Source organism: Microtus oregoni, unplaced genomic scaffold, assembly GCF_018167655.1.
Source record: "Microtus oregoni isolate MIOR12 unplaced genomic scaffold, Mior012 000003F_ref0000135, whole genome shotgun sequence".
NCBI classification, from domain to species: domain Eukaryota; kingdom Metazoa; phylum Chordata; class Mammalia; order Rodentia; family Cricetidae; genus Microtus; species Microtus oregoni.
Window position 1 is genome coordinate 41,250,883 of NW_024543062.1, and position 136,573 is coordinate 41,387,455.

The following is a 136,573-nucleotide window of genomic DNA, read 5'->3' on the forward strand; positions in this document are numbered from 1 at the left end:
CTGCACAGGACACACGTATGCAGTCTCAGTGTCTGTGGCCTGCACTGGACACATGTATTCAGTCACAGTGACTTTGGCCTACACAGGACACACGTATGCAGTCACAGTAACTGTGGCCTGCACAGTAGACACGTATGTAGTCACAGAGACTGTGGCCTGCACAAGACACACGTATGCAGTCACAGTGACTGTGGCCTGCATAGGACACATGCATTCAGTCACAGTGACTGTGGCCAGCACAGGACCCGCGTTTGCAGTCACAGTGACTGTGGGCTGCACAGGACACATGTATGCAGTCACAGTGACTGTGGCTTGCACAGTAAACGCGTATGCAGTCATAATGACTGTGGCCAGCACAGGACACATGTATGCAGTCACAGTGACTGTGGGTTGCACGGGTCTCATATATGCAGTCCCAGTGACTGTGGCTTGCACAGGACACATGTATGCAGTCACAGTGACTGTGGGCTACAAGGCATAAATGTAAGCAGTCACAGTGACTGTGGGCTACACAGGACACATGTATGCAGTCACAGTGACTGTGGGCTGCAAGGGATACATGTATGCAGTCACAGTGACTGTGGGCGGCACAGGACACATGTATGCAGTCAGAGTGACTGCGGCCTGCACAGGACATGCGTATGCAGTCACAGTAACTGTGGGCTGCAAGGGATACATGTATGCAGTCACAGTGACTGTGGGCGGCACAGGACACATGTATGCAGTCAGAGTGACTGCGGCCTGCACAGGACATGCGGATGCAGTCACAGTGACTGTGGGCTGCAAGGGATACATGTATGAATTCAACAGTGCCAGTGTGCGGCACAGGACAACTGTATGCAGTCACAGTGACTGCGGCCTGCACAGGACACATGCATGCAGTCACAATGTCTGTGGGATGCACAGGACACATGTATGCAGTCACAATGGTTTTGGCCTGCACGAGACTCATGTATGCAGTCAGAGTGACTGTGGCCTGCAGAGAACACATGTATGCAGTCACAGTTGCTGTGGCCTGCACCAGACACATGTATGCAGTCACAGTGGTTTTGTCCTGCATGAGACACATGTATGCAGTCAGAGTGACTCTGGGCTGCACAGAACACACGTATGCAGCCACAGTTTCTTTGGGCTGCACAGGACACATGCAAGCAGTCACAGTGGCTGTGGGCTGCACGGGTTTCAAGTATGCAGTCACAGTGACTGTGGGCAGCACAGGACACATGTATGCAGTCACAGTGACTGTGGCCTGCACAGCACACACGTATGCAGTCACAGAGACTGTGGCCTGCACAGGACACATATATGCAGTCACAGTGACGTTGGCCTGCACAGGACACATGTATGCAGTCACAGTGACTGTGGGCTACACGGGAACCATGTATGCAGTCACAGTGACTGTGGGCTGCACAGGACACATGTATGCAGTCAGGGTCACTGTGGGCTGCACAGCACACATGTATGCAGTCACAGTGACTGTGGGCTGCACAGGGTTCATGTATGCTCTCACAGTGTTGGTGGCCTCCACAGGACAAATGCATGCAGTCACAGTGTCGTTGGCATGCACAGTGTTCATGTGTACAGTCACAGTGACTGTGGCCTGCACAGGACACATGTATTCAGTCACAGTGACTGTGGCCTGCACAGGACACATGTATGCTGTCACACTGACTGTGAGTTTCACAGGAGACATGTATGCTGTCACAAAGACTGTGGCCTGCACAGGACACATGTATGCAGTCACAGTGACTGTGGCCTGCACAGCACACATGTATGCAGTCACAGAGGCTGCGGGCTGCACAGGACACACGTATGCAGTCACAGTGGCTGTGGCCTGCACAGGACACACGTATGCAGTCACAGTAGCTGTGGGCTGCACAGGACACATGCAAGCAGTCACTGTGGCTATGGGCTGCACAGGTGTCAATTATGCAGTCACAGTGATTGTGGCTTGCACAGGACACACGTATGCAGTCACAGTGGCTGTGGCCTGCACGATAAACACGTGTGCACTCACAGTGACTGTGGCCTGCACAGGACACACGTATGCAGTCACAGTGACTGTGGGATGCAAGGGACACATGTATGCAGTCACAGTGGCTGTGGCCTACACAGGACACACGTATGCAGTCACAGTGACTGTGGCTTCCACGAGACTCATGTATTCAGTCACAGTGACTGTGGCCTACACAGGACTCATGTATGCAGGCACAGTGACTGTGCCCTGCACAGGACACGCGAACGCAGTCACAGAGACTGTAGCTGCACAGGATACATGTATGCAGTCACAGTGACTATGGCTTGCACAGGACACATGTATGCAGTCACAGTGACTGTGGGCATCACGGGACACATGTATGCAGTCACCATGACTGTGGGCTGCACTGGATTCTTGTATGCACGCACAGTGTTTGTGGCCTGCACGGGACACTTGCATGGAGTCACAGTGACAGTGCCCTGCACAGGACACACCTATGCAGTCACAATAACTGTGGCCTGCACAAGACACAAGTATGCAGTCACAGTGACTTTGGCCTGCACAAGACACACGTATGCAGTCAGGGTGACTGTGGGCTGCACAGGACACATGTATGCAGTCAGTTTGACTGTGGGCTGCACAGCACTCCTCTATGCAGTCACAGTGACAGTGGGCTGCACAGGTTTCATGTATGCACTCACAGTGGTTGTGAAATGAAGAGGACACATGCATGCAGTCACAGAGGCTGTGGCCTGAACAGGTTTCATGTACACATTCACAGTGACTGTGACATGCACAGGACACATGTATGCAGTCACAGTGACTGTGGCCTGCACAGGACACATGTATGCAGTCACTGTGACTATGGCCTGCACAGCACACGTGTATGCAGTCCCAGTGGCTGTGGCCTGCACAGGACACATGTATGCAGTCACATCGACTGTGTCTTGAATAGGAAACATGTATGCATTCACAGTGACTGTGGGCTGCACAGGACACATGTATGCAGTCACAGTGACTGTGGGCTACACAGGTTTCTTGTATACCCTCACAGTGGTTGTGGCCTGCACGTGACACATGCATGCCGTCACAGTGACTGTGGCCAGCACAGGACACACGTATGGATTCACAGTGGCTTTGGGCTGCACAGTTTCAAGTATGCAGTCACAGTGATTGTGGCCTGCACAGGACACAGGTATGCAGTCACAGTGGCTGTGGCCTCTACAGGACACATATATGCAGTAATAGTATTTGTTTCCTGCACGAGACTCACGTATGCAGTCACAGTGACTGTGGCATGCACAGGTTTCATGTATGCAGTCACAGTGACTGTGGCCTGCAAAGGACACACGTAAGCAGTCACAGTGTCTGTGGCCGGCCCCGGACACGCGTATGCAGTCACAGTGACTGTGGCCTGCACAGGACACATGCATGCAGTCACAGTTACTGTGGACTGCACAGGACATGCATATACAGTCACAGTGACAGTGGCCTGCACAGGACACATGTATCCAGTCACAGTGATTGTGGCATGAACAGGTTTCATGTATGCAGTCACAGTGACTGTGGTCTGCACAGGACAAACGTATGCAGTCACAGAGACTATGGCTTGCACAGGACACATGTATGCAGTCACAGTGACTGTGGGCTGCACGGGACACATATATGCAGTCACAGAGACTGTGGCTTGCACAGGACACATGTATACAGTCACAGTGACTGTGGGCTGAACAGGACACATGTATGAAATCACAGTGACTGTAGGCTGCACAGGTTTCATGTATGCACTCACAGTGGTTGTGGCCTGCATGGGTCACAAGCATGTAGTCACAGTGACTGTGGCCTGCACAGGTTTCATGTATGCAGTTACAGTGACTGTGGCCTGCCCAGGACACATGTATGCTGTCACAGTGACTATGACATGCACAGGACACATGCATGCAGTTACAGTTACTGTGGCCTGCACAGGACACGCTTATGCAGTCACAGTGTCTGTGGCCTGCACAGGATACATATATGCAGTCACAGTGGCTCTGGCCTGACTGTGGCCTGCACAGGTTTCATGTATGCAGTCACAGAGACTGTGGGCTGCACAGGAAACATGTATGCAGTCACAGTGAATGTGGCCTGCACAGGACACATGTGTGCAGTCACAGTGACTGTGCCCTGCACAGGACACATGTATGCAGTCAAAGTGACTGTGGCCTGCACAGGACACATGTATGCAGTCACAGTGCCTGTGGCTTGCACAGACTTCAATTATGCACTCACAGTGGTTGTGGCCTTCACGGGACACATACATGCAGTCAAAGTGACTGTGGCCTGCACATGACACATGCATGCAGTCACAGTGACTGTGGCCTGCCCAGGACAAATGTATGCAGTCCCAGTGGCTATGGCCTGCACAGGACACATAATGGAGTCACAGTGACTGTGGCCTGCAGAGGACACATGTATGCAGTCACAGTGGTTTGGCCTGCATGAGACACTTGTATGTAGTCACAGTGAATGTGAACTGCACAGGACACACGGATGCAAATAGAGTGGCTGTGGGCTGCACAGGACACATGTATGCTGTCAGAGTGGTTGTGGGCTGCACATGACACATGTATGCAGTCACAGTGGCTGTGGCCTACACAGGACAGACATATGCAGTCACAGTGACTGTGGCCTACACAGGAAACGCTTATGCAATCTCAGTGGCAGTGGCATGCACAGGACACATGTATGCAGTCACAGTGATTGTGGCGGCCACCAGACACATGTATGCAAACACAGTGACTGTGGCCTGCACAGGACACATGTATGCAGTCAGAGTGACTGTGGCCTGCACAGATTTCATGTATGCAGTCACAGTGACTCTGGCCTGCACAGAACACACGTATGCAGTGACAGTTTCTGTGGCCTGCAAAGGACACATGTATGCAGTCACAGTGAAAGTGGCTTGCACAGGTTTCATGTATGCAGTCACTGTTACTGTGGACTGGACAGGACTCATTCTTGCAGCCACAGTGACTGTGGCCTGCACAGGACACACGTATGCAGTAACAGTGACTGTGGCATGCACAGGACATGCGTATACAGTCACAGAAACTGGGGCCTGTACCGGACACATGTATGCAGTCAGCGTGACTGTGGGCTGCACAGGACACATGTAGGCATTCACATTGAATGTTGCCTGCGCAGGACACATGTATGCAGTCCCAGTGAATGTGGGCTGCACAGGATTCATGTAAGCACTCATAGTGGTTGTGGCGTGCATGGGATACATGCATGCAGTCACAGTGACTGTGGCCTGCAGAGGTTTCATGTATGCAGTCACAGTGAGTGTGGCCTGCACAAGACACGCGTATGCAGTCACAGTGACTGTGGCCTGCACAGGACACATGTATGCAGTCACAGTGACTGTGGCCTGCACAGGTTTCATTTATGCAGTCACAGTGACTGTGGCCTGCATAGGACATGCATATACAGTCACAGTGATAGTGACCTGCACAGGACACATGTATGCAGGCACAGTGATTGTGGCATGCACAGGTTTCATGTATGCAGTCACAGTGACTGTGGTCTGCACAGGACAAACGTATGCAGTCACAGAGACTATGGCTTGCACAGGACACATGTATGCAGTCACAGTGACTGCGGGCTGCACGGGACACATATATGCAGTCACAGAGACTGTGGCTTGCACAGGAAACATGTATGCAGTCACAGTGACTGTGGGCTGAACAGGACACATGTATGAAATCACAGTGACTGTAGGCTGCACGGGTTTCATGTATGCACTCACAGTGGTTGTGGCCTGCATGCGTCACAAGCATGCAGTCACAGAGACTGTGGCCTGCACAGGTTTCATGTATGCAGTTACAGTGACTTTGGCCTTCAAAGCTCACACGTATGCAGTCACAGTGACTGTGGCCTGCACAGGACACATGCATTCAGTCACAGTGTTTGTGGCCTGCACAGGACACGCATATGCAGTCACAGTGACTGCGGGCTGCAGAGGACACATGTTTGCAGTCACGATAACAATGGGCTTCACAGGACACGCGTATGCAGTCACAGTGTCTGTGGCCTGCACAGGACACACGTATGCAGTCACAGTGTCTGTGAGCTGCACAGGACACATGTATGCTCTCACAATGACTGTGGCCTTACTGTGGCCAGTACAGGACACGTGTATGCAGGCACATTGACTGTACTGCACAGGACACATATATGCAGTCACAGTGACTGTGGCCTGCACAGGACACATGTATGCAGTAACAGTGGATGTGGCCTGCACAGGACACATAATGGAGTCACAGTGACTGTGGGCTGCACAGGACACATGTATGCAGTCACAGTGACTGTGGCCTGCACAGGACACATATATGCAGTCACAGTGACTGTGGCCTGCACCGGACACGCGTATGCAGTCACAGTGACTGTGGCCTGCAGAGGACACACGTATGCAGTCACAGTTGCGGTGTGCTGCACAGGACTCATGTATGCAGTCACAGTGTCTGTGGGCTGCACAGTACAGAAGTGTGCAGTCACATTGGCTGTGGCCTGCACAGGACACACGTATTCAGTCACAGTGACTGTGGCCTGCACAAGACACACGTATGCAGTCACAGTGACTGTCGCCTGCACAAGACACACGTATGCAGTCACAGAGGCTGCGGGCTGCACAGGACACACGTATGGAGTCACAGTGGCTGTGGCCTGCACAGGACACACGTATGCAGTCACAGTAGCTGTGGGCTGCACAGGACACATGCAAGCAGTCACAGTGGCTATGGGCTGCACAGGTGTCAAGTATGCAGTCACAGTGATTGTGGCTTGCACAGGACACACGTATGCAGTCACAGTGGCTGTGGCCTGCACGATAAACACGTGTGCACTCACAGTGACTGTGGCCTGCACAGGACACACGTATGCAGTCACAGTGACTGTGGGATGCAAGGGACACATGTATGCAGTCACAGTGGCTGTGGCCTACACAGGACACACGAATGCAGTCACAGTGACTGTGGCTTCCACGAGACTCATGTATGCAGTCACAGTGACTGTGGCCTACACAGGACTCATGTATGCAGTCACAGTGACTGTGCCCTGCACAGGACACGCGTATGCAGTCACAGAGACTGTAGCTGCACAGGATACATGTATGCAGTCACAGTGACTATGGCTTGCACAGGACACATGTATGCAGTCACAGTGACTGTGGGCATCACGGGACACATGTATGCAGTCACAGTGACCTTGGGCTGCACTGGATTCTTGTATGCACGCACAGTGTTTGTGGCCTGCACGGGACACTTGCATGGATTCACAGTGGCTTTGGGCTGCACAGTTTCAAGTATGCAGTCACAGTGATTGTGGCCTGCACAGGACACATATATGCAGTCACAGTGGCTGTGGCCTCTACAGGACACATATATGCAGTAATAGTGGTTGTTTCCTGCATGAGACTCACGTATGCAGTCACAGTGACGGTGGGATGCACAGATTTCATGTATACACTCACAGTGGTTGTGGCATGAAGAGGACACATGCATGCAGTCACAGAGGCTGTGGCCTGAACAGGTTTCATGTACACAGTCACAGTGACTGTGACATGCACAGGACACATGTATGCAGTCCCAGTGACTGTGGCCTGCACAGGACAATGTATGCAGTCACTGTGACTATGGCCTGCACAGCACACGTGTATGCAGTCCCAGTGGCTGTGGCCTGCACAGGACACATGTATGCAGTCACATCGACTGTGTCTTGAATAGGAAACATGTATGCATTCACAGTGACTGTGGGCTGCACAGGACACATGTATGCAGTCACAGTGACGGTGGGCTGCACAGGTTTCTTGTTTGCTCAAACAGTGGTTGTGGCCTGCACGTGACACATGCATGCCGTCACAGTGACTGTGGCCAGCACAGGACACACGTATGGATTCACAGTGGCTTTGGGCTGCACAGTTTCAAGTATGCAGTCACAGTGATTGTGGCATGCACAGGACACATATATGCAGTCACAGTGGCTGTGGCCTCTACAGGACACATATATGCAGTAATAGTGGTTGTTTCCTGCATGAGACTCACGTATGCAGTCACAGTGACTGTGGCATGCACAGGTTTCATGTATGCACTCACAGTGGTTGTGGCATGAAGAGGACACATGCATGCAGTCACAGAGGCTGTGGCCTGAACAGGTTTCATGTACACAGTCACAGTGACTGTGACATGCACAGGACACATGTATGCAGTCACAGTGACTGTGGCCTGCACAGGACACATGAATGCAGTCACAGTGACTGTTTCCTGCACAGATTTCATGTATGCAGTCAGAGTGACTGTGGCCTGCACAGGATACACGTATGCAGTCAGAGTGACTGTGGACCGCACAGGACACATGTATGCAGTCACCGTGACTGTGACTTGCACAGGTTTCATGTATGGAGTCACAGTATCTGTGGCCTGCACAGGACACATGTTTGCAGTCACAGTGACTGTGGCCTGCACAGGACACGCGTATGTAGTCACAGTGTCTGTGGCATGCACAGGACATGCGTATACAGTCACAGTGACTGTGGCATGCACAGGACACATGTAGGTAGTCACAGTGACTGTGTTCTGCACAGGAGTCATTCATAGAGTCACAGTGGCTGTGACTTGCACAGGACACATGCATGCAGTCACAGTGAATGTGGCCTGCACAGGACACATGTATGCAGTCACAGTGACTGTGGCCTTCACAGGACACATGCATGCAGTCACAGTGACTGTGACTTGCACACTACACATGCATGAAGTCACAGTGAATGTGGCCTACACAGGACACGCTTATTCATTCACAGTGGCTGTGGCCTGCACAGGACACATGTATGCAGTCACAGTGATTGTGGCCTCCACGAGACACATGTATGCAGTCACAGTGACTGTGGCCTTCACAGGACACACGTATGCAGTCACATTTGCTGTCGGCTGCACAGGACATATGCAAGCAGTCACAGTGGCTGTGTGCTGTACAGGTTTCAAGTATGCAGTCACAGTGATTGTGGCCTGCACAGGACACATGTTTGCAGTCACAGTAACTGTGGCCTGCACAGGTTTCATGTATGCAGTCACAGTGACTGTGGTCACTACAGGACACAAGTATGCAGTCACAGTGACTGTGGGCTGCACAGGACACATGTATGCAGTCACCATGACTGTGGGCTGCACAGGTTTCATGTATGTACTCAAAGTGGTTGTGGCCTGCATGGGACACATGCATGCAGTCATCGTGACTGTGGCCGGCACAGGACACACATATGCAGTCACCTTGATTGTAGCTTGAACAGGACACTTGTATGCAGTCACAGTGACTGTGGCCTGCACAGGACACATGTATGCAGTCACTGTGACTGTGGCCTGCATAGGACACATGAATGCAGTCACAGTGGTTGTGGCCGACACAGGACAAATGTATGCAGTAACAGTGACTGTGGACTGCACAGGACATGCTCATGCAATCTCAGTGACTGCGGCCTGAATAGGACACATGTATGCAGTCACAGTGACTGTGGCCTGCACAGGTTTCATGGATGTACTCACAATCACTGTGGCCTGCAAAACACACGTAGGAAGTCACAGTGACTGTGGCCTGCACAGGACACATGTATGCAGTCACAGTGACTGTGGCTTGCACAGGTTTCATGTATGCACTCACAGTGGTTGTGGCCTGCACGGGACACATACATGCAGTTAAATTGACCTGGGCCTTCACAGGACACATGTATGCAGTCATAGTGGCTGTGGCCTGCACAAGACACACAATGGAGTCACAGAGACTGTGGCCTGCACAGGAGACCTGTATGCAGACACAGTAGTTTGGCCTGCACGAGATAATTGTATGCAGTCACAGTGACTGTGACCTGCACAGGACCCATGTATGCAAGCAGAGTGGCTGTGGCCTGCACAGGACACATGTTTGCAGTCACAGTGACTGTGGCCTGCACAGGACACATGTATGCAGTCACAGTGACTGTGGCCTGCACAGGACACATGAATGCAGTCACTGTGACTATGGCCTGCACAGCACACGTGTATGCAGTCCCAGTGGCTGTGGCCTGCACAGGACACATGTATGCAGTCACATCGACTGTGTCTTGAATAGGAAACATGTATGCATTCACAGTGACTGTGGGCTGCACAGGACACATGTATGCAGTCACAGTGACTGTGGGCTGCACAGGTTTCTTGTATGCCCTCACAGTGGTTGTGGCCTGCACGTGACACATGCATGCCGTCACAGTGACTCTGGCCAGCACAGGACACACGCATGGATTCACAGTGGCTTTGGGCTGCACAGTTTCAAGTATGCAGTCACAGTGATTGTGGCCTGCACAGGACACATGTATGCAGTCACAGTGGCTGTGGCCTCTACAGGACACATATATGCAGTAATAGTGGTTGTTTCCTGCACGAGACTGACATATGCAGTCTCAGTGACTGTGGCATGCACAGGTTTCATGTATGCAGTCACAGTGACTGTGGCCTGCAAAGGACACACGTAAGCAGTCACAGTGTCTGTGGCCGGCCCCGGACACGCGTTTGCAGTCACAGTGACTGTGGCCTGCACAGGACACATGCATGCAGTCACAGTTACTGTGGCCTGCACAGGACATGCATACACAGTCACAGTGACAGTGGCCTGCACAGGACACATGTATGCAGTCACAGTGACTGTTTCCTGCACAGATTTCATGTATGCAGTCAGAGTGACTGTGGCCTGCACAGGATACACGTATGCAGTCAGAGTGACTGTGGACCGCACAGGACACATGTATGCAGTCACCGTGACTGTGACTTGCACAGGTTTCATGTATGGAGTCACAGTATCTGTGGCCTGCACAGGACACATGTTTGCAGTCACAGTGACTGTGGCCTGCACAGGACACCCGTATGTAGTCACAGTGTCTGTGGCATGCACAGGACATGCGTATACAGTCACAGTGACTGTGGCATGCACAGGACACATGTAGGTAGTCACAGTGACTGTGTTCTGCACAGGAGTCATTCATAGAGTCACAGTGGCTGTGACTTGCACAGGACACATGCATGCAGTCACAGTGAATGTGGCCTGCACAGGACACATGTATGCAGTCACAGTGACTGTGGCCTGCACAGGACACATGCATGCAGTCACAGTGACTGTGACTTGCACACTACACATGCATGAAGTCACAGTGAATGTGGCCTGCACAGGACACGCTTATTCATTCACAGTGGCTGTGGCCTGCACAGGACACATGTATGCAGTCACAGTGATTGTGGCCTCCACGAGACACATGTATGCAGTCACAGTGACTGTGGCCTTCACAGGACACACGTATGCAGTCACATTTGCTGTCGGCTGCACAGGACATATGCAAGGAGTCACAGTGGCTGTGTGCTGTACAGGTTTCAAGTATGCAGTCACAGTGATTGTGGCCTGCACAGGACACATGTTTGCAGTCACAGTAACTGTGGCCTGCACAGGTTTCATGTATGCAGTCACAGTGACTGTGGTCACTACAGGACACAAGTATGCAGTCACAGTGACTGTGGGCTGCACAGGACACATGTATGCAGTCACCATGACTGTGGGCTGCACAGGTTTCATGTATGTACTCAAAGTGGTTGTGGCCTGCACGGGACACATGCATGCAGTCATCGTGACTGTGGCCGGCACAGGACACACATATGCAGTCACCTTGATTGTAGCTTGAACAGGACACTTGTATGCAGTCACAGTGACTGTGGCCTGCACAGGACACATGTATGCAGTCACTGTGACTGTGGCCTGCATAGGACACATGAATGCAGTCACAGTGGTTGTGGCCTACACAGGACAAATGTATGCAGTAACAGTGACTGTGGACTGCACAGGACATGCTCATGCAATCTCAGTGACTGCGGCCTGAATAGGACACATGTATGCAGTCACAGTGACTGTGGCCTGCACAGGTTTCATGGATGTACTCACAATCACTGTGGCCTGCAAAAACACACGTAGTAAGTCACAGTGACTGTGGCCTGCACAGGACACATGTATGCAGTCACAGTGACTGTGGCTTGCACAGGTTTCATGTATGCACTCACAGTGGTTGTGGCCTGCACGAGACACATACATGCAGTTAAATTGACCTGGGCCTTCACAGGACACATGTATGCAGTCATAGTGGCTGTGGCCTGCACAAGACACACAATGGAGTCACAGAGACTGTGGCCTGCACAGGAGACCTGTATGCAGACACAGTAGTTTGGCCTGCACGAGATACTTGTATGCAGTCACAGTGACTGTGACCTGCACAGGACACATGTATGCAAGCAGAGTGGCTGTGGCCTGCACAGGACACATGTTTGCAGTCACAGTGACTGTGGCCTGCACAGGACACATGTATGCAGTCACAGTGACTGTGGCCTGCAAGGACACACGAATGCAGTCACAGTGATGTGGCCTGCAGAGGACACAGGATGCAGTCACAGTGACTGTGGCTTGCAAAGGGTTCATGTATGCATTCACAGTGACTGAGGCCTGCACAGCACTCATGTTTGCATCACAGTGACTGTGGACTTCACAGGACACGCATATGCAGTCACAGTGACTGTGGCCTGCACAGGACATGCGTATACAGTCACAGTGACTGTGGTCGGCACAGGACACATGGATGCAGTCACAGTGACTGTGGTCTGCCCAGGTTTCATTTATGCAGTCACAGTGGCTGCGGGCTGCATGGACACATTTATGCAGTAACAGTGACTGTGGGCTGCACAGGACACATATATGCAGTCACAGTGTCTGTGGGTTGCACAGATTTCATGTATGCAGTCACCGTGGCAATGTACTCCACACGACACATGTGTGCAGTCAAAGTGACTGTGGCCTCCACAGGACACATGTATGCAGTCACAGTAACTGTGGCCTGCACAGGACACACCTATGCAGTCACAGTGACTGTGGCCTGCACAGGACACATGTATGCAGTCACAGTGACTGTGGCCTGTACAGGACACAAGTATGCAGTCACAGTGACTGTGGTCCGTACAGGACACAAGTATGCAGTCACAGTGACTGTGGGCTGCCCAGGACCCATGTATGCAGTCACCATGACTGTGGGCTGCACAGGTTTCATGTATGTACTCACAGTGGTTGTGGCCTGCACGGGACACATGCATGCAGTCACAGTGACTGTGGCCTGCACAGGACACATGTATGCAGTCACAGTGATTTTGGCTGCCACCAGACACATGTATGCAGTCACAATCACTGTGGCCTGCAAAAACACACGTAGGCAGTCACAGTGACTGTGGCCTGCTTAGGACTCATGCATGCAGTCACAGTGACTGTTGCCTGCACAGGACACATGTATGCAGTCACAGTGATTTTGGCAGCCACCAGACACATGTATGCAGTCACAGTGACTGTGGCCTGCACCGGACACATGTATGCAGTCAGAGTGACTGTGGCCTGCACAGGACACATGTATGCAGTCACAGTGACTGTGGCTTGCACAGGACACATGTATGCGTCACAGTGGCTGTGGGCGGCACATGAAACACGTATTCACTCCCAGTGACTGTGGCCTGCACAGGACACACGAATGCAGTCACAGTCACTGTAGCCTGCACAGGACACACGTCTGCAGTCACAGTGACTGTGGCCTTCACAGGACACAATTATGCCGTCACAGTATCTGTGGCCTGCACATGTCACATGTAAGCAGTCACAATGACTGTGGGCTGCACAGGACACATGTATGCAGTCACAGTGACTGTGGCTTGCACAGGTTTCATGTATGGAGTCACAGTAACTGTGGCCTGCACAGGACACATGTTTGCAGTCACAGTGACTGTGGCCTGCACAAAACACGCGTATGTAGTCACAGTGTCTGTGGCATGCACAGGACATGCGAATAGAGTCACAGTGACTGTGGCCTCACAGGACACATGTATGTAGTCACAGTGACTGTGTTCTGCACAGGAGTCATTTATGGAGTCACAGTGGCTGGGACTTGCACAGGACACATGCATGCAGTAACAGTGAATGTGGCCTGCACAGGACACATGTATGCAGTCACAGTGACTGTGGCCTGCAAAGGACACATGCATGCAGTCACAGTGGCTGTGACTTGCACAGGACACATTCATGCAGTCACAGTGAATGTGGCCTGCACAGGACACGCTTATTCATTCACAGTGGCTGTGGCCTGCACAGGACACATGTATGCAGTCACAGTGATTGTGGCCTCCACGAAACACATGTATGCAGTCACAGTGACTGTGGCCTTCACAGGACACACGTATGCAGTCACAGTAACTGTGGCCTGCACAGGACATACGTATGCTGTCACAGTGACTGTGGCCTGCACAGGACACACGTATGCAGTCACAGTGACTGTGGCCTGCACAGGACACACGTATGCAGTCACAGTGACTGTGGTCTGTACAGGACACAATTATGCAGTCACAGTGACTGTGGGCTGCACAGGACACATGTATGCAGTCACCATGACTGTGGGCTGCACAGGTTTCATGTATGTACTCACAGTGGTTGTGGCAAGCACGGGAAACATGCATGCAGTCATCGTGACTGTGGCCTGCACAGGTTTCATGTATGCAGTCACAATTACTGTGGCCTGTACTGGACACTTGTATGCAGTCACAGTGACTGTGGCCTGCACAGGACACATGTATGCAGTCACTGTGACTGTGGCCTGCATAGGACACATGTATGCAGTCACAGTGGTTGTGGCCTACACAGGACAAATGTATGCAGTCACAGTGACTGTGGCCTGCACAGGACATGCATATAGAGTCAGAGTGACTGTGACCTGCACAGGATACATGTATGCAGTCACAGTGACTGTGGCCTGCACAGGACACGCGTATGCAGTCACAGTGACTGTGGCCTGCAAAGGACATGCATATACAGTCACAGTGACTGTGGCCTGCACAGGACACATGTATGCGGTCACAGTGACTGTGGTCTGCAAAGGTTTCATTTATGCAGTCACAGTGTCTGCTGGCTGCACAGGACACATGTATGCAGTCACAGTGTCTGGGGCCTGCACATGTTTCATGTATGCAGTCACATTGGCTGTGGCCTGAACGGGACACATGTATGCAGTCACAGTGACTGTGTACTGCACAGGACTCATGTATGTAGTCACAGTGACTATGGGCTGCACAGGACAAATATATGCAGTCAAAGTGGCTGTGGGTTGCACAGGACAAATGTATGCAGTCACAGTGACTGTGCCCTGCACAGGACACACGTATGCAGTCACAGTGGCTGTGGGCTGCACAGGACACATGTATGCAGTCACAGCGGCTGTGGGCTGCACACGACACACGTATACAGTCACAGTGGCGACACACGTATGCAGTCATAGTGGCTGTGGCCTGCACAGGACACATGTATGCAGTCACAGTGATTGTAGCTTGAACAGGACACATGTATGCTGTCACAGTGACTGTAGAGTGCACAATACATATGTAAGCAGTCACAGTGACTGTGGGCTGCACAGGACACATGTATGGAGTCACAGTGAATGTGGGCTGCACAGGTTTCATGTATGCACTCACAGTGGTTGTGGCCTGCACGGGACACATGCATGCAGTCACAGTGACTGTGGCCTGCACAGGTTTCATGTATGCAGTCACAGTGACTGTGGCCTGCACAGGACACATGTATGCAGTCACAGTGACTGTGGCTTGCACAGGTTTCATGTAAGCAGTCACAGTGACTGTGGCCTGCACAGCACACATGTTTGCAGTCACAGTGACTGTGGCCTGCCCAGGACACGCGTATGCTCTCACAGTTACTATGGCCTGCACAGGACATGCGTATACAGTCACAGTGACTGTGGCTCTCACAGGACACATGTATGCAGTCACAATGACTGTGGTCTTCACAGGTATCATTTATGCAGTCACAGTGGCTGCGGGCTGCACAGGACACATGTACGCAGTCACAGTGACTGTGTACTGCACAGGACACATGTATGCAGTCACAGTGACTGTGGCCTCCACAGGACACATGTATGCAGTCACAGTAACTGTGGTGAACAGGTTTCATTTATACAGTCACAGTGACTGCGGGCTGCACAGGACACATGTATGCAGTCATAGTGACTGTGGGCTGCACAGGACACATGTATGCACTCACAGTGACTGTGGGCTGCACAGGTTTCATGTATGCAGTCACAGTGGCTGCGGCCTGTACGGGTCACATGTATGCAGTTACAGCGATCGTGGCTTGTACAGGACACATGTATGCAGTCACAGTGACTGTGGCCGCACAGGACACATGTATCCAGTCACAGTGACTGTGGCCTGCACAACACGCGTATGCAGTCACAGTGGCTATGGCCTACACAGGACACACGTATGCAGTCACAGTCTCTGTGGCCTGCACAGGACACACGTAAGCAGTCAGATTGGCTGTGGGCTGCACAGGACACATGTATGCAGGCACAGTGATTGTGTCCTCCACAGGTTTCATGTATGCAGTCACAGTGACTGTGGCCTGCACAGGTTTCATGTATGCAGTCACAGTGACTGTGGCCTGCACAGGTTTCATGAATGCAGTCACAGTGACTGTGGCTTGCACAGGACACATGTATGCAGTCACAGTGACTGTGGCTTGCACAGGTTTCATGTATGCACTCACAGTGGTTGTGGCTTGTACGGGGCACATGCATGCAGTCACAGTGACTGTAGCCTGTACAGGTGTCATGTATGCAGTCACAGTGACTGTGGCCTGCACAGGACCCACCTATGCAGTCACAGTGGTTGTGTCCTGCAGAGGACACATGTATGGAGTCACAGTGACTGTGGCCTGCACGAGACACTTGTATGCAGTCACAGTGGCTGTGGGCTGCACAGGACACATATATGCAGTCACAGTGGCTGTGGGTTGCACAGGACAAATGTATGCAGTCACAGAGTCTGTGGCCTGCACAGGACACACCTATGCACTCACAGTGGCTGTGGGTTGCACACGACAAATGTATACAGTCACTGTGGTGACACACGTATGCATTCATAGTGGCTGTGGCCTGCACAGGACACACGTATGCAGTGACAGTGATTGTAGCTTGAACAGGACAGATGTATGCTGTCACAGTGACTGTAGAGTGCACAATACATATGTACGCAGTCATCGTGACTGTGGGCTGCACAGGACACATGTATGGAGTCACAGTGAATGTGGGCTGCACAGGTTTCATGTATGCACTCACAGTGGTTGTGGCCTGCACGGGACACATGCATGCAGTCACAGTGACTGTGGCCTGCACAGGTTTCATGAATGCAGTCACAGTGACTGTGGCCTTCACAGGACACATGTATGCAGTCACAGTGACTGTGGCTTGCACAGGTTTCATGTAAGCAGTCACAGTGACTGTCGCCTGCACAGCACACATGTTTGCTGTCACAGTGACTGTGGCCTGCCCAGGACACGCGTATGCTCTCACAGTGACTATGGCCTACACAGGACATGCGTATACAGTCACAGTGACTGTGGCCTGCACAGGACACGTGTATGCAGTCACAGTGAACTGTGGTCTGGACAGGTTTCATTTATGCAGTAACAGCGGCTGCGGGCTGCACAGAGCACATGTATGCAGTCATAGTGACTGTGAGCTGCACAGGACACATGTATGCCGTCACAGTGACTGTGGGCTACACAGGTTTCATGTATGCAGTCACAGTGGCTGTGGCCTGCACAGGTCAGATGTATGCAGTCACAGTCATTTTGGCAGCCACAAGACACATGTATGCATTCACAGTGACTGTGGCCTGCAAAGGACACATGTATGCAGTCAGAGTGACTGTGGCCTGCACAGGACACATGTATGCAGTCACAGTGACTATGGCTTGCACAGGACACATGTATGCGTCACAGTGACTGTGGGCGGCACAGGAAACACGTATTCAGTCCCAGTGACTGTGGCCTGCACAGGACACACGAATGCAGTCACAGTGACTGTAGCCTGCACAGGACACACGTCTGCAGTCACAGTGACTGTGGCCTTCACAGGACACAATTATGCCGTCACAGTATCTGTGGCCTGCACATGTCACATGTAAGCAGTCACAATGACTGTGGGCTGCACAGGCCACATGTATGCAGTCACAGTGACTGTGGCCTGCACAGGTTTCATGTATGCAGTCTCAGTGACTGTGGCCTGCACAGCACACATGTATGCAGTCACTGTGACTGTGGCCTGCACAGGACACATGTATGCAGTGTCCGTGATTTTGGCAGCCACCAGACACATGTATGCATTCACAGTGACTGTGGCCTGCACAGGACACATGTATGCAGTCAGAGTGACTGTGGCCTGCACAGGACACATGTATGCAGTCACAGTGACTATGGCTTGCACAGGACACACGTATGCGTCACAGTGGCTGGGTGCGGCACAGGAAACACGTATTCAGTCCCAGTGACTGTGGCCTGCACAGGACACACGAATGCAGTCACAGTGACTGTAGCCTGCACAGGACACACGTCTGCAGTCACAGTGACTGTGGCCTTCACAAGACACAATTATGCCGTCACAGTATCTGTGGCCTGCACATGTCACATGTAAGCAGTCACAATGACTGTGGGCTGCACAGGACACATGTATGCAGTCACAGTGACTGTGGCTTGCACAGGTTTCATGTATGGAGTCACAGTAACTGTGGCCTGCACAGAACACATGTTTGCAGTCACAGTGACTGTGGCCTGCACAAAACACGCGTATGTAGTCACAGTGTCTGTGGCATGCACAGGACATGCGTATACAGTCACAGTGACTGTGGCCTCACAGGACACATGTATGTAGTCACAGTGACTGTGTTCTGCACAGGAGTCATTTATGGAGTCACAGTGGCTGTGACTTGCACAGGACACATGCATGCAGTCACAGTGAATGTGGCCTGCACAGGACACATGTATGCAGTCACAGTGACTGTGGCCTGCACAGGACACATGCATGCAGTCACAGTGGCTGTGACTTGCACAGGACACATTCATGCAGTCACAGTGAATGTGGCCTGCACAGGACACGCTTATTCATTCACAGTGGCTGTGGCCTGCACAGGACACATGTATGCAGTCACAGTGATTGTGGCCTCCACGAGACACATGTATGCAGTCACAGTGACTGTGGCCTGCACAGGACACACGTATGCAGTCACAGTGACTGTGGTCTGTACAGGACACAATTATGCAGTCACAGTGACTGTGGGCTGCACAGGACACATGTATGCAGTCACCATGACTGTGGGCTGCACAGGTTTCATGTATGTACTCACAGTGGTTGTGGCCTGCACGGGAAACATGCATGCAGTCATCGTGACTGTGGCCTGCACAGGTTTCATGTATGCAGTCACAATTACTGTGGCCCGTACTGGACACTTGTATGCAGTCACAGTGACTCTGGCCTGCACAGGACACATGTATGCAGTCACTGTGACTGTGGCCTGCATAGGACACATGTATGCAGTCACAGTGGTTGTGGCCTACACAGGACAAATGTAGGCAGTCACAATCACTGTGGACTGCACAGGACATGCGTATGCAGTCTCAGTGAATGCGGCCTGAACAGGACACATGTATGCAGTCACAGTGACTGTGGCCTGCACAGGATTCATGGATGTAGTCACAATCACTGTGGCCTGCAAAAACACACGTAGGCAGTCACAGTGACTGTGGCCTGCACAGGACACATGTATGCAGTCACAGTGACTGTGGCTTGCACAGGTTTCATGTATGAAGTCACAGTGACTGTGGCTTGCACAGGTTTCATGTATGCACTCACAGTGGTTGTGGCCTGCACGGGACACATACATGCAGTCAAAGGGACCTTGGCCTTCATAGGACACATGTATGCCGTCACAGTGGCTGTGGCCTGCACACGACACATAATGGAGTCACAGAGACTGTGGCCTGCACAGGACACATGTATGCAGTCACAGTAGTTTGGCCTGCACGAGATACTTGTATGCAGTCACAGTGACTGTGACCTGCACAGGACACATGTATGCAAGCAGAGTGGCTGTTGCCTGCACAGGACACACGTATGCAGTCACAGTGGCTGTGGCTTTCACAGGACACATGCATGCAGTAACAGTGGTTGTGGCCTGCACAGGACACACGCATGCAATCACAGTGACTGTGACCAGCAAAGGACACACGTATGGAGTCACGTGGACTGTGTCCTGCACAGGACACATGCATGCAGTCACAGTGACCGTGGCCTGCACAGGACCCATGTATGCAGTCACAGTGATTTTGGCAGCCACCAGACACATGTATGAAGTCACAGTGACTTTGGCCTGCATAGGACACATGTATGCAGTCACAGTGACTGTGGCCTGCAAGGACACACGAATGCAGTCACAGTGACTGTGGCCTGCAGAGGACACAGGATGCAGTCACAGTGACTGTGGCTTGCACAGGGTTCATGTATGCATTCACAGTGACTGAGGCCTGCAAAGCACACATGTTTGCAGTCACAGTGACTGTGACCTTCACAGGACACGCGTATGCTGTCACAGTGACTGTGGCCTACACAGGACATGCGTATACAGTCACAGTGACTGTGGGCGCCACAGGACACATGTATGCAGTCACAGTGACTGTGGTCTGCACAGGTTTCATTTATGAAGTCACAGTGGCTGCGGGCTGCATGGACACATTTATGCAGTCACAGTGACTGTGGGCTGCACAGGACACATATATGCAGTCACAGTTTCTGTGGGTTGCACAGATTTCATGTATGCACTCACCGTGGCTGTGGGCTCCACACGACACATGTGTGCAGTCACAGTGACTGTGGCCTCCACAGGACACATGTATGCAGTACAGTAACTGTGGCCTGCACAGGACATATTTATGCTGTCACAGTGACTGTGGCCTGCACAGGACACACGTATGCAGTCACAGTGACTGTGGCCTGCACAGGACACATGTATGCTGTCACAGTGACTGTGGCCCACACAGGACACACGTATGCAGTCACAGTGACTGTGGTCTGTACAGGACACAAGTATGCAGTCACAGTGACTGTGGGCTGCACAGGACACATGTTTGCAGTCACAGTGATTTTGGCAGCCACCAGACACATGTATGCAGTCACAGTGACTGTGTCCTGCACAGGACACATGTATGCAGTCAGAGTGACTGTAGCCTGCACAGGACACAATTATGCCGTCACAGTATCTGTGGCCTGCACATGTCACATGTAAGCAGTCACAATGACTGTGGGATGCACAGGACACATGTATGCAGTCACCGTGACTGTGGCCTGCATAGGACACATGTCTGCAGTCACAGTGACTGTTTCCTGCACAGATTTCATGTATGCAGTCACAGTGACTGTGGCCTGCACAGGATACACGTATGCAGTCAGAGTGACTGTGGACTGCACAGGACACATGTATGCAGTCACAGTGACTGTGGCTTGCACAGGTTTCATGTACGGAGTCACAGTAACTGTGGCCTGCACAGGACACATGTTTGCAGTCACAGTGACTGTGGTCTGCACAGGAGTCATTTATGGGGTCACAGTGGTTGCGGGCTGCACAGGAAACATGTATGCAGTCACAGTGACTGTGAGTTTCACAGGACACATGTATGCACTCACAGTGAATGTGTCCTGCGCAGGACACATGTATGCACTCACAGTGAATGTGGGCTGCACAGGTTTCATGTATGCACTCATAGTGTTTGTGGCATGCACGGGACACATGCATGCAGTCACTCTGACTGTGGCCTGCACAGGTTTATTGTATGCAGTCACAGTGACTGTGGCCTGCACAGGATACACGTATGCAGTCACAGTTACTGTGGCCTGCACAGGACGCTCGTATGCAGTCACAGTGACTGTTGCGTGCACAGGACACATGCATGCAGTCACTGTGAATATGGCCTGCACAGGACATGCGTATGCAGTCACAGTGACTTTGGCCTGCACAGGTTTCATTTACGCAGTCACAGTGGCTGCGGACTGCACAAGACACATGTATGCAGTCACAGTAACTGTGGCCTGCAGAGGACACATGTATGCAGTCACAGTGGCTGTGGCCTGCACCCGACACATAATGGGGTCACAGTGACGGTGGCCTGCACAGGACACATGTATGCAGTCACAGTGGTTTGGCCTGCACGAAATACTTGTATGCAGTCACAGTGACTGTGACCAGCACAGACACATGTATGCAGTCACAGTAACTGTGGCCTGCACAGGACACATGTATGCATTCACAGTGTCTGTGGCCTGCTCAGGACACACGTATGCAGTCACAGTGACTGTGGCCTGCACAGGACACAAGTATGCAGTCACAGTGTCTGTGGCCTGCCCTGGACACATGTTTACAGTCACAGTGACTGTGGGCTGCACAGGACACATGTATGCAGTCACAGTGACTGTGGCCTGCACCGGACACATGTATGCAGTCACAGTGACTGTGGCCTGCACAGGTTTCATGTATGCAGTCTCAGTGACTGTGGCCTGCACAGCACACATGTATGCAGTCACAGTGACTGTGGCCAGCACAGGACACATGTATGCAGTCACAGTGATTTTGGCAGCTACCAGACACATGTATGCATTCACAGTGACTGTGGCCTGCACAGGACACATGTATGCAGTCAGAGTGACTGTGGCCTGCACAGGACACATGTATGCAGTCACAGTGACTATGGCTTGCACAGGACACATGTATGCGTCACAGTGGCTGTGGGCGGCACAGGAAACACGTATTCAGTCCCAGTGACTGTGGCCTGCACAGGACACACGAATGCAGTCACAGTGACTGTAGCCTGCACAGGACACACGTCTGCAGTCACAGTGACTGTGGCCTTCACAGGACACAATTATGCCGTCACAGTATCTGTGGCCTGCACATGTCACATGTAAGCAGTCACAATGACTGTGGGCTGCACAGGACACATGTATGCAGTCACAGTGACTGTGGCTTGCACAGGTTTCATGTATGGAGTCACAGTAACTGTGGCCTGCACAGGACACATGTTTGCAGTCACAGTGACTGTGGCCTGCACAAAACACGCGTATGTAGTCACAGTGTCTGTGGCATGCACAGGACATGCGTATACAGTCACAGTGACTGTGGCCTCACAGGACACATGTATGTAGTCACAGTGACTGTGTTCTGCACAGGAGTCATTTATGGAGTCACAGTGGCTGTGACTTGCACAGGACACATGCATGCAGTCACAGTGAATGTGGCCTGCACAGGACACATGTATGCAGTCACAGTGACTGTGGCCTGCACAGGACACATGCATGCAGTCACAGTGGCTGTGACTTGCACAGGACACATTCATGCAGTCACAGTGAATGTGGCTTGCACAGGACACGCTTATTCATTCACAGTGGCTGTGGCCTGCACAGGACACATGTATGCAGTCACAGTGACTGTGGCCTGCACAGGTTTCATTTATGCAGTCACAGTGACTGTGGCCTGCACAGGACATGCGTATACAGTCACAGTGACTGTGGCCTCACAGGACACATGTTTGTAGTCACAGTGACTGTGTTCTGCACAGGAGTCATTTATGGAGTCACAGTGGCTGTGACTTGCACAGGACACATGCATGCAGTCACAGTGAATGTGGCCTGCACAGGACACATGTATGCAGTCACAGTGACTGTGGCCTGCACAGGACACATGCATGCAGTCACAGTGGCTGTGACTTGCACAGGACACATTCATGCAGTCACAGTGAATGTGGCCTGCACAGGACACGCTTATTCATTCACAGTGATTGTGGCCTCCACGAGACACATGTATGCAGTCACAGTGACTGTGGCCTGCACAGGACACACGTATTCAGTCACAGTGACTGTAGTCTGTACAGGACACAATTATGCAGTCACAGTGACTGTGGGCTGCACAGGACACATGTATGCAGTCACCATGACTGTGGGCTGCACAGGTTTCATGTATGTACTCACAGTGGTTGTGGCCTGCACGGGAAACATGCATGCAGTCATCGTGACTGTGGCTTGCACAGGTTTCATGTATGCAGTCACAATTACTGTGGCCTGTACTGGACACTTGTATGCAGTCACAGTGACTGTGGCCTACACAGGACACATGTATGCAGTCACTGTGACTGTGGCCTGCATAGGACACATGTGTGCAGTCACAGTGGTTGTGGCCTACACAGGACAAATGTATGCAGTCACAATCACTGTGGACTGCACAGGACATGCGTATGCAGTCTCAGTGAATGCGGCCTGAACAGGACAATTGTATGCAGTCACAATCACTGTGGACTGCACAGGACATGCGTATGCAGTCTCAGTGAATGCGGCCTGAACAGGACACATGTATGCAGTCACAATCACTGTGGCCTGCAAAAAGACACGTAGGCAGTCACAGTAACTGTGGCCTGCACAGGACACATGTATGCAGTCACAGTGACTGTGGCTTGCACAGGTTTCTTGTATGCAGTCACAGTGACTGTGGCTTGCACAGGTTTCATGTATGCACTCACAGTGGTTGTGGCCTGCACGGGACACATACATGCAGTCAAAGGGACCTTGGCGTTCACAGGACACATGTATGCCGTCACAGTGGCTGTGGCCTGCACACGACACATAATGGAGTCACAGAGACTGTGGCCTGCACAGGACACATGCATGCAGTCACAGTGGTTTGGCCTGCACGAGATACTTGTATGCAGTCACAGTGACTGTGACCTGCACAGGACACATGTATGCAAGCAGAGTGGCTGTTGCCTGCACAGGACACACGTATGCAGTCACAGTGGCTGTGGCTTTCACAGGACACATGCATGCAGTAACAGTGGTTGTGGCCTGCACAGGACACACGCATGCAATCACAGTGACTGTGACCAGCAAAGGACACACGTATGGAGTCACGTTGACTGTGTCCTGCACAGGACACATGCATGCAGTCACAGTGACCGTGGCCTGCACAGGACCCATGTATGCAGTCACAGTGATTTTGGCAGCCACCAGACACATGTATGAAGTCACAGTGACTTTGGCCTGCATAGGACACATGTATGCAGTCACAGTGACTGTGGCCTGCAAGGACACACGAATGCAGTCACAGTGACTGTGGCCTGCAGAGGACACAGGATGCAGTCACAGTGACTGTGGCTTGCACAGGGTTCATGTATGCATTCACAGTGACTGAGGCCTGCAAAGCACACATGTTTGCAGTCACAGTGACTGTGACCTTCACAGGACATGCATATACAGTCACAGTGACTGTGGGCGCCACAGGACACATGTATGCAGTCACAGTGACTGTGGTCTGCACAGGTTTCATTTATGAAGTCACAGTGGCTGCGGGCTGCATGGACACATTTATGCAGTCACAGTGACTGTGGGCTGCACAGGACACATATATGCAGTCACAGTGTCTGTGGGTTGTACAGATTTCATGTATGCACTCACCGTGGCTGTGGGCTCCACACGACACATGTGTGCTGTCACAGTGACTGTGGCCTCCACAGGACACATGTATGCAGTCACAGTAACTGTGGCCTGCACAGGACATATTTATGCTGTCACAGTGACTGTGGCCTGCACAGGACACACGTATGCAGTGACAGTAACTGTTGCCTGCACAGGACACATGTATGCAGTCACAGTGACTGTGGCCCGCAGAGGACACACGTATGCAGTCACAGTGACTGTGGTCTGTACAGGACACAAGTATGCAGTCACAGTGACTGTGGGCTGCACAGGACACATGTTTGCAGTCACAGTGATTTTGGCAGCCACCAGACACATGTATGCAGTCACAGTGACTGTGGCCTGCACAGGACACATGTATGCAGTCAGAGTGACTGTGTCCTGCACAGGACACATGTATTCAGTCACAGTGACTGTGGCTTGCACATGACACATGTATGCGTCACAGTGGCTGTGGGCGGCACAGGAAACACGTATGCAGTCTCAGTTACTGTGGCCTGCACAGGACACACGAATGCAGTCACAGTGACTGTAGCCTGCACAGGACACAATTATGCCGTCACAGTATCTGTGGCCTGCACATGTCACATGTAAGCAGTCACAATGACTGTGGGATGCACAGGACACATGTATGCAGTCACAGTGTCTGTGGCCTGCACAGGACACATGTATGCAGTCACAGTGACTGTTTCCTGCACAGATTTCATGTATGCAGTCACAGTGACTGTGGCCTGCACAGGATACACGTATGCAGTCAGAGTGACTGTGGACTGCACAGGACACATGTATGCAGTCACAGTGACTGTGGCTTGCACAGGTTTCATGTACGGAGTCACAGTAACTGTGGCCTGCACAGGACACATGTTTGCAGTCACAGTGACTGTGGTCTGCACAGGAGTCATTTATGGGGTCACAGTGGTTGCGGGCTGCACAGGACACATGTATGCAGTCACAGTGACTGTGAGTTTCACAGGACACATGTATGCACTCACAGTGAATGTGTCCTGCGCAGGACACATGTATGCACTCACAGTGAATGTGGGCTGCACAGGTTTCATTTATGCACTCATAGTGTTTGTGGCATGCACGGGACACATGCATGCAGTCACTCTGACGGTGGCCTGCACAGGTTTATTGTATGCAGTCACAATGACTGTGGCCTGCACAGGATACACGTATGCAGTCAGAGGGACTGTGTCCTGCACAGGACAGACGTATGCAGTCACAGTTACTGTGGCCTGCACAGGACGCTCGTATGCAGTCACAGTGACTGTTGCGTGCACAGGACACATGCATGCAGTCACTGTGAATATGGCCTGCACAGGACATGCGTATGCAGTCACAGTGACTTTGGCCTTCTCAGGTTTCATTTATGCAGTCACAGTGGCAGCGGACTGCACAAGACAAATGTATGCAGTCACAGTAACTGTGGCCTGCACAGGACACATGTATGTAGTCACAGTGACTGTGGGCTGCACAGGACACATGTATGCAGTCACAGTGGTTTGTCTTGCACGAAATACTTGTATGCAGTCACAGTGACTGTGACCAGCACAGACACATGTATGCAGTCACAGTAACTGTGGCCTGCACAGGACACATCTATGTAGTCACAGTGACTGTGGCCTGCACAGGACACACGTATGCAGTTACAGTGACTATGGCCTGCAGAGGATACACGTTTGCATTCACAGTGTCTGTGGCCTGCTCAGGACACACGTATGCAGTCACAGTGACTGTGGCCTGCACAGGACACAAGTATGCAGTCACAGTGTCTGTGGCCTGCCCTGGACACATGTTTACAGTCACAGTGACTGTGGGCTGCACAGGACACATGTATGCAGTCACAGTGACTGTGGCCTGCACAGGACACATGTATGCAGTCACAGTGACTGTGGCCTGCACAGGTTTCATGTATGCAGTCTCAGTGACTGTGGGCTGCACAGGACACACGTATGTAGTCACAGTGACTGTGGCCTGTACAGGGCACATGTATGCAGTCACTGTGACTGTGGAATGCAAAGGTTTCATGTATGCAGTCACAGTGTCTGTGGCCTGCACAGGTCACTTGTATGCAGTCACAGTGACAGTGGGAGGCACAGGACACATGTATGCCGTCACAGTCACTGTGGGCTACACAGATTTCATGTATGTAGTCACAGTGACTGTGGCCTGCACAGGACACACGTATGCAGTCACAGTGACTGTGGCCTGCAAAGGAAACATGTATGCAGTCACAGTGACTGTCGCTTGCACAGGTTTCATGTATGCAGTCACAGTGACTGTGGCTTGCACAGGACACATGTTTGCAGTCACAGTGACTGTGGGCTGCACAGGACATGAGTATGCAGTCAGAGTGACTGTGGCATGCACAGGACATGCGTATACAGTCACAGTGACTGTGGCCTGCACAGGACACATGTATGCAGTCACAGTGACTGTGTACTTCACAGGACACATGTATGCAGTCACAGTGGCTGCGTTCTGCACAGGACACATATATGCAGTCACAGTGACTGTGACCTGCACAGGACACATGTATGCAGTCACAGTGACTGTGGCCTGCACAGGACATGCATATAGAGTCAGAGTGACTGTGACCTGCACACGACATGCATATAGAGTCAGAGTGACTGTGACCTGCACAGGATACATGTATGCAGTCACAGTGGTTTGGCCTGTACGAGATACTTGTATGCAGTCACAGTGACTGTGACCAGCACAGACACATGTATGCAAGCAGAGTGGCTGTGGGCTGCACAGACACATATGTAGTCACATTGACTGTGGCCTGCGCAGGACACATGAATGCAGTCAAAGTGACTCTGGCCTGCAGAGGACACATGTATTAAGTCACAGTTACTGTGGCCTGCACAGGTTTCACGTATGCAGTCACAGTGACTGTGGCCTGCACAGGAAACACGTATGCAGTCACAGTGACTGTGGCCTGCAGAAGACAGTGTATGCAGTCACAATGACTGTGGCTTGCAAAGGTTTCATGTATGCAGTCACAGTGACTGTGGCCTGCGCAGCACACATGTTTGCAGTCACAGTGACTGTGGCCTGCACAGGACACGTGTATGCTGTCACAGTGACTGTGGCCTGCACAGGACATGCGTATACACTCACAGTGACTGTGGGCTGCACAGGACACATGTATGCAGTCACAGTGACTTGGCCTGGAAGGACACATGTATGCAGTCACAGTGACTGTGTATTGCACAGGTTTCATGTATGCAGTCACAGTGACTGTGGCCTGCACAGGACACATGTATGCAGTCACAATGACTGTGACCTGCACAGGACACATGTATGCAGTCACAGTGACTGTGTCCTGCACAGGACATGCATATAGAGTCAGAGTGACTGTGACCTGCACAGGATACATGTATGCAGTCACAGTGACTGTGGCCTGCACAGGACACGCGTATGCAGTCACAGTGACTGTGGCCTGCACAGGACATGCATATACAGTCACAGTGACTGTGGCCTGCACAGGACACATGTATGCGGTCACAATGACTGTGGTCTGCAAAGGCTTCATTTATGCAGTCACAGTGTCTGCTGGCTGCACAGGACACATGTATGGAGTCACAGTGTCTGTGGGCTGCACAGGACACATGTATGCAGTCACAGTGTCTGGGACCTGCACAGGTTTCATGTATGCAGTCATATTGGCTGTGGCCTGCACGGGACACATGTATGCAGTCACAGTGACTGTGGACTGCACAGGACTCATGTATGTAGTCACAGTGACTGTGGGCTGCACAGGACACATATATGCAGTCACAGTGGCTGTGGGTTGCACAGGACAAATGTATGCAGTCACAGTGACTGTGCCCTGCACAGGACACACGTATGCAGTCACAGTGGCTGTGGGCTGCACAGGACATATGTATGCAGTCACAGCGGCTGTGGGCTGCACACGACACACGTATACAGTCATACTGGCGACACACGTATGCAGTCATAGTGGCTGTGGCCTGCACAGGACACATGTATGCAGTCACAGTGACTGTGGCCTGCACAGGACACACGTATGCAGTCACAGTGATTATGGCCTGCACAGGATACCCGTTTGCAGTCACAGTGACTGTGGCCGGCACAGGACACACGTATGCAGTTACAGTGACTATGGCCTGCACAGGATACACGTTTGCATTCACAGTGTCTGTGGCCTGCTCAGGACACACGTATGCAGTCACAGTGACTGTGGCCTGCACAGGTTTCATGTATGCAGTCTCAGTGACTGTGGGCTGCACAGGACACACATATGCAGTCACAGTGACAGTGGCCTGCACGGGACAAATGTATGCAGTCACAGAGACTGTGGCCTGCACAGGACACATGTATGCAGTCCCAATGGCTGTGGCCTGCACAGGACACACGTATGCAGTCACAGAGTCTGTGGCATGCCCAGGACACACGTATGCAGTCACAGTCTCTGTGGCCTGCACAGGACACACGTATGCAGTCAGATTGGCTGTGGGCTTCACAGGACACATGTATGCAGTCACAGTGATTGTGGCCTCCACAGGACATATGTATGCAGTCATAATGACTGTGGCATGCACAGGATACATGTATGCAGTCACAGTGACTGTGGCTTGCACAGGTTTCATGTAAGCAGTCACAGTGACTGTGGCCTGCACAGCACACATGTTTGCAATCACAGTGACTGTGCCCTGCCCAGGACACGCGTATGCTCTCACAGTGATTATAGCCTGCACAGGACAGCGTCTACAGTCACAGTGACTGTGGCCTGCACAGGACATATGTATGCAGTCACAGTGACTGTGGTCTGGACAGGTTTCATTTATGCAGTCACAGTGGCTGCGGGCTGCACAGAACACATGGATGCAGTTATAGTGACTGTGGCCTTCACAGGACACATGTATGCAGTCACAGTGACTGTGGCCTGCACATGTTCCATGTATGCAGTCACAGTGATTGTGGCCTGCACAGGACACATGTATGGAGGTCACAGTGACTGTGGCCTGCACAGGACACACGTATGCAATCACAGTGACTGTGGGCTGCACAGGACACATGTATGCAGTCACAGTGACTGTGGCTTGCACAGGTTTCATGTATGCACTCACAGTGATTGTGGCCTGTACGGGGCACATGAATGCAGTCACAGTGACTGTGGCCTGTACAGGTGTCATGTATGCAGTCACAGTGACTGTGGCCTGCACAGGACACATGTATGGAGTCACAGTGGTTGTGGCCTGCACGAGACACTTGTATGCAGTCACAGTGGTGTGGCCTGCACGAGACACTTGTATGCAGTCACAGTTTCTGTGGCCTGCACAGGACACACGTAAGCGGTCACTGTGACTGTGGGGTGCACAGGACACACGTATGCAGTCACAGTGCCTGTGGGCCGCACAGAACACACGTATGCAGTCACAGTGGCAACACACGTATGCAGTCATAGTGGCTGTGGCCTGCAGAGGACACATGTATGCAGTCACAGTGACTGTGGCCTACACAGGTGTCATGTATGCAGTCACAGTGACTGTGGCCTGCACTGGACACATGTATGCTGTCACAGAGACTGTGGGCTGCACAGGACACATGTATGCAGTCACAGTTTCTGTGGCCTGCAGAGGACACTGTATGCAGTCACAGTGACTGTCGCTTGCACAGGTTTCATGTAAGCAGTCACAGTGACTGTGGCCTGCACAGTACATGCATATACAGTCAAAGTGACTGTGGCCTGCACAGGACACATGTATGCAGTCACAGTGACTGTGGTCTGGACAGGTTTCATTTACGCAGTCACAGTGGCTGCGGGCTGCACAGAACACATGTATGCAGTCATAGTGACTGTGGGCTGCACAGGACACATGTATGCAGTCACAGTGACTGTAGGCTACACAGGTTTCATGTATGCAGTCACAGTTGCTGTGGCCTCCACGGGTCACATGTATGCAGTCACAGTGATTCTGGCTTGTACAGGACACAAGTATGCAGTCACAGTGTCTGTGGCCTGCCCTGGATACATGTTTGCAGTCACAGTGACTGTGGGCTGCAAGGACACATGCATGCAGTCACAGTGACTGTGGCCTGCACAGGACACATGTATGCAGTCACAGTGACTGTGGCCTGCACAGGTTTCATGTATGCAGTCTCAGTGACTGTGGGCTGCACAGGACACACTATGCAATCACAGTGACTGTGGCCTGTACAGGACACATGTATGCAGTCACAGTGTCTGTGGGCTGCACAGGACACTTGTATGCAGTCACAGTGACTGTGGGCTGCACAGGACACATGTATGCAGTCACAGTGACTGTGGCCTGCAAAGGACACACGTATGTAATCACAGTGTCTGTGGCCTGCACAGGACACACGTATGCAGTCACAGTGACTGTGGCCTGCACAGGACACAAGTATGCAGTCACAGTGTCTGTGGCCTGCCCTGGATACATGTTTGCAGTCACAGTGACTGTGGGCTGCACAGGACACATGTATGCAGTCCCAGTGACTGTGGCCTGCACAGGACATATGTATGCAGTCACAGTGACTGTGACCTGCACAGGTTTCATGTATGCAGTCTCATTGACTGTGGGCTGCACAGGACACACTATGCAGTCACAGTGACTGTGGCCTGTACAGGACACATGTATGCAGTCACAGTGACTGTGGCTTGCAAATTATCATGTATGCAGTCACAGTGACTGTGGCCTGCACAGGACACATGTTTGCAGTCACAGTGACTGTGGCCTGCACAGGACACGCGTATGCAGTCACAGTTACTGTGGAATCCACAGGATATGCGTATACAGTCACAGTGACTGTGGCCTGCACAGGACACATATATGCAGTCACAGTGACTGTGGCTTGCACGGGACACATGTATGCAGTCACAGTGACTGTGGCCTGCACAGGACACATGTTTGCAGTCACAGTGGCTGTGACCTGCACAGGACACACGTATGCAGTCACAGTGACTGTGGCCTGCACAGGACACACGTATGCAGTCACAGTGACTGTGGGCTAAACAGGACACACGTATCCAGTCACAGTAACTCTGGCCTGCACAGGACACATGTTTGCAGTCACAGTGGTTGTGGCCTGCACAGGACACACGTATGTAGTCACAGTGACTGTGGCCGGCTCAGGACACGCGTATGCAGTCACAGTGACTGTGGGCTGCACAGGACACACATATGCAGTCACAGTGACTGTGGCCTGCACAGGACACACGTATGCAGTCACAGTGACTGTGGCCTGCACAGGACACACGTATGCAATCACAGTGTCTGTGGCCTGCACAGGACACACGTATGCAGTCACAGTGACTGTGGCCTGCACAGGACACAAGTATGCAGTCACAGTGTCTGTGGCCTGCCCTGGATACATGTTTGCAGTCACAGTGACTGTGGGCTGCACAGGACACATGTATGCAGTCCCAGTGACTGTGGCCTGCACAGGACACATGTATGCAGTCACAGTGACTGTGGCCTGCACAGGTTTCATGTATGCAGTCTCAGTGACTGTGGGCTGCACAGGACACACTATGCAGTCACAGTGACTGTGGCCTGTACAGGACACATGTATGCAGTCTCAGTGACTGTGGCTTGCAAAGGTTTCATGTATGTAGTCACAGTGACTGTGGCCTGCACAGGACACATGTTTGCTGTCACAGTGTCTGTGGCCTGCACAGGACACGCGTATGCAGTCACAGTGACTGTGGCCTGCACAGGACACATGTATGCAGTCACAGTGTCTGTGGCCTGCACGGGACACATGTATGCAGTCACAGTGACCCTGGCCTGCACAGGACACATGTTTGCAGTCACAGTGGCTGTGACCTGCACAGGACACACGTATGCAGTCACAGTGACTGTGGCCTGCACAGGACACATGTATGCAGTCACAGTGACTGTGGGCTAAACAGGACACACGTATGCAGTCACAGCGACTCTGGCCCGTCTAGGACACATGTTTGCAGTCACAGTTGTTGTGGCCTGCACAGGACACACGTATGTAGTCACAGTGACTGTGGCTGGCACAGGACACGCGTATGCATTCACAGTGACTGTGGCCTGCACAGGACACATGTATGCAGTCACAGTGACTGTGGCTTGCACTGGACACATGTATGCAGTCCCAGTGGCTGTGGCCTGCACAGGACACACGTATGTAGTCACAGTGACTGTGGCCTGCACAGGACACACGTATGCAGTCACAGTGTCTGTGGCCTGCACAGGACACATGTATGCAGTCACAGTGACTGTGGCCTGCACAGGTTTTATGTATGCAGTCACAGTGACTGTGGCCTGCACACGACACGTGTATGCAGTCACAGTGACTGTGGCCTGCACAGGACACATGTATGCAGTCACAGTGTCTGTGTCCTGCACAGGACACTTGTATGGAGTCACAGTGACTGTGGTCTGCACAGGACACACGTATGCAGTCACAGTGACTGTGGGCTAAACAGGACACACGTATGCATTCACAGTGACTCTGGCCTGCACAGGACACATGTTTGCAGTCACAGTCGCTGTGGCCTGCACAGGACACACGTATGCAGTCACCGTGATTGTGGCCTGCACAGGTTTCATGTATGCAGTCACAGTGACTGTGGCCTGCACAGATTTCTTGTGTGCAGTCACAGTGACTGTGGCCTGCACAGGACACATGTATGCAGTCACAGTGACCGTGGCCTGCACGGGACAAATGTAAGCAGTCACAGAGACTGTGGCCTGCACAGGACACATGTATGCAGTCCCTGTGGCTGTGGCCTGCACAGGACACACGTATGCAGTCACAGTGACTGTGGCCTGCACGGGACAAATGTATGCAGTCACAGAGTCTGTGGCCTGCACAGGACACATGTATGCATTCTCAGTGGCTTTTGCCTGCACAGGACACACGTATGCAGTCACAGTGACTGTGGCCTGCACAGGACACACGTATGCAGTCACAGTGACTGTTGCCTGCACAGGACACACGTATGCAGTCACAGTGACTCTGAGCTGCACAGGACACATGTATGCAGTCATAGTGACTGTGGCCTGCACAGGACACACGTAAGCAGTCACAGTGACTGTGGCCTGCACAGGACACACGTATGCAGTCACGGTGGCTGTGGGCTGTACAGGACACACGTATGCAGTCACAGTGGCGACACACGTATGCAGTCATAGTTGCTGTGGCCTACACAGGATACACGTATGCAGTCAAATTGTCTGTGGGCTGCACCGGACGCATGTATGCAGTCACAGTGATTGTGGCCTGCAAAGGTTTCAATCATGCAGTCACAGTGACTGTGGCCTGCACAGTTTTAAGCCACACTGGGGTCCCAGCAGTGAGAGGGGGAAATTGACATGGGGTTCCCACCCCTAACCAGGAAGACATTTGAGATCCATACCCACTGTCAAAGGAAAATCAATTTTCGCCAATGTCGTCTCACTGGATAAGTCAACCACAATCTATGGCATGCCCATGCATGGGGAAATTCCCCAACACAAAACAAACTCAGTGCTATTTTTTTATGGGTATTTTGTCTTATTTTGCTTTGTTTGGACTTTTTTTTTTGTCTTATTGGTCTTGTGCTTGTGTGTTTTGATTTTTTAAAATATTTTTAAAATTAATTAATTTGTGTTTTGCCATGGGTGATGGGTCCCCTGGAACTGGAGTTACAGGCAGTTGTGAGCTGCCATGTGCTAAGAACTGAACCCCGGACCTCTGAAAGAGCACAGCTCTTAACTGCTGAGCCATCCCTCCAGTTCTAAAGGAATATTTGGTCCAGGAAGGATTTTTATTCTTTTTTTTTAAGATTTACCTGTTTATTTTATGTATATGAGTGTTCTATTTGCACATATGCCTTTATCCCATTCTAGATGGTTGTGAGACCCCATGTGGTTGCTGGCAACTGAACTCAGGACCTCTGGAAGAGCAGTCAGTGCTCTTAACCACTGAGTCATCTCTCCAGACCTAGTTTTGATTTTTTTTTTTTTTTGAAGAACATAAAGTTGGCTGAGTAGGATTTGAGAGGAATTGGGAGAGGGGAAAACATGATTGAAATTTTTTTCCAATAAAAATTAGACAGGTTTTACAAACCTGTGTCCTTTTGTGTTCAGTAAATAACAGGACTTTAAAGGTCACCAAGGAGTGCTGGGGAGATCAATCCCAAGCACATGCAAAGTCAGTAGGAAAACAAGTTACCATTGCTGAAAGATCTGAACACACTCAGTTTAGGAATAAAGACGGCAGGGTGAGAAAATATGAAAATATGCTAAGTCCCAGCCTACAGGTTGGAGCATGCTCAGATACTACATGCCAATTAGAATGGCTAATATAAAAACAAACACCCAAAGGGCTGACGATGTAAGTGCTAAGGATGTGGAGCAACCCAGCCTATCACCACTGCTGATGGGAATGCCAAATCCTGTAGACACTTTAGAAAACAGAATGAGGTTTCTTATAAAGTATAATATAATTAGCACATGACTTCACCATCTCACTCCTAATGCTTACCCAAGAGAAATGAAATCCCATTCCATGTCCACAATAGTCTCCAACAGAAAAAAACTTTACATGTCAGTGAGTAAAACTCTATAACAGTCTAACTGTATAAAAGCTTGTTTTATCAGTGAAGAGGAGTGGACTAGGATGTGCCCAACAACTCGGATGGACCCACGGACGGCAGTGGCACTTCTCTGGAAGCAGTCCAACTCGAAGGGCTTCCAACTCTCCCAATCATAGAAGAATGCAGGAACAGAAAACAGAGGGCTGTGGCATGGGGTGGCGATGGGAGGAGGATCTCCTCACTCAAGGGGTGCAGGGTGCTACAACCGTCCTCTGTCTTGTTTGTGATAGTGCTCAGCACACTGCTACATTGTGTCAGAACTCAGAAAACTGTAACCGAAAAGGCTGAGCTTCCTCTTTATTTAAGAAACTCTATAGGGAGTTGATGCTAAAAATGTTTATTTGTCTACAGATGTAGTAAATAAAAGGCTAAAATATAAATTCTCACAACTTCTTAGCTATTGAAATAGATCACCAAAATCAGTAAAAAGATAAAATAAAATAAATAAAGCTGTGTCGCTCCTCTGCCCTAAAAGGTGGCCTTAAGAGCCTCAGCATGAGAATGTGGGTTCTCTTGGGAATTTAGTGCTCACAGAGCCTTCACATTCTGCCTCCTTGCTCTTGAGCTTTAGTACAGTGACAGCTTTGTGTGTGGGGTTTTGTGTGTGTGAGTGTGTGTACGTGTGTGTGTGTGTGTGTGTGTGTGTGTGTGTGTGTTTAACAGGAGGCCTTGGGTGCCATTCTTCAGGGGCTATCTACCTTTTTGAGGCCAGATCTTTCATTTGAAGTCTGAACTTACCAGGCAGACTATGCTAGCTGACCAATGGTCGAGGGTTTGGCCAGTCTTTGCCTCCCCAGCTGTATGACTACAAGAGCCCACCCCTGGCTTTATTCTACCTGGGTTCTGGGGATGGAACTCATGCATGCAAGGTAAACATTTTATCCAAATTCCCGAGCCACACTGAAAGTTTTTACTGGACTCCAATCCCCTCTGTCCCAGTTTCAGAAATGGCTAGGTGTCTGTGGTGGGTGGCAGAGCTCGTCCCAGATATGTGGTCTGACTCAGGAAGAAAGAATGAAGTATGACATGACTTCTGAGTCTAGGAGCAGACAGGCATCCGAGGGACAGCGAGAGAAAGTGCTGTGAGAATTTGGGTTAGATGGGGGTGCACTTCACCTGGGGTTCTCCCCACAATTGCTGTACTGCTGTCTTCTCCCAACACAGACAGAAAGCCAGGCACCTGCATAGATGAGCCTTCAGTGAGGTCGACTGGAAATGCCGGTGTGTGTTCCCTCACATAGACAAAGGGTTGTGTCACCAGCTCTTTGGCCAGAATGAAGCTACAAGTTACAGGATAGGTGATTTTACCTTCTTGCTATAGATAATCTTGTTGAAGCTTCTTAAATTTTTATTTTTTTTACCTTGAGAAGTATTTCTGACTGTTAAATTTACTAAGGGGAATTGAAGGGTACTATTGGCCAAGAACAACCCCAAATAGCTGTAGGAAGGAGAAAGAGAGACATAGCCAAGCTCAGCGAAGCCATAGGCAGGCATGGTGGAGGATGTCAGTAGACACTGAGGTCATGCATGTGACCCTGTCACCTTAGGGATCTGGAAAAGCAGTTACGTGGTGTGGCTTCTATATGTCTGTTATCAAGGATTCCAGAATTTGCTGAGCTCAGCTTCCCTGACACCAGCGAGACTCTTGCTGGGCCTGCCCCTGGACACTCCATCCACCCAGTGTCAAGTTCCCCCTCTTTTCTGGTAAGACACTAGTAGTGGGAGGTAGCCTGCTCATCATCACTGCCCTAGGGCTCAGGAAGTCCACAGACAGCCTTCCCGCAGCCCCCTTTGACCGTCTGTCCTCCTTAGGTCCTGGCTCTCCAGCTCTTTGGATCTTTCTCTGGTCACTCAGTGCCCAAGCATTCAAAGCTTCCTATATAAAGCAGTTCTTCATCCCCAACTGCAAAGCAAGTTAAACACCTCGTGTGCAGTGTTCCCCATAGCCTCAGTCAGTGGACAGTGGAGTGGAGGACGCATGCCATCAGACCATCAAAGAAAAAACATTTCAACATCACAATTCTTCCACTGAAAACAGACCTCTGCCCAAGTTTACCCCTTTGCCAAGCATGTCACGAAGAGCTGGTTTAAAACTGGGGAGACAGTTGGTACATACGAGATAACCTGAGTTCTCTCTTTAAGACCCCTGCAAAAAGCCAGACGTAGGAAGTACTTGGGCTTGTAAGCTTAGTGCCGTAGAATGGCTCTGTGGGGCTTGCTGACTCACTGGCCAGCCAGGCTGAAACAGCTAGTTCCACGTCGGTGAGAAACCCTGTCTCAAGTCATAGGACAGCATCCTAAGGAACAACACCAGACCACAATGGCCTTGAACTCAGAGATCTGCCTGCTTCTGCCTCCCTAGTGTTGGGACTGAAGGAGTGTCCCAACGCACCTGGCTGAATCATAATTTCTGTAATGAGCTTTGTTTTAGCAAGACATGAAAAATTATCTTTTATGGACAAATAAAGGTTTAATAGTCTCTCTACCATGCCATTGAAACATTTTTTCATTATATTGTTTATACCTGTCACAAACATTTGACTACACACATACGTATATCTGTCTTCATCATGTTTTTCCTGTCATTCAATTGGCTTTGAACCAATATAGCAACATTAGCAGGGATCACTGTGGGGAACTGTATCCACCCGTCCCCCCCCCCCCATGCCACAAAATAGATTCTTAATGCCCTTAGTACTTTGATTTTAGGAGTTCAAGGTACTTTAACTTCACTGAAGCATCCTGTTGATATCTCTGGGTAGGAAAATGATGTTAAGTTATCATTATTGGCTTTGTATGGGGAAGAATGGAAGTCCAGAGAAACCCTGAGTCACAGTGCATGTGGGTGCTTAGCTCTGCACCCCACTTTGTGGAGTTTATTTACTACATTCCACACTAAAAGGTATGATTGTTTTGTTGAATTGAGTCGCATCTCTCTTCCGAAGGAGATCACTGCACATCCCAGTCCTGCACTTATTTCCCGCAGCTCTGTATGTCCGAGAAAGAGCCCATGAGTTACAGAGCCATTCTCTGCTTCGGCATTCAAAACACAACCAACTGCTGTGACCCCAGGGCAACTGCAGTCAGAGGGAAGACACCGGCCATGGATGGGCCTTCTGTTCAGCTGGGTATCCGTGGCTGTACGGTGGCCCTTATTAACAGGCCCATAACCTCTCAGATTACAAAGCTGCATGCAATTTGCTTAAGTGCTTGCTTTAGCCCTTCTGGAGTATCTGAGAACCGGCTCTCGTGGTAAACCCACCCCAGTGGCCAATTTCAGTCTTAACTGCTTCGTTGCAAAAGGGCCACGCCAAAAGAAAATCACTGTAGGATGATTAATTTTCTTACAGTCACGTCATGGAAATTTGAATTTATTTTGTGTGTGTATATACACATGTGTGCAGTTGCCTGTGGAGGCTTGGAGCTGGAGTTACAGTAGCTGTGGGCTGCCCAGGAGGGTTGGGTACTGAATTCAGGCTCTCAGTCTTCTTAACGGCAAACCAACTCTCTAGATCTCCTGGTCTGTAATTTAAATGCACAAGCGACACACACACACACACACACACACACACACACACACAGAGAGGACTGTTTTTTACTTCCATAAAACTTAATTACTCATGCACAAATACTGTGGAAGAAAAGACCTGCTGTCTGAATATATTTCTGACATTCTTCTGTAGAAAGAGACTACGCACATCAGCATGGCAACTTTATTCTTTCTTTCTTTTCTTCTTCTTTTTTTTTGGGGGGGGGTGCTTTCTTTCTCCCAGAGACAGGGTTTTTCAGTAGCTTTGGTGTCTATCCTGGAACTAGCTCTTGTAGACCAGGCTGGCCTCGAAGTCACAGAGATCCACCTGCCTCTGCTTCCCGAGTGCTGGGACCCACTGCCCAGCAACATTCTTTCTTGAATTTCCCTGGCACCTTCTTTTTTTTTCTTTGGTCCCATGTTCTATTCACCTTTTCCACCTTTTCTAGACAGCACTTTAATCATTTAAAATTAAGAATGCCAAACCACAAAGGCTAGGATTTTTTTTTTTTTTGAGATTTAGTGGCCAAGTACCTGTCACTGTGGCAAAAGAAAACAAAACAAAAACCAAACAAAACAAAACAGGTACAAAACAAGGCCACCTACCCTGAACTTAGTTCTCAAGGATCTAGTTATACAATCTGACAACCTTGCTTGTTGTTGTTGAGGAGCAGGGTCTCCCTTCTTTTGAGAAAAAACGGAGACACAGAATATTTCCAGAAAATAAAAGTCCCTCTACTCATTTCTTGCACTTCAGTCCCCAGCTTTACACATCTGGCCTATTCCCAAAGTGCTTCGAGGACGCGGGCAGGAGTCCTCGCCAGACCACTGGAGGACGGAGTGCAAAATAGTGTAAAGGAGACAGCACCTTCAGAATTGTCAAAAATAAAATACAAAACAAAACAAAAACCCTTAAATAGTCGAGACAGAAAGAAGAGACAGCATCAAGAAGCACACTACAAAAGCAAGTGAAATATAAATACTAGGGTGGGGTACAGACCTCAATAAGGCAGGACACCAACGTTGCCAAAAAAAAAAAAAAAAAAAAGGCCAATCTGAATGACACCAAATGGGAGAGGCACGGGAAGTGAGGGGCTTCGCCACCACACCAGCAGCCTGCCCCTGCGAGGAGGTGCACGGTGAACAGCCAGGACACATCTGTTTAGTGAAAGCCCTGGTGCTCTGCGCCCAGGGCAGGCAGGCAGGCAGGGGTCATTCTGCACATTGTCCGGAGCCCAGGGTACGGCCTGAGCCCTGCGCCGCGCCCTGCTCCTGCACTGGCCGCGATGTCCCGTCCTTGATCTCGCACGTGCCCTGTTCCTGGAGCCCGGCCCCGGTGGCACACGCGTCGGGGAAGCGTGGAGCCGTGCCCGCGAAGGAGTCTCTGCGCGCCAGCGTCTCCTCCTGCACCGGGCGGCCCACGGGATCCGGCTCTGTCTCAGGTTCCGTAGGGCATGGGCCCTCCTGCGAGGTCTGGCTGACGTACACCACGATGATGTCGCCCTTGAAGTTCATCACCTGCCCGCTAGAGATGAACGTGGAATTGCTGTTTCCTGTCACGTTCCCTGCAAGGGACAGAGTATAGAGAAGGTGCATCAGGGACTACAGGGTGTCATTTGGAGCCACAGCAGGTGTTCCCTTGGAAAGTTTGGGCCACCTTAGAGGGCCCCCTGTGAAGCAGACGGGGGAGGGGAAGAAATGAGTGAAAAGAAGGGAAAGGGCATAAGCCTGTGGGCCATTCTTGTGTTTCATCGTCTCATACCTCGCAGGGATCACACACAACTCCAGGACACTGGCAGGAGAACCCACCTGGATTCTGGAATCTAGACAACATTCAATTGGAGAGAAGAGGGGCAGGGATAGAATAGTGGTAAGGGAAAAGAGAGAAGAGGGTGGAGAAGGTGAAGGCATGCCCTGCTCCCAGGCAGACACACGGCATGAAGCTCCAACCCAGGATGGACTAGGCTAGAATCTTCCCGGTAAGACCGGTTCTCACGGATTATTAGAGATGGGTTGATCGGGATGTGAGAATTAGCCTGTAAGTGCTAGAGCTAAAGGGCCAATAGGTAAAGTACAGGCGGCCACCCAGCCAACAGACCTCAGTTCACTGAAGCAACTGAGAATGGCCTAACCATACCCTTCCCAAAAGGCCTAAAGGTCTCAGCCACGCAGAATGACCTTGGAACTAAATGGGCTCAAAGTTGAGATATTAATAAATTCAGTTTTACTCCTCTAAAAGAAAAGAAAGGGACAGAGAGGAGGAGGAGAGAGAGGGGGGAAGAAGAGAGAGAAAGGGGAAAGAAAGAAATCCAGTCCTATCCTTCCTCGGTGGATAACTGAAAGTAAGCAGTCTTAGGAATAAAACTCCTGGCAAGCAGGAAGTCTAACAGACATCAGGAAATGTGTCTCCTTTTATTATTCTTTCATTTAAAGATTACATTTCTAGAAATCTCCCAGGTGAAAAATAACTGGCTAAACCCCCAACACTCAGCATCACAGACAAGCCTTTGGTCTGTCAGGGATAGGGACAGGCCAGTGGCCCCTTATCAGGTCTCCAGTCCTCCCTAGCTTTTGTTGTGAGTCAAATTATGTAAATACAATGAGGTTTGCACTACCCTCCTGAAGGAAGTTTGATGGAGGAAGGTCATTGGCTAATAAAGGAACTGCCCTGGCCCATTTTATTGGTTAGAGGATAGGTGGGAGGAGTAAACAGAACAGAACGCTGGGAGGAAGAGGAAGTGAGCTCAGAGACTCGACATCTCTCCTCTCCGGAGCAGACGCCTGAGAGAGACGCCATGCCCTGCTCCCAGGCAGACACACGGCATGAAGCTCCAACCCAGGATGGACTAGGCTAGAATCTTCCCGGTAAGACCGGTTCTCACAGATTATTAGAGATGGGTTGATCGGGATGTGAGAATTAGCCTGTAAGTGCTAGAGCTAAAGGGCCAAACAGTGCTTAAAAGAATACAGTGTCTGTGTAATTATTTTGGGGCATAAGCTAGCCGAGCAGGTGGCCGGGGTGCTGGGAACGCAGCCCCGCCACCCATATTACTACAGAAGTTTCCTCAAACTTGGAAAGGCTTTTTCTGACAGTGGCTAAGGTGCTATGGGCATTCAGGAAATTCCTCTGGGGCAGCCTTCCTCCTGCTGGTGGGTACCTCCTGAGAAGCCAGTGTGGAGGCACAGCAAAAAGCCCATGGGAATATTAAGATTTTAAATGTGAGCAACAAAACCAAAGCCACAAAGGCGAGTGATTCCCGCTATTCCCCCACAGGGTGCATCGCACACCGTCAGGGAGCCTCCCTGCTCACTTAGAAGGTTGCCTGCAGCTGCTTCTCACCTGCACTGTGCATTAAACAGACCTGAGCTATGACTTTTCTCTCCCATCTCTTGTGAGTTCTCATGCTTTCACCAGATAAACTCAGGGGAAAGTCAAAACAAGAAACCAAGGTAACACAGACATGTCACAAATGTAATAGTCTAACTAAACACATGCCACATGTATTTAATAAAATAGATAACTGTGAGTTGCTTAGAAGTATGGTTTTCCTCGGTACAGCCATTCTACTGTTTTATTATGACATCATTTAATATGTTCTTCAATATATCAAACCATAGAGGGCCTCTCGAGCTAGTGCAGGATTGATTTATAATTCTGGATTTAATCTCATCTCTTCTTTCTCCTCATCATACTTAAATTTATCTGGTGGGATCATGGTACATGGGATTTATTCATCATTAGCATTTTTATCTTCCAGCAAATTGTCACAGCCAGCCCACTGCTGCTTACTTCTCTTCTGTCAGAATCTCAGGTAATCGGAACCAGTAAAACCCTGAGCTTTGTATGCTACACACAAAGATGTGTAACGTCTTGCATCTTGCGCCATTTCCCCTTACAGATTTATTCTGGTAGTAGTATATTAAAAAGCCTAATATACAATTCTTGTTTTTCATTCTTGTTTTCAGTGTGAAACTCGATCCTTTTTGCTTACAGGACATAAACAATCCACTGTCCGTTACTTCACAGAATAATGACTGCCATCCATGGAAGTCATGGGTCAGGCAGAAGGAATAAACACCTTTTAAACTGCTGACAGCAAGTAAAACAATGTACCTCGAATGGGTTATCAATGTTATTTGACAGTGTTTTAGCTTTTGTTTGTTTTAATGAAAGGTTTGAGTTATGGGCCAGCACAAAGGCTCAGGGGAAAAGCACTCTTCCAACAAGAATGATGACCCGAGCTCAGACCTCAAATACCACAAAGCAAGGAGGGCATCAAAGTGTCCTGAAAACTGTCCTCTGACTTCCACAATTGCACTGTGGTGTGTGTGCACCACCCCACACATATATAGTGAGTAAATAAAAATATAAAGGAATGATATGGCAAAAACAACCTTTGATCAAGTTCTCCAGGCTAACATTCATGGTAAACCATCAACTGGTACAGATTAAACTTAAGAAAAAATCTGAGGGCTGGAGAAATAGCTCTGCAGCTAAGAGCATCGGCTGATCTTCCAGAGGACCCAGGTTCAATCCTCGGCACCCACATGGCAGCTCACACCTGTCTGTAACTTTAGCTCCAAGGTTTCTGGAGCCATCACACAGACATACATGCATGTAAATCATCAGTGAACATAATAAAGCATAAAAACAGGCTTAAAAACTTCCTACTGACTTTCTAGTATGTAAAAGGCGGGAGAATGGCCATCAAGAATGTGTCACCTACTCACCTGCCAGGGCCACGTGCGCAGAAGCAGGCTTTGCTGTCACAGCACCTAGACATTTCTATTAATTTTTACACGATATAGGTTGCATTTGGTTCTTCAGTAGGCTCCTCAAATCATGTCAGTGGCCCCAGGAGCTATGCAGTAAGGCCATAAACGCTCTGATCTATCGTCACTGCTTTAGGAGCGACGCTAATAATCTAATAAGATGGCCGTATTTCAATATTGCAGAAATGTTTGCCAATCTAATTTTCTCTATCAATGAACTAGTTACTCAATATGAGGTGATTGTAGATATCTGTTGATTATCCCTCTCTTATTCTCTCTGTCTTTCTACACAGCTGAAGATTCCCTTGAACTTTCGATCCTCTTGCCTCCTCTCCTGTGTGCTGAGGTTACAGGCTTGCTGTGGCCACAGGCACACACCACCTGGTTTACATGGTGCTGTGCACTGAACCTGGGGCTTTGTGCATGCCAGGCAAGCAGTCTGCCACCTGATCCTAGGATATGCTTCCCTGGTGTGTAAGCCTCTTGCCACTGGCTGGAAAACTCAAAGGCTCTCTGATGACGGAGAATTGAGTCTGCACCTCTAAGGATGGATCCACACAGCGTGTCTGTCAGTCAGGTCTTCAATGCTTTCATCTAACCTTTGGTTTTATTGCTTTAAAGCAGTGTGAGAATGAAAGGTTATTTCTGAAGATCTGCGTGTAGACCCCTAGAGTTTGCTCCCCCATTCTTGCATAGCCCTCTCACCTACTTCAAATTCAATTGATGGAGGAAGGTCATTGGCTAATAAAGAAACTGCCTTGGCCCATTTTATTGGTTAGAACATAGGTGGGTGGAGTAAACAAAACAGAATGCTGGGAGGAAGAGGAAGTGAGCTCAGACTCGACAGCTCTGCTCTCTGGGGAGCAGAGGCCATGTTCCCCTCTCCTGGGCAGATGCCATGAAGCAAGCTGCCGGGTCAGACATGCTGAATCTTTCCCGGTAAGACTGATGCTACACAGATTATTAGAGATGGGTTGATCAGGATATGAGAATTAGCCTGTAAGGGCTAGAGCTAATGGGCCAAGCAGTGTTTAAAAGAATACAGTGTCCGTGTAATTATTTCGGGGCATAAGCCAGCAGGCGGCTGGAGTGCTGGAGACGCAGCCCCGCTGCTCCTAATACAACAGAATTCAATGGCAAAGTATTTTTAGCAAATCATTTTTTGAATAGTACCAAAGTTTTCAATAGTTTATATAGCAATAATCCTCCTGTCTATCAAATTTACCATTTTTTGAAAGCAAATATAATGGTTAGGTCCTAAAGAACAGTGAGGTCAGCTCACACTCACAGCCCTGGGAACACGCATGGGTCATTGCTAGGATGACTGACGTGTCCTGCTGCACCCCGTTTTTACATGTGTGCTGGGGATCTGGACTCGGGTTCTCACGCCTGTGCAAGAAGAGCTTTACCAGCCAAGCCATCTCCCTTGCCCTAAAGCCCGTGTGTTTTCAAAGGCCTACTGCTTTTATGAAAGACTCATGGAACCTCCAGGAATACAAGCAAACTAAGGCCTGTCCTTTGCCTTGGCTTGATTGTCTCCTCCTGGACTCCCTGCTCACATTCCCTTCAAGCTGATTTATAATGAAAGATGTTGGAAACATGTGGGAGAAAGAATCAATGTCACTTCCAGAGACAGCTGGCAGGGGACAGATAGGGCAGGCCAGGCGGCGATGCTCACTGCACGTCCTACTTATGCCTGTGGAGACTCCGGCATACCTGGTTCAGCCTGGCCACTGGCCCTCACTGAGCTAGAGTAGCCCTTCACCTCAGGCCCGTGCTCTCTAATTCTATGAAGCAGCAAGCCCCTTCCAAGGAAGAGCGGTCAAACAATATCCATGCCAGTGGCGGCAACTTCAGAGGCAATGGTATGGTGCTCTGAGGCATAAGCTGCACCATCAGATACTTGAATTATGGCTGCACTGCTTAATAGCTTCGTGATTCTGGATGAGGAACTCACCCCATAAGATTTCCATAAGTAATTAAGATAATGCACACAAAGTTCTTATGGCACAGTTAAGCAAATCTCCCTGCGATGCACTATACGTATTCACGGATAATATGCAGGTCCATACACAGAGCCCAAAGTCAAAGTCAAGTGTCTTCACACTCCACTTGATTTCATGAGACAGTATCTCTCACTGAACCTGGGGCTCACTGACTGGACTGGCTGGGCAGGGAGTTCTGAGGGTCCCTGTCTCCATGCCCCAGCCTGGAGATTATGGGCGTACACTACCACATATGGATCTTTAAGTGGATGCTGGGATCCAAACTCAGATCCTTACGTTTGCTCAGTAAGAACTTGGCACTGAGCCATCTCCTTAGTTCCTGTAATGAATGCATGTCACTGATGAGACTGTAAACTTTAGGCAATGGCGGCCATGTCCCTGCTCTCTGAGTGTGGAGGAGCTGGTATGTGAAGGCTACTCATAATCAGGACTGCAAAGCCAGAATGCCATGGGCATTTTTGTTACATTTAAAATGGGTTAGTTGACTTAACACTGATATTTAATGTGACTTTACTAGATAAACTATCAGATAACATGACAGTATTAAAAGCAGCGTCTAAGACAATGGGAATAATGAACAAATGATCTTCTTCATTACAATCAGAAAGATGTTTGCACTGTACTAAATCCACACTTTATATAGAAGACTTTTCCTACATTTACTTATACAAAATGCCTTTCTCAGGCAGAAAGCACAGGCTTGGTTCTGATAAGACACTTCCTGGCAGAATTTGCATTCTCAAGCAAGGAAATGCAGTCTTCTCGTCACAAAAGCGTATCACGTTGTGTAAGATGCATATCATATGAATATTAAATCACAAGAAGCAGCCAGATAAGACGACCAAATTGTCATGGAGATTTCTCCATGATGAGAACTAAAAATATGCACAAATACACTCAAACATTTTATATTTCACCCATATGCTTCTCATGCCGCTTTCCTTTTTATAGCAATGCGAGTTCTGTTTCAAGCATTCGGGAGACATCGAGCATGTGATACCAGGGAAGGAAGTAATATACAACAGTTCCTTTCTGAATCATGCTGAGAATTAGTTAGAGGCTGCATGGAGCAAGCCCTTGCCAAACGAAGTCTATCGGCTCAGAATAGAGGATAGTACTAAGACAAAGAAAAATGCGAAGAAATTTTTCTTTTTCCACTGTCATGTGTGTGCAGTATGTATGTGCACGTGTGTAGGCACATATGTGTGGGTACGGGTGAGTGTGTATGTGTACATGTTCATGTGGAGGCCAAGGGTGATTGAGAATATCTCTCTTCTACCTTGTTCACAGAAGCAGAGACTTTCAACCAAGCCCGGAACTTGCTTATAGACTAATCTTGCTTGTTATGGGGACCCTCTGTTTTAGCTTCTGAACCTGGAATTACAAGCAGACTTCCACATGAACCTGGCATTTATGTGGGTTCTGGGAATCTGAACTTGGACCCTCACACTCCTGCTGAAGTGTTTTAATGGCTGAGCCATCTAACTAGACCACATTTTTCATATATTTTGAAATAATGTGTTGACTTTTAACATTAATGAATGCCAAATATTACTGACAAGTAAACTATAAAACTTCCTCCTCCAGTGCCCTGGGCTCCCAGGACGCTGCTAGGGAGGGTCTGGACTGCTAGGTTAAAGCAGCTTGACTTTTCTGTTTCTGTCTCTTGTCCCTGCACAGGTAAATGTGTCCAAGATGGTCAGGGCCGGTTCTTCAATCCCCTTCTCCCCTAGATCCCAACACCATAGACATGGGTGGCTGAGATGAAAGGACAATTTCCTGTTCAAGTGTTTGTTCTGTTTAAATGAATAAGCATATAAATAGATGTTCATGGACATACGGAGACCAAGCCACTTTTGGAGATACCCAAAAGTGGAGGGACAAGAAGCTTATGAAAATTCCTAGTGACTGTTATGGTTGCTGACAGTGGTTAACATTCATTGTCACCTTGACTGGATTTAGAATTACCTCGGAGACTGGTCACATCTTTGGATGTGTCCTTGGTGGAGCCATCTCCAGAGTGGGTTCACTGAGAGAGGAAGACCCGAATGTGAGTAGGTGGCATGAGCTCACAGTCGGGGGTGAGGCAGATGGAATAGAAAGGAGAGAGGAGAGAACCACGGAGTTCTGGCACACCTTTCCTCCACTTTCGGTCATGTGACATGAACCTATCCGCTCCGTCACACCTTCGCCATCATGCTGGACTGAGCGTGGGCCATAAACTTTCCCTCCTGACAGAGTTGCTTCTGTCAGGTATTTGCAGAGTAACATGAAAAATAACTAATGCATTGGCTGCTGGCTTGCTGATAAAGGCTGTGATAGCATCTAGGCGTGTCTAGAAAATCCAGCGTCATGACAAACACGTCACAGGCTGCAGGACTTTACATCTGAAATGGCAGGTTCTTCTTACTTTATCATCAATCCATTCTTATTTTCAAAGCTCCAGACAGTCCATACAGGTTTGGTAGGAAAGAGCACGGAGCTGGGTTCCTCAAGGGGTGCTGCCATCCTGTAAATGAGCAACCCTTTCCAGCTCAGAAATGGCTGAAAGAAATGGGTGATTTTGGAAGCTGAAGCCGAGTAATGGGTCAGCAGAAGACGCGGTAAACACAAGCGGCTGTTATTCTTTCCACCACAATACCAGTTCTCCACGAGGACAGTGAAAACTCTCCTAATTCCCTGTAGGAGGATGTCATGTCTGGATAGGATGGCCCCCATAGACTTATAAATCTGAATGCTTGATCCCCAGTTAGTGGATCTGTTTAGCAAGGATCAGGAAGTGTGGTTTTGTTAGAGGGTTGTGTAACTGGGAGTGAGTTTTGAGGTCTCAAAAGCCCAAGCCAGGCCCAACCTCCTTCTTGTTCTCTTTTCGCATCCTGCTTGCCAATCAGGATGCAAGCTCTCGGTTTTTGCTCTGGTGCCATGCCTGACACAAGCTTCCAACCTCGCTAATCATGGATGAACTCGCTGAAACTGTGAGCTAGCCCCCAGCTAAAGGCTTCCTTGTGTGAATTGCCCTGATCACGGGGTCTCTTCACAGCACTAGAACAGTGAGTAAGACAGAGGCTGGCCAAGGGGCTGAGGTACTACCATGAGGGGCCTGACCATGCTATTGAGAGGACAAGAAGACTTGGAACTTTGGACTAGACATGAGACTGAATGCTATAACTTGGGCTTATGGGCGGTCAGAGTAGGAACTTGGAAAACAACAGTGCTGAGAGCTAAAATGGAGGCCCAGCTCAAGAGGTTTCAGAGATAACTATGTTAGTGGCTAGGGTACAGATAATTCCTGTAATATTGTGACAAGGAATGTGGTTGCTTTCTGCCCTCGTCTAAAAATCTGCTGGAGGCAAAGTGAAAGAGCTCTGGACTAACATAATTAACAGTGGAGATTTCAAGACAGTCTAGTATTGGCTGTGTCATGTGGCTATTAATGATTATTCATATGTAGATCTATAATGAAAAAAAAAACAGTTTCCAGCTCCACAAAGCAGCGAGACTTGGCAGTTTCAGCCAAGTGGTTCTGGATTGAAGAGTGCAGAGGTAAAGGTGTTGTGGAATATTCCGCCATGGTTACATAGACCATGTGGCAGGGCAGTCCCTGCATAAGGACCAAAGGCTGTGAAGGCAAACTATGGATTCACTGGAAGCCCCAAGAGGCTGGAGAGCCATGGGTTATATGCCAAGGAGGGCTGCATACAGGGTGTTGAGCCAGCCCAAGGAAAGGAGGCATTGCTGTTAACAAAGCTGGAAGCGTGGGAGAATCAAAGAGCTATCAAGCTCTTTGACATCAGACATGGAACTCCAGGATTTGAGGTTTGACCCGCCAGGTTTCAGTCTTGCTTTGTCCAGTATGCCCTCGCTATGACTTCTTGTTCTCTTTTTTGGAATGATAATGCCACTGTATGTTGGAAGTCTGTGACTTGCTTTTTCTTTAACAAAGGGTTATAATTAAGAGATCATCTTGACTCTCAGAAGAGATGGACTTCTTTTTTATTCTGAGACAGGTTTCTTTCTGTAGTCCTGGCCGTTCTGGAACTCACTCTGCAGACTAAGTTAGCTTCAAATTTACAGAGATCCACCTGACTCTGCCTCTCAAATGCAAATGCTGGGATTAAAGGCATGTGCCACCACCACCCAGAGAGACTTCGGACCTTAAAACAGTTTGAAACTGTGATAGACTACAGGAACTTTGAAGTTGGACTTAAATGCACTTTGCATTATGATATGGATACAAGTCTATGGGAACCAGAGAGTGGAATGCAGTGGTTTGAGTAATAATCGCCCCCAGAAGCTCATAGATTTGAAAGTTTGGTTTTCATTTGGTGGATTGTTTAGGAACAATTAGGAAGCACCATCTTGTCAGAGAAGATGTGGCTTTGTTCAAGGAGATATGTTACTAAAGGTTTGAGGTTTCAAAGGCCCGGTCTCTTGCTCTCTCTGCCTCCTGCCCGTAGATCAGGAGTCCACTGTCCTGTCTGCCTGCTTGCCACCATGCTTCCCACCATAATCATGGAAACTCCGAAACTACAGCACGCCCCCAGTCAAATGCTTCCTTTTAGAAACTGCCTTGATGATGGAGTCTCTTCACAGCAAGATTGTTACCAATGGCATTGTAACCACGGTAACCATCATGAGCCCGGAATTAAGCATCACTTATGAATCAAGACCTGGTAAGACAAAAATCTTCCCTGGTTTCTGCTACTAATTCTCACTGTCCATTAAGAATAGAAGCATCATTAGAGTAGACATAACAACCACGAGTATTTTCTCAAGTTATCTCTACCTGTGGAGCTTTCTGAATTTATGTTTCGGCAAAAGCTGGTAGCATATGCTGGAGATACGGCTCAGCAGGCAAAGTCAGAGGTTGCTGGCTGTCAGAGCTTGATCCCTGAATCACAATGCGGAATGAAAGAACAGATTGCCAAAAGCTGACTTCTACATAAGAGTCATGGTACATGTGCGTGCACACACATGCACACACACACTAGGTAAAATGTGGTTAAAACAAAACCGTATGGTACTCTTTCTCCTTCAGAAGTCCTCAGGTAGACACCACTTGATTTGGCTTTAAGTTTAAGTGAACAGAATAACAACCTGGTATAAACCTAAAATCCCAGAAACCAGGCTACCTTCTTTTAGTCCGCAGGGCACAAGCCTTGTAGGCAGGTGGGGCAGGGTCTTCTCTTTCACCAAGCATCACACACCCTCACACACATTATAGAGTATGAATTATGACGGTTTGAAAAAGCTAAGAATATATTATTTTGACCATAAGGACTGTTTGTACAGAAGTAATTATGGAGAGAATGGGGTGGCCTTAAAAATCAATCTGGCTGCTGCTTCTCAGGCGAGAATTAATTTGGCCTGCTAGTGGTGATGAGCTGACTGGTTCTGCTAATGTTCTGCATGGCTAAACATCAGACATGAAAAAAGCACTGTCGACTTTTTGCAAATTAACACTGTCTGTTGATGACATGTGATATTATTTTCCTCTATGCCTAGGGAGTATTTGATGGACACACCAGACTACTGTTTTTACTCTAAGTGGAGGACAAAGTTTGACTTTGGGTTTTGTGCTTCTTTCTCCCTCCATGTCCCACACCATGCACACAGTTTCTTCAAAGTTCTAGAATCTCGAAGAGGAAAATCAGATAAGTTCTCTCGATACCCAGAACGTCTCCTCTCCTTCAGTCTGACAGCTGAGAATGGAACAATATGTCTGTGTGTTCACAGCTGCCATGGAGACAGAAGTGCAAACAACTCTACCAGTCAAGTAGGGAACTATACTACCTTGTGGCAAAGACAGGCTTTGTGCTTTAGGGCTCAATCTGGCCAGGCCCTGGCTGTAAAACGCAGCTGCTGGCACCACTTGAAGTCCCAACCAAGAGCAGGGAAAGAAAGGCACCTCTGGGGAGGGGGATCCCACATGTTTTCTCCCTTCTTCTCTCCCTCCTTCCCCTCTTTTCCTCCCTCCCTCCTTTCCTCCTTTCTTTCTTCTTCCCTCCCTCCCTCCTATCCTTCCCGAGCTGGGGGATTTTGAGAAGCCTTTGAAGTGGTACACACCCATATATTCACCACCACCCCCCAGAGAATGTTTACAGTTTCCAAAAGATTCTCAGTGAGCTCCCTGCCTCTTACCAGGCTAATAATACCCAGAGGACACCCTCACTGACAGGTACGAAGTTCTCTATGATACATAATTTTTAACAGATGGTGTTCTACCCTCAGGCAAAAAAAAGTCATAATATTATCATTGGTAGGCGATTTGTGTTCCAGTAATGTTGCAGAAACAAATCTCTGCAGTGATACTTGATTGTAAATTGTTGTCTGGGTTTAATAAACATTAAATGTGGTAGCTATAAAAGGGACTTTTCTTAGAAAGCAACAAAAGGCACTTACTGCGCCCTTAACTTCCTACTTAAATAAATCATAAAGGATCAACTGAATAGTTTTGTTTGTCCTCAGATGTAGAAGCTGAAGCTTCTTTTACCCACCCCTCCCCAAATATGAGGGAACACTACAATCCAGTCACTCCTAAAATGACTATTGACTTTGTCTTTCAGGGTTTGGTCCTGAGGTTGGAGCACTAACTGCAAATCCAGCCATGAGAAGCCTGAAGGCAGAGGGCTCAGGCATGCGTAAGGCGGTAGCAGCCTGCCTGGAGGACGATGTCATGACAACAGTCAGCGCAGCCTACAACACAAAGTCCCTGTAAAGATGCTCAGCAGAGGGCTGGACATTGGTTCGGCTGGTAGAATGCTTGGCCAACACACGTGAAGCCCCAGTAAACGTGGTGCGATTTCCTACACTTGTAAGTCCGGTATTGGAAAGATGGAATCAAAAGAAGGAGGAGCTCAAAGTCATCCTAGCCATGTAGAGTGAGTTTGGGGCCATTCTGGGCTACAAGAGACCCTGTGTCAATAATCAGAGAAAGGAATTGGGCTGTGTGTCTCTCGTGCTGGTTTTATTTTCTTTCTTTCTTTCTTTCTTTCTTTCTTTCTTTCTTTCTTTTTTTTTGACAGGGTTTCTTTGTGGTTTTAGAGCCTGTCCTGGAACTAGCTCTGTAGACCAGGCTGGTCTCGAACTCACAAAGATCCGCCTGCCTCTGCCTCCCGAGTGCTGGGATTAAAGGCGTGCGCCACCACTGCCCGGCTTGGTTTTATTTTCTCCAGAAGGTTGTGAAACATGCCTCTGACCCTTCACCCAAGACAGGCCTTTGGCCTGAAAGTGGGAACCCAGGAAAGCTACTTACCAGATACAGGTGGCTGGTCACTGGGGGAACCCCCAGATCCCGAGGCTCCCCTCTCCGAGCTTGGAAGCTTTGCATCAGCCCTGTCCTGGGGCTGTCCTCCTGCCTCTGCCATACTGGCTGCTGCTTCGCTGGGAAGGCCCATGCTGTAGGCACACTGGGGCAAGGGTCCACATTTCAGAGAACCCAGAAGCGGCTCATGGTCCTCCCCAGGAGTGTTTCCAGAGCCCGTGTAGCCGTCTGTTGAGTTGGAGCTGGCCACCCAGAGCAGGCAACTGTCATCCTCTATTTCTCTTTTCAAGTACTTTTCAGGGGACAAAGGAATACAGTCAGTTCTGCATGGGGGCGCCAGGAAGCTGCAGCCTTCAGACTCAGCCGTGCTCTCAGTCCCTGTGAAACACTGGCTTAAACTGTCATTCTCCCCCACTTCCAGAGGCTCCTGGAAAGGGGGTGTGGATTTGCTCCCAGGCTGGATCACAAACAGCGAACCATTAGAGGGCTGTGAGGGCCGGTCTGTGTACTCATCCTCTGTGGGAATCTTCCTTGAGAGGTCCCCCTGGATCTCGACTTCACTGACCAATGTGAGCATCCTGGCATCTCCACCCTCTGCTGCACACACAGGCTCACAGACCCCAGAACCACCTTCCAGATAGCACATGTCTTCTGGAAACATCTTCTCCCCTAGGGTCATTAGTAACACTCTTTCCAATGCTTCTTGCTGACCAGAGGTTGCTGAGTGTGCACCAACACAACAGTCACCCGAGGACTCCTGAGGATGTGAATTCAGAATATCCGGTTACTGAATTTGCCTAACCCGTGCAGAAGAGCATTGCTATGTACTGCTTCCACCTTGACAAGTACAAATCCCATACTTTATGGATTTGTTTATGCTGCTTAAAATTACAGAGTACGGAAGAACTCTGGAAAAAGACGCAAACAGAAATGACTGGCTCCATACTGCAATGAATAGCATCTGCACACTACAGGAGAAGAGGAAATGCAAGTAACACCTGGACACATCTGTCTCTAACAAAACGACGGCAGCTGCGCAACTGCTGAATTGCAGGCCGCAGCTCTGCCTGCAGCATGCTTTAGTTCTGTGAGTTCTGTCACTCAGTAAATGAGAAGCCTGTGGAGAACGAAAGGATTTGTATGTAATGCTGGGAGCGGAGAGAAGAGAGCGGATGCTGTGACACTGGAGCTGAATTATAGAAACCATGTCTGCAGCTGATAAATCTTATACTCAACAGATGTAAACGGCAAACTAGAATAATTAGCATTTTAGTATCAAATCTGGATTGGAAGATAGCTAAGTCACTCTTAACTTTTTGTTGTTTAGTTTGGGATTTTTGAGACAGAGTCGTATGTAACTGAAGCTGGTCTTCTTAGGGAGTACGGGATGACTCTGTGTTTCTGATCTTCCTGCCTCTGCTTCCCAGGTACTTGGATTATAGACAAATGTATTCTCTGCTGGTTTTCAATCAGGGTTTTGTGCCTTTTCGGCAAGCACTCTTTCAATTGCGATACAAGACCAGGGCCACAACTGAATAAATGTGCTTATCTAGTTATTAATTTCCTTACCTACTTACCTGTTTTAAAGGAGAGAGTGAGTGGAACACGAGCATCCACTGTTTTCTTTTTTAAAAAGATTTATTTTTATTTTAGTGTGTGTGTGTGTGTGGTGTTCACGTGTGCACATCTGGGTCTAGTTGTCCTAGCCGGCCAGAAGAGGGCATAGAATCCCCTCGCTCTGCAGTTGCAGGCTGTGAGCACCTGTGGCTGTGAGCTGTGAGTGCTGAGAACTGAACTCAGCCTTCTGGGGAGAAGTGCGTGCTCCAAACCACTGAGCCATCGCTCCAGTCCCAGTTTTGTTTCTGTTTATTTTTCCATTTTGACAGAGACTATTTATTCTTAAGGAAGGTGCATTTACACACTTAAGAACAGAGGAATTCCCAATCTCCTTTCACTCTGAAGTGGTTCCAGACTCACTTGGTTCACACACAGAAAGAGCAAAGACTAAATCTGTGTGATAAAGTGTGAGCTACTGATGAATTTGAGCATCAGGCATCAGGCCTTTCTTTGCAAGCGTCTTAATATTTTTCAATAATTTTTGAAATTATGACAAAGGAGAATATTTATTAAATAACTACAGAACAAAGGAAAGTCGTAGATCGTTCCTCCTCGGAATCTGCTCTAAGTGATCATGTCCAAAATACATACACAGAGACAACAGAATTGGAATGAAGACTGTTGTCTGGCTCAGGGGTCGTACGCTTGCCTGGTACGAGTAAAGACCATTCGGTGTCCAGCCTGGGATGAGGGAAGGTGTGGGAATGGGGCGGGATAAAGACAATGGGCATTAACTTACTGAACAGGGATCAGCTCCGGCACAGTTTTCACTGCCTGGTAGGCAGTGTGCTCACAGCCAGCCAGTTGCAGCTCTAGAGACTATAGCAGGACTTAAACAAGGCAGTAAACACTTTTACCTGGTTTCCACTTAGGCTGCTGCAAGCATCATTGACCCAGTTCCACAAATTAGCTGGAAAAAAAGCAAAGATATAACTACATGTAATAATTTTCTACTTATTTTTAATATAAATTTTAACTTATATATTTAGCTTATACAGTATGATGCTATAAGATAAATATAGACGGTACAGTTGTTACTATAATAAAATGGATTAACTTATCCAACATGTTAAATGGTGACCTGTATGTGGCAAGAACTGCCAAAATCAACTCGATTAGCAAACGTATTAGACTGTCCTATACATCTGCTGCTGTAGCCTTTGACCTGCACCTCCCCATTTCCTTCCTCCTGCCCCTGCCCATCACTATTTCATTCTCTTCCTTTGTGTATTGACTTTCTCCCATTTTAGATGAGTCTACATAAATATACCACTGTAAGTGTCACAGAAGGTATTAGCATTCCTGAGTGACAGTATTTGGTTATAATTCAGCCAGGGCTGGGGCTGAAACTCCGTGGCAGAAAGCTGGCCTGGCATGCACAAAACTCCGGGGTCCATCCTCAGCGTGGGGGTGCAACAAGACTAGTATGTGCCTCGCTCAGTGGGACAGTACTTGCTTAACAGAAGAAAAGACTTGGGTTCAGTCTCCAGCACAGGAGTGGAAGTCATCCAGCCAATTAATAAATTAACTGGTTTAAACACACTGAAGGCATCTTACTTTTTAACAACAGAACTTGCTGATCTCTAAAGGGAAAAACACTGTCAAAGTTAGTTTTCGCCAACTTGACACAAACCTAAATACCTAGGAAGAGGGACCCACAACCGGGGGAACTGCCTCCATCAGACTGACCTGTGAACTGTCTAAGGACACTGATTGCTGATTGATGTGGGAGGGAGAGCCTATTGTGAGCAATGCCAGCCCTGGGCAGGAGGGCCTGAACTGTCTAAGACAGGTAGCTGAGGAGCTGGAGAGATGTCTCTGTAGTTAAGAACGCTGACTGCTCTTCCAGAGGACCTGGATTCAATTCCCAGCATCCACATGTAGGCTCACAATCATCTGTAAGTCTCGCTCCACTGGATTTGATTCCATGTTCTGGCTTCTGAGGTTAGCAGGCATGCATGTGGTACAAGACTCACATGTAGACCAAACATCCATACACATACAATACATTTGGAAAAGAAAGGTGGCTGATGAAGACATGGGAAACAAGTCAGTAGGCAATCTCGATGGCCTCTGCTTCAGTTTCTGCCTCCAAGTTCTGGGCTTGAGCCCTGATTTCTGGACAGTAAAGTGTAGGATGTAAAGACAAACAGACAAGCAAACAAATGTCTCTCCCTTTTAAGTCACTTTTGGTCATGGTGTTTATCATGGAAACAAACCTAACTAGGACCCACTAATAATCCATCAAATCCCTATGACGCACCCGGGTCTGCCATGGTGCAGAACACACACATTCTCACTCCCTGCAAAACCTTATTGTGCATAAGAGAAAGCAAGATAACTAAGAGAGGGGCACAAAGAAGGTGTATCTGTGACAAAAATATGCAAAGTTTTATCCCATCCATTATTAAAATTCAACGTTTTCTTCAGTCACTATGAAGACTGAAGCCAGGAGTTGTGGATTCTTGTGGTTTTGTTTTTGCTTGAATATATGTATGGGATGTTCATGTATGTACGTATGTGTGTTGTGCATGCATGTGTATATGCATGTTCATATGTGTGTGTCGTTCGTGTGGTGTGTGTGCACGTGCACGCATGTGCACATGACCCCAGGAATCCTCGTGAGTCACCCTCCATCTTGCACACTGAGGCAGGATATCTCACTGAAACCCAAGGCTCATTAGTACAGGTCATGTAGCTAGCCAGCTTGCTCAAGGGATGCCCTTCTAATCTCCCTGGCCTCGAGTGTGGGAGGTGAGGAACCACCGCCTATGATGCTTTCATGGAAGGTACCCATATTCTTTTCTTCAAGGCTACTTTTCAGATGCCACTGTGAACACAATACCTGTCAATGCTTTCCATCCCTTCCTGTAGTAAACGCCAAAGATGATGGCAGCAACTAATATGACAGAGACGAAGAGGAGCAGAATGACGAGACTGGGCAAGTAAATCTGGGCTTCTGTGTCGGAAGAAAACAGTGTTAAAGATTATTTCATTTTGCCAAGTTAAAAGATGATAAAGTCCTATAAATCCAACCCAAGAATCACGGATGTGGGTGTTTAGGTAGCCAGAAGTAAAGAGCTCCCAGCCTGAATTCAGAGAGTTCTCAGCTGTTAGAGGACACACTCCACAGTGTAACCCACCCTGCTCAGGGGTCTCCCCTCCAGGAGAGGGCGGCCCTGGCCCATTGTCCTATCTCTGCTTGAGAATGAGTTGAATGCCATTCATCACACTGTCCTGGTTCATCTGGCTAAGTTTATTTTTCAACAGCTGCCATTCTTATTCATGGCCTTATTGTCGCTCTCTGCTTGTTGGGAAGGTCTTTCCCCAAGCCGCTTGCTTCTGGGGTGCAGCCCACACACAGTCTCTCACCTAAAGAAGCCAAACAGAAGCCTCTGCTACCCAGCAGCTTTCTATCAAGTTTTCAAAACCATTATTTAGATTAGCTTGATCTACAAATGCTCACAGATAATCACAGACAGATCTAACAAGTTGCCTTTTTTGGCTTGATCAAAATCTTCACATAGACACCCTCACACTGACTATCACTCCTACCATGCATTGGTATTTATATTTATAGCTCACCCCTAACTCGGTGTGAAAAGAATATCAGCTGGAGAGATGGCTCAGAGGTTAAGAGCACTGACTGCTCTACCAGAGGTCAATTCCCAGCAACCACATGGTGGCTCACAGCCATCTAGAATAAGGTCTTGCGCCCTCTTCTGGCCAGCAGGCATACATGGACGCAGAATGTTGTATACATAATAAATAAAAACAAACAAATACATCTTTTAAAAATGCTATCAAGTAGCTAGCATGTAGAAAGGCACTGGGTAAAATCTCCAGCAGACAAGAGAGAGGGAGGGATGGGAGAGGGAGGGAGACAGAGACAGAGAGACCTAGAGGGAGGGAGGGAGGGACAGAGAGAGACCTAGAGGGAAGGAGGGAGGGAAGGAGGGAGGGAGGGACAGAGACAGAGAGAGACCTAGAGGGAAGGAGGGAGGGAAGGAGGGAGGGAGGGACAGAGACAGAGAGAGACCTAGAGGGAAGGAGGGAGGAAAAGAGGGAGGGAGGGAGGGAGGAAGGGAGGGAGGGAGGGAGGGAGGAAAGGGAGAGGGAGAGAGAGACAGAGAGAGACCTAGAGGGAAGGAGGGAGGGAGGGAGGGAGAGAGGGAGGGAGGGAGGGAGGGAGGTTAGGGAGGGAGGAAGAAAGGAAAAGAAAAAATGAATTTGGGAGGGGAGGTGGAGAGAGGGCTCAGCACTTGAGACCTGGCTGCTCTTCCAGAGGACCCAGATTTAATACCCAGCACCTACATGGTGTTTTCATGACTGTATGTAACTCCTGTTTTAGGGGATCCAATTCCCTCTTCGGGCCTCTTCGGGCACTGAATATACATGATATGCACAGGCATAAATGGAGATGAAACACTCATATACATAAAATAAACAATTTTTTTTAAAAAAGAGAGAGAAAAATGTCATACTGTTCAAAAGTAGACAAAACAAAATGATGGGACTGAAGATACAGCTCAGCAGTTAAAAGCACTGGCCGCTCTTCCAAAGGACCTGTGTTTGGTTCCTAGCAGCCCACGACTGAGGATCCTATGCCCTGTCCTTGCCTCCTGGAGCAATGCATGTATGTGGTGCACAAACATAGGCGTATTAACATATCCATACACATAAAATAAAAAAAGAATAAGTCTTTTAAACAAATAAAATGCTGATGAGAAATGAAAATAATACGAAGACAATCGTGGGCAGAATGAACTGAAGAGCACAAACAAATCCCTGTCACTAGCTTGTCACTCTGGAGAGACCCCCCTGCGACCATGGACCACCCCACAGCCTCTGCTCATCGTACCCTTGGGTGACTTCCTCAGGGTCAGGGAAGAGCTGCACACCACGTCTGATTTATTCGTCCCCGGCTGTGCTTCTAGTCTTCCAAGGAGGGAACAGCTGTGAGGAAAGAGCAGGCAATGCTGTGGATCGACACTTTAACTTTCAAAACCCCACAAACGAAATGTTAGCCTGAGCTAGACTGGGAGCTCCTTCAGGAAGAGAAGACATAATTTCCTCAGCCTTGCCAAGGGAGCAGAAGCCCTCAGAGGTGGACAGAGTGCCCAGGGAATGCTGAGAACTACTGAGAACACAGCAGGCAAGAGCAAAGAAGGAACTTATGTAAAGAGGACTTCAAATGCTGAAGATGAGAAATACAATCTTCTTAACATAAAACCTGGGTGCACTGCATCGGGAAACAGCGTTTCCTAAGAACCTGTTGAGCCACGTGCGTGCGGTGGTCTACACTGTAATCCTGCCGGTGGGGTGCTAGGGCGGCATAGCGACAGCTGTCTGCAAACAGTAGCTGCTTGGAAGAGGAGAAGCAGACACACCAGCAGCAGCTCGTGGTCATGTGAGCTTTGGAGAAATAAAGACATGTTTGGAACCGAAGGCTCCTTGCACTTAGCACTGGTGTTAAACAACAGGATGTGAAGCGCTCGGAGCCTGTCCCACGTAACTCACGTGCAGTACTGCCCTATACGTTAGTCAGGGGTCCCTAACCCAAAGCCCAACAGTCCGATGTGACGCTATTAGAGCACCGATGTGAAACCTCAACTTGGAAATCAGACGTCATGAAGCTTTGCTCTACTTACACGATAACTTAGAATGTGTGATCGCCTGCAGGTTCTGTGTGTAAGAAGTACGTGAGCAGTTCCGTACGTAAGCAGTTCCGTGTTTGGACCTGGCATCCTTCCCTGAAAGTTCTCAGGACACAGCTAAAAGCATGCCAGAACCCAAAACAAATCTGAAATATTTCCCAAGGATTTGGGTAAAGGATGCTTGGTCTGTATACCACATGATCGCTACACACTTATCCCGGCAGAAAACTCAGAGCTGCTTCCGGGGCGGCAATGGGACCTTAGTAAATAAATGGTGGTGTATTTCTTCAGTGAAGTCACAGCAATTGTAAGAAGCCGCAGAGACACCCATTTCAGTGGAGAAAAACATCACCAGGTAACTTCATATGTGCAAAGCCCTGGGTTCATCCTCGGCAACAAAAATAGCAAACAAACCGGGAATTAAAATATCGGTGAATGAAAATGAAATATCAAGATGATTACAGGTGGGGTAAAATCAAAGGCACAGATGGACCTCTGTGATTTGGCTTGTAAGGAGCTTCAAGATGACTCAGGAAAGCCAAAGCACTTACAGTGCACACAGATGTACACAGACAGATGAGTAAACTAGTGAGGGTGGGGCAGCTGCGGACACAGCTCAGGCACAGAGGATAAGCCTAGCGTATCTGGAGGCCGTGCATTCCACCTCTGTCCCAGACAAAGAAGTCATAAACAAGTTTCAATTAAACAAAGTTAGGTTAAAGAAAGAGAAGCTGGAACTGGAGGTCATATATTTCTGAATCTAAGAAGTGGCACCAAAGCGAGCTTCCAGGCACCGACAGACATTTTCCGAGAGGAAGCTAACCTGATACAATCGTCCCGCCTTCCACCCAGAGCTGCTGAGCTGATCAGGTCCCTGGGCGTCTGCATGGTCACTTACTTGGTCCAGGGTCTGCATGTGGCTGTGGATGAGGAGACATCTGAGAAGAAGCCCAGGAGGCAGGGTGTGCACACCGTGTCCATGTTGAGCCGCACTGTCAGAGACACACAGAAGCCAAGACACTTAGAGACGGGCCAGCATGGTGTCCCTGAAGAATTACCCCGTCTTCCCGGGTCTGCCTGGCTCCCTGTATCTCCTGCTGTTTCCTCCAGGGTGGAGGAAGTGTCTACAGACTTATGTTTGGAAATGCTTCATGTCAGGCCACCACTACACTGACGTCCAGCGAGGTACAGCCTTGCCTGGCCTTCACTCCAGCACATTTCCCCGTCTGTGTTACCAGGCTGAATTTTGCTGGCTGACTATTTCCAGCCTTCCGGTTACATCAGCTTTGAGCTGCAGGTGAATGCAGTGCCATCCCTGTCTTTAAGGGAAACGTCTTCTTCCAACGCCAAAATAGCTCATTACTCTAAAATCTGAGAAGGGGTGAAAAATGGTATCAAGCATTTTGGATATGGGCTATATGACACTATTTACTACAAAAGTTATTATTTCAAAACCCGGAATAACTGAAATGCCTGCCAACACTTGATTCCACCGCTTACTAATGAAATGGGGATTCACTGCCAAGTGGGGTGAGCAGCTCATTTCACCAGGCTCCAGAGTGTGGCGGTCACCGCGCTCCCCTACCCCCAGAGGAACGCTGTAAGTCTCTTCCTCCTAAAAGGCTGTGATTGCTCACAGCACAGAAGTAACTAGAGACAATACGTGAGGCAACTGGATTGGACTGTGTTCCAAGAAAATGTAAATGCGAATGCTGAGACAGTGTGGGGCTTGCCTTCATCCTCAGAGCCGAAGCTGATCTTGCCTAGGAAGCTTGATTCACCTCTCACATTCTCCTAAGCTAAATTACCATCATAAGACATGCCGCCAGGTTTCCTTGTCTCCTATCGTTATTGCAATGGGCACATGACGATTTGGTAGGCACAGATGGACAATACTGACTACAGCGTGACACCAACATCAGGCCGTTGGCTAGTGCTAAGCCTTCAGATGGCTTTTGACATTAGTAGCATGTCTAGGGTTTATTTTCATGAATACAAATCAACAATAAGAAATTAAATTTCTTGGTACATGCCTGATAGGAAGTATATGTTTGATTTCTGTAATTTGGCAATAAATAAGATACATGGCCACACTGATATGGCAGTGTGACTCTCTAGGTAACAATCCTAATAATGCTGGGGCTATTGACTAACTAACATTAACCGAAACAACTTTATAAACAATGAGCACAGGCTCATTGTGTGTTTCCCAGCACCCACATCAGTCAGCGGAATGTCCGACTCCATGGATCCATCCGAGTTCTCTGGCCTCCTCCAGCACTGGGGCACACACACACACAGACACACACACACACAGACACACACACAGACACAGACACACACACACACAGAGACACATACACCAACAGACACACACAGACACACAAAGACTCTCACAGACACATAGACACACAGACGCACACACATAGACACAGACACAGAGACACACACACAGACACATACACACAGACACACAAACACACACACAGACACACAAACAGACAGACACACAAAGACTCAAACAGACACATAGACACAGACACACACACACAAACAGACACACACAGACACACAAAGACTCTCACAGACACACACACACACAGACAGAGACAGAGACAGAGTTTGTTTTTTAAAGATGAACAAAGGGTGGGTGAGATAAAGGCACTTGACCCCAGGTCTGATGATCTGAGTTTAGTTCCTGGAACCTACATGATGAAGGGAGAGAACCAACTCTCAAGAGGTGTTGTCTGACTTCCACAAATGGGCTACAGTGTATACACATACAGACACACACCAAATAAAGTTACAAATTAAAAATAAAGTAATGCAATTTAGAAGATTCTGAGGAGGGTTCAGGGACATTCCTTTCCATCCACCTGACTTTTGGTGGTTCTTGTTTAACTCTGGCCCACCAGTGATATCCTGAAGGCTTCATTTTCCTTCTTTGTTTTACAAGCAGGCTTCTCACACTAATACAAGAGGTAACACGTCTATCTACTCTCAACCCAAACCTTGTTCTCACTATACTGAGCCAGGATCTGCAATACTGGTAACCACAAAGCTGCCCTCACCGCTGCCTGGGCTGCTTTTCTTTCCCTGCTGACCCAGAACAAATGTGTGGTCACTGGACGGTCTTTGTTTTGAATCCAAGTATACTACAAGTTCGGGCAAGAGTGACTTTGTCTTCTCAGGGTCTCTTGTAACCCAGGCAGGTCTCAGACTCACTGTGTAGCTAGGGATGACCTTGAACGTCTGATCTCCTGTGCCAGAGTTCTAGGACCAAGTGTGTACCACCACACCAGGCCACATTCAGTACTGGGGATCAGTACAGGGCTCTGTGCATGCCAGATGAGCACTGTACAAACTGACCAGGATGTCCCCAGCCTCAAGAGTGAGTCCACACACCTGTCAAAATGGACCATTTTCAAGGGTTCAAGGCATAGAGAACTGTTAGGTGGCAAACCCTGGACAAAGGTTAATTGCTGTGGCTGACTCTGGCCACTAGCAGTTTCTGGCAGCTTCCTCTTTCCTCTGTACCTACCTGACAGGTCCACCTGTCTGCAAAACCCCGCCTCCTACCCTGAACTCTTCATCTGGGAGCTGGGCTACCCTTCCCCCAGAGGATCTTCTCTGTATAATCCAGAGATTTTGGCCACACTGGTTCTTTTTACCCTTTTACCCTCCTGGCCTCTAAGTCTCCTGGCTCTAGGTCTCTCGCCCCTTCTCTCACATGGCACAGCTTGGTCACGATCACTGTGAACTCTCTCAGATAGATGTCCCTGCCTGGCTACACGCTCCCTCTCATCTACAATAACCTTCTCCTCCACTGTTCATAGGAATAGTCATGTCCTCCTTTTCATTCAAGAATATCTTCCAGAAATCAGAAAGGCAGCGGGCAGCACCCTTGTTCACAGAGGCTGCAGAGTTCGCAGGGATCTGACTGTGGTGGGGACGGCTGGCCTCGCTGCTCACAACCTGCCGCTGACTCTCCCTGACAGCATGTGTGGATGAGTCAGGGCGCTGATGCAGAGGCCTGCCGTGCTGGCTAGATACATTCTTCCGTGTGGCTTCAAATGAATAATATTTTAGTTTCCCAGCCCTGTCCAAGTGCGCTGGCTTTAAAACCATGTCTTTAAGTGAAAGACTGGCAAGCATACTCTGAAGACCTGCTCTGGGCCACTTCCTAGAATCTGGGCGCTAGAAGGGCTGGCTCTCAGAAGCAATTTCGCAAGACCGGAGGATTTCTGCTTCTTTGCTTTCAGCAAAGCTGAAGGGCACAATGGAGTTCTCAGATGGCAGAGTATTAACACAACTCCACATCACTTTGTGAGCAAGGGTGTCACTCAGGTGCTGAAGCTGTAGGTGTTCCTCAGCAGCGATTCTAACAACTCAGAAAGGAGCTAGAGAGAACTCTGATAACGCGCACCACTCGTGGGCCACTCAGCCCAAATATAAACATGGGGCAATCCTACTCTCAGGGTTCAAAAGCTGTGAACTCTAAATGAACATGTGGCCAGTTATACGGTAATGAGCATGGTGACAGCTCAATCCAGAAAAGACCTTCATTTTTACTTTGTGAATGCAAGTCAATTCAAGTTGTTTTTTAAACGAATTTCAAAGTAGTCCTTACTCTTTCTTATTTGAAGGGCTAGAGGAGGTGATTGCGAAAGGCCTTCCCAACAAAGAGGAGGAGGCAATTCAGCCTGGAAAGAAGATGGGTGCACACAATCAGAGGAAAGAGCACGGCTGTTCCAACAGTCAGCTTAAGTAGTGCTCTGGAGGGAAGGGCTTTCACAGTCCAGTGGCTGGCTGGAACTTTGCCCAGGCTAGCTGGCCAGCCTGCTCCAGGACTTCGCATTTCCTGGCTTCCTTTCTTGCTGGAGCTGGGATCAGCTTTCAGTGTGGGTTCTTGTATCGGGCTTAGGTCTGCACGCTGGTGAAGCATTCTCTGTATAGACAGCAATGTCTCCCCAGCCCTCTATTGCCTGCTCTTAACGTGTTATTGCAGCTATAACCTCCCAACAGCCAGTCTTTAGGAACTCTTTACATTGGAAATCAATATCTGTAGATGTCAGTTTCCAACATGTCCCAAGGTGTGCACCCTCTTCTAAGATGCTGCATGCTGTTTACTGCCTTGGTGAATCCCTGCACTGTACTGTCTGGGCCTCGGTTTTTACAGACTGAGACCCATGGGCACAGAGCTGAGGGGGGGCGAGGGAATTCGGGATGACTGCCCATGTGCTGTTGAAAGCTGGACTAAACTGGGTTTTTAGTCCATGCTAAGGTTCCTCAGAGCCAAGCGGGCTGCCTGGAGCACCCTTGACACAGTTGTGACAAATCCCCGGAAGTCCTCTGGGCAGGGGTGTAACAGCAGGGCTCTGTTGGAGAGTACACACACACACACACACACACACACACACACACACACACACACAAAACCGTGCCGTACAGGGATGCTCGGCCCCAAAGCCAGGTGCACACTCCATGTTACGGCGGCAGCACTCGCAGTCTGGGTTCCAGTGGTAGCCGGCTGTGCAGGCACAGCGCCGTGGGGCTGTGTGATTGCCAGGGTCCACCGCCACCAGGGCCTTGCCTGTGGGAGACAAGAGAAGATCAGTGACCAGCAAGAAGCAGGAGACACAGATGCACTGTCCACCCGGTGCACTGTTCCCACCCAGCTGCATCTGGCAGCCAACAGGGTGACTCACTGGGTTTGAGGAACTCCGGAGTTCCTTCCCGCACTTCCTTGTTGGTAGGAAACCATCCAACATACCCTGTTCTAGAGAGCTGTGTGGGCTTTCTAGACAGCTTTGTGTTAGGAGGTTTAATTATTTGTAATTGCACAGCAGTGCACAGCTGCTAGTTTTTGTTGTTGGCGGGGCGGTTGTTTGTTTTGTTTTTCTTGTAAATTCAGATTTCAAATAAAATTTAGACAGACCTAGTGAAGTTTCTGGGGACGTGAGTACATCCAGGCGTCCTGAAAGGCTCTGGGGTGCTCAGTTAAGAGGACAAAGCACAGAAACAGGCACAGTCTCACAGTCTGTCTGACCTACGAACCAGGGTCTGTCTGTCTGTGTTTCTCTCTCTCTCTCTCTCTCTCTCTCTCTCTCTCTCTCTCACACACACACACACACACACACACACACACACACACACACACAAACACACCTCTTCCCAATAAACAGAAAGGGCTTGACTTCTTACTCTATTTTCCTGGCTTCTCAGTTTTCTGGAGTATGGGTGTATGGGAACTGAGTGCCCAACACACATTCTTATTGTTCAGATTCACATGAGTGTCCTTGTTCACTACAATCCCTATTGACACTTGCAGGGTATTTTCATCACCCTGGACATGGGCTGAACCACACGAAGTGTGGAGTCACTCTTCGCTCTCCAGGAGGACCTCAGCATTCCGGTCTGACTTTCCTAGAGAGTGATTTCTCCTCTCGCCGCCCCGCCCCCCACCTTCCAGGATAATCCTGGGCGTGGAACCCAAACCCCATGTGCTCCAGTAAGGCATTCTCCCGCTGTTAGGTCCGCAGCCTACGTGAGCGTCCTTGCTGTAGTCTGGCCTAAGCACTTCTCTCAGCTTTGGGCTTTTATCTGCCGATGGCCTTGTTTTAAAAGACCCCATGTGTAGTGCTGTCTGGTGTGTCCTGCCCAGAAAACATGTGTGGTATAAAGCTCTGTGAGTCTGAGTTGTGTGCTGACTCACAAGACCTACCTAGTAAACAGTAAAACGCACATGACAAGGGGTTTGTGCGGGGGACAAAGGCCTCTGATGAGAGGGGCTTGTCGGAAGCTAGTCCTGAATTCTCCTAGGAGCTACGACTGATTCAGGACTCATGAATTCAACAGCTGGGGTGACTTCATGGAATGCAGCTACTGTGGATAAGGACACTGAATTGTACAGGTGTGCACACACGTGACATGAAGTCAAAGCATCATTTACACTGCCCAGGTGGCTGTCACGATGGCTCACTGGCTAAGAGCCCGTACTGTCCTTGCAGAGCGTCTGAGTTCCAGGTACCTACATCCTGAAGCTCACGCCCGGCTCTAACTCAAGCTCCAAGGGACTGGACCTTCTTTGGCCTCCTTGGGCACATGCTGCCATGTACAGACCACCCCACACATACACATAATTAAAAACAATGACTCTTTAAAAGGAAACAAACAAATAAAAAAACAGGCAAAAAGCTTCTCTGTAAAGGCTGAAAGGCCCCGTCTCATCAGGATTTTCTTTATGGCTTCTGCACCTTAACTTCCAAAGGGAAAGGGACAGGGAAAATCAAACTTGTTTCTTCCTTCACTGTCTCAAATTACAGACAATTAAGAAGGGACATTATTAGTTTTATGCTTCTTAGACCCAAGAATGAGCCCCATTTGACCAAACCCGCGTAGCAAAAGGGCAATTGAGCAGAAACATATACATAGTACATATGCGCAGACAGGGGGCATGCGCAGACAGGGGGCATGCGCAGACAGACAGGGGGCACATGCCCCGCTGCTTTTCTGCTCAAGTGAGAGTGGAGGTGGCAGCAGTTCCAGAACAATCGGATGTGTTCAGTGTTCAGCTCTAATTAATTTTGGCGGTAGACAGATGAATCCTTATTTCCAACAGACAGCAATGACTCAAGGTCATTAAAGGAAATAAAAATACTTGATCAGATGCTTGTGCCCAGTGGAGTTTCCACATTACTTTCTCCAGGCTAAAATCCGCCAGCTGTCTCAACATGTTAGAAGAATGATAGTGTTCAGAAATGCGTATTTCCTAGCTGCGCTCTAAGGGCCATATCCTATAGAAATTAAGTCACCAATAATGGATCTCCCTTAGCACTGGGGACAGAGAGATGGCTCAGAGGTTAAGAGCACTTGCAAAAGACCTCAGTTCAGTTCTCACTGCCCTTGTCAGAGTTATCTGTTGCCTCTTCTGATCCTCTTGGATGCCCTGTGGGGTGTGTGTGTGTGTGTGTGTGTGTGTGTGTGTGTGTGTGTGTGTACGCGCGTGCTGATGGCAGCCTGGGCTCACTTCATAGTGGTATGATAATTTGACCACCAATTAAAGCCATTGTCTGCAACAAATTGCAGCACCTCAGACACAATGGCATGCATGAATTCATCATGTTAATGCATATGCTTGGGAGGAAGCTGAACAATCCAGCCAGGGTTCAGAAAGCCACAAGCACTTGGTGTACCTTTCCTGTATGTGCTATGCTTTAGGGAAACAAAGAAGTGACAGAAAGGAGCTAGGCATGGTGGTACATGCCTTTATTCCCAGCACTAGGGAGGCAGAGGGGCAGAGGGGCAGAGGGTAGAGGCAGGAAGGTGGAGGCCAGGCTGCATAGGAAGCCTCTATTTCTAAAAGAACCGAGAGTTAGAGATGTTGCTCAGCAGTAAATCAACCCGCTGGCATGTGTAGGCCTTGGAATTGATCCCGAGAACCCAACTCATACTTATCATGGTGAATATTACAAAAATAAAATCCCCACTCTTATTCATCTGCACTATACAATGGATGAAGGGGTTTTGCCAGATCCTTGCCAAAATAAACCAGGATTCTATCAGCCTTCTAAATTTAATTTGCAATACAAGAAATACCAAGGAAAGAATATGACCAATGACACCCAAGGGGTGCAATCATTAAATCCACACCAGAAGCTATGCTAGAGTAACGTAGTGGATGCGTTAGTATTCCCAATAGAAAATGGAAAGAAAAGAGAAGAACCTCGTAGGGAATTCATAAAACATATTTATATTTTGATTCCTAAACATAAGTTACGTTTTTTAATGGAGCTGAGCATGGAGATGTAGTCCTATAATTTCAGTAGTGAGTTACAGGACAACCTGGGCCACAAGTAAGATCCTGTCTCAAAACCTTTTATTTAAAATATATTTATCCAGCTCCCCTTCCCAAAATTATGCCAGCCTGGTGAAACAATAAACTTTAACAATAAAAACTTTGCTATTTAGGAAAAGGCTTATGAGTCAGATCAGTTGGAGGCCCACTTCTCGTCTGTTTATCCTAGGTTTCAGTTTTTCTATCTTTAAAATGGGGAAGGTACAGGACTAATGACACAGGCACGCCAAACACTGGGCAACGTTTTGTCAATGGGAAGATGTGTCTGCAATTAAAGTGCAATGCCTATTCTGGAGCAGAAAGGTGGAAATGTTTAACCTGCAGCGCTAAGCCATGAGCAGAACCTTTTCCTACAATGATAAAGGAAAAGCAGCAGGCTTATTTATCATGTGTGCACCTCCACGCCCCCAGTGACATGTCAGCGCGACAGGCCCACCTGCATCACAGACTTTATGCAGCAAGCACTTATCTTCTTCGTTCCAGGTGTCCAAGTACTCATCTGGACCACAGGGCAGACACACACTGTCAGAGGTAGGTGTGCATTTAGAAGACAGGTATCTTCCTTAAATGGAGAAGATGATGTGTCAATCAAAACCAAAACAATAACAATAAATGCTGATCAAAAGTAAACAAGCTGGATATGGCAGTGCATGCCTTTAATTCCAGCTGGTCTTTGAGATCCCGGCTAGCCTGGTCTAAGGAACAAGTTCCAGGGCAGCTAGGGCTACACAGCGAAACCCTATCTTAAAAAAACCAACCAACCCAATAAACAAACAAACAATTACAGACAGACAGATAAAAAGAAATAAAGAAAGAAGAAAGGAAAAAAGGAAGAAAGAAGAAAGAGAGGGAGGGAGGGAAAAAGAGGGGAAGGGGAGAGGGAGGGGAGAGGAGGGAGAGGACGGAGAGGAAGGAGGGGAAGGGAAGGGAAGGGAAGGGAAGGGAAGGGAAGGGAAGGGAAGGGAAGGGAAGGGAAGGGAAAACTAAATAAGAAGAGCAGCGCTGAGTGTGTATGAAGATCTGGGTTAAATCCCCAGCGCTGCATGAAGATGCAAACGGCAATCTGCAGATGTGGTTAGAGAGCCGCTGGTCCAGGAACCTTCTATGACAGGGTAATATGTGAGGAAAGAGAACTGCAGGCACTGAGCACAGCACCTGGGCTCCTCAGGCCTCTGCTAGTCGAAATATCCTGCCCCAGATTCTCTGTGTGTACTGTTGCTCCCTCCGAGGTTTGCTGTGACTACAGATGTCTCTTAGTTTGTCTAAATAAGCAAGCAAGCAACCAACCAACTAACCAACAACCATTTTTTTACTCCCAAACTCTGCTGACTGAGAAATCGAACTCAGAAATTACACTGTGCCCTGTAGCCCTTGAGGGGTTTGCTGGAATAGACTAAGGGAAGAACTGGGCTGAGGAAGTGGATTGGTCTTTTCCTCTCATCATCAAGCTCTCCTCTACGGTCACCATGGCTACTTGCCTACATGTGTTCTATATGCACTATTTGCTAGCGGCTAGTTTACTTTGACCAAGAGTCTTCCACTGACACATGTGTGCACGCTACATATACACACATGTACTTGATCAAAGTATTGGCTCTGAAGCCAAGTGGTGGTGATGAACACCTCTAATTCCAGCACTTGGAGGAGGGGCAGAGGCAGGCGGATCTCTGTGAGTTCAAGGCCAGCCTGGTCTACAAGAGCTAGTTCCAGGACAGGCTCCAAAGCTACAGAGAAATCTTGTCTTGAAAAACAAAACCAAAAGTATTGTCTCTGTGTCCTCTATACTCAAGAGCTATTTGCAACCAAAACATCCAGAAAGACCTCAGCTATAAAGTAACCCAGCTTCTGCTACCCTCTCCAAGAACAAGAGAAAGCGAGGACCTAAGAGGTTGGTACTCCACAGGGGCACACAAACACTGGCCACACTTGTGGAAGGTGGTGGATGGCAGCCTTTGTGTTCTTTGACTGCTATATGGAAGAAGACGTGTCAAGGGTTAAGCAAGTCCAGTTAGTTATTCCGGAATAAGACTTCGGTACACAAGTTTTCAAAGGTCAGCTACACTTCATGTTTTACTAGGATGTGATTCGGGAAACTCTGCCATCTCAGGACCAAGATTCGTAGGTGACACTATCTATTGAGGGGAAGCATTATGTCTTCTGGGTGGCAAACATCATTGCCTACCACTATCATGAAAGGTCTATAAATTTCCTCCTTTATCTCTTAGGACAGAAACAAAAGGAAAGCTAGAAATCCCTGAGGTACCTGGTTCGCATTTGCTGCAACATCGTCCAAGGTGCTCATAATGTCTCTCTCGGGCGCATGGAGGAGCCACCAGGAGGGTCACCTGAAAAGAAAAGTGACATCAGGAAGACGCTGTGCACAAATTATTCCTGGACAGCACAAACAGTGACGGGCAGGGCTGGAGAGATGGCTCAGTGGCTAGGGCTTTGCTAGCCAAGGCTGATAACACATGGAAAAGGAGAGAATCAGCTCCCAAAGTCTGACCTCTGACCACATGAGACCACAAACACACAAAACAAGTAAATAGAGAGGAAAATGAATTGTCAAGTTGTTTTTCTGCAAAGCATATGAAAATACCGTAAAGGGCTTTCAACATTTTCCCTTCCTAGGTTAGTCCATTCCCCTAGGATACACAAACCCAACCTTTCAGCACAGGGCTCTTCCCGCTTAGACAGTTAAAACACTTCGGTGACACAGAGAAGTAGTGTGAATTAAAGGAAATTTCCGTGCCTGCAGAGAAGGTGAAAACATCTTTATAAGAGACACTTAAGAAGTTGGCTCCAAGCCCTCACACCTCATCATCCTCCCTGCAGCCAGTCTCCGCCCCCAGCTCTGGCAGACTCCATAGGTCCAGGTATAGTCCACCAGTCAGAAGAACAGCACTCTCTGGGCTCCATATTCTGGTCTACAACTTTTGAGGAGGACTTCGGTTTTATCAGACGGCAGGCTAAATGTAGGAACCCAAAGCCCCCCAAACCTCAGTGGAGACACCATACTGAATCTAAAGACTTGTCAGTCACCACTTAGGCCAGAAGACCCGAGAAGAAAATGAAAACAATGGAACAAAACACTCATCCAACAAGGACAAAAACAGAAATCAACACCTAGACCTATTCCAAATCCAGATGCCTAAACACCCGTGTAAGAATACAACCTCCCAAAGTTCCAATGAGGAACAGAAGGAGGGAGAAGATGAGCAAGGAAGTCAGCACCAAGAGGGGAGCACCCACCCAATGAGACAGTGGAGCTGATCTATTGGGAGCTCACCAAGGCCAGCTGGACTGTGACTGAAAAAGCAGGGGATAAAACCGGACTCTCTGAATATGGCGGACAATGAGGGCTGCTGAGAAGCCAAAGACAATGGCACTGGGTTTTGATCCTACTACATGTTCTGGCTTTGTGGGAGCCTAGCCAGTTTGGATGTTCACATTCCTAGACCAGGACGGAGAAGGGAGGACTTTGGACTTTCCACAGGGCAGGGAACCCTGACTGCTCTTCAGACTTGAGAGGGAGGGGGAGAGGAGTGAGGGGAGAGGGAGAGGAGTGGGGGGACGGGGAGAGGAGTGGGGGGAGGAGGGAAGAGTGGGAGGCTGGGAGGAGGTGGAAATTTTTTTTCTCAATAAAAAAAAAAAAGAAAAAAAAAGAATACAACCAACAAAATAAAGGGCACCATCAGAACCCAACTATCCTAAGACAAGACCTGAACATTCCAATGCAGCTGAAGTACAAGAAAATAACTTTAAAAATAATTTCATCAAGATGATAGAGGTCCTTAGGGTGTAAATTTTAAAAATTTCTTAAAGAAATCAAGGAAAAAGACAGACAAAAAATTAGAAAAAAAATCAGTAAGTATGTTAAAAAAATACCAAAAAAGATAAGAAAAAACAAACAATAAAGAAAACACAAACTGAGGGAATTCTAGAAATGTAAAATCTGAGTAAACAAAAACAGGAACTACAAATGCAAGCATTATCAACAGAATATAAGATATGGATGAGGAAATAGATTCAACAGTCAGAGAAAATTTTAAATCTGAAAAATTCCCAAAACAAAACATGCAGGAAATCTTGGGCACTATGAAAAGACCAAACCTAAGAAAAATAGGAATAGAAGAAGGAGAAGAATCACAACTCAAAGACCCAGAAAATATATCCAACAAATCATAAAAGAAAACTTTCCCAACCTAAACAAGGATATGCCTATGAAGGTACAAGAAGCTTAAAGAACACCAAATAGACTGGACAAGAAAAAAAAGTGTCCCCTCACCACATAATAGTCAAAACACTAAACATACAAAACAAATAATATGAAAAGCTGCAAATGAAAAAGACCAAGTAACATATAAAGACAAATCTATTAGTATTACATCCAACTTCACTGAATGACAGAAGAGCCTGAACAGACGACTTGCAGATATGAAGAAACCACATATACCAGCTCAGATTATGATATCCAGCAAAATTTTCAATCATTATAGATGAAGAAAACAAGATATTTCATGACAGAGTCAAATTTAAATTTCTGTTCACAAATACAGTCCTACAAAAAGTTATAGAAGAAAAACACCAACTCAAGAAAATTAGCTACACCCATGAAAGCACAAGCAACACATAATCTCACACCAGTAAAACCCAAAGAAGGAACACATACACACACACACACACACACACACGCATACACACACACTACCACTACTACCACCACCACCACAACAAAAGTAACATGAATTAAAAATCACTGGTCATTGTTCTTGAATTCTCAGTATTCCTCATTGTCCGCTATGTTCAGCTAGTCCGGATTTATCCCATGCTTTTTCAGACCTAGGCCAGCTGGCCTTGGTGAGTTCCCAATAGAACATCCCCATTGTCTTAGTGTGTGGGTGCACCCCTCGTGGTCCTGAGTTCCTTGCTCGTGCTCCGTCTCCTTCTGCTCCTGATTTGGACCTTGAGATTTCTGTCCGGTGCTCCCATGTGGGTCTCTGTCTCTGTCTCCTTTCATCGCCTGATGAAGGTTAATATTCATGAGGATGCCTATGTGTTTGTCTTTGGATTCACCTTCTTATTTAGCTTCTATAGGAACATTAATTATAAGCTCAATGTCCTTTATTTATGGCTAGAAACCAAATATGAGTGAGTACATCCCATGTTCCTCTTTTTGGGTCTGGCTTTTATATCTGGCTCTGTTATCTCCTTAAATTCTTATGAAACCATTTAATCATTATGATTTGCCTCTCACAGAGGATAACTTACTGCCCAGAGCTGTGTGTAATATCACAGAGCTCCCTAAAATGATCTACTTTGTGCTTCTCCAAAAATAACTGTGAAAAAATATAAATGTACTCATTCTAATGAATTAAAATTTAGAGTGGTGACTTGAAAAAAAATCACTGGTCATTAATATCTCTCAATATCAATGAACTTAATTTATCAATAAAAATATACAAGATAACAGATGGATACAAAAACAGGATCCATACTTCTGCTGCATACAAGAAACACACCTCAACATCAAAGACAGACATTACCTCAGAGTAAAGGATTGGAAAAAGATTGTACAATCAAGCAACCTAAGAAGCAAGCTGAATAGCTATCCTAATATTTGACAAAATAGATTTCAAACCAAAATGGAAGAGATTGAGGATACTGCATCAAAAGGAAAATTTATCAAGGTGAAATCTCAATGCTGAACATCTATGCCACAAATACAAGGGCACCCACATTTGTAACAGAAAGATTACCAAATCTTAAACTACACATTGAATTTGACACAGTAATTGTGGGAAACTTCTACACCTCACTCTCTCCAATGGACAGTTTTGCCAGACAGAAACAAAACAGAGACATAACAGAACAAGCAGATGTTATGACTCAAATGGACCTGAGATATTTCTACAGAATATTTCTCCCAAACACCAAAGAATATACCTTCTCAGAACCTCAGGTAACCGTTTCCAAAACTGACCACATATGTAGTCACAAAGCAAGTCTCAACAGATACAAAAAAAAAAAGGAATAACATTTTGTATCTTATTAAATCGTCATGGATTAAAGTTGAGTTCAACAACACAAACTACAGGAAACTTACAAGCATATGGAAAATGAGGAACTCACAACTAAACTACCAATGGGTCAAGGAAGAAATAAGCAAATAAATTAAATACTTCCTAGAATTCAATGAAAACACGTGTACAACACACTCAAACTTATAGAACACAATGAAAGCAGTGCTAAGAGGAAAGTTCATAGCACTAAGTACCTGCATAAAGAATTTAGAGAATTCTCATACAAAAAAAGCAAGCATATTCACGAGGAATAGATGGTAGGAATAATCAAATTGAGGACTGAAATCAAGAAAATAGAAAAAAAGAGAAAAATGCAAAGAATAAATGAAACAAAAAGTTGGTTCTTTGAGAAAATCAACAAGATAGACAAACCTATCCAAACTAACTAAAAGACAGAGAGATGATGTCCAAATTAACACAACCAGAAATGAAAAAAGAGGCATAGCAAACGACAGTGAGGAAATCTGGAGAACCATTAGGTCATACTTCAAAAAACCTATACTCGGGCAGACGCAGGTGGCGGCAGACACAGGTGGCAGCAGACGCATTTATAGCAAGCCTACAGCTAACATTAAATTAAATGGATAAAAACTCAAAGCCATCCCACTAAAATCAGGAACAAGGATGTCCACAATCTCCATACCTCTTCAATATAGTGCTTGAAGTTTTAGCAATAGCAATAAGACAACATAAGGAGAAAAAGGGGATTCGTATTGGAGAGGAAGAAGTTAAGCTTTTGTTATTTGCAGATGATATGATAGTATACATAAGCGACCCAAAAACTCTACCAAAGAACTTCTACAGTTGATAAACACCTTTAGTAATGTGGCAGGATACAAGATCAACTCCAAAAAATCAGTCGCCCTCTTATACACAAAGGATATGGAAGCAGAGAGGGAAATCAGAGAAGCATCACCTTTCACGATAGCCAGAAATAACATAAAATATCTTGGGGTAACTCTGACCAAGGAAGTGAAAGATCTGTTTGACAAGAACTTTAAGTCTTTGAAGAAAGAAATTGAAGAGGACACCAGAAAATGGAAGGATCTCCCTTGCTCTTGAATTGGGAGGATCAACATAGTAAAAATGGCAATTAACCAAAAGCAATTTATAGATTTAATGCAATACCCATCAAAATTCTTCACAGATCTGGAGAAGATAATATTCAACTTTATATGGAAAACAAAAAACCCAGGATAGCCAAAACAATCTTATACAATAAAGGATCGTCTGGAGGCATTACCATCCCTGACTTCAAACTCTATTACAGAACTACAGTATTGAAAACAGCTTGGTATTTGCATAAAAACAGAGAAGTCGACCAATGGAATCGAATAGAAGACCCTGACTTTAACCCACAAACCTATGAACACCTGATTTTCGATAAAGGAGCTAAAAGTATACAATGGAAAAAAGAGAGCATGTTCAACAAATTGTGCTGGCAAAACTGGATGTCAATGTATAGAAGAATGAAAATAGATCCATATATATCACCATGCACAAAACTCAAGTCCAAATGGATTAAAGACTTCAATATCAGTCCGAACACACTGAACCTGATAGAAGAGAAAGTGGGAAGTACACTACAACACATGGGCACAGGAGACCACTTCCTACGTATAACCCCAGCAGCACAGACATTAAGGGCCTCATTGAATAAATGGGACCTCCTGAGACTGAGAAGCTTCTGTAAAGCAAAGGACAATGTCACTAAGACAAAAAGGCAACCAACTGACTGGGAGAAGATCTTTACCAACCCCACAACTGACAAAGGTCTGATCTCCAAAATATATAAAGAACTCAAGAAACTAGACCGTAAAAGGCTAATCAACCCAACTATAAAATGGGGCACTGAGCTGAACAGAGAATCCTCAACAGATGAAGTTCAAATGGCCAAAAGACACTTAAGATCATGCTCAACTTCCTTAGCGATCAGGGAAATGCAAATCAAGACAACTTTGAGATAACATCTTACACCTGTCAGAATGGCTAAAATCAAAAACACCAATGATAGCCTTTGCTGGAGAGGATGTGGAGAAAGGGGTACACTCATCCATTGCTGGTGGGAATGCAAACTTGTGCAACCACTTTGGAAAGCAGTGTGGCGGTTTCTCAGAAATTCGGGATCAACCTACCCCTGGACCCAGCAATACCACTCTTGGGAATATACCCAAGAGAGGCCTTATCATACAACAAAAGTATATGCTCTAATATGTTCATAGCAGCATTGTTTGTAATAGCCAGAATCTGGAAAAAAACCTAGATGCCCTTCAATGGAAGAATGGATGAAGAAAGTATGGAATATATACATATTAGAGTACTACTCAGTAGTAAAAAACAAAGACTTCTTGAATTTCGCATACAAATGGATGGAAATAGAAAACACTATCCTGAGTGAGGTAAGCCAGACCCAAAAAGAGGAACACGGGATGTACGCACTCATATTTGGTTTCTAGCCATAAATAAAAGACATTGAGTCTATAATTCACGATCCTAGAGAAGCTAAATAAGAAGGAGAACCCAATAAGAAAAACATATAGGCATCCTCCTTAATATTAACCTTCATCAGGCAATGAAAGGAGACAGAGACACAGACCCACACTGGAGCACCAGACAGAAATCTCAAGGTCCAAATCAGGAGCAGAAGGAGAGAAAGCACGAGCAAGGAACTCAGGACCGCGAGGGGTGCACCCACACACTGAGACAATGGGGATGTTCTATCGGGAACTCACCAAGGTCAGCTGGCCTGGGTCTGAAAAAGCCTGGGATAAAACCGGACTCGCTGAACATAGCGGACAATGAAGACTACTGAGAACTCAAGAACAATGGCAATGGGTTTTTGATCCTACTGCACGTACTGGCTTTGTGGGAGCCTAGGCAGTTTGGATGCTCACCTTACTAGACCTGGATGGAGGTGTTTGGTCCCTGGACTTCTCACAGGGCAGGGAACCCTGATTGCTCATTGGGCTGACGAGGGAGGGGGACTTGACCTGGGGAAGGGGAGGGAAATGGAAGGCGGTGGTGGGGAAGAGACAGAAATCTTAAATAAATAAATAAATAAATAAATAAATAAATAAACAAACCTATACTCCACAAAATTGGAAAATCTAAAAGAAAATGACAAATTTCTAGATAGGTACCACACACCAAAGTTAAAAAGACCAGATAAACAATTTAAATAAGACCTATAACTCCTAAGGAAATAGAAGGAATTATTTTTAAAAATCTCCCAAACAGAAAAAGCCCAGCGCCAGATGATTTCGGTACAGAATTTTACTAGACTTTCAAAGAAGAGCTACTGCCAATACTCCTCAAATTATTCCACAAAACAGAAACAAAAGGAACATTGGCAAATTCTTTTAATGAGGTCACAGTCACCCTGACACCCAGACCACACAAAGACTCAACAAAGAGATGCAAGTACAGCCACTTTCCCTCAAGAACATTGACGTAAAAATACTTGATAAAACTTATGCGAACTAAATCCAAGAACTCATCAAAAAGATCATCTACCATAATCAAGTAAGCTTCATCCAGAGATGCAGAGATGGTTCAACATATAAAAATCTGTCATGTAACCCACCATAGAAACAAACTGAAAGGGGAAATTATATATGGTCATCTCATCAGATGCTGAAAAACTTTTGACAAAATCCAACGTATCTTTATGATAAAAGTTTGGAGACATCAGGGATACAAGGAACATACCTAAACACAATAAATTCAATATGCAGCAAGCCTATAGCTAACATCAGATTAGATGAAAACTCAAAGCAATTCCACTAAAATAAGGAACAATACAATGCTGGGCATTCTCGCTATATCTATTTAATATGATGCTCAAAGTTCTAGCTGCAGTAACAAGAAAAATAACACAAATTGTAAAGGAAGAAGTCAGCGTTGCTATTTACAGATGATGTTGTGTATTATTCTCATTGTCTTCTGACAAATAAAGCTTGCTTGAAGTCAAAGGGCAGAGCTGGCCACTAGCTGACCATAGAGGTTTGGGGGACTGTAGAGAGAGGAGTCAGGAAGTGGTAAGGAAGGGCTGAGAAAGGGCTTGGCCTTTTTGGATGAAGGAACGGAATAGGTAGCAGGCAACTGGTGGCTGCTCCCCTGCTTCTCTGATCTTTTGGATTCTCATCCTGATAACTGACTCTTGTTTTTTATTGATAAAGAATAATTAGATAAACACTCTATCTGGAACCCAACATGGGGCACAAATTTACAAGATAGCTGCTTGGCCCTTCCCGTGCCACCAGCTGGCTTTTCCTTTCTTTCTCCAAGTCCTCAGAGCAAGTCTGGAATTTTCCTCTTGCAACCTCTCTACAACAGTCTCTGGGTGCCACCTAAACGCCACAAGCTCCACACTCCAGAGGCACCTGGGCTATAAACACTGCAGAAATTACCTGCCCATAACAACCTGGCTCTGCATCAGGCAGCTCTTGCCATGTGTCCTTCTTAGGCCCTTTCCTGGATCTCCTTTTCAGACAGCTGACTCCTTCTCACTGTGGGTTGCAGGCTTCCCCAGAACCCCTCCTTGGGCTGCTGCCACACTAGGCAGCCACCTTGACAGTCACTCTGGCTTTTATTGTTGCAACCACCACATACTCTCAGCTCACTGCTACATGCTAGCAGCTGCAGCAGCCCTCAGCCAGGCTGTGAGCATCTGTGTTTTCAGCCCAGATGTACTACACAGTGACAGCCAGCCTTACACTTCACTATCTTTGTCAGCAGATTTAGGGAGACAACTTGAAATTCTTAAAGGGGAATTAGTTTAAAAAGGAGAGATGTACTAGAGAGATGGCTCGGTGGTTAAGAGCACTGGCTGCTCTTCCAGAGGACACAGGTTCAATTCCCAGCACTCACAAGACTGTCTATACCTCCTATTCGAGGATATCTGACACTTTCACAGACATGCATGCAGACAAAATACAATGTACATGAAATAAAAATAATTTTTAAGGCTTTGTTTATGAGCTACCCAACCAGCACAGATATCTGATCTTGGCACCAGGAGAACCATCTCTGGGGTGAGTGAGTTTCTGACCTGCAGCAGCGGCCCGGGACAAGGAACTTCTTCCTGCAGGGCCTATACTCCTGCATACTGCCTCTCTCTTCCTATCTCACCCAGCGTGCATCCAGAACCCTCCCCACTTCTGCATCCCTGCCATCCTTGGGCACATAACATCACCCAGCTCTGCCTGTCTGGGCGCTGGGATCGAATCCGGAGGGCAGCCAGGCAGGCGGGAATTCCTTTGTTTCAATAGCCTGCTTGCAGCAAGCAAGATAGGCGCTTTCTTTATGAGCTACCCAACCAGCACGGAGATCTGATCTCAGCACTAGGAGAGCCATCACTGGGGCACCTAAAGAGCCATCACAGGAGAGTGCCATCACTGGGAAGGTACATCAGTGAGCAAGGAGACCTGATTCTGTGAAAGAAGATCCTTAGGGGAGCATTCAGAGGAAGAGATGGGGAGGCGCCAATGCAAGAATTCACCCAACAATATGAAAAACAACATGAAACCACCAGAACCCAGCAACCTCACAACAGGAGGAGATGAACACCTTAATCAAGAAGAAGTAGAAAAAAATGGACTTTATGAAAGTGATTGACATCCTTAAACAGCATGTAAAAAATGCCCTTATAGAAATGGATGAGAAATATAACAGAAAGTTTGAAGAATTGAATAAATTAGTGAATGATACCCTAGGAAACCAAGGAAAAACAATCAAACAGATAATGGAAACAGTTCAAGACTTGAAAACTGAACTGGAGACAAGGAAGAAAACACAAACAGAGGGCCAGCTGGACATGGAAAATCTAGGTAAATGCATAGAGACTACAGAAACAAGCATAACCAGCAGAATACAAGAGATAGAAGAAAGAATCTCAGATTCTGAAGATAACATAGAGAAAACAAACGCACTGATCAAAGATAACAGCAAGTCCAACAAACTCTCATCACAAAACATTCAGGAAATATGGGACACAATAAAAAGACCAAACCTAAGAATAATAGGAGTAGAAGAAGGAGAAGAAGTGCAGCTCGATGGTCCAGAAAATATATTTAATAAAATTATAGAAGAAAACTTTCCCAACCTAAAGAAAGATGTACCTATGAAGGTTCAAGAAGCATACAGAACACCGAATAGGCTGGATAAAAAAAAAAAAACAAACAAAAAAAAACATGCCCTCGCCATATAATAATCAAAACACAAAGCATACAGAATAAAGAAAGAATATTAAAAGCTGCAAAGGAAAAAGGCCAAGTTACATATAAAGGTAAACCTATCAGACTTACACCTGACTTCTCTATGGAAACCATGAAAGCCAGAAGGTCCTGGATATATATTCTGCAGAAACTAAGAGACCATGGATGCAAGCCAAGACACTATACCCAGCCAAGCTTTCTATAAATGGAGAAAACAAAATTTTCCAGGATAAAAACAAATTTAAACAATACATAGCCATAAATCCAGCCTTGCATAAAGTAATAGAAGGAAAATCACTAACAAAGGAGTCCAACAATGACCACAATAACTCAGACATCTAGAGACCCTTCACCAACACAAATCAAAGAAGGGAAACACACAAACTCTACTACTAAAAAAGTGACCAGAGTTAACAACCACTGGTCATTAATATCACTTAATGTCAATGGACTCAACTCACCTATAAAAAGGCACAGGCAAAGAGACTGGATAAGAAAACAGGATCCAACATTCTGCTGTTTACAAGAAACACACCTCAACCACCAAGACAGGCTGAAAAAAGCAAATGGACCTAAGAAACAGGCAGGTATGTCCATACTAATTTCTACCAAAGTTGACTTCAAACTTAAATCAATCAGAAGAGATGGAGAGGGGCATTTTATACTCATAACAGGAACAATTCATCAGGCTGAAGTCTCAATCCTGAATATCTATGCCCCTAATATAAAAGCACCCATTTACGTAAAAGAAACATTACTAAAAATTAAGGCAGCCATCAAACCGCACACACTAATAGTAGGAGACTTCAACTCTCCTCTCTCACCAATGGTCAATCAGACAGAAACATAATAGAGAAATAAGAGAATTTATGGAAGTAATGAATCAAATGGACTTAACAGACATCTATAGAAAATTCCACCCAAATAGGAAAGAATATACCTTCTTCTCTGCAGCTCATGGAACCTTCTCGAAAATCAACCACACACTCAGTAACAAAGCAAACCTAAACAATTACAAAAAAATTTTAGTAACTACCTGTGTCTTATCAGATCACCATGGATTAAAGTTAGAATTCAACAACAATGCTACCCCAGAAAGCCTACAAACTCATGGAAACTGAACAGTCAACTACTGAACCACACCTGGATCAAAGAAGAAATAAAGAAAGAAATTAAAGTCTTCCTTGAATTCAATGAAAATAAAGAAACAACATACTCAGACCTATGGGACACGATGAAAGCAGTCCTAAAAGGAAAGCTCATAGCACTAAGTGCCCACTTAAAGAAAACGGAGAAAGCACACATTGGAGACTTAACAGCCCACCTGGAAGGTCTAGAAAAAAAAGAAGCAGACTCACCTAGGAGGAGTAGAAGACTGGAAATAATCAAACTGAGGGCAGAAGTCAATAAAATAGAAAGACAGAAAACAATCCAAAGAATCAATGAAACAAAAAGCTGGTTCCTAGAGAAAATCAACAAGATTGATAAACCCCTATCCAAACTAATCAAACGGCAGAGAGAATATGCAAATTAATAAGACCAGAAATGAAAAGGGGGACATAACCACAGACACAGAGGAAATTCAGAGAATCATTAGATCTTATTACAAAAGCCTGTATGCCACAAAACTGGAAAATGTAAAAGAAATGGACACTTTTTTAGATAAATACCATATACCAAAGTTAAACCAGGACCAGGTGAACAATCTAAATAGACCTGTTAGTCGCGAAGAATTAGAAACTGTTATCAAAAACCTCCCTACCAGAAAAAGCCCAGGACCAGATGGTTTCAATGCAGAATTCTACCAGAACTTCCAAGAAGACCTAATACCTATACTCCTTATTGTATTTCACAATATAGAAACAGAAGAGTCATTGCCAAATTCCTTTTATGAAGCTACAGTTACTCTGATACCAAAACCACACAAAGACTCAACCAAGAAAGAGAATTACAGGCCAATCTCGCTCATGAACATCGATGCAAAAATCCTCAACAAAATACTGGCAAACCGAATCCAAGAACACATTAGAAAAATTATCCATTATGATCAAGTAGGCTTCATCCCAGAGATGCAGGGCTGGTACAACATATGAAAATCTATCAATGTAATCCATCATAAAAATAAACTGAAAGAAAAAAACATATGATCATTTCATTAGATGCTGAAAAAGCATTTGACAAAATTCAACATCCCTTTATGATAAAAGTCTTGGAGAGATTAGGGATACAAGGGTCATATGTAAATATAATAAAAAGCTATTTACAGCAAGCCGACAGCTAACATCAAATTAAACGGAGAGAAACTCAAATCCATCCCACTAAAATCAGGAACACGACAGGGCTGTCCACTCTCTCCATACCTCTTCAATATAGTGCTTGAAGTTTTAGCAATAGCAATAAGACAACATAAGGGGATCAAGGGGATTCGAATTGGAAAGGAAGAAGTGAAACTTTCCTTATTTGCAGATGATATGATAGTGTACATAAGCAACCCAAAAAACTCCAGCAAAGAACTCCTACAGCTGATAAACACCTTTAGTAATGTGGCAGGATACAAGATCAACTCCAAAAAATCAGTCGCCCTCCTATACAGAAAGGATAAGGAAGCAGAGAGGGAAATCAGAGAAGCTTCAACTTTCACAATAGCCACAAACAGCATAAAATATCTTGGGGTAACTCTAACCAAGGAAGTGAAAGATCTATTTGACAAGAACTTTAAGGCATTGAAGAAAAAAATTGAAGAGAATACCAGAAAATGGAAGGATCTCCCTTGCTCTTGGATTGGGAGGATCAACATAGTAAAAATGGCAATTCTACCAAAGGCAATTTATAGATTCAATGCAATCCCCATCAAGGTCCCATCAAAATTCTTCACAGATCTTGAGAGGACAATAATCAACTTTATATGGAAAAACAAAAAACCCAGGATAGCCAAAACAATCCTATACAATAAAGGATCTTCTGGAGGCATTACCATCCCTGACTTCAAACTCTATTACAGAGCTACAGTAATGAAAACAGTGTGGTATTGGCATAAAAACAGAGAAGTCGACCAATGGAAACATATAGAAGACCCGGATTTTAACCCACAAACCTATGAACACCTCATTTTTGATAAAGGAGCTAAAAGCATACAATGGAAGAAAGAAAGCATCTTCAACAAATGGTGCTGGCAGAACTGGATGTCAACCTGTAGAAAAATGAAAATAGACCCCTATCTATTACCATGCACAAAACTCAAGTCCAAATGGATCAAAGACCTCAATATCAATCTGAACACACTGAACCTGACAGAAGAGAAAGTGGGAAGTACACTACAACAGATGGGCACAGGAGATCGCTTCCTATGTATAACCCCAGCAGCACAGACATTAAGGGAAACATTGAATAAATGGGATCTCCTGAAACTGAGAAGCTTCTGTAAAGCAAAGGACAGTGTCACTAAGACAAAAAGGCAACCTACTGACTGGGAGAAGATCGTCACCAACCCTGCAACAGACAAAGGTCTGATCTCCAAATATATAAAAAACTCAAGAGGGGCTGGAGAGATGGCTCAGAGGTTAAGAGCATTGCATGCTCTTCCAAAGGTCCTGAGTTCAATTCCCAGCAACCACATGGTGGCTCATAACCATCTGGCCTGCAGGCATACACACAGACAGAATATTGTATACATAATAAATAAATAAATATTTAAAAAAAAGAACTCAAGAAACTAGACTTTAAAATGCTAATTAACCCAATTAAAAATGGGGCACGGAACTGAACAGAGAATTCTCAACAGAAGAAGTTCAAATGGCCAAAAGACACTTAAGATCATGCTCTACCTCCTTAGCGATCAGGGAAATGCAAATCAAAACAACTTTGAGATATTATCTTACACCTGTCAGAATGGCTAAAATAAAAACACCAATGATAGCCTTTGCTGGAGAGGTTGTGGAGGAAGGGGTACCCTCATCCATTGCTGGTGGGAATGCAAACATGTGCAATCACTTTGGAAATCAGTGTGGCGGTTTCTCAGAAATTCAGGATCAACCTACCCCTGGACCCAGCAATACCACTCTTGGGAATATACCCAAGAGATACCCTATCATATGACAAAAGCATTTGTTCAACTATGTTCATAGCAGCATTATTTGTTATAGCCAGAACCTGGAAACAACCTACATGTCCTTCAATAAAAGAATGGATGAAGAAAGTGTGGAATATTTACACATTAGAGTACTACTCAGCAGTAAAAAACAATGACTTCTCGAATTTTGCATGCAAATGGATGGAAATAGAAAACACTATCCTGAGTGAGGTATCCCAGACCCAAAAAGAGGATCATGGGTTGTACTCACTCATAATTGGTTTCTAGCCACAAATAATGGTCATTGAGTCTATAATCTGTGATCCTAAAGAAGCTAAATAAGAAGGTGAACCCAATGAAAAACATATAGTTGTTATCCTGGGTATGGGAAGTAGAGAAGATTGCCGGGCAAAAAAATGGGAACTTGGGGGTGGGGTGGGACGGGGGTAAGGGAAGATGGGGAGAGAAAAGTAAGAAGGGGAGAATGGGGGGAACTTGGGGAAACGGGATGATTGGGAGAAAGAAAGGTTGGATAGGGGAGCAGGGAATCACATAACTTAATTAAGGGAGCCATCTTAGGGTTGGCAAGAGACTTGAACCTAGAGGGGCTCCAGGTGCCCAGGGCGATGTCCCCAGTTAGCTCCTTGGGCAGCTGAGGATAGGGAACCTGAAATGACCCTATCCTATAGCCATACTGATGAATATCTTACATATCACCATAGAACCTTCATCTGGTGATGGATGGAGATAGAGACAGACACCCACACTGGAGCATCGGACTGAGCTCCCAAGGTCCCAATGAGGAGCAGAAGGAGGGAGAACATGAGCAAGGAAGTCAGGACCACGAGGGGTGCACCCACCCAATGAGACAGTGGGGCTGATATATTGGGAGCTCACCAAGGCCAGCTGGACTGTGACTGAAAAAGCAGGGGATAAAACCGGACTCTTTGAACTTGGCAGACAATGAGGGCTGATGAGAAGCCAAAGACAATGGCACTGGGTTTTGATCCTACTTCATGTTCTGGCGTTGTGGGAGCCTAGCCAGTATGGATGTTCACCTTCCTAGACCTGGATGGAGTGGGGAGGACCTTGGACTTTCCACAGGGCAGGGAACCCTGACTGCTCTTCATACTGGAGAGGGAAGGGGAGAGGAGTGGGGGGGAGGGGGAGAGGAGTGGGAAGATGGGGAGGGAAATGGGAGGCTGGGAGGAGCTGGGAATTTCTTTTTTTTCTTTTAATAAAAAAATAATTTTTAAAAAGAGAGAAAGAATTTTTCCCACATTAAAAAATTGAGAGGCACTGTTATGACGTATGATTGCACAATGGATCGTTTAAAAATGGAACAATTAAATGAGGAGATAATTAACTTAGCTGGATTTTATAATGTTATTTATAAGCTTTATCCCTAAAAACAAAGGTGGTGATATGAGTGCCAAGATACAGGCCTTAGAATAGTTTACTAAAGAAAATAATGCAATTTTGAATGATAATGTACAAGCCTTAGAAAAACTAACTAAAACAGATTATAGAAATATTCAGATAAAGACAGGGTAATTTAAAGAAGAACCAACTGTATCATTATAAAATTAGAGAAGAACAACCCACAGTTATCAAAAAAAAACTTAATTTATAATTTATTCAGTCACCCTACAGAAACAACTGCCAAATGACAGGTATTTCCCAGGCCATTAAGAGTTGACTGGATTCATATGGAAATGTTAGATTTCAGGAATAGTCTCATATGGTATGCATTTGCCTTTTGTGACACAAATGTTAAGTCCATGGTCAACTAGTAACAGAATTGTTCCACAAGACTGGAAAGACTTGTTTACAACAGTATTAGCACCTGGTGCTCAATTACAGTAGACTTGGTAGAAAGATGAGGCTAGGACCATTGAACAATGAAGTAGGGCTAGAGGTATGAAGATTTCCCAAGACCAACTTGATGCTGATTCACAGGCAGTCTATATATGATAATCATACCATGACTTTATGCCATGCAGCAGCTTTGAATGCTTGGGACAGAGTTGAAGAAGTTGGAAAAAATTTATTTTTTTATTTAGTTATTTACTAAAGTTATACAGGGCCCAGAAGAAACCTTCAGTGATTGGTTTTTTTTTTTTTTTTTGCAAAGATTGACTTCAGCTGTAAATAGAATGATACCAAATCCAGAAGTTATTGAAAATGGTAATTCACTATGCAAAAGCATAACTATGTCTTTAAAGGCAAGATTAGCACCCATAGAGGAATGGATTTGAGATACACTCAGTATTGAATCTCATAACCATAATGATGCTTGGCTAGGAGAGGTAATTTCCAGAGGTTTGAAGAAAAATCAAAATGCCAGATGTTTTAATTGTGGTAAGCAAGGTCACCTAAAAAGGGATTTTAAGTAGGGTGTTCCTAGAAACAATGTTTTTTTTTTTCTAGGAATAATCCAAACAGAAGACTCCACATTCAAGTGTGCAGAAGATGTGGCAAAGGATAACATTGAATCAAGTAATGTAGATTAACAAGGGACAGACAAGGTAACCCTTTCCCATTGGGGAACGCTTGGTATGGGGGCTCTCACAGGCTCCTACGTCAAAATTAATTTAAGCAATCCCTGTCATCACGGGGGAAACTCCTCCCCAGAGCAATTAAATGACCTAATGCCCACGGTAAAAAAGAAAAAAAAAAAAACCATACTGTTCTAGATGACATAACAGATTTAGAAGATAAAACAAAAATTTCAGGAGAAACCATAGAGCAAATAATATAAAGCAGATTCAAACAGGAGAAACCCCTGGATTAAAAGTGGTGATAGTTCATCAAACAGGGTAACCATTCACTCTAATCTAGTTTATATGACTAACAAGTGCTTCTCATTTGATCAGATACAATTTGCCAAAAGGGAAACTTCCCAAAGTTAGGGTTGTGGAAAAGTTTGTTTTTGTCTTTTCAGGAGAATAAAAGCATCCAGCTAAGGAGTCTGAAGACCACTGGACAAACGAGACATCTAGAGCAAACGGACAAATCACCCAGAAGAAATGTCCCAAGAAAAAGAGAAATTGGTCTATAACATTTCCAACAGAATAAAATTTCATAAATATTCCCAAATGTTTGTTTCTGCTGTTCTCTATAGACATACAATGAAAATGGTCTTTTATATTCCCAGTTTGATTAAAAGTTAAAGCTGGTTTTGGAGTTGAAATGTGGCTCTCTCCTCCTCTAAACCCAAGCATGCTTGGTAAAAGGAAAATCCAAAATCTCTGTCTCATGTTAGAAGAGCCACCTGATATGGGACAGAAGAAGAAACAAAATTAAGGGATTGCTCTATTGCCACTAATCTCATAATCCTTTGGTTTTATTTTGACTCTTTAAAACTTTTCTTAAGGTATAAATATCAACCCAAAATTTATAAGATTTTATATATATATGCATATATATGTATATATAAACTTTTTGTCATGACATTAATGATCATATAGAATACTAATTCCAGAAAAAAAGGCTTCATCTAGCTTCCTGTACATAATTTCAGGTTTGATTCTCTATCAGGTAACTAGGAATTAGGTTTTTATACTCTGGATGTACATAACAAATTATGGTCCTTTATCCTCTTCAAGATATGCTGCATATGACATTTAAATTGTTTAAGTTTTTTGCAGCGAACCATGACTATGCCTAATATCAACTTTTGAAGTCTTCAATGGGAGGACATGGCCCAACAACAACGATTCCACCAGGACTATGGCAATGTACTAAGCTGACAAACATGACCCAAAGATCAGCTTTGGACTACAAACTGCTCAGGACAATTTCAAGGTGGCTACTTGAGATGGTCCAGCCTCACAGACTTCTAAAGCCAGGTCTTGAGATAGCCCTGCATTTTTCTTATTACACACAGACTGGACAACAAATGATATAGCTAGCTCTCCCAGGACTTAACAATTATCCCAATTTTTTCAAGGTCCCTTAAAGATGCCATCACTCCCAGACAACATAAACTAATTTTTAGAACATGGCATCCACATTCCTAAGAGGGGGTGGGTGGTTTTTACTTATTTAGTGGGTTATGGATATGTCATCATTTAATGGGATTGCTTACAAGTTGTTACTAGTAATGGCCAGTAAAAACTGAACAGATCCTGTTCTGAAAAGCAAAAGGGGGGTATAGAAATGATAGAATAAAAAAGTAGACTATGGAGTTTACTTTTAAACCATAAAAGCAACTACTAGTCTTAAATACATTGGTATAGATTTTTGTATATTGATACAAATTTGAGGTTATTTTTGTTATATTGTATATATGTTTCTACTCTTGTTTAAGATGTTTTTGTATACTGATACAAATTTAAGGTTATTTTTGTTAGAACATATTGTACATATGTTACATATGTCTTTAAGGTAATGTACCTGTACATCTCATTTAACAATGTAATGCAAATTTCTAGTCTTTGGAAGTTACTATTACAAATTATCTAGGATAATAAAGAAATGTAGATTATTAGTCACCTATTACAGTCAAAATTGTAAACATGTTGGGTATATTTTCAAGGTCAAAGAGAGAGATATTTTTGATAGACATGTGGTCCTCAAATGCTTCAGAGAGCTACAGAATATGTCATTTCAGATGTTTTAATAACATAAGGTTTCTTTTTTTTTTTTTTTGACAATGAGATATTTCTGCTCCTGGTAGCACCAATCTACTTCAGAGAAGATAATGGGCCTCAAAAGAAATCTCCATATGTATCTTACTTTCTTTGTGGCAAAGTTAGTCACTGGGCAAGACACTGCCCTTGCCTCAACTGTGACAGTGTGCTGTTTAAATTGGACAAGCAGGACACAAAAGAAAGTGACTGCAGAACTTTCCCAAGATAAGGTAGGATAGTCCTTCAAAATTCCTGCTTTATAGAAAAGTCTGTCAGATATTCTCAGCCTGCAGGCCTAAGATGGATGTTCCAATGTTGTTGCAGAGGAGCCTTGGGTGACTGTCCAGGCAGCCACCTGTTTCTGTCATTTGTTAGTTTTTGAACTTGTTTGCTCTGTTCATCCTGTTTACTCAGGTAATATTATATCCTTCTCAGGTCTTCATCAGAGTTGAAGACTAATCATAGTTTCCTTGTTACCAGACTCAGAAGAGAAACTCACTAACGATGTGTAAAGTGTATAAGGTTGAGAGACATAAAAAGATAGTTTTGGGTTAGTAATATAAGCTAGGATAGAAAGTGAATTAGGTACAAAACTTTGGACTCACCAAGATAGGATAGATAATGGAATATTTTCTCTGAATTTATCAAATGTAAATGAACTACACATTGTTAATGTAATTCTTGCCTGTATGTTTTTATAAATAGCTATTGTACTTACTGTATACAGTTTTACTATGTTACTTCAAACCTTCATTTTTTTATTTAGACAAAAAGGAGGATATGTTGTGTGATATTTTGTTTGTGTTCTGACAAATAAAGCTTGCTTGGAGTCAGAGGGAGGAGCTAGCCACTAGCTGGCCAAAATTAACCACAGAGGTTTGTAGGACTGCGGTCAGGTAAAAGACAGGAAGTAGTAAGGCGGGACTGAGAGAGGACCTTGGCACTTTTGGAGGGAGAAATGGAAGAGATAAGAGGCAACTGGTAAATACTCCCCTGCTCGCTAACTTTCAGATTCTTACCCTGATATCTGACTCTCAATTTTTTATTGATAAAACATAAATAAACACTTCACGATATGATAGTATACATAGTAACACCAAAATCCTGTCAGAGAACTCCTACAACTGATACACACCTCTAGTAAAGGGGCTGGATACAAGGTTAACTAAAATAAATCAGTATACATTTTAAATGGGATGAGAAAGAATCAGGGAAACACCATCCTTCACAATAGCCACAAATAATACAAAATAACTTGGTGTAACTAAGTAAACAAGTGAAAGACATATATGGCAAGAACTTCAAGTCTTTGAAGAAAGAAATTGGAGAAGATGTCAGAAGATGGAAAGATCTCCCATGCTCAAGGACCAGTAGGATTAGCATAGTAAAAACGACCATATTTCCAAGAGATATCTACAGATTCAAAAGAATCCCCATTAAAATCTCAACACAATTTGCCAGGCAGTAGTGGGGCATGCCTTTAAACCCAGCACTTGGGAAGCAGAGGCAGGTGGATCTCTGTGAGTTCAAGGCCAGCCTGGTCTATAACAGGCTCCAAAGCTACAGAGAAACCCTGTCTCAAAAAAACAAAAACAAACAAACAAAAATCTTAACACAATTCCATACAGACATTGAAAAAGCAATACTTAACTTCATATGGAAAAACAACAAACCCAAAAACAATCCTATACAATAAAAGAACTTCTGGAGGTATCACCATTCCTGATTCTAAGCACAAATCAGAGCTGCAGTATTAAAAACTGCATGGTATTGGCATAAAAACCAGTGGATCACTGGAATCTAAATGAAGACGCAGATGTAAATCCACACACTTATAGACAACTGATTTTTGACAAGGAAGCCAAATTTATACAATGGAAAAAAGACAGCATCTTCAACAAATAAATGATGCTGTTATAACTTGATGTCAGCATGTAGAAGAATGCAAATAGATCCATGTCTATCATCCTGCACAAAACTCAAGGCCAAGTGAATCAAAGACCTCAACATAAATTTACTTATACTGAACCTCATAGAAGAGAAAGTGGAAAATAGTCTTGAATGCATTGGCACAGGAGAGAACTTCCTAAACAGAACACCAGTAGTGCAGGCACTAAGACTGACAACTCATAAATGGGACTTCATGAAACTGAAAAGCTTCTGTAAGCAAAGGACACCGTCAATAGGATAAAACAGCAGCCTACTCAATGGGAAAATATCTTCACCACTCCCACATCTGACAGAGGGCTAATATCTAAAATATACAAAGAAATAAAAAAAAACTAGAAATCAAAAAGCCAAATAACGCAATTTAAAAATGGGGTACAGGTCTAAGCGGAGAATTCTCAACAGAAGAATCTCAAATAGTGGAGATACTCTTAAAGAAATAAAGAGATATCTTAATCGAGAGAGCCATTATGGAGCTAGCAAGAAACCCTGCACTAGAGAAATTCCCAGGAATCCTCAAGGATGACCCCAGCTAAGATCCTAAGCAATAGTGGATAGGATACCTGAACTGGCCTTGCCCTGTAGTCAGACTGATGACTATCTTAAATGTCACCATAGAACCTTCATCCTGCAACTGATGGAAGCAGAGGCAGAGATCCACAGAGGAGCACTGGGCTGAGCTCCCAAAGCCAGTCAAAGAGTGGGAGGAGTGAGAATACGAGTGAAGAGGTCAAGACCATGATGGGTACACCCAATGAAACAGCTTACCTAAGCTAATGAGAGCTCACCAACTCCTTCTTGACAGTGAGGGAACCAGCACAGGACCACACTAGGCCCTGTGAATGTGAGTTACAATTGTATGACTGGGGCAGACTGTGGGGCCACTGGCAGTGAGACCAGGATTTATCTCTACTGCATGTGCTGGCTTTTTGGAACCTATTCTCTTTGGAAGGATACCTTGCTCAGTCTAGATATAATGGGGAGGGCCTTGGTCCTGCATCAAAGCAATGTGCTAGACTGTTGAATCCCCATGGGAAGCCTTACCCTATCTGAAGAGTGGATGGGGAGGGTGGGATGGGGGGGAGAGATAAAGGGAGTGAGAGGAGGGGAGAGAGTGGAAATTGGGATAGGTATACAAAATGAGAAAAGATAGATTTTTTTTAAAAAGCTAAAATAAATTAAAAAAAGAAAATGCTCAACATCCTTAGCTATCAGGGAAATGCAAATCAAAACGACTCTGAGATACCATCTTACACCTGTCAGAATGGCTAAGAACAAACCACCAGTGACAGCTTATGCTGCAGAGTAGTGAGAACACTCCTCCACTGCTGGTCGGAATGTGAACTTGTACAGTCACTCTGGAAATCAGTATGGCGGTTTTTAGAAAATTGGGAATCAATCTATCTCAAGACCCAGCTATAACACTCTTGGGCATATTCCCAAACAATGTTCAATCATATCGCAAGGACACTTGCTCAACTATATTCATAACAGCTTTATTTTTAATAGTCAGACCTGGAAACAACCTAGATGCCCCTCAACAGAATGGGTATAAAAAAAATGTGGTTCATTTACACAGTGAGTACTACTCAGCGGTAAAAACAAATGTGGTCTATTTACACAGTGAGAACTACTCAGCAGTAAAAACAACGACATCAGGAAATTTTAAGGTGAAAAGATGGAACTGGATAAAAACCATCCTGAGTGAGGTAACCCAGACCCAGAAGACAAACACGGAAAGCACTCACTAATAAATGGATATTAGCTGCAAAGTAAAGGAAAAGCATGCTACAATCCACAGACCCAGAGAGGCTGGGTAACAAAGAAGGCCCAAGGGGGATGCGTGGATTTCATGGGGAAGGGGAAAAGAAGCGATCTCATGGGTAGAGAGCGGCTGGGTGGAGATGGGAACATGAGGGATCTGACTGAGGGGTGGATGCAGGGGGAGAGGACTGAAAGAGATGACAGAAATGGGGGCATTCGGGGTCAGGTAGAGCCCTGGTGCAAGGGGACTCCCAGGAATCTATAGGGATGACTCCGGCTAAGCAATGGCAAGTGTGTAGCCTGAACTGGCCATCTCCTGTGGAGGGATTGGGATGCCAGCCCAGTCATACAACCTTTGACCAACAGTCTGTCCTGCCTATGGGATACATGGGATGAAGATTGTGGGAGTGGTCAACCAATGACTTGTTCAGCCTCAGACTCACACCGTGAGAGTGAGCCCATCCTTACACTGTCTGGAGTGCCAGCGCCCAGAGGCTGGATGGCCCACAAACCAAAGACAGAACCAAACATGAGAGCTGGATAGTGGTGGTACACACCTTTAATCCCAGCACTCAGGAGGCAGAGGCAGGTATATCTCTGTGAGTTCGAGGCCAGCCTGGTCTACGGAGTGAGTTCCAGGACAGGCTCCAAAGCTACAGAGAAATCCTTTCTTGAAAAAACAAACAAACAAAAAATTACAACTTGAACCAGACATGATTGGAGAGAGAAAAAATGTCAATGTAATGATGACTAACAATATACTGTATTCTTATAGGTTGGTGATTGCCTCAGTGGTCATCAGAGAGGCTTCATCCAGCAACTAATGGAATATGATGCAAAGACCCACAGCCAAACCTTAGGCTGAGCTCAGGGAATCCCTGAAGAAAGGTAGGAAGGGCATTATGAGTTAGTGGGGGTCAAGGACATCATAAGGGAACCCACAGAAACAACCTAGTCTTATGTGAGCTCACAGACAGTCAACATCTAGCAAGCCTTCATGGGACTAACCTATGCCTTCTATATACATGTGACAATTCTGTAGCTGAGTCTACTTGTGGGACTCCTAGCAGTGAGCTCAGAGGCTGCCCCTAATGCTTTGGCTGGCTTTGGGGAACCTATTCCTTTTACTGAATTGCCTTGCTTTGCCTTAATTCAAGGGCACGAGCTTAGTCCTACTGTAACTTGCTATGCCATATTTTGTTGATACCCGTGGAAGACGTGCCCTTTTCTGAACAGAAACAGAAGAGTGGTTGGGGGTAAGGGGAAGATAAGGGACAGAATGGGAGAGGAGGGAGGAGATATTGCAGTCAGGAAGTAAAATAAATGAATAAATGTAGTTTAAAAAAAAGAAGTGGAACCCACTTCTTCCATGTCAGTGGGGACCCCACTTCTCCCATGTCAGTGGGGATCTGCTCCATAAACTCATACAGAAATGCAATGAGCCAATCATATGGCCAAACCAAGGCATTCACTTTGATAAGCTTCCTATGACACTGAAGGATATTTAACACTGCTTACCTCCCAGGATGCCAAAAAAATTTAAAAGTCAAAACAGCGAAGACTTGGAAGCACTTTGGGGGTTAAGCCTGAGCGCCTGTTGCCTGGTGGAGTCCAGCTAAGGTGCCATCTCTTTTCCAGGCTTAAGGCTTCGAAACTGAAATGGCCCCTTCTTGCTCATGGTTTGAACTTACTCCCCAGATGGTGGCACTGTTTGGGGAGTTGGGGTCGAGCTGGCAGCAGTCAGTGACCAGCACAGGCCTCAGAGTCCTCACTTCCCTTTCTGCTTCCTGGTCTGCTGTGACATAAGCATCTGGTCACAGCCTTCTCCCTCCCTGCCATGATGGAGTGATCCCTATGACACCCTGAGCCAAAAGGAATCCTTCTTCCCTTTGGGTTGTTTCTGTCAGGCAGTGTGTTCATAAATAATGTAACTGATACCTACTCCAAATCAGTATGACTCTGATACAACACAAAATGGCCACGTCCCCCATGATTGCCACAGTCTTGAGCTGTCTCCTTTAATTTTTCAGTGTGAGAAGGCAGCAACAAACACAGTGACAAGCAGTCGTGTTAGAAGGAAAACTGAATAGCCAGCAATAGCTGAGCAGACCGGCACATTGCGTGGACAGCTCGCTATGTTTCCGACCTCTCCACACAAGTCACAGACTGCCCCATGGGATTCAGAGATAAATGTTAAATACCTACAGAGGAGCCTGACCTCCACAGAGGAAGGCCAGGGAAGTTCTGAGAGACCTGGCAGTGAGCTCAGGACATTCACATCAGCCAGATTAGGACACAGATACCGGAAACCAGAGGGCGTTAGGAAGCTGGGTCAGGGACAACTTTGTAAAACAGGCGATCAGAGAGGGTGTGGACATGGAGAGCAGTGTTAGAGAGGAAACGCAGGAGCCAAGCCTGCCAAGAGATGCCTGTTGCTGCGATGTGGCATATGAAGGTACCAGCCACGGTCTGATTGGATTTGAGGCCTACTGAATACAGGAGACATTCATGTCTAATATGGTAAATTTGGCCAAGAGTTGGTAACTGGAGAGATCATAGGCTTTAGGGGAGAAACCACAATTGTGTTTTGTTATATAGACATGTGTTTAAAACTGCCTTATAAACATCCACTTTTTGTTATTGATTTGGTTTTTTTCAAGACAGGGTTTCTTTGTGTAGCTCTGGCTGTCCTGAAACTCACTCTGTAGACCAGGCAGGCCTTGAATTCAGAGACCTGCCTGCCTCTGTCTCCCAAGTGTTGGGATTAACAGTATGTCCCACCATCACTCAGCCTAAACATGTTTACACCCCTAGGTTAGCACTGCTGTGAGCCTTCCTCTCATTGCAAAAGACAACAGCTAATGAAGAGACTCAGAACTTGATGCAGTACCAAGACTAAGGGATGGTGGAAAATGATCAGCTCTAAATGGGACATCTATGCCACCCTTTCCCAGGGGACATCACAGAAGATTGTGGGAGAAGAGGGACATGAAAGATCCAGAGACTGAGGGGTAGTGCTGGGCATGACATCATCATCTCATTCATGAACTCGCCATAGCTGTGGTTACCCACAAAGGAGCTGCACAAAACTGAGCCTGTCACAGGTTCACCAAGGAAATGGAAAGGGCTTGTGAGGCCCCATCCCTCCCTGAGTTAATGGTTACTGGAGGAGGGAAGCTGCTGTCTTTAAGGGTATAGCTACTAATAAGTTGTCCATATTCCAGTAACTTCCCGCTTACGCCATGCAAGCCACCATAATGAAGCTTAGTGGGTCACATACACAAAGAAACGCATGGAAGGAGGCTGGGACTTGCTAGGAAAAATCTAGAGTTCTGTGGGGTGGGGGTGAATGAAAGGGAATATTGAGGGGGTGAAAATGAATGAAATCATATATATATATATGCATGAGACTATTAAAGAATTTTTAAAAAGAGTAATGTGAGAAAAGAACAAAGAGAGTTATCCTTGGTCAAGATCAAAATCAAAGAGAGTTTATTTGCCTATTGGCCATCTTGGAAGGAAAATGTGAAGATAATAGGACTTGGAAGAGACACATAAGTCATTTATGGAAAATTATTTTATCAAGCCTTCTGGCCTGGCAGCGGATCAAGGAAGACAGTAAAGGAGGCCCATGAGGAGGTCCCGTTCCGTTACCAGAAGGACTGAAGAGGGGATGGCTGAACTGAACTTGCTTCTCAGACCTGGCTCTCACGCTCCTAGACTTCAGGTTCCGTGAATGGGTGCTCCACACGTTCGCCTGGGATGGGGCCCTCGGGACACCACAGCAAGCCCAGCAGAACTTAGCAGAAACAGCCGAGACAAGATCTCCAGCTCTCCCTTGGGCCCTCCCATTCTCTCTTCTCTTATAGGATTCCATTTCCCTGGAGGGAGCTGAGCCTCTTTTCTGGTCCCAGTGGCCCCCTCATCAAAGGGACGAGCAGAAGCAAGAAGCAAAACTGATGCGGCTGATGCAGACTTCATCAGACAGGACTTGTCTGCACCTAAGGATGTGAACACTCGTGTACATTGATGACAAAGGCAGATGTGTGGGCGGCTGCACTTCAGACAACAAATGTTATCAACTGCTTCTGACCCATTAAGAAAGCAGCAATGGTGTCTGTCAGATAAGCACACACTTTTCCTGGGTGACACTCACAGGAAGGTACTTTTTAGGGGAATTTGGCAGAAGAGCTGAAGCGGCTGCTCGGAAGCATTGTGATGGTCCAGCCTGCGCATTGGACTATTGAACATCATCCCCCAGAATACGGAGTGTACTTGAGTCCACATCCAGGACAGAAGTGATTATCTCTGCACCAGGTCCAAGTGTAACTCAGGCTTTAGCCCTCCTCATGAACACGCGCGGGCACACACACACACACACACACACACACAATCACTATTCTCTGAAACCACTACCTGACCCAACTCGAAAATAGATTTTACAAGTTATTCCTTCAAACCCATTTCTCCTCTCAAACATTTGCCTTTCTATAGCTCTGTGTGCACACAGTTTCTCTGAAAAATTAGGTATTACATAACTCACACATCATAAACATAACCTCTTAAAGATTGCCAGACTTGATTTTAGTATATCCCCACAGGCATATAGACTGGACACTGCTGTCCAGTCCTGGAACATGATTGTCCTAGTAGCCTGGACCTTGCTATCAGGCTGGTCTTTAATTCAGAGATCTGTCTGCCTCTTCCCCGTGAGTATTGGGATTAAAGGCATGCACTGCTTCTCCCTGCTAACCTGCCACAGTTTAGTTTTATTTATTGGTGGTGTGTGTGTGTGCAGGTGTCTTCCAGTTAAACACCTGGGTTCCGGCTCTTCCTGCTGTGCCCCTCCTTTTGTCTGCAGGACTCTATTTCTCACCACCAGCAGTGGGCAAGAGCCCAGACACGCACTAAGGGCCCCTCCCAGAGCTGTGACTCATTTGAGAGACAGACACATCAGAATCACTGCTTAGGGACCAGGCTGTTTGTAGGGAGTTGGATTGGGGGTATTTTGGGGACTACAAACTGACCTGTCATTCTTAGAAATCTTAGAAAACTCCTAACCACCAGGCAGTGTATTGAGAAGGCCCTACTACATTTTAATCAATACGCTAGAAAATTCTATATAGTTCACACAATAAGCATCTACTAACCTAAGAAAATATTTCCCTGACTTCACCAGAACGATTAACGCCTGTGAACAGGACACACTTCCATGTAGGGCCTCCCGTGGCAAGGCGGTATCGTATGCTTAGTTTTTCTGTCTCCTTACCATGTGGTTTTTGGTTTGTGTGCTTTTGTTTCAGAGCAGAGAAGCTGGTGTTTGGCTTAACCACTGACATAATCTTCTAGAAGAAAAATGTCCACATTTTTCTTGGGAAGAGATAATAAATTATAAGTAAGTGTCTGGGGTCACAAGACATAAAGGTACTTGTTGCCAAGTCTGACAACTGAGTTTGATTCCCAGGACACATGTGGTGGAAAGAGAACAAGTTGTCCTCTGACCTACACGCACGCACACACATGCACGTGCACATACACATACACACACCACACACACACGCAGACACACATGCACATACAAACACACCACACATATTTACATACACACCACACACACATGTGCACATACACAAGCATGTACACACAAATATATATCATATATACTTACACATGCATACACACCACATACATGCACACACATGCACGCACATGCACATACACACACCACACATACTTACACATACATACACACCACACACACACGCACACACACAAGCATGTACACACCACATACAAACACATACCACACATAACACACACACGAAAGAAATGTAATAAACATTTTTTATAAGTCTCTGCGGATCTATGTTCCTCTACAATAAAGCCATAAGCTGAAGAAATGTTTCTGTTTCAGAGCCAGGAGGACCTGTTTGTAGAACCCTGAAGGAGAGCTGTCTTTAACCCATGTCTCAGGCTGTTAGCCAGCCCAACTGCAGGGAAACTCATGATGTGTACTCAAATAGCTTTCTTCTCCAGTGAAAATTAACATGGCATAGAACAACACAGGAGCCCTCTCTGTCAACTCAGAGGAAAAGAACCTTATCCAGGCCCGATGGGGGCTTTCCATAGATTGTATTTTATAAAATGTCATCTGTCTGTGACATATTTGAGAGATTGGTCATAATTTCAGAAAGGATGGCATCAAATTTCTAAATGTTATAGTAGAAATAAACCATGTGGGTTGTAGTAATATGGGGCAGCAGGTTTTTTTTTTTTTTTTTTTTTTTTTTAAAGAAACCATTAATTGAGAAAAGCAACACTTTGTTCCTAGTCCTTCTAGTTTGGGGAATTCTTCCACAGGCTGACGAGGTTCCATGCCCAGAGCCAACACAAAGGTGGAAGGAGAAACAGAACACTAAAAATTATCCTCTGAATTCCGTACCTGAGCAACGCACCCCACACTGCACACACAAAAATAATAGATAAAAGTTTAAAGAATCCTCTCTAGGCACTATTGGGACTGATCCTATTAAGAAAAGGAAACAGAAATCACCAGTGACTGCACTCCAGACAGTGAGAATTCCCCTACTATGAATGGCTCACCCCGAGAAAGAACTTCTCTCGGAGCCACCTAGAAGTAAACAAACCAACGCAAGACAGCATTTAAAGATCTGAGCAACCTACAAACAAATGTTTTCATTTCTTCTTTTTCTCTGTTGTTGTTTCTTTGCTTGAGACAGGGTCCTTTCCGCCATGACTGGTCTGGAACTCACTATGTTGACCAGACTGGCCTGGAGCTCACAGAGCTCTGCCTGCCTCTGTTTCTCATGTAATGGGATGGATGACAAACAAGCTGCTCTCTTCCTCAACTGTTTTCCTCCCCCTGCTAAGGAGAGAGCCAGGAAGGCCAAAACACTTCCCTCACAAGTAGTTCTCCTGATGTGCCGACACACGGACCTTCCACCTGAGGTGTTCAGGGGCCAACACACGGACCTTCCAACTGAGGTGTTTAGGAGCTGACACAGGGACCTTTTACCTGAGGTGTTCAGGGGCTGACACACGGACCTTCCACCTGAGGTGTTTAGGAGCTGACACACGGACCTTCCAACTGAGGTGTTTAGGAGCTGACACACGGACCTTTTACCTGAGGTGTTCAGGGGCTGACACACGGACCTTCCATCTGAGGTGTTCAAGGGGCCAACACACGGACCTTCCACCTGAGGTGTTCAGGGGCTGACACACGGACCTCCCACCTGAGGTGTTCAGGGGCTGACACATGGACCTTCCAACTGAGGTGTTCAAGGGGCCAACACACGGACCTTCCAACCGAGGTGCTCAGGGCTACCTTCTCCTTAGCTGCTTCCTCCGAAGCTTCCACTGCCCTCCTCTATGTTATGTGGCTTTCTGATTTGTTGTTGTATTTGCTTTATTGTTTGTGTTCTTCACAGGGCTGGGAATGGAGTCCAGCCTCTGGCAGGCCAGACAGGGGCTCATCAATGAGCGACATCCAGCCCCGGCTTGTTCTCCGCAGGAGTCACATGACTGTAGGTGGAAGGACAGCATCCCACTCGTGTTTCCTGGTTAGATGTGCTTAAACGGAATGAAGTGGCACCGAGGTCTTTGTAGTCCCAAAGTCAGATACGATCAGTTTTTCTAGGGGAAAAAAATGAAATACTGGCAGATGTCGGATCTGACCAGAAGAAATACAGAGACTGTGGCTGCAGAATTCACAGTGGAGGAGGGGGTGTGGTGACTGAGGCTGACCAGAAGGTCTCCCAGGACAGGCTTGGTGGCTCTTGAAATGGAACTTTCAGTTTGCTCCAGACAGAACAACACAACACCCAGTATTACATTTCTATAACTTGAGAATCAAAAAACCAAAAATTAAAAGAAAAAAAAACCTCTAAATGTTCACAGCAGTGCTCATAATTCTGCCCATCAAGCTGCAGTGAGAGCCAGGTGCAATAATCCATGACAGTGACTCGATGCGAGCTCGCGGCGACCGTCCAGAAGCTGAAAGCCCTCTCCAATAGACGGTGAGCACAGGATTGCTTAACAGCTGTCATGCTGAGCGCGCTGGCACAGAGGGCTGTTTCCTTGCCCACCTGAGCGGAACTTGCAGGTATCAATCACCCGCACCCACGCCTTCCCGGGAGGTCAAAGTGCAGGAAAGAAGGCACCAGATACTGGAGGCCTGGCAGTTCCCACGCACTTGCTTCCTTTAGCAGGGTCCCAGCAGACGAGGCTGAAGGACAGGAGGTTTCAGGGGCACAGCCAGGCTATGACCTGCCTCACTGAGAACCTCACAAGTGGCCAGTCACTTCTGTAGTTTTGTGCCTGGGATTCAGTGAGCTGTGAGAGCACTTGGGTATAGGCAAGAGTTTGCCCCGTTCATCTGCTGATAAAGCGATTGTTAGATTCTATCTGCCCTTGACTCTTGTTAAATAGGACATTGATTGAGTTATGACCAGATGCCCGTCTAGACGTTCTCACTTTGCATAAACATTTTAACTCTGTTTTCACTCTTACAGATGTGGTGAAAACGGATAGAAGACTCACTTTTCTTTTGTACAAACAAAAACTGCATCTCACATTTCTGAGGAGCATTGAAGAGGCCTGTATGGAAACTATGCCATGAACCGAGGAAGCAGTGAGGTCAGGAAATTGTCTGGAGATCACTGGTGTATCCCAATGTGCCTCTGTGCTAGTGTTCGCCCCACCTGATAGACCACGAGTTACAGAGCCTTTCGGGAATGTGGAACCCCAGGTTATCCCAGTGGTACAGGGCAGTGGATTCAGAATGGGAGAGGTAGACTGGGATCTGCACAGTGGCAGGCGGGGCTAGCCCACTGCAGCAAACCTCTGGCTCCCCTCAGCAGCACTACACACAGCAAACACGGGCAACTGTGGCACGCCCAGAGTGACCAAACACAACCTATGTCAAATAAGACGCGGCTCTTAGAGGAAAATCTCCTACCCACGCGTGATTCACAGAGCTGTGTTAGGTGCAGTTTGTTTGAGATGGCTGTGAGAAAGAAGATCTCACAAACCCTGTATTTTCCCTGATCCTCAAAGACTGAGACATTCGGAAATGACTTTGATGCCTGTGTCCAGGGCTGACCTCCAAGACTTCAGCTTGGCGGTGCTTCATCCCAGCTGGGTGGCTCCTCCCAGCGACACTGACAGTCTCTCCCCATACACACGCCATTCTGTAGAGGGCTTGGGGCAGTGCTCACAGATTTTTTTTGCAGTTACAAGAAAAGGCCATGGTTTTGGTATTGTTACTTGTTTTTTTTTTTAATTTAATTTAATTTCTATGTCTGAGATCTGTCTAGTCTGGATCTAATCAGAGGTCACCTTCTTTTCAAATTTGTCACCATCACACTATCAAAGGCATCAGTGCTGAGCTCCAGTGTTGGCCAGAATCATGATTAGATGACAGGCCTGTCTCTGCCCCCACAGACCTTTTAGTAGCAGGTAGACACAGACACAAGGGCAGAAAAGAAACCCAATGTAGAGCCCTCACAACAGCCAACCACTGGAAAGGCCCGAGGAAGGAAGGAAAGCATGTTCCGGGCACCCGGTTGGAGTCCAAACCTTCCCTGGGTGTGTATGTGCTAGAAGCAGAAGAAGGGAAGTAGATGCCAAGGGGGAAGACTCACCGAGGAGGCTACCACTCCCTGGATGGAGAGAGGAAGGGCTGAGGCAGAGAGAAGGATGGAAGGAAAGGCAGAACAAGATGGGGTACATGAAGGCAGATGTAGGACTTATCCTGGACCTAGCAGGCTCTCAACTCGAGAGGAGAATACACAGGATACTTGGCCTTCCAGGGAGGGGCGGCAAAGGCAGTATGGGAGGGAGGGAGAGCTTGTTCTTTTGAGTGACTCCATGACTCACACTACAAGGGCTGCTAAGACCCAACAGGCAGTAGGAAGGTGGTCAGTCCTTTGGGACACGTGAAGAACTAGGATACCGAGCTCCACCAGGGAGGACTGGAGGGCAAAGGTTGGACGGAGCAAACATTCCAGCAGTAAAGGTTGCTTCCCATTATGACATGCAGGAGTTGGCTCTCTTATGTTTGTCCATCCATTGGCATTCTAAACACCTTGTGGGTAATTTACAGTCTAGTGTATGATGAAGTGGCCTGAGCTGACTTGCTCTCTTCACCCAAAAATACCCTACAAAATCATTCAAACAAAGAGGTTTGAATCTTCATGTTCACTTTAAGAACACCATGAAACTGCTTTGACTATCAACGGCATGGGTATCTGAAAAGCCACCAAGAATCTGAAAGATGTGACTTTAAAAAAGCAATGTGTAGCCGGGCATGGTGGTGCACACCTTTAATCCCAGCTCTTGGGATGCAGAGGCAAATGGATCTCTGAGTTTGAGGTGAGCCTGGTCTACAAAGTGAGTTCCAGGGCAGCCAGAGCTATACTGAGAAACCCTGTCTCAAAAACAAAAACAAGAAAAGCAAGACACGCCATTTCAGGTGGTATAATGGTGGAGTCGGGAGGTTTGGCCAGGCTACACGGGGGCTAGACACAGGGCTGGAGAGTCTGCAGCTAAACCATTCAGTTCATGTAGGTGAACAAAGCAGCTGGGGTGTGGGGAAGGACTAACAGAGCTCGTGGCGGGACTGACCTATACATGTGCTCCCCCTGCCACAGTGAGATAATGCATGCACCTAAGCCATGAGAGGAGGTTGCACAGAAGAAAAATACATTCCAGGGAAACTGAGGGAAAAAAAGCTATGGCATGGGGATAAAGTAAGTGCAAATAAAGTTTTTTTAAACATTTATTAAGATAAAATAAAGTTTTTAAATTGTCATTTTTAGTCATCTGAAGTACCCAGTCATAGTCACTAATCATAATCTCAACAATGTGCAACTATTACTTTTGACTTTTCCCAGAAACTTTCATCTTTCCAAACAAACCACTACCGCCATAAAGTAAACACTTCCTCATTCCTTTTCCACCTGCCTCGAAATGTCGGGTTGACTTCCACACAAGTAGAAACACAATGTTTGTTCTTTATTGTCTGGCTTGAGTCACTGAGCAAATATTCAAGATTTGTCCACACTGTATCATGTATGTAACTTCATTTTTATGACTGAATAATATTCTACAAATGGATATACAACACTCTATTTACCCACCTATCTGTTGGTGGATACTTGAGCTGCTTCTACATTCTGGCTACAGTCAGCAATTCTTTGAAGAACAATAGCACACAGTATAGTTCAGTGTGTTATAAATATTTTGGGAGTCTAGCTGGAAGTCATATGGTCATTCCAGGCTTAGTTTTCTAAAGCTTTCCCATGGGGGCTGGTCCACTTTACGTCACACCAACAACATACAAGAGGACCTGCTTTTGTTCCTTTGCCATTCATTGATTATTTTCTTTAATAATTTATTTGAGATAAAGATTGTTTTTCCTGTGCAATAAAAAGCAACGACTTCTATGGTTGGCTTCTAGGAGCTCACTGGCTCACTGATGCCTAGGACACATCTAGGTTTTGCTTCCATTCTAGGGACGCATTGTGAGGACCTAGGAAAACCTACTTAGCCTCACAGACGCCATCTAGAGTGTCATCTTAAGTGACCAACCAGGTGTTGAGCTCAGTTTCAGAAAAAAAAAACATGGAATATGCTGCGGCAGCAAGACACAGCCAATCAGAAGACAGGGCGATAAACGTTACAGTACAGGTGTTCCTCAGACAGCCTGTCAGCAGTCTGTGGTTCACGCCATCGCTTGACCAAAGATTTTAAAGATCACCTTATCCCTTACCCCCGACCCAATCCCAAAACGCCAAGACAAGGAGCTCCCTGCTTGTCTTTTATTTTTTTCCTTTAAAAACTCACCTTCCCCTGAGTTCAGGGCCACATTCCCTTCAACCCTGTGTTGGAGTACTGAGTTGCAGACCAAACTAGAGTTTGCCAACAAAGACCTTTGTGAGCTTGCATGAGAAACCAGCTCTTTGATGGTTTCATTGAGGGTTTTGTGACACGCACATAACATTTGGTGTGTTTATCAGGATCCCAGCCCTAAGCCCCAGCCGAAAGGGTCTACAAGCGGTAGGCAAGTGTCCTCATTTTAGCCTGTCTGCACTCACATTCCTTACTTCAGCCTCTTGTGGCGCACCCGAATCTGTAATTGTGATCAACAGTGGTTAGAGCAGACATGCTGGACAACCGTGATCACAAAGGACTTGGAAGACGTTCCAGGCTCTGTTGGAAAGGACGGAGAGCCCTGCTTCTATTTAATAAAGGATGCCTCAGGTTTGAAGCATGTTTGGGCACACAAGCAAGTCGTTCCCACAGTGTGACAATAAGCTGTCTTTCTGTTTGTCACTGCTTTTACTCTTGTTGGGGCAAACGTTTCCTGTGTTCTCAGTCTCCTGTGGTGTCTGGTTTATCTGTATTTGTGTTCCTGACTTAACGGACACTATGGAAAAATGACTTCTCCCCTAGACTTACTCTTGATCCATTATAAGGATATCAAAGCACAGGCTCACAACCTAGCAATCGTGATGAAAAGTCTAAACTTGTCAAATTTTGCAGGCTGGAATGGCCAGCTTTCAATGCTGGCTGCCCCCAAGGGATCTTTCAACCTGACCATATAGGAGCAGTAGAGGAAACTATCTTCAGGCCACAGGTGGGGCACCCCGACCACTACACAGTTATCTGGAGAGACCTGGTAGAGGACCCCCTTTCCTGGATTAAGCCATTTTTGCCCTGGCAGGTTAAGATCTTGGCCACTGCTGAGAAATATCCACCGTCCAAACCCCTTCAGTCCCCAAGCCTGAGATCCTCCAAGGAGGCAGCACAGAGGAAGAGATTTTTTTTCCCCATCCACTCTACACCCTGAACCCTGGCACATCTATTCCACCACCAGATCCACTGTCAATTCAGGCGGCTCCTTCTCTGCCAACCCTGGCTGCTCGAGAAGGGGGACCAGCCCACCGGACCCATAGCTGCATCCCTGACCTGATGACCACAATCAGTCCCCTCAGGGTAGTGGGACCCCCAGACCAGAATGGGAATCAATCACATCACCACTGCCCCTTTGCCACTAGTTATCTTATAATTGGAGAACCCAAATACACCATTCTCAGAAAACCCTAAGGAACCCATTAGCCTCTTTGAGACAATTCTTCCCACCCATTAACCTACTTGGGATGATTGTCAGCAGCTTTTGTAAGTCCTCTTCACAACGAAGGAAAGAGACCGGATACATATCAAGACCCGGAAATTGGTACCAGACTCTATGGGAGAGCTGACTGCTAACCAGGCTCTCATAGATGCAGCCTTCCCCCTGCATGGGACTTCAGCCCAGCTGAAGGTAGGGGAGTCTCCTGGCTTATCATCAAAGCAGCTGCAAGACGCCCTGCAAATCTGAGTAAGGTCTAGGATGTAAGACAGGAAACAGATGAAAATCCAGAGGTGTTCCTGGAGATCTGATGCAATGATCCAGGTTTTCCTTAACCAGTTAGCTCCAGATATTAAGAGAACATTACAGAGGCTAGAACGCCCCAGAGAGAAGAGCAAGGATTTAGTAGTGGTGGCTCAGAAGCATATAATTGAAGGGATAGTGCAGAAGGAAAGGAAATTAAAAAGGTGCAGGGCAAGAACCAACACCTCACTAATGTGCTGCTGTCGCTACTGTGGAACCAAAGGAGTGCAGGAGGTGACCATGATGCCTTGGGACTGGAGAGGAGGATGAGAAACCAAAAGGTAACAAAGAAAGGCCCTGGCTGGGAAAGCATCAATGTACGTATTGTAAAGAGGAAGAACATTGGGCCAAAGAGTGACCCCCAGAAGGCAACTAGAGGCAACACTAAGGTCCTCAGTCTGCGGGATGTGGACAGCGATTAGGGGAGATGAGGTTCAGCCCCCACTCCCCAAGCCCAGGTTAACCATAAAAGTGGAGGGGAGACTGATGTGGGATTCCCCTCTGTATGCTATGAATATGCTTTATTGCCATTGGTTAATAAAGAAGCTGCTTTGGGCCAATGGCTTAACAGAATATAGCCAGGCTGAAAAGGATATATACAGAGAGTAGGCAGAGTCACAGGGATGCCATGGAGCTTCGGGAAGAGAAAGACAACTATACGCCAGTATCCGTAAACCACAAGCCTCATGATAAAATATAAAATAGTAGAAATGGGTTAATTTAAGCTATTGGCCAAATAGTATTTTAATCAATACAGTTTCTGTGTGATTATTTCAGGTCTGGGCTGCCAGGAAACAAAAGAGCAGCCTCCACCAACAGGAAACCATCTGACTTCATGGTGGACACAAGTAACTCAGTGTTACTGACAGTTGATGGACCCATGACAGATATAAAGACCTGAGTCTGGGTGCCACTGGAATTAACCTTATTCATGGACTACCCAAAGAACAGTGGACTTGGGATAATCCCAGAATTCCCATACCCCTTGTTGGTTCGTGATTTACTGACCAAAATGAAAGCCGAGATATATTTCTCTAATGGAGGGGTTAAATCACTTAATGAGGATGGGAAACCCATTCAGGTATTGGTGACCAGTAGTTTGACTAAAGAGTACAGGTTTCATCAGGTTTCACTGGGCCTGACCCTGGTTGGAGAGATGGCATCAGGAGTTCCAATAAGCTTGGGCCAAAACAGGAGGAATGGGGCTAGCAACTATCTATGTAAGTTAAATCAGGGGCAGATTCAGTCAAGGTTCACCAATAGTCCCTTCCCCTAGAGGCCAAGAAGGGCATCACACCACACATCAGGAGGCTACTGAACTTGGGTGTCCTCAGGTTTGTGCATATCCCCGTTGCCTATCAAGAATTTTTATACTAAAGATTACAGACTGGTCCAGGTCTTATAGCAGGTCAACAAGAGGGTAATTGACATACACCCCACAGGGCCTAACCCATACACCCTACTCAGCTTGATGGCCCCAGACCAGCAATGGTATACTGTCCTGGACCTAAAAGATGCCTCTTCCAGTCTGCCTCTGGACCCCAAGAGCCAACAGTACTTCCCCTTTGAATGGTATGATCCAGAGATCCGGATCGACGGCCAGCTGATGCGGACTAGACTACCATAAGGATCCCCCACCATCTTTGATGGAGCTCTGCATGAGGATCTGGGTGAATACCAAGGACAGAATCCAGATATCAGTTGGGTGCAGCGTGTTGATGACCTGCTGATTGCAGGCGCAGATTGAGAGATTTGCCTAACTGCTGCCAACTCTGGGGGACCTAGGGTGCTGTGCTTCACTCAAGAAAGTCTAAATGTGCAAGTATCAAGTAACGTACCTGGGTACATCTTAAAGGAAGGGCAGTGGTGCTTACGACCCTAACACCTGCCACCCCCCGCAGGTGAGCAGGCTCTGCGGGTTTCTGTATCCTGTGGATCTCAGGCTTCGCAAACTGGCCAAACCCTTACATGAGGCCACCAAAGCAGGGTGCAATTTCACCTGGACTAAGGACCACCAGTGGCCTTGGATAAACTCAAACAAAGCCTGATCTTCAGCCCCGGCACTGGGTCTGAACTATTTCACCAATGGGATAGCCAAGGGAGTCGACCTGGTGATGGCCTATATTCTACCTGTCAAAGAAACCGGACCCTGTGGCAGCTTGATCTTGCCTCCAAATAATGGTGACTACGGTCCAACTGGTCAAAGATGCTGACAAGATGATCTTGGGACAAAGTCTTACCATGCACTTGAGGGAGTTCTTCAAGCAAGCCCCTGAGCAGTGTCAGAATGACCCATTATTAGACTGTTGCTGCCTGAATAACTTTCCAGGTGCCTCAGCTGTGAACCCGGCTACTCTGCTGCCTGATCCTGACCTGAGAGTGTTATTGCATGACTGTTCTGGGATCCTGGTTCAGGTGCACAGCATTAGGTCAGACTTGTGGGGCACCTTATTGCCCGAGGCAGCAGTTATCTGGCATACTGAGGCAGAAAGTACGTGGGGGCAGCCGTCACCACCAAAAAGGAAGTAATATGGGCAGAGTCAATGCCAACTGGGACCTCCACCCAGCAGGCAGAGCTGATTGCCCTAACTAAGGCACCAGAGCTGGGGCAAGGGCAGAGCGTTAACTTCTACATCAACAATGGGTACACTTTGCCATGGCGCATCTGCATGGGGCAATATACAAAGAAAGGGAACTGCTAACCCTGGAAGGAAAAGCCATCAAAAATAGAGACGAGATCCAGGCTCTCCTCAAAGCTGTGTGGTTACCCAAGAAACTGGCCGTCACCTATTGCCCAGGGCACTAGAGAGGGGATGGACCCATACCCAGGGGAAACAACCTGGCAGACAAAACCACCCGGCAGGTGGCACTCCACCTTTGCACATGTACTTGTAGACCCACGGAAACCTAATCTACCCAAGAACCCTGGGCATACTGAGGAAGATGTGGCCCGGATTAAAACCCTCCCTATGACCCAGTATCTAGATGGGTGGTGGAGAGCTGCAGATAGCAAGGTTATCCTGCCTGAACAGCTGGGAAAGAGACTGCACAGCCAGACCACCAGTGCTCTCACATGGGAGCATGGAGGATGCGGGACTTGCTTAGATGGACAAAAATCAAAATCAAAGATGTACAACAAAAAATTATAAATATTGTCACCAACTGTAAAACCTGTCAGCTCACCAATGCTGCTGCCAACCCTAAAAACCCTGTGTCTCAACTCAGAGGAAAGAAGCCTGGAATCTACTGGGAAGTAGACTTCACTGAGGTAACCCCTGGCAAGCATGGCTACAGGTATTTACTAACATTTGTAGATACTTTTTCAGGGTGAACAGAGGCTTTCCCCACCAATATGAAATGGTGCAGGAGGTGGTGAAGAAGTTACTTGAAGACATGCTGCCTATGTATGGTTTTCCCACCATGACAGTGTCAGACAATGAACTGGCTTTTCTGTCCCAGGTAAGTCATAGGTTAGCCACTTTCCTGGGGAGAGATTGCAAGTTGCATTGTACATACAGACCCCAGAGTTCAGGACAGGTAGAAAGGATGAGCAGAATTCTAAGAGACCCTAACTAAATTGACCTTGGAGACTGAAGCAGATTAGGTGGTTCCCCTTCCCTTTGTATAGGGTCAGAAATTCCCCCTAACCAGATAGGGCTTACACCATTTGAAATCATGTCTTGGTCTGTGAGCGTGGAGGGAATGTGGCCTGTGCTGGTGGTGGCAGCAGGGCAGTCATGGTTCAGTACAGTTAGCCGCTGGTGTTGGGGGAGCAGAGAGGAATCGGGGTCCTTGTGCCTGAGGAAGTAGCAGGGAGGAGTCAGTGAGTCACACTCCTTTTCCTTCTGAATCAGAGAGCGACCAGCACACAGAGCCTGGGCTGAAGGCACGCTGCGTACCTTCCCTATCTCTTGTAGCCTTAAAAAGGGGGCATTTTCATCTCTGCTCATCGACACGTCCAGAAAACCTTCAATAAACACATTTTCTACTAGACAACACAGAGAACAGAAATGAGCTCAATCCTGTCTGGCCATTCTGAGAGGGGTTTTGTGCGTGTGTATATGTATATATAGATACACACATGAAAGCCAGGGGTCGACACTGGATATCTTCCTTGATCACTTTACATTTTTATTTCATTTTGATTAAAGGTTTATTTGTGTATATGTTTTACCACACGTGTGTGAGTGTGCATGTGGGCACACATACTTGTGTGCATGCACAGAGGCCAGAAGAAGGTGTCAAGTGTCCTTTTCCAACACTCTGCACCTACTCCTTTGAGGTAGGTCTCTCTGGGAACTCTGGACCGACATTTCTTTTGCTGACTGGAAGGTTGCAAGTCTGAGCAATCCTCCTGAGTCCAGGGACACGGTGCCAGTGAGGTCAGAGGTGTGCATGAGACGCCTGTCTGGTTATGTGGGTGCCGGTCCTCATGTGTGCTCAGGAAGGACTTTAACCATGGAGTCATCTCTCCGGTTCCCAGCCAAAGTTTGTGAGACAGGGTCCCTGACCAGTCCTGAAGCCCTGGGATTCTCTCTCTGCCTCCCCAGAAGTTGGATTCCAGGCACATGCCACCACACCTTGCTTTGTATATGGGTCCAAGGGTTAGGACGTGGGTCCTCTGAGAGTTTGCTGACATCCCTCCAATCAGGGAGGGCTTTCTGCCTCACAGAGGGCTGTGCAAGGTGTTTGCCTGAGGGGCTAAGCTCATGGGCACCAGAGCACTTGCCTGTAAGGAGTTATACCTTTGCCCCCTGCCGATTGTATAATTGTGGGCACATTTCTTAACCTGTGTATGCCCCAGTTTTCTTATCTCCCTGGCAAGTGAGTGGGCAAAACAGATAAAGCCAGCACATGAGTGGCACGTAGGAGGGGTCAACCAGTGGCAAGTGCTTCTAGTTAGTTCAGTAGTCACATCCTGTTGTGAACACAGCACTTAGCACAAACCTTTCCATGAAAGCCATGGCCTAGCACAGCAGCCCCCCTACCTTCATCAGAATTCCTGGAAGAAGGTGATTAGCTGCAGATGACTGGAACCCACCCTACAGCTTCTGGGTCAGGTGTGAGGTTCGCGCAGGGATGATGCTGGGGCCAAAGACCACAGTTGGAGAATTCCTTTCACACAGGCAAAATACAAACCTGGTATACACAACAAGCTAGAACTCAGAGCCACACTCCTTCCACCACTGTCTAGTTCCTACCAAATCCAGTCCTTCTCTCTGGCTAGGCAGTCAAACACCAGACTAGATGAGATCTTCCTCAGGTATGCTCCACTAGCCCCACCTCCATCCTGTCCACCCCATCTCCCTCTCCCTGGTCGGTTAGTTTCTGTCACCTGACACAGACAGGAGTCACCCTGAAAGAGGAAATGTCAGTGAGGGCTTGCCTTCACCAGACTGGCCTGTGGACATGTTCCATGGGGACATTTGCTTGACTAATGATGGATGTGGGATGGCCAGGCTCTCTGTGGATGGTGACCACCCTGGGCAGGTGATCCTGGGTTGGACATGAAGGCAGGCTGAGCAAGTGATGGCTACAAAGCTAGTAAGCAGCACTCCTCTGGTTCCTGGTCTAACTTCTTCCCTAATGATTGTAGTTGGGATGGGTATGTCAAATAAACCCTTTCTTCTCCAAGATGCCTTTGGTCAAACCGTTCTATCGCAGCAAGAGAAGTCGAAGTAGGAGAGCCCAACACCAAATTCCAAGCCTCCACTTCAGTCTTTCTCTGTGCTCCTGGTGTTGCTCAGGTTGGGAGGAAGAATGGGGAGGGTGGTCCTGAGCTGTCGGAGGTCAGAAATGGCTGCGTCCTGACTGTCATCCTTTCTGTAGAACCCTGGGGAGCTTTAGTTTTGGCAGTAAATATCAAATGAACATCAACTGCCTTGACAGGGACAAAACCTTACCAAGAGAGTCAAAAAACCAGCATGGCCAACCTGAGGGTAGGAAAGTAGTGGGTGAGCAACCTTGAACAATAAAAATATTAAAATAAAGAAGACATTGGCCTACCAGTCCTTGTATCCATTAAAGGACAAATTTGAGGAAATGGGGTCAAATGGAGACATGCTGGAGCTAGACAGCTTTGGGGAAGTTCCTGGCATCGGGAATGTTTAAACAATGGCACGGGTTGGTGAGGGCGGAAGTGAATAACTTCACCCAGCTTTAAAGAGAACGTGGGAGCTGTGGCCCAGGTTGTCTGCATCTGACAAGAAAGCAGATAAGCAGCCTGGAAATGGGGTTGCCAACTGCTGGGTTATAAACCAGACCTTTCAGTTGGTGCTAGCGACATTAGATGAAGTAAAAGAGGGTCTGGAGATGGCTCAAGGGGTCAGTGCTGTTGCACACGCACGGGTAACAGGGTTCAGTGCTCAGCACCAAGTAATAAAGCAGGCAGGGCCTCACATGTCTGTGCCCTCAGCACTATGTAAGCTGAAGAAACGAAGGACTCCTGGGCCTTCTGGCTGCCAGCCCAGCTGAGAAATGCTTGTTTTAAAAGAATAAGGTAGAAAGTGATAGACTAGGAGAGCCAGTGTCCTCTTCTCACTGGCACTCGCTCATACACATGTGCATCGCTACATACATGCACATCACACTCACACAAGAAGAAAAGCTAAATAAGGTAAACGGGCCCACTTCCCACTTGGAAGACAGGTCCAAACCCTGACCGGGCCAACCTGCCACACTCGCCGACCGTAGGCAATGCCACGCTGATTTCCCAACTTGCTTGTTTAGGCTGTGCATTCACCAAAAGCTAGTTTTTCTTCCTCATTCTTGATGGAAAGCCTTCAGACTTCTGCTGGTGCAAGGAAGTGGCCCTTGTGTCTCCACCACTCTGAGCAGGCAATGGTAATGAACTTCACTTCTCTGGTAAGCCTTGTAGTCAGTTCTTCCTGAAGCTTGGAAACCTGAAGGTTCAGTCTCTCCAAGGACTTCCATGTCACCTGCTGGCTTGGGAATTTTTTTTCTTGGTGGAATCCAGGAGGAGCTAGGCAGAGAGGAAAGCAACAGCAACCTGCCAGGAAAATGATTTCACAAGGGAGAAGTTCGGGTCCAATACAAACACTGCTTCTTCAGGAAGCAGGCTATCTCCCTGAGGCTGGTGTGTGAGACCAAGGGTCAGGTCACACCTGCTGGGACGCTGTGCCCTGGGGAGGCCACATGCCACTTATCTCTGTCTCTTCAGGGCCTTCAGACCAGGGCTTTCAGCAGGGTTGTCTCAGCACAAAACACCTCTAGGGCAGGAAATGGCTCTGTGGATTCCAAACACACATGGCCTCAGGCTAGCCCTTGGGCCTTTAAATGTTACCTCCGCACTGGGGAAACTCAGGCTAACTCCACTACAGTTCAACACTTTAATCTTCACTTTTTTTTTTTAAGGAAATGTCTGTTTTCACACGAACCTGACAAAGACTGATTTGAACCAAGCGCTTTTCCTCTAATCCAGGTGATGAGCTGCTGTTGCCTGGCCTCAGCTCTGCTAGCCCGGTGTTCTGAGAGGTCTGAGCATTGCATCCCTTGCCACCTGCATGGCAGCTCTGAAATTGCCCCTGCACTCAACTCAACTCCTCTTTCACTATTGCCCTGACTTGATTTGAGCCTTTTCTAGTTCTTCCTTGACCCAAGGCAGAGGCCTCTTTGCTGGCCCACACCAGCCCTGGCTACTCCTCCCCTCACATCTCTCTCCAGACCATGTGCAGTTACAGCTGAACTATTCTGCTTGCACTTAAAGCCTTGAGTGCTGGGTCATGCCTTCTCTCCCTACCCAACACCCTTGAATTCAGGAATGCTGTCCTCTCTAGTTCAGAAAGCATTCCACCAAGAGGTCTCCTGCAGTTCCTGGCCACCCCAGAAGACAGGCTCAACCCTGCCTCTCTTCCCTGGCACCACAGGCGATCTCCCTTGATACTTCAGGTTGGGATCACCCCCACCGAAAACGCTCCACTGTTTATATACGGCTAGAATTCTGGTCTCCTAAGGCTGGGTTTGACCATGGTTCGGTCTCTTTTAGCCTCTGACAGTCTAAATGGTAAGGGGTATTGATCTCGCTATATTAAGTGCCTGCATTTAACCCTCTTTTCCCTCACTGCTCACAGATGAACGCCTGTGCTGCATGCAGCAGTCAAAGCTGAAGACTGATGGCAGCCAACGAAACAAAAGCAGAATAAAGTTGTCATCGTCCAGCTGAAAGAATGTATTCACACCTGCTGACTGCGGCTGCTTTGAGCTGTTTGTCAGAGAGAACGGGAACATGCTGCTGTAGGAACAGCAGTGTCAGCCAGCCCTCTGGTGACAGAGGCAGACCGGGAACTTTGGGAGTCAGGGTGGGGAGGGGTAGAGGTGAGGAGGAGTAGGGTTGGGGGGAGATAGGGCCTGGAAGGGAGCACTGGCAGGAAACACACTTGGTTCATCTCTCAGAATCAGGACAGAAAACACCACAGGACTTCCAACTTCAAAGCACCTGACCAACTGCAGAGGGACCAAGCCTGTTGGCAGAAGCCCACAGCTCCTTCCTGGTTCCTCTGGCCTCAGTGTTTGTGGGCAGACAGTGTGAGTTGAACTTAAACTGTCTTTCTTGCTCTCTAGCAGAGGGTACTCCAGCACCCAGAGGGAATCCTACAGCAAACAAGGGTAAGGATGTGAGCACAGGAAAAAAACACTGCCCTAGACAGAAGCCTATCCCCGAAGGGACACAGTGATAGAGCTAGGGACCCATGGGCTCAAAGGCAGCCAGGGGCCCGACTAGAGAAGACAGGAAGCTACAGGAAGCAGGAGAGAAGCTCCCAGCTCTTGGGAGGCTGGGGAGATGCCTAGGGCATGAAATAGTTAGACAGCCAAGGGCTATCAGGCAAGCACAGACACACAGGAGACAAAAATCACAGACATTCCTAGAATCTACCAAATGTCTGAGGTGGGAAAATTGCTCACTTTTCCCCTATGCACTCCAAAAATAAGAACATTCGACGGGGAGCTTATTTCCCCCTACTTCCCCTGCAGATAAAGTTCACTCAGCACCTCCTCAAAACAGCAGCTCTACGAGCAAGCTGAGTCTGGAACTCCCCTTTCCAGGGCCTCATAAAACAGTGATTTAATGACTCCAGAGACATAACTTTATTGTTACCGTTTTTTCCTCATGTAGGAACAACTGTCGGGTGGACAATGAAAAGGCAGGCTGAGAATGATCTTGTCACAGGTAGTTAGTCCAGAAGGCCAAAGGGAGCGAGGGCAGAGGCATCTGAAATCCTACCAGCCCAAGATCTGAAAGCTTAGAACAGTGTGTCCAGGTTCTCAAACAAACAGCTAATCCACACCCAGGCTTCCCAACTGAAATGAGAGGGTGTGCCATGGAGTACAAACACAGTCACACCCTAGGGGATTTCCTCGGAGGGGTCCCCTGAAGGCTTTTCCAGGGTCTACTCGTTTATTCGTCTACCCTACTACCTCAGTACGGGCCACGTCTGTGTTATCTCAAAACTATAAAAGTTTAATAGCTCATCTGTTTGGTGCATTTCCTGAATTCAGAGCCTTGAGGTAATCTGTAAGGTCATAAACACTGGGTTTTTCATTGGCAAGATCCCTTTATGTCTAAACCACAGGCACCATCCCCTTGACCTAGAAAGTTCTCTTCCTGACCCACCTATTGGATCCTTTCTTCTCTGAAGCTTGATTTCTCCATCCTCCAAAGACTATTTGAGAAAATCTTCCCAAAGCTCCCTCCTCCTCCACTGTGTTTTTCTTATCACATACTTTATTACCACCACAGCTTCTTCCGACCACCACAGATTCTCCCTACCATCAGATTCTCCCACTGTCTTTGCTGTCACATACTTCTTTATTAACACCACAGCTTCATCCGACCACCACAGATTCTCCCTACCACCACAGACTCTCCCTACCATCCCAGCTTCTCCCTACCATCACAGACTCTCCCCTACCATCACAGCTTCTCCCTACCATCACAGCTTCTCCCACTGTCTTTGCCATTTAACTATAACCTGGGCAGATTCAATTCTGCATTTGTCCTGTTTCTTAAGAGCATGGTTTACAATCTGCAATTGTCCACTGATGGCATCAGCCCTGAAGCCTTAGGGAACCTGGTGAACGTATGCATAGTTATCTCGATGACAAGTGTGCAACTGAATAAATAGCCAAGCTAGCAACACAGGAACTTAGGGCTTTTTAAAAGCATATCTTCATTAGCTCTGAAAACAAATTCAATTGCAAACACAGGCAGACAGATACAAGATAGGGACTGTCACTGGGGAGGAGAGACACAAGCAAAGCACCCAAGAGCACCTTAGGTCACCTGAGTGGAAATGGTTGATGCAGAAGTCTGTGTATGATTCAAAGGCATTCAATCAACGTTCACTGTGAATCTTCATTGTTGTAGTGTCATTTAAATGGTAACTTGAATTTTAGTAGCACATATTGCCAGTAGACTTACTGGGGAGCAATAAACTGTCCTCTTTGGCAGTGAAATGGCTCATCAGGCAATACCTGGCACTAAGCTTGCTGATCTGAGCTCTGTCCTCAGACCCACAAGTTGGAAGGACAGAGCAGTCCCCAGGTTGCTTATGCTTTGACCCAGTGGTCCTCAATCTTCTTAATGCTATGACCCTTTAATATAGTTCTTCGTGTCATGGTGACTCTGAACCATAAAATTATTTTCATTGCTACTTCATAACTATAATTTTGCTACTGTAATGAATCATAATGTAAATATCTGATATTTAGGATATTTGCAGGATATCTGATAGGCAACACTGTGAAAGGGTCATTTGACCCCCAAAGGGGTTGAGGCCCACAAGTTGAGAACCATTCACTACAAGTCTGATCTCTAGCCCACCCTTCATATTTAAAACATGATTTTGTTACAAATAAAAATTGTATATAATTAAAATGACTTAAAGAAAAGCTGAAGGGAAATAGATGTTAGAGACAGGATAATCTGAGAGATCTATTTATACCACATACCCTCAGTCCATTGTGCCCACAAATTCTGCACACAATTCAAACTGCTGATAAAGACAATTTAAAATCTGTGACTATGCTGAGCATATAGCAACTTTCGTGTTATTGTTCACTAAATAAAACAGTACAGCAAGTGACCCACACATCACGCGACTTGTCATCCGGAGATGAGAAGAGCATATGAAGCTGGAGACACACCTCAGCGGTGGAATGCTGGTTCTCATGTCCTGGGCTCTGGGTTCCATCCCCAGCATGGTCAAGAACACATCCAGTACATGCATACACTCAAACACACATACAAAATACGAGAAGTGCTGGCTAATTCCAAACGCTTTGCTATTTCGTTACTGGAATCAAATGCGTGTACTTTTTTTCTTTTTTCCATTTTGCTGTGTGGTCAGGCAGGTTTTTTCCTGGGCAGCTAGCGGTTCACTGGAGACCCAGTTTTTTAGTTCAGACAAGGTAGCTCCATGTCTGACCTGTTGAACACTTCATTAAGCTTAAAGTAGTAAATTTCACTAGGTTGTAGTGGCTTCTTTTCCCTCGGCCACTCTAAGAGACCCATTCTCAGAGAGAATGGGAATAAAGTAGAATGTATCTTTACTAGAATCAAGTTCTGCTCCAACTGGGAACGCATTCGCACAGTTTCTGTTCTGATTCCAGCTAAGCCACCTTTCTCCTCTCTCTTCCCCCCAGATCCCCAGGGCAGTGACATCCACAGAAGGCTAAGACTGATGTTTAACGAGATCTAAAGCTGCTGAGCCGAGAAACCTCACTGACATTTCTCTTCCTTCAGAGGAACTCCCAGGCACACTAGGCGTTTCAAGTGTTGGATGTATAAGCTTCATTGCCCTGAACAGCTAGATCTTCCAGGACAGAAATGAACATTTAGCTTCATGCTTTAAATGTCTGAATGATGTGGAAAAGAAATTACTCTTAGGAACCCCAATCGAGCCCCTAAGTTGCCAGCAGCCCAAACTCTATCACACACTAGCGGCTCCTTAGTGCGGCGGCGCGGGGTACAGGATGGACCCGAGGGGGCTCAGGGATCTGGGAGCTCTTCCTGAGTGGGGATTTGGCTGCAGGGAGGGGGTTCTCCACAACCAACTTTTGCCTCCTTCTCTAGGCTGCTGATGGTGTCTGCAGAGCTCCAGAAAGACCCTAGATTCTGAGTACTGCTTACTCCTGTGATCTCATTTCCATTGCCACTGGGCCCCAGACCCATGTCAGGAGGAAGCAAGGGTTGCTAGGCTTGTTCCTGGCATCAATAATGGCTCAAGGCGCACCACTACCCTACTTTCAACCATTGCAAAGACATATTTCATCCTAACATGGTCAAAGGTTTCTAAGCACAAGCAATTCCTGTCGATCCATGAGCTGTTTGTAGGGAGGAGGGAAGAAAGGAAGACACGAAAAGGAAAGCTTGTCACCTTTGCCAAAGAAACTTTCAAATTCTACCTTCCTGGACTTTTAGGATATCCCTCCTACACCTCTTCTTCCTCCTAGGGGAGATGGAGGAAAAACTAAGACAGAGGAAAGTGTGAAGGCCAAGACAGGCACTCCCCGCTCCCAGGAATTCACACGGATTGTAAGGAGACCCCCATGGGAGTAGTGTTTAGGAAGGGGTCACTAACAAGGTCTGTAGATACGATCTTCTTGAGTCACGTTAGCCACAGGCAGGAGGTACCTACTAGCTGCACCCTGAGAACCAAAGCACCATCAGAGCTCCGCGCTCTGCAGATCCCCTGTCTGAGTCGGGGTTCCATAAACCTCTTCCTTCCAAGTCCCAGGATCCCTCCAGTTGTCGTTCCCTCGCTCCACGCTCCAGCTGGGGTCTCCGCACCTACTCACCCCCTCACCCGAACTCCCAGTCTCGGCTAGTGCCTGTGGGGCGGCTGTGCCAGGAGAACTGGACCTTGGTTGGGGGGGGGGGGGGGGCGGCGGGCGACGGTGGTGCGGGTCCTTACCTGCAGCGGGACGAGCAGCAAACCTAGCGCTTGTAGCAGCACTGACAGCGGGCGGCGCCGCCAGGCGCGCGAGGCCATGGCGCGGTGCGGGCCAGCTGGGCGCACGGCCTCTGTGGCCCCCGGGGCGTCACCGCCCTCCACCCGCCTGGTCCCGCCCCGCGCGCCCGGCTCCGCCTCGCACCTGCCCCCGCGCCGCCGTCCGAGTCCGCCAGGGGGTGCCGGAGCGTGGGCTGCTGGGGTTAGGAGCACCTGTGGCTTTGACAGTCCACGCGCGCTCCAGACCTACGCTGTGCGCCGCCCTGCTGTCCCCAGGCACTGAGCTCTCGGGGTGCAGCTTCCCGCGGGCAGGCCCTAGACAACCCCACCAAGGTTGCCATTCACCTTTCTTGGACCCTGCCTTCCTGCCAGCCTGCAGAAGGTGCATCCCTCTTGGGGTTTCCTTAACTACAATTAAAGAATTTGCACAATCTAGTGTCCACACCCCCCCTCCCCAATCCTTTACACAATCCGAATCTTTCCCTTATCCTGGCATTCTGGCTGCTTCCAGCAGCTGCTTTCTCTTGGCTCTCCTCGACCTTCACTCCCTCTGCCACACCCTGAGCAAGCTCCCCAGGTAGACACTTGGCACCATGCTTGACGAAGCCCTTCACCAGAACCGCCAAGTCACTGCCTCTAATACCGAACTAGTTTAATGTCTGGGATGTGGGATGTAGCAATCCTGTTGTGTTTGTGGCTTCTTATTGCTGCTTTCCGGGTTTGTTTTCCTCCAAATTCCAGGTCAGTGTTGGCTACACTGGTACACCCCTGCCCATGTTGTAACAGTGAGAGGAAGATCCTTGTCTCCAGTCAATAGAAACACTGTTTTCAATTCCTTGGGTGCCAGCTTTTCGCCCACCATCTTAATGACTTTCTGTCTACTTCTGAGAAACTGTGGACAGTTCTAACAAGGAAGAGTAGGTTTGTCTATTGTTCCTTACAGTTCTGTCAGCTTTTCACGCCCTTGAACGTCTTTAGGACCTAAAGATGTAGGATTATGTCTTGTAAACTGACCTTTTATCATTACTACATTCCCTTCTTGATAAAATTTCACATTCTGGTCTACTTTACATTTATGAGTAGCTGTGACGCCTTTCTCATGAATAGTATTTAAACAGCATAACTGATTCTGCTACATGTAAGCTGCTGAAGATGGCAGAACACACGCCGTGTTGACCATCAGCACCCCCCTATTGGAGCACTTATGCTATGCATGTTTGAGATCGCCATAGATGCTGATTGAGACTGCTGATGGCTTTCTATTTGTTATACCTTTATTCCTTTTTTATTTTTAAATTCCTTTGGATTACTTTAAAACGATACTTTATTTTATGAATAGCAAAACAAACTGTGTGTTAAATGATGCTACAGTAGAATGATTTGATATCATTTTAAAACAGAAAAGAGAGGGAAATTTTCAGGTTGCAAAACCCTTTGGGTTATTTTTTTAAGGAGTCCATTTTGCTCCCCATCCTTAGCCTACTTTATGTGTATCATTGTTTAATTGTGTGTGTGTGCACACTTGTGTATTCATGACTGCCTGTGTGTCTGTGCGCATGTTGGAGGCCAGAGGTCAATGTTGAGTGTCTTTCTTAATTACTTCTCCATCTTACGTTTTTGATGAACTCTCACTGAACCAGGACCTCACCAGTTCTGCTAGACTGATTGGCCAGCAAGTCCTAGGGACCCTTCTGTCTTCTCACAATGCTTGTTTGACCTTTAAATTCCCTGCTGTACCACCTGGTTGGTTTACTGCCCAGTTGTTTTTATGTTTTCTGGAAATTAATCTGTGTGTGTTGTTTAAAAAAATTGAAAAAATAGAAATTATTTGATAAAACAATTCCATGTCTAGGAATTTAACATGTTAACACAGAGAGGGAGGGCACTAAACTATATACTATAGCATTCTCATAAAACCGCACACAGAAAAAATGTGAAGAGCAGTAGAGAAATGTTTGGCAACACTGTGCTGTATCATCATTGGTAATAGTTAAAAAACTTTTTTTTTGGAAGGATTGTCCACATGGAATGTAAGAGACGTGACCTACAGAACAATTCACCTGCGTTTGTCAACAACCACAACTGTGTTTTTATTTACTATAGTGAAGGGAGCTTCTGAGAGAGAAACAGCAGCAAGAGCTGAGCAAACTACACCTGGTGTCTTCACCACCGCAGCCTTGAGAAGTGTTCTACAGTGACAAAAGAGGCCCAGAAAGGCTCAGAACTGCCTCGCTAGGAAGTGAGTTTTAATATCAGGGGAGTTGCACCGGAGTGGGGGGTGGGGGAGAAACTCATTACTTTAATTTTGATGATTTCAAAGTGCAAATGCTCCTTACTGATAATGTGGTTACATGAATGTAGCAAGCTTTCTTGCCAGGCTATCTTTTGTGGGATTGCCAGCTCCGTAATAATGATGTGGAGACTTGATATTAATTAAGAAAGCGTGGCCTTAACTTAGATTTTTTTTTCCAACTAGCTTTTATAATTCAACCTGCCTCTATTAATCTACATACGGCCACATGGTTCTGTACATATGACCTATTTCTTCAGAGTCCCTGGGGAAATCTGTGAGCCTAGATTTCTCCTCCTCTTCCTCTCTTCCCCCTGAAATTCTGCATGTCCTCTCCTGCCTAGCAGAAGGCACCTTAGACAGAGACACATCTTTGCAGGGTACACAAATACTCTGCAACACACAAAGATGAACTCACGAGTTGGCAATAATCCAGAAAAGTGGCCAGATGCCATAGCTTAGGAACACAACACACTGCAGAGTACTCCTGGTTCCCATCTTGTTTCCAGGTTTGCGCAAGCTCTGGTTCAGCTACTGCAGAGTAAGAGGAGAGTACGCCATACCTCCTGAATCAGGAGGATCAGGAACCAACATTCTCAGTGTGGTTTGGATGGATGTTATTATTGTGCCGTGACAAAGCTGGAAAAGTGGAGTTTAACTGCCCCAAACCAGGAACCAATTGACATTACACCGAATTTACCCTGCTCGTCTACAATTTTTAAAAGGCATTTTTACCTTATTTATAGATATGTGTATATGCTTGCTAAGTTTTATGTGTAATATGTGCAAGTGCCCATGGAGTCCAGAAGATGGTGCTGGATCCCCTGGAACTGGAATTACAGGTGGTTGTGAGAAGCCTAATATGGGTGCTGGGAACCCATAACCAGGCCTCTTGACAAGGCCAGTGAGCCCCCTTAACTGCTGAGCCGTCTCTCTAGCCCCCCTTAACTGCTGAGCCGTCTCTCTAGCCCTTACAATCTGTATTTTTAAACACAGTGTCTAAAAATAAACCGAGGCTTTTCCGTCCAACCTGGTCCTGCAGCTGCTTCCAAAACAATCACCCAGAGGCTTAATATTACTTATAAAAGTTTTGCCGATGGCTCAGGCTTATTACTAGCTACCTCTTATATTTAAATTAACCCATTTCTATTCATCTAATATTGCCACATAGCTGTGCTGTTACAGCTGGTGTTACCAGTCTGTTGTTCCTTAGGTAAATGGCTGGTGTCTTCTAACTCTGCCCTCCTTCTTCCTGTATTCAGTTTGGCTTTCCTGCCTAGCTCTATCCTGCCTTGCCATAGGCCAAAGTAGATTTATTTATCAGCCAATGGGAGCATCACATATCCCCATCATACAGAACGACATCTTACAGCAGTCTCATGATGTTATCCTGGAACTCGATGTGCAGTCTAGGCAGGGCTCCAATTTACAAAGATCTACTTGCCTCTACCTCTTGAGTGTTGGGATTAAAAAGGTGTGTGCCACCATCTCCTGAGTCATCTGCTCCCACACCTATGTTCCCATCTACCTAAATTCAAGAAAAGGGGATGAAAGATTGACACCCGTTCTTCCCCCACCCAAACAGCAAGAGTTCCAGGAACTGTAGTTTTTCATCAAGACTTTGGGGTTTCCAGATTGTTAGGGTCAAGGATCCTTATAGAATTGAGATCTGAAGACCTGACTCATCACTTGTATTGAGTAAATGTCTCTCTTCAGATCCCAGGTCAGAGATGGGGTAATGTGGGAAGACTCCAGCGGCCCTCTCCCCTTTCCCATAGTGGTCAAAGTCAACCTGTAGTCAGATAATCACCCAGATGTAAATGAAAAGGCACTTAAAATGGTTTTGTTTTGTTGTTGTTGTTTGTTTGTTTTTTGAGACAGGGTTTCCCTGTGTAACAGTCCTAGTTGTCCTGGAACTTTTTTAGACCAGGTTGGCCTCAAACTCACAGGAATTCACCTGCCTCTGCCTCCCGAGTGCTGGAATTAAAGGAAAGGCGTGCGCCACCACCACCCACTTTAAAAATGGTTTTTAATAGAAGAAAACTACAAAAAGAAGTTAATCTCCAACCTTTGTGTTCTCCCCACTCTGCCCCTTTCTTCCCCACTCTTAGCCCCTTTCTGAGGTACAGCAGGCTAGAGTCCCCTTCTGTTAGGAAATGATGACTCTTTGGAGTTGGGGCTTTGGTGTCCCTTCAGAGTTGGTCCTCATCCAATTTGTAGTCCACTGAGAGGACAGGAAAAGTGCTCTCTCCCAGTCTCCTCTAGTGATTTCTTGGGCCTCTGCTCCCTCTCTTGTCTTTTACTCCAAAAAAAGAAAAGAAAAAGTATGTGCTGTAATGTCTACCCCCCGCAACCCCCCGCTGCTTCCAAGATAGACTTGATGCAGTGAGACTGGCTATGAGCAAATTGCTGCCATTGGTAACAAAATAATGGGGTTGAAGACCACACACACACACACACACACACACACACACACACACACACACCTCCTTTTGCATGTTTCCATGTCAGCAGTGTAGACTTGGTTCGTGGAGTTAAATCCTAAGAAGTGTAAGGACAACCACAGTTGCAAGGGAAGCCCTACCAAGCCATTTAACCTGTGCTGTCTTGGATGTGGATGGAGCAGTGGTTGGGGACTGGATAAGACTGGTTCTGAGAAAAGGAACTGACAGTGGAAGAAGGTACTTTTCACTGTGGCACTGCAGAAACACCAAGGCTTGCTCCTGGCACGTTTCCAGCCTTGCCCTCTTCTATTTTCAAATAAGATTAAGGGACTGAAAACTTCTGCTTGGAAAGCCCCAGAGGTGAGTGTGCTCGTTTTGGAAGCGTGTTTGAAAAGTAGAAAGCCCACATTAACATGCTGCATCTACCAACATGGTAAAGAATGAAATTGCTTTAAAGAATTTATTTTGATCTGTACAAAAGTGCTCATCAAATATTTTATATTCGTTAATGTAGAACACTGTTTGTTCATAGAGTTCATCAGAATCAGTGTGAGAATCTCAGCTTTCACTTTTTCTTTCTGGGACAGGGTCTCACTGTGTAGCTCTGTCTGGGGTGGAACTTACTATGTAGACCAGGCTGGCCTCAAACTCAGAGATCTTCCTGCCTTTGCCTCCTGAGAGCTGGGACTAAAGGTGTGTGCCATCATACCTGGTGCGTATTTTTTGTACATAGCGTTGTTATGAGAAACATGAACCTATTTATTTCTAATTCTTTCCTAAATATTCTCAAGAACACACAAAATAATAGTAAGGCAGTGACTTGTCACTTACAGAAGCCACTTCAAATGCTATTCCCGATGTCAAGGATCTAGTTTAGAGCTGGAACAATGACTCAGAGATTGAGAGCATTTACTCCTCTCACAGAGGACCCAGGGTCTGGTCCCCAGTGCCTATGTCAGACAACTCATAACCATCTGTAACTCTAGCTCCAGGGGATCCAGGACTCTCTTCTGACCTCCGTAGGCACCTGCAATTACAAACACAGCCCTCCCCACACTTACACAAAAGTAGACAACTTTTTAAAAGATGTAAGTTTGTAAGTACACACACAATTAAATTGGGTAATCTGAAAGCCACGTATAATGTATTTTAGACAAATATTTCTTTGTATCAACATTAAATATTTCCGATTTTAAGAACTGGATGTTTTCATTGGTAGCGGGGAGACAAGGGAGGGTGCCGATGAGGACGCACAGCTGATAACGACAGGACTTACGGAAAGGGCACAGCTCCTTGGAAAGCCCCGCTGTGCGTTGCTTGAGTTTTCAGAACCAGAAAGGTAAAGAAAATGCACATATTACTTTGGTTTTGTGGATAGCTTGCAGCTATTAAGTTTCATTTGAACAGGTCTTCATCTAATCCCTAGGGAACAGGAACCACTTTTAATTAATTGTTTGTAAATGTTGGGGACAATAAGTAGCAATTGCTTTATGAATCTTTTTTACATGTAAAATAGCTGCAATTAGTGGACATAGAACTAAAGAAAATGCCAATTGTAAGTTGCTTACGACCTACAATGTAAATTTTCTATTTAAAACTCTCTTAAAACATAAGTCATCAGCTTATCAGTATTGACTCAGGAAAATATCAAGATGCAATCAATGTCTTGTCATACACCCCAGTGTAACAGGAAGTATTGAGCAGTGTGGAAGGGACAGATGTGGTGTTTGAAATAAATGGGTTTCTATGTTGTAACTAGTCATCTTTTCACACTTTTTGGATATTTTGTGATAAGCTTAGTAGTTTTCAGTAGAAGCTGGGATATGAATGGCATCTCCTCTCCCCCTCAACTCTGCTTATAACCATGCCATATTTGGAGGTGGCTGTAGATCCTCTAGCAGAAGGCCGGGGACCCTAGCTGATCAGGCTTAGACTGGCCTCAGTACGTTCCTGTTTAGCCTGGTGTGTGTGTGTGTGTGTGTGTGTGTGTGTGTGTGTGTGTGTGTGTTGGGGGGGTGCACGCATGTGCACGCACTCACATCGGCATGTGTGTGTGTGATGTATGCCCACATGCCCATATGTGTCAATGAAGGGCAAAGAAGGTGACTTGCCTATCACTCTGTGCCTCATTTGCTTGAGACAGATTCTCTCACTGAACCTAGAGATGGGCTGGCAGAAAGCCCCAGAATCATCCTGCCCCCTTGGCCCACAGCTGTGCTTCAGGTAGTGCTCACATCTGCTTCTTGCCCAGGTATGGAGGATTTGAACACAGATCTTCATACTTAGACTGAAAGTGGTCTTACCTACTAAGTCAACTCCTGAGCCCTATAGATGACTATTTTGTTTTTCACATTTATTCTCTCTCCTCTCTCCGTTCTTCCTCTTTATGTCTCTATCGCTTTCTCTGTGTTTTTGTGTGTTCCCATACATATGACAACATGCATGTAAAGGTTAAGGTGCAATCTTCATGAATTGACTCTATCCCTCTACCCTTGTCTGAGTCATAACTGATAACTGAGGTTATCAGGCATGGTGGCAAGTGCCTTCACCTAGTGAGCCATCATTCCTGCCCAAGGAAGATGAAACTTTTATTGACATCTAACATGTCAACAGCTTAATGGATTATCAGAAAATAAAATCCACATGTAGGGAGCATGCAGATCATAATACGACTACTGCCAGCACTTCAAGCATTCATGTTCCTTTGTTTTACTCTTGGGAAGGGACCTTAAGTTTTCATAGAAAGACATCAAATATCAGATTGACAATAAGTCCTGTCTACAAAAAGCAGAACTATACCATTTGATCTGGTGGACCGTTAAGTTGATCTGTGCTCACTCTTACATTCTCTTTTTGTTTTGTTCTGAGACACTGTGTATCCTGGGCAGGCCCAAACACAAAATCATTCTTAGCAAGCATCTTGACTGCTGGGATCACAGTTGTGTGCCACTGTGTCTGGCAGGATTGGATTTAAAATTGTATCATTAATTTGTGTTTGCCTTTGAACTTGAATTAAACAGAGTCTATAATTAGTATTATTTTTAGTATGCCTTTTGTTTAATATATTTGCAAGATTCATCTGTTTAATTACTGAACAGTGTTGCACTGTATGAATATAATACTTACATTCATAATATGGGGATGCCAGGGTTAATTTTAATTTAGGGCCCTCCGGGATTATGTTGCTGTGAAGTTCCATGGGTACATAGGTGCAGTTTTAACAGGTACTGCTGGTTCTCCAGAACGGCCCAAGTCCCATCCCTCCAGACAAGCATGCGGGGGGCTGCATGTACTGCCACTCTCTGACAAAACTGTTTAATTTTTGCTCTTGTGTAAGTGTTCAGTGTTTAACTTCCTGTCATTTGGGGAATGTTGTATAATATTAGTTAAAGATGTGTTCCATTTGTTTGTGCTGTGGAACATTTAATGAAGCAAAGATGTGTTGTATTCTTTTATGCTGCATTTGTTTAACTCTGTGTGACTGTGTGACTTTGCCTGTTTAAAACCCTTGATTGGTCTAATAAGGAGCTGAATAGCCAATAGCCAGACAAGAGAAAGGATTGGAGGGGCTGGTAGGCAGAAAGAATAAATAGGAAAAGAAATCTTAGAAGAAATGATTAAGAAGCAAGAAAAGGAGGACATCAGAGGCCAGCCACCTAGCTATACAACAAGTCACAGAGTAAGAAGTAAAGAAAGGTATACAGAAATAGAAAATGATAAAGTCCAGAGGCAAAAGATAGTTGGAATAATTTAAATAAAAAAAGAGGCTAGAAACAAGCCAAGGCCAGGCATAAAGCCTCTGTGCTTTATCTGGGAGCTGGATGGTGGGACCCCTCAAAGAGCCAAAGAGTAAAAAATAAAAACCAACAGCTACAGTGGGTGTATTGTTTTAATGATGTGTTGATCTTTTGTTAATTTGGGAATCATCTGGATATTTCCTTCTGTCAGTTGTTAATTGAAGCCCCATCCCTGCTTTTTCTTTAGTGTCTGGTCTTCATTATGGATTTGTGAGACTTCTTTATATACAGTTGATACAAATCCTTGGTTGATTATAGATAGTACAAATACATTCTGTGGATTTGCTTTTTAATCTTTCACTAGTATTTTTTTTTTTTGAGGATAACTTCTTCAATTTATCAGTCTTTTTTTTTTCTTGTAATCAGTTCTTGGGTGTGGTGGTCTGAATGAAAACAGCCCCCAAAAGACCATAAGGAATGGTATTATTGGGAGGTGTGGCCTTGTTGGAGGAAGTGTGTCACTGTGCAGGGGTGGGCTCTGGGGTTTTAGAAGCTCAAGTCAAGCCCAGTGTCACTTTCTCTTCCTGCTTCCTGCAATTTCAGATGTAGAACTCCCAGCCTCTTCTCCGGCACCATGTCTGCCTGCAGGTTGCCATGCTTCCCACCATGATGACAATGGACTAAACCTCTCAACTGTAAACCAGACCTAATTAAATGTTTTCCTTTACAGGTGTTGCTGTGGCCAGGGTGTCTCTTCACAGCAATTAAAATCCAAACTAAGACACTGGGCTATTTTAGAAAGTTTTAGACCTAATTCAAATTATTCACCCTTGTTAATTTTAGAAACTTTACTGTGTTCCTCTTGAAATCTACCTCTGTAACCCACCAGAGTTATTTTCTTCCAATCTGGGTATCACCTGATGTGGTAGGAATGGAAGGAACAGACTGTTTAGGACCACTGGCTGTATTAGTCAGAGGTGTCCACTTATACATAGGCCTATTTCTGGATTTTTTTTGAGTAATCTTACCACTGGGCATCATTAGGAATTCAGCTTTGTTTTTCAAAATTGTTTTTATTTTTCTTGGTCGTTTGAACTTCCAAATGTACTTTGAAACATTTTGTGAGTTTCCATGAGAAGTCTCGGGGCTTTGGGACTGGATTGGAATATATGGATCATAAATAAATAACATGGAATCCTCTAAGACACAAGCATGATTCCCTCAGTTTATGCTCTGAAATTCTCTCAATACCTTGGATTTTTCTGAGCGAAGTTTTATTCATCTTCCATTAGATTTTTCTATGTTTTTAAGGGAGGCATGTGCGTATAATCCCATCACTTGGAAGGTTAATCTTGGAGGATTGTTAAGTGTGAGTTTAGCCTTGGCTATCTAGTGAGACACTAATTAAAAAAACAAAACAAAAGATATACTAAATAACAGTGTTATTATGTTGCTAGTTTATTGGTGTTATACAGAAATATAACTGATGTTTCAGTATTGACCTTTTATCTAGCAAATTTGTTTAGATTTATTGTTTTGTTATTAATTCCACATATCTGAGACGTTTATGAGATTCTTGTTTTGTTTTTGCTTCCAGACAGGGTTTCTCTGTGTAGCCCTGTATGTCCTGGAATTTGTTCTGTAGACCAGGTAGGCCTTAAAGTCAGTGATACACCTGCCTCTGTCACACAGATTCTGGAGTTAAAGGCATACACCACCATTAGCTGGTTCATTTATGAGATTAATAATGTATATAGTGTGTGAATGCTGATTGCACTAGCCAGGATCGTGAGCATAAAGGAAGATCATGACGTACACTAAAGCCTTTGTGCGGAAATGCATGTATGTGCCAGTTCATGCATACAAGGTATGATTACGAGGCCAGAGGACACCCAGGTGTCATTTTTAGACAGATTTTTTCACCTGCTGTACAGTGATTTCCAGAGATCCACCTATCTCTACCTCCCAGCAAGGGGGTTACACGCACACATCACCAGGTCCAACTATTTTTGTGTGAGTCTTGGGGATCGAACTAAAGTTTTCAAAGGCAAACAAATATTAACTGAGCAACTGCCCTAGCCCCTTAATTTCCTCCTGATCTCCACATTTGCCCTGTGGGTATTGCACTTACTACAGATGTTTAAGAGATAATCTTGGTTGAAATAAGGAAAAGGTCTGTTTTGTTTGCTGAGTTTTTTTCATAGATTTTTAATTTTATTTTTGCAGCCTCTATTGAAACCATGTATATTCTATTGAAACTGTGATTTTTCAGAGTGAAATTGACACTGAATCTCTTGAACGAGCTCAACACAGCAAAGTCGGTTTACCCTGGCCCTTGCTGCCAGGGCCATGTGCTGCCTGGTGGGTGCCTACCTAGCCCAAGAGATAAACATCTATGCACTTGGGTGACATCAACTGCTGTTCTCCTTTCCCAGTTGGTTCTTCTTAGGTTTGGATATCTGGGTTTTGGCGACTTAGGCTTGTGAAATAAATAATGTTTGAAAAGGATTTTCAGAATGATACTTTTCAACTGGGTGGTGGTGGCACATGCCTTTAATCCCAGCACTCAGGGAGGCAGAGGCAGGCAGCTCTCCATGAGTTCGAAACCAGTATGGTCTACAGAGGAAGTTCCAGGACAGACAGATGTTGACTGAGGTTTCTGTCCCACCTGGTCCCCCAGCCATTTAGTCCCAGAGAAATCACATAGAGGTCTACATTAATCATAAACTGATTGGCCCATAAGTTCAGGCTTCTTATTAACTCTTATAAATTATATTAGTCCATTATTCTTATCTGTGTTAGCCACATGGGTCAGTACCTTTTTCAGTGGCGAAGTCACATTTTGCTTCTTCTGTATCTGGACAGGACTGCAGAGGAGTGGGCTTCCTCCTTCCCAGAATTCTCCTGTTCTTATTGACCCACTTCTACATCCTGTCTGGTTGTCCTGCCTATACTTCCAGCCTGGCTACTGGCCAATCAGCATTTATTTAAAACATAATTGACAGAATATAGACAATTGTCCTGGACCAGCCAGAGATACACAGAGAAATCCTATCTCAACCCCTCCTCAAAAAATAATAATAAAAAAAGATATTTTTCACCTCTGAAATAGCTGATAGTATTCACCAATAAACCTTCTAAACAGTAGTGGTGGTTTATTTATTTATTATGTATTTTTTGTGGTACAGTTTTTTAAATTTATTTTATGTGCATTGGTATTTTGCCTGCATATATGTCTGTGTGAGGATGTCAGATCCCTAGAAATAGAGTTGCAGACAGATGTGAGCTGCCATGTGGCTTCTGGGAACCGAACTCAGGTCCTCTGGAAGAACAGTGATCTTACTCTCTGAGCCATTTCTCCAGCCCCAAGAGTCCAAGTTTTAAATAGATAAATAATATTTAAAATTTCTATTTCTCTTGTGTTGGTTTCAGTAAGTTTTTTAAAAATTTTTATGTCTATTCCCATAAACATGAAATCATTCATACTATTTTAAGGTTTATAGAAATATTTCATTTCTAATATTCATAATTTATGCCTTCCCTGTTTTGGTGCCTTCCTGGCATTTAATCAGTTTTGTTAATTCTGACAAATTACCGATTTCTAACTTTGTTAATCTCTACTTTGTGCTTTGGTTTCCTGGTCCATTAACTTACTGCATCTCTTTTTCAAATGCCTTAAAGTAACAAGTGGTTTTGAGCCATTCAGATCTTTTAACCTATGTATTAAAACCTACATGCATATTTTATTATGCTATGGTGTTAGCTCTAACTGCTGAGCTTTGATGTATTGCATTTTTCTTATTTAATAAAAGTATTTTCTGATTCCTATTGTTCTTTCTTCCTTAGCATTTTATTTCTTATTATCTTAATTCCTTTGTGATCAGAGAAAATATTCAGTGGAATTTCAGTTCTTTGAAACTTGTGGAGAGTTTACTTAGTGGTCCAGCCATTACTCTGTTTTGGTAAATGTTCCATGCGCAAGTGACAACATTGTTCTTACAGTTCTTGGGGATGAGACCTTTATAAAATGTCAAATTTATAACTGCTGTTCACATGTTTTAGGTCATTATTGACCTTTGTCTTAGGGTTTCTCTTGCTGTGAAGAGACACCATGACCATGCCAACTCTTAGAAAGGAAAACATGCTGGGCGTGGTGGTGCATGCCTTTAATTCCAGCACTCTGGAGTTCAAGGCCAGTCTGGTCTACAAGAGCTAGTGCCAGGACAGGCTTCTATACAGAGAAACCCTGTCTCAAAAAACCAAAAAAGAAAAAAAATAAAGGAAAAACATTTAATTGATATGACATCTTAGAGTCCAGAGGTGTAGTCTGTTATTATCAAGGCAGAACAATTCTGCATGCAGGCAGACATGGTGCTGGCTAAAACAGGAAGTGGACTGTCTCACTGGGAGTGACTTGAGCATATATAAGACTCCAAAGCCTGCCTCCACAGTGACATATTTCCTCTAACAAGGCTATACCTCCTAATAGTGCCATTCAACTGTTTTCCAGCAGCTTCTGAGAGAAGTGGGTTAATCATTAAGGCTGAAATGGAGTGATATGTCCCCTGCTTCGGTTTTTGTCTCAGTAGGTTTTGAAGCTGTCAAGTAGAAGACAAGTTGAACATTTCGTCATCTAATGTTCAGCTTTTCCCCTCTATAAGCTCCATGTTCTTTGCACTAGAACCTTCCACTTCTTTCAGTCTGAGGCACAGTAGTACTGTTCTTGATTTTTGGTTTGAGACAGGGTCTCGGTATGTGGCCCTGATTGGCCTGCGACTCACTACATAGACCAGGTTGGCTTTGAATTCACAGATCTTACCTGCTTCTGCCTTCTGAGGGGCCACCTGTCCTGATCACCCAGAAGCTTTAGCGCACTAACTCCTGTTCCATCTCACCCGACTTCATGTGTAGTTTCCGTTGGGCAGGTGTTTAAAGTCATGCAGACGCCGTCGACTTCATCCCTCCAGGTTCGTTTTCCTTTCACACGGCATTTCACTTAGCTAGTGATATTGGTTTTGTTTGGAGGAGACTGTGGTTTGTTTTGGTTTTCATTTTTCTTAATTCCCCTCCACTTTTGCTTTTTACTGCAGAGATCTACCATGAGCTAGGCCGGTGGCTGGCCACTGAGCACAGCGCTCCTTGCCTTCACTTTAGGGTTTTGCTGACTAGAGGATTCTCAAGGCAGTTACTTTCTGTCACCTTTCTACAGAAGCCCTCCCTTTGCTGTCCCCATGTCACTGCTAGACTCCTGTTGACTCTAGAGTAGGATCATCAGCTGTAGTGTACACGAACATTCTTGTGCCTGTCCTGTTCTCTGCACTTCTCTTGTGAAACAGTTTACCCTCTTTTCTCTTTCTGCTCCATGACCCTCACCCTTTCTCCTTTGTTTCAGTGTCTTTTAAACTGCACCTCAGTCTGCATATTCTTCGTTGGCCTTCCAGCTAGTGTGCCCTCTCCAGTACTGTGCTATATGATCTTCTATGTCAGTGTTTCTCAATCTGTAAGCTGTGACACTCTTGAGGTCGACGACACTTTCATAGGAGTTGCAGTCATTTATGTTACAATTCATACAATAGAATAATTAGTTATTAAGTAGCAAGGAAAATAACTTTATGGTTGGGGGTCACCACAACATGAGGAACTTTTTAAAGGGTTGCAGCATTAGGAAGGTTGAGAAACACTGTTATGTAGTAATTCTGATAGTGCACTCTTCTATAAATTGACTTAAATTCTTTTCTTTCCCTAGTATTTGGTTTATTGTCTTTGATATAAACAGCAATTCCTCATTGACTAATATTCACTCTGAGATCTGGAATGGAGGCATGGATGTTATGGTTTTCTGTGTAGGCAGTAAGTAGAGTTAGAAGCAGATCATATTAACTCCCCTAGGAACAGGTGGATTGAAATGACTCAAAGTTCCCATCTGAGACATTTCTCTTGGACTTCAGCGTCAATGGAGCTTACAAGATGATAATAAGCCTTGCCACTAAGGGAACTGCAGAGGATCTAAGGGATTGTTTTATTTGAATGCTGACAAGTTGGAGGGTTTTATGGATGCCACAGAGAAGACCCAGTGTGTTCCTTATTACAGTAGCAATAAGCAGTTCCCTGAATTATAGGCCTCACAGTGTAAGGCAAAGCAGGGCATGTGCCTTACAGAATAGGAACTCAAGCATAGGGAAGTCAGGTCTATATCTACAGGCAGCGCCTGCCTGACCTCTGTCCTCGAAGGAGACTTTATAATACTTGGCAGAAAGCCCACCTTTTCTTCTTTCTAGAGAACAATACTAAATCTTCCAAGACTGTACCTATTCCAGAAGCATCCATGGAGCAGACTAGAAAAGAGACAGCCATCTCTGCCTATAAGTGCTCTAAGAACTTGAGAGCTGTGAAGAATTGTCTCCCAGCAACAGATAGAGATGATCCCAATTAGCTCATTTCACTTTCGAACGTAAAGAAATAGCTAAGAGCGGCCAGTCTGAGGAAATAGTCAATGTGAAATAGAAGATGGCAAAAAAATAGAAAACAATACTGCAGAAAACAGATAATAAAATAGAAAACAACAATTCTAATTAAAATCCTCAAGGAAAATAAAGAAGTATTTTTAATTTTTTATTATTATTTTTTTTGTAGTCCTAAAACAACAACTCTAAGAAAAATGATCAAAGAACACACAAAAGCACTCCTGGAGTGAACATAATAACTTTAAAAAAAAAAAGGCTTCAGAAATCTTTCAGAAAATAGAAGATTTAGAGAAGAAAAAAATATGAAAAACAAGTTCTGCAAGAGGCTGTTACCTTTTCTCCAGCATATGTATTCATTTTAAAAAAATTATTTGCATTTTATGTGTGGGTATTGTTCTGCTTGCATGTATATCTGTGTACCACGTGTGTGCAGTGTTTGCCAATGCCAGAAGAGGGCATCAGATCCTCTGGAACTCGAGTTACAGATGTTTGTGAACCTCCATGTGGGTCCTGGGAATTGAACCTGGGTCCCCTGGGAAGGGCAGTCAATGCTCTTAGTTTTCGAATCTCCAGTCCCATATATTCACTTCTTATAAAGCCTTAGCAATTGGGCAGAATTTCCAGCAATAGCATACAAGAAAACAAAACCAAAACTAAAAAAAAAACAATAACCAAAAATACCCCAAAAAACCCATATTAGTGCTGCAACATTATTTTGATATTTCAGAACACA

At 46.3% G+C, this 136,573-nt stretch overlaps 1 protein-coding gene across 2 annotated transcripts; it reads right to left on the reverse strand.

Moving 5' to 3' along the window:
* Positions 1-38,551: 38,551 nt before the first annotated feature.
* On the reverse strand, positions 38,552-121,029 carry Tnfrsf11a (TNF receptor superfamily member 11a). 2 transcript variants are annotated; one of them, XM_041648977.1, is made up of 10 exons: positions 120,870-121,029; positions 72,033-72,114; positions 70,206-70,331; positions 66,362-66,505; positions 61,811-61,904; positions 60,117-60,211; positions 58,101-58,214; positions 56,113-56,165; positions 53,630-54,395; positions 38,552-41,160 (listed from the first exon to the last, which is right to left on the reverse strand). In XM_041648977.1, the coding sequence occupies exons 1-10, from the start codon at positions 120,945-120,947 to the stop codon at positions 40,808-40,810; spliced, it is 1,905 nt and encodes a 634-aa protein (XP_041504911.1). In that variant the 5' UTR covers positions 120,948-121,029; the 3' UTR covers positions 38,552-40,807. The 2 variants fall into 2 exon arrangements, with proteins under 2 accessions (XP_041504911.1, XP_041504912.1); XM_041648978.1 differs by lacking the exon at positions 70,206-70,331.
* Between the last annotated feature and the right edge of the window lie 15,544 nt (positions 121,030-136,573).

Coding starts and splice junctions, on each gene's coding strand:
- Tnfrsf11a (XM_041648977.1), bottom strand. CDS start 120,947: ATGGCCTCGCGCGCCTGGCGGCGCCGCCCGCTGTCAGTGCTGCTACAA. Junction 58,215..60,116: donor CCTGAGGAAGTCACCCAAGG/GTACGATGAGCA, acceptor CTTCCGACACAG/AAGCCCAGATTTACTTGCCC. Junction 54,396..56,112: donor GCAGCCTAAGTGGAAACCAG/GTAAAAGTGTTT, acceptor TCACATCCTCAG/GAGTCCTCGGGTGACTGTTG.